Consider the following 142,896-nt stretch of genomic DNA (forward strand, 5'->3'; position numbering starts at 1 on the left):
AGAAGGATGGCATCTTGATCCTCCCACAGCAACTCCTTGCAGTAGTACTGCACCGCAGTGCCAACTCTTGGTCTGAGCCCAAGTCCTGCTGTGGGACATGAGCTCTTAATTTCTCCAGGGGGGAGTGTTCCCAGCTGAGTTACACAGATCTCCACAATCTAGTTCAAGCAAAGCTTGACATTTATTTAGACTGAGTTAACTCATTAATTTCAGCTTTAAAATCTTAAAAGCCATATCCACTATAAAATAAGTCACACATTTTTCCCAGGCTCCTCTTATGCCACATAAAGTTGTGGCTGCAGATGCGAATGTGCTGTGCCTGCAAACAAGGCGCACAGAGGCTGCATTTTGGAATGCTCTCCAAACAGCCAGGGGACATCTAAGTCATTGACGTGTCTTATTACATACTTTTTTTCCCTTGGAGTGATGAAAGAAGAAACTGGTTTGCTGCAGAGGCCTCCTGTTGTTAAGAGATCAGGACTTAAAGACTCACCTGATTTTTATGGGAATCTGGGGGAAACCCTGCTCTGTTTAGATTATTCCAGTCTTATCACTACAATTTCAGCCTTTATGTGATAATTTATGAGCAAGATTATTGCCACCTGCATGGAAGCCCATCCCTTCACCTCTGTGTAAATGTTTCCTTTGAAAGCTTAATTATGAAAGAGTTGCTGAATACACAATCAAGAGCAATGACTTGAGAAGTCTCCTTTCCCTGGAGAGGTTAGATGCATATGAATGTTATATTATGCACACATTTGTAATATTTAGAACTTGGAAATTACTAAACCATGTCAAAGTGAGCCTACTTTGTCTAGCAACTGTATGTAGAATGCCGTTTTGCCCTCTAATACATTTATGCAATCCTATTATAATTAAATTGCAACTGAAAGTGTGTTTCGGAGAATAGATTTGGGAGAGTGCTTTTCTTATTTGGTACGACAGGATCTTCATAGCTTAGTATTTGCAAATATTTGCTCCAACTGTGAGGAATGTTCTTGTATATCCGGGACTGTTCTGAGTAACCGAGTAAGGTCCTGACCCTACAAACGTATCTGTGCAGGCTTTAAGCAATGAGCTGTACTTAATGAGCATATTAAATATGTACGATGTGAAAAAAGTAAGAGAATTTTGATAAACTGTGTATTCTGTTATATGCAGTTACCAGCCTAAATATTACAGAACCTCATTTTTACATACTTGTAACTTGGGAATACGAAATATTAAAATAGCATTTCGTTCACCCTGCCATGTAGCTTTTGCTTTTTTAGTTAAAAAAAGTAGCTGTGTCACCATTGCTTTAAGTGAGTACACCCATACCCATGGAAGTTTGTAGCATAAAACTACATCAGTTGTGTAATAATCCTTAGGAAGAATTTCCTCATGATTGCTGTCCTATGTCCTATGTATAGGACTCTTGTCCTTTTGCAGAACCGATGGGGGACAACACAGTTTGTTTGGACAATTAGAAACAAAGAAAGAAAACAGTACCTATCCTTCCCACCCCTCCCTTTTTTTTCTTTGCCTTTGTATCACTCAGCTTAGTTATAATGCTTCATTCTTTTCCCCTGCCGCTCTTCTCCTCCCAGCTCCTTCTATTTTCCAAATGTTGCAGACTTCTTTCTAAAGAATTGTAATTTTTAGTGCTTTTCATAAATCTTCATCTCGAGGAGTCATTTCAGTTGTGATATTTTAAAAATTAAGCTTAGCTTTCAAGCCTACAAAGGCTGTATCAGAGAAATGAAGATAAAATGAAAAGCAGAGACCTCTTGACAGGGCTTGGGAACAGTGCACTCAGTGACTTTAGAGATGGGCAGCTGGAAGGCACAAGTTAGATCAAGGGTGATTTTTAGTTTACTTTCTCAGGGGAACCAGGTTCATATGTTCATGTTATGTAGGTACAGGTATATTTGGGCGTATACTCATGTTGTTTAATAACATTTGAGCCCGTCAACTTACACCAGAGAGGACTGAAGCTGTAACTTTCATGAAACTAAGTTGTGGAGCAGGGAACATGTATCATGTACTCCCTGCATGATGGAAAGTCTGCAGCAGGATCTTTTACGCAACAGCATCCACTGACTAAAGAGAGACCTTGTGTACACCACAACTTTGGAAGAGATTTCAGTTAAAGTTTGCACCTTAGACCCTAAAGTTAACAAACCATAAGGAACCAGGCTTTCTTAATTCTGGTACTTGGAGGGTCACAGGCTTTAAGATCGCAGGAGTCAGAACTTTTATTGATACCATGAGAAGCGCAGGAGGTTTAGGAGGGTAAAGGATGGAGTAACCTTTATTACAAAGGAGATCAAGAGATGGAATTTCTGGGGTGAGGGGAACAGAGCAGTTGAGAAATTCCTACATCCATCATGTGTGAGGGGGGAGCTGGGGAAGAGGCAGTGGCAGGAGGGAAGAGGAAAGGGAAAGGGAAAAGGAAGGGGAAGGGAGGAGGAGAAAGGAAAATTCAAGTTGAGAAACACATTGGGCAAGATGTCCAGAAAGGTTTTGAAGATCACTGGGAGAAGAGATTAAATGGAAACCAAATTAGTTTGAATTTAATCTGTACTTTCTCAGAAGAAATCAGTGAACTCCTATCCAAAGAAGCGCAGGCAAGTCAGAAGGAGAACAAAGGGTTTGCAAGGAGAATAAAATTTGAAGAAGGGGCAGGTCTGGGCATGGAAACCAGTTACGTTTAAGCACTGTTTAGGGAATGTGTCACTAATGAATGTGTCAGGAATAATGAGAGATGAAACTTGTGGTAGAAGAACCCAGCCTGGCCACAGGAACTCTATTAGAGCTGTTGTTACACAGTGCAAAAGCAAAAATAGAGAAGAGGCTTTTATAAGATGAACTAAGACTTGCATTTTTAAAAAATCTTGTTTATATAAGTCATTCACGTTAACTTTGAGACCTGATTCACACATTGGAGCACTCTGGATTAGCACAATTCCTTTTATTTCCCTCTCTCTCTGCTAGGTGTACAAGTTCTTTCTCTGTTCACAAGCCCAACATCCACATAGTTCTGACTCTACAGGGGAAAATGGCTCAAAAAAGGCTCCAGGAGGTCTAGCGAGAAGATGAAATTATGGTTTTATTAGTGGACAAACAGTGTCAAGTGTGCACAGGGTGACCAGATCTCTGAAGACCAAGAACAACTCTGTTGGCTGAGCAGGGTCTTGACACAGCAGTTATGCTGAGAGGACTGAAAGCAGATCTGGCTTCCAGGAACATTTAAGTCGCAGTTTCTATTGCCAGACTACTAGCCAGATCTTCTTCAAGTGACTTGGCCCACAACAGTGTTATAAAAAACAAACTAGGCGGCTTGCTACTGTTAAATCAACAGGAAGAGTGGCATGGACCTTTAAAAAAATGTAGAGCATTCCCAGTTTAACGGGGTACAGGATAATCAAGTAGATTCTCAGCTGCTGTTCTGGAGAGGGACTGCAAAGCCTGAAACTAAACCTGCTTTGGTTTTGAGCTGAGCTTCCTGAGCTGAGATTTGCTCTGCATGTAGCAGCTTTTCCCACCTTTGCCCTCAAAGAAAGAGGCAGAAGTTGCTACGGTGATCTTTCAAATGTCTTAAGAATGAGGAGGAATGTGGAGATGACAGGTGACCTGAGTGACCCAACTGAAAGGTGTACATTCCAACCCAGAGAATCTGCAAGGCAGAAAATACAAAAATATCCCAACAGCAAAATGGATAAGCCGCAAGGCGCACATCTGTCAGAAAACACATTTCCCCCAATTCTCCTGCTCCTTAATTAAGGCCATTTTAAGGGAAATGGGGCATGTTTAACAGTGGCAACTGTGGCGGCCCCAGGGAGAGCAGTGGGCCAGGGCTGGTTGCCCCCACCTCATGGCTGCCGCCCTCTCCCCTCGTGGCGAAGCCACTTGGTATCTCCCTCCTCCCCCCCCCCCCCCGCCCCCCGAGGAGGTGGTTTCACCTCCCCCCTCCCCTCCGACCCGCGGGAGGGGCGTGGCCGGGCCCGCCCGGGCTTCCCCGCCTCCTTCGTCCATATTCATGAGCGCAAGCGGGGAGGTGACGGAGTAGGGAGGTGGCGGGCGGTCGCCCCGCCTCGCCGCTGTGGCGGCGAGGCGGGGCGACCGCCCGCCACCTCCCTGCCCTGGCCCCTGCCACGCCCCCTGCAGTGAATATTGATGAGGCGTGATGCGCGGCGTGGTGTCGTCTCGGGCGGCGCGGCCGGCGATTGGCCGGGTGCGTGTGTGCGCGGTGACGCGTGTCGCGGCGGTGCGGGTCCCGATTGCTGCAGCCGCTTGTCAGTGTGACGAAGATTGGCACCCAGGTAAGCGCTGTCACTCAAACCCGCTCCCAGCCAGCCAGCCAGCCATCCATCACGGCGCGCCCGCCGCCGCCGCCGCCGGCCGGGCCCAGGCGCACCACCAGACCCGGGGGGGTGGTTAGGGAAGGGAATTGGGGGGGCGAGCCCGGCAACGCGGCACAGCGGGAAGGGGGCACCCGTACTCCGCAACTGGCCCAGAGGGGGGTTAGGGGCGGTGGCGGGCAGGCGCGGGGAGGGGAGCGGGGGGAAGAGGGGGGGAGCGAGGAAAATTCTGGAACGGTCGCCGTGTAACCGTTGTCTCTTGTGGGCGCGCGCCAGCGGGGGCGCGCAGGCGCCGCGCGCGCGCGGGGAGGGGAGACCGGGCGAGAGGGAGCGCGGGCCGCTTGCTCGGCGCCGTGCGGAGGGGACGCGGGGCCGGGGGGAGGGGGGAGAAGGGCGGCGGGAGGTGGTGGTGGTGGTGGTGGGGAGGCGACGCGATACTTAAAGGGCCAGCGCCGTGTTGGCAGCCGTTCCTTGGGGGGGGGGTGGGGGGGTGGGGGTGGGCAGGGGCTTTCCGGCGTCCTCGCACCCGCCTCCCCTCGCTGCCGTGACAGGCGAGGCCTCGGCGATCCGGTCCAGCCCAGCTTGGGGAGCCCTCGCCTATGGGAGGGATCAAACCACCACGGCAGCTGCCTCCCCTCCGCACCTGCCCCTGCCTGGCCGGGTGCGGCCCGGGGAGGGGGGCGGCCAAGGGGGCGGCCCGGGGCGGTTGGCCGCAGCAGGCGCGCGTAGCCCCCGTGCCGGCGCCGTGGGGTGCCGGCGGGCGTGGGGTGGTGTTCCCTTGGCCCTGGTGCCGCTCCAGTGGCAATGCGGTCTCGGTAGAACCCGGCCCCCGGGAGAGCGGGGGCTGGCGCGTCTTCGGCTGTGCTTCTCTCCCCCCCGCCGCCTCCCCTCTTATTCATAGAAAGCAGATTCTGTTCCCGGCTGGCACTTGGGGCAGTGTGCGCGGTTCTGGCGTGAGATGGTTTCTTCCTCTTCTCTTTTTTTTTGGTGTGACCTCATTGTCTCTTGGCTCGGTTACGAGTAGAGGCTTCTTGACACCTAGACGGAGGCTTCCTGAGTGTTTACACAGCCGCAATTAGGAGATTGAAACTTGACGTTGCCCAGAGGCCCTGCTTATGATGTGTGTAAACAATAATAAATCAAGTGCTGGTTTTATCCTGAAATATTGCCTCAATTAGCCACATGTCCCGAGTCTCCGCGGAGTAGTCGTTAGCTTTCCCTCATTCCCACAACACCAGCTGTATGGCCCAGAGTTCATCAGTTGCAAATATAAGTAGTTAACACATCTATGTGATACTTCCCTCTATAGATTATTGCACTTTAAACCAAAAATGTTAAATATTGTCTGTTGTCCTAAATGAGAACGTATAATTTTAGAGACATGGTCTCAGTGCTAATTTTTTTTCATCTGCTGCTGCAGTTCGTGAGCCCTTTTTGTCAGTTTTGTCTAAGTAAAGGATTAGTATGGTTTTGGGAGGGAGATGAGACTCTAGGTCTAGTACAATACGCTTATAAGTGATTTTTTTTTTTTTTTTTAATGCCATGCAGTTAATTTTATTTTATTTTTAATCACATGCAGTGAAGAGCTGTCCAAACAAGATTCTATTTTGTCCTTGTCCCTATCTGGAATATTATGTGCACATTCTATATAAACAGATCACAGAATTAGGGAGCATGGACAATGTGTTCTTGTCTGTGGATGTTGGAAAATACTTGAGCAAGCATCCCATGGAGGCTAGCAGGAGGGTGTAGATAATTTTCAGTGTATGCTAAATGTCTCATCTAATTGCTTTTTAAAAAAGCTAAAAAATTCTTAGTCTTTACAAAAACATGCACATATAGTTACTTCATAATACTACTCCTGATTTTATTCTGGAGCGTGCACTGCACAAAGTTTCACCAGTCTAGATTGTTTGATTAGGGGAATTGTAACAATTACAGCTTAATAAATTTATGCACCTCGCTATTCTCCGTACTGTGAATATGCTTACAGATTGTTCCCTTTGTGGCTTATAAACTGTTTACGGTCTGCTTATGCTATGGGATTATATCCCTTTAGTTATGTATGTGTAGTTAAAGTAATATAGGTTCTGCAGCTGAGTAAGTGCTGAAGTCTTGAGTCCTGGTTAGTCCCTGTTAGCAGCATGTACAAATTTAATGGATTACACTGAACCAGGAAACAAATAGTTGTGATTGTAGCAGAAATCCATCTATGTATTTCCAGAGTTAGTCACTGCTAGAATATCAAGCAACAGCAAATGCATTTTGAGTGCATTTTCTAAATGGTTCTGTGAAATAAAATTGCAGAATTATCCTTTTCTGAATCTATGTGTAGCCATATATAATCATGACATTAAAGTTTGCAAAAACTCGTCAGAAAAAATCCCAAAACATTTCACATGTGTTCAGTTTGAAGAAACAGTTTTATACTTCTTGGTACGTCATTGCTTTTAATCTGTCCAAAATAAGTAATTCTGCTATTTTTTTAATGTATGTTCTATTTCTAGTTTATTAAGTGTATTGCGTATTTTCCATGTTGACTGTTACTGCTTTACATATTTTCTTGTAATCTTATTAAAGTATCCACAAGAAAACTTCAGTGTAGGTTCCGCTATGTTTTCTTAACACAAGTTTCAGCTAAGTGGTGAAAGGCATAGCACCATTTACTTTATTTGCAGGGCAAAGATAGGCTTTTATTTTGTATTTGGAAATTTCACTTTGTCATATAAAAAGTTAATCTAATGTTAAGTAATTTACAGCCTTGATTTGTACTTAATCTAGATACAATTTTAAAAATTGGTATTATCTTTTGAAGATTAAAAATAAAGTTTAAAACTAAGTCCTTGCAGTCTTTATAGAATCATAGAAGAGTTTGGGTTGGAAGGGACCTTCAAAGGTCATGTAGTCCAACCCCACTGCCATGAGCAGGGACATCTTCAACTAGATCAGGTTGCTCAGAGCCACATCCAGCCTGGCCTGGAATGTCTCCAGGGATGGGGCATCTACCACCTCTCTGGGAAACCTGGGCCAGTGTCTCACTACCCTGATTATATGAATAAAAAATGTCTTCCTCATGTCTAGCCTGAATCTCCCCTCCTTTAGTTTAAAATCATCATGCTTTGTCCTATCGCAACAGGCCCTGCTAAAAAGTCTGTCCACATCTTTCTTATAGGCCACTTTTAAGTACTGAAAGGCCACAGTAAGGTCTTCCTGGATCCTTCTCTTCTACAGGCTGAACAGCCGCCACTCAACCTGTCCTCACAGCAGAGCTGTTCCAGCCCTCTGATCATTTTTGTGGCCTCCTCTGGCCCCTCTGCAACAGATCCATGTTTTCCCTGTACCTGATGCTCCAGAGCTGGAGGCAGGACTCCAGGTGGGGTCTCACCAGAGCAGAGTAGAGAGGCAGAATCACCTCCCTCGACCTGCTGGCCACCCTCGTTTTGATGAAGCCCAAGATACGATTTGCCTTCTGAGTTGCTAACACAAATTGCTGTATCAGTCTTCCATTAGTACAACTGAAAGGAGTTTAGAATAAATGAAATATACATGTTTATTCTAAATACTTCAGTCCTATAAAATGGATATGTCTTCTAGAAGCTGTACTTTTATTTTTCAGAATTTTGTTTTCAGCTGTGTTTTTCTCATACGTTCCCTGTACTGTGAATGCAGTGCTGTAAGACAATGATAATAATTCTAAATGATTCTACCACAGCAAGTTTAGAGTTGTTTAGGAGCAATTCAATTTCCTGGAAAAGAGTAACTCTTCTGCTGGTGTTAAGCCCTGTACTAATGGCCAAGGGTGAACCATCCTCAGGACCACTACTGTGATAGTGGTTTTGGTTGTTCTGATGGTTCTGTTAATGTCCTAAAGGAAGCAAGATGTAGTCCAAATTGTACTTCAGAGTATTATGTAGTGGTCTGGGAGCCAAATGTTACCTCCGCAAAACTAACCCACTTGGGAAAGCTTACAATAAAGCATATGAATATTTTTATTTTGCTGTAAGTAAGACAAACTTATTTTGTGTGTCTGTGAAATTCAAAATTCTGCAAATGTTACTTCTCTCTTGCAGCAGTGGGTTGCTCCAGTCTCACTTGTTAAAAGAGTCTGTAGGCTTATAAATAATAAGTCTCAGGCAGGGGAATATTTTATCACAGCTCAATGCTGTACAAAATGTAAACTTATTGCTCTTCTAAGCAAGAGGATTCCAAGAGCAAGGAAAAATGCTGCTGATAGAGTTTTTTCTGTTGCTTACTTGCTTCCAGATGTTACCCAAGTATTTTACCCAGACCATTGTAACTCTCCCCAAGGTAATTGAATGCTAAAGTATTCATGTTTGTTAGCAGGTTCTTCACTTTGTTCAATAAGATTGTTTCATGTCATAACTGTAGAACATGGATATCATCAAATGAAACTAGGAGTGGGGTAGAAAATAAAGTAATGACACCAAGAATCAGAAAATACCGATCTTTGGTGTAAATGGCGCACTGGCATGTTTTTATGAAGCTGGCAAAAGGCACTAACTTGGTTACTCTGCCAGCAGCATGAAGATAACAAGTCATGTATGTTACTGAAGGACAAGAAGGAAGTTGATGTTAGAAGTGGAAATAAACTTTGGGTCTGCTTGTCATCATATGCTTGCTTTTCATTCATATGAACATGCCTGTTTGTTTTTAATATAGCAACTAAGAGGAGACCTCATGGCAGCTACAGCTTCCTCACAAGGGGAGGAGGGGCAGGCACTGATCTCTTCTCTTTAGTGACCCATGACAGAACCCAAGGGAATGTCAGGAAGATGTGCCAGGGAAGGTTTAGGTTGGACACGAGGAAAAGGTTCTTCCCCCAGAGGGTGGTGGAGCACTGGAACAGGCTCCCCCAGGAGGTGTCACGGCCCCAAGCGTCACAGTGTTCACGAAGAGACTGGACAAGCCCTCAGACACATGGTGTGAACTGTGGGGTTGTCCTGTGCAGGAACAGGAGTTGGACTCGATGATCCTTGTGGGTCCCTTCCAACTCAGGACATTCTGATTCTAACTACTCCAGTCATTTTTTTTTCCTACATGTGTGCATAAAAGAGCTATTTTCTGTTAAGCAGGCCATTTAAGTACATAGTCAAAAGGTGATTTTTGAAAATGGGTACTAACTGACTGTGATGATCATGTATTGTGCCTTAGCCTGCCATACCGTGGGTCTGTAACTGTCATCTGCTGCAGCTGACAGTAAATTCAAATGAAAGAGTAGAATATGATGGCTTACTGCTGGTGTACTGAAAGAGTGATCAATTTTTTTAGACCACCAAATTCCAGTTTATATTTTATGTGTGACTTTTTGGAATTACCTGTTTTTTTTTTTTTCTTGAGGACAGAGGAAGCTAGGAAATATGTCTGTACTTCACATCCTGCTTTTTTCAAATTACATAGTGAACAAAACAAAGGGAAAAGGATATTATAATACTTATTACTGAAAAATGAAGTTCAAGTCTTTCATATTAAAAGGAAACAGAGGCAATTATAAACCAGAAATTGGAGCATTACACATGTGTAGCACGCCTAGAGAATAGGAGAATGAAAATATGTGTGTTGTGTTGTATGCTTTATAGCTAAAGGACTTGACCTTCTAGGTAAGCCTATGATCACTTAATTTATGTTTTCTAGCCCGTTTGTGTATGTTCTAGGCTGCGATAATAGCCATGCCAAGAGTAAGGTTACTTGATTATTCTTTTTTTTTTTTTTTTTATTTTTATTTTGAGATGTTGTTTTCAGTAGCTTATTTCTTAGTCATACTGAAAATTGCTGTGATGAGTATGTTTGAGCAGAGTTATTCTGGAAACTTCAAGCTAAAATATCTCAGCATTTTGAAAATTACTGTAAGAGAAAGTAAATATGTTAATTTAAAGCAGAGGGGAAATGGTTGTTTGACTTAAGAGCCTGTCAACACTTGAGTTCTGGAATTTGGCATTGTGGAGGAGAAAGGGGAAAAGAGTGTAAACATTCATACAGAGCATATGGCTGTTCCTTGAGAAACTTCAACAGATTTTAAGCTCTTGAAAAACTGGTTCATGCATGTTAGTTGGCAAATATTTATTGACTAAGTATCTGAATATTCTATGTAACATGAGTGTCTTCCTGTCTATTGGTCCTTGCATGTCACCTGACTGTGTAGTCATCATCTGGACCAAGTAGTTCAGCATGCTATATCCCCACAGCAGTAGGTGATGGGTAAGTTTAGTCCTAAATAGTCTGTCTTTATTTGTGCTTCTCTCCCAACCCCAGAATACTTAGGCAGCAGTTGTACTCATGGAGGGATGAAGGCTGGTGTTTAGGGAGAGATGGGGAACAGAGGTTGAAGTTTGGTTGAAATGCAGTAGGCCCAGGAACCTAAGAGGATGGTACTTGCAAAATTACGAATGGTCAGAAGTGGGGGGGAACAAGAGAGGGCAAGAGGTGAGAAAGAGGACAAACTGTACATTGGTGTGGAAGCAACAACAGGGAGAGGTAGTACTAGACTGTAAAGCAGAAAGAACATGACTGGAAAAGTAAGGGAGCCTAAAGAGCTCTTCTCCCAACAGTTGTCTAGAACAGGGCATATCTTCCTTGAAAAAGCTAATTGAAAAAAGAAAGTAGCAATTCATTTTAGGGCCTAAACTTAGTAGCAAAACAAAGTTGTTCATGTTTCACCAGATGACAGAGTCAAAAGAGGGAAGATTCTTCAAAAGTTACTGACCGGCAGTGGATTTGACAGACGGTTGCAGGACCAGGATTTGTGTCACTTTAGTTTATTCAGCTAGTGCAAGTTAATGCTTAGTTCATTGACAAGCTTATTATTTCTGAAACCATAAGGGACATAAAAATGAAATAATTGACAACAGAAGATCTTAGTCTTGATGAAGTATTCAAATGCCAAAAATGTGTTGAGGGGATTTTCTTATGTATTCAACATCTTAAGTCCATTTTAAATGCAGTTATTAGTTAAATAAAACTCTTCTTCATCCTTTAGCTGTACTTCAGTAGCATTAGGAATTAATTATTTCATACAAAGAATAATTAGAAGCCTTTATGTTTTTATAATAAAAATGTTGGAAAACTTACATATGCTTAAATAAACTGCTTGTTAACTTTGTAAATAATTCAATAGCAATAAAGACATAGTGAGATTGCTGGTTTTTCTGTGTCTTGTTTATGAAACTGCAAAGTATAAACACAAAACAAGATTAATTTTAGTCATAGTTCATTGGGTGCTGATACAAATCATGATTAAAATAGGATTTCCTGTTTCTTTGGTTTAATTCTCCTGAAAGGATATGATAAAATGCACATCTCCAGAAGCGAGAGATTCACTCCACACTTCTATGGATATTCTAAAAGCTTCAGTGGCAAAGGAATGGAATTGTGTCTAGTACATATGCACGCTTTTTTTTTATCCATGTGGGGAATGCTGGGGAAATGTGCAGGGTGGAGTTATCTTTCTTTTTTTAAATTATATTGTGTTTGAAAAAGTAATTAAATATCATTAAGTAGCAAAGTTGTACCAGAATTGATTCCAGCTGTGGAATTGCTGGTACATGTCCTCCGGTATGTAAGGGGTTCTTGGTCTTTTTAATGCAGTCCTCTTACCATAATAGCAGCAAGGCAGATACTGCGCTGTCTTCTTGATTTTTGCGGTCTAAAACGTTATAATGACAGCACATTTACTTCTCTGTCTTGTGACAAGTAGATATGTGTGGGTATTATTCGTATGCTAGGCTTCACAAGCAAAAAATGTAAAGAGTCAGTTTGCAGTGTTAAGAATACAGAAGAAAACAAAACAACCCTGAAGAAACCTTCATTTACTATGTGAATATTAGGGGTGGATGAGGGAGTGATGGGAAGTATTTTTTGCTCCCTCATACCCTAATCCCTTGTGAGTCTTGGAGCAATTAAAGAAGGGAGGTTTCTGTTCCCCTGGTTTTGTTTTCCTTTTACCAAAATTTCTCTTGAGTTGCCTTAATTCTTTACTATTACTTTATAGTGCTAATAAAACAAGGTCAAATAACAGTGTGAAATTGGTAGGAGAAACTGAGATGCTGCAGGAAGTTTCTTGAATTTGAGAATCTTTTATTAGAAGAATGAGGTTTTCGTTTCGCAGAAGGTAGGAGAGGATTTCCTTCTGCAATTCCGAGACCTAGTGGAGGAAGGATACCTAGCATACTGAGGTGACATTATTATTTTATTACTAGATTGGATAGGATTCCTCGTCTTTCTTTTCCTTGTTGTTGAGAAGCTCTGTGGTAAATTGGGAAGTACGTGAACACGAAGCATTGTTATGCTTCTCAGGAAACATGCTGCTGTAAACACAAAAGATGTATGCAGAATCAAGGAGCTGAAGTTCTTCAAAAGACCCAGATGCCCTTAGTTCTGCGTTTGTTACTGTGCTTTAAGAAATTTCTATTGTCATATGGATTGTTAATATCCATTTTATGTTACTGCATATGCAATTTTAGCTTGTAAAGTGGCACATTTATTTATAATGTTTATTTTCATATTTTGTACCTGCAAATAGGAGAATTTCCAGAATTCCTTTAAAATACCAAAAGCAGAGTTTACACGAAGAATGAATTGATAAAGGAATGCAAATCTGTTCATGGAATGGTTTGTTGTTTGTCATGCTGTGTGACATTGTGTGGTGATGCTTGGAGCGTAGTTTGTGATATAAATACTTAGTATGGCTTGTTAAGTTCTGAAATGAGATTATATGAAAAGAGGATGCTATGAAAGATTAATGGGACAACAAAGCAGTATATCCAGTCTTGGAGAGGTCTTACTGAATACAGTTAGTGTTACGTAGTACATATGTTCCAAATCTTACAGGCAAAGAAAGGTTGATGAAGGCTGACAGTGTAGCCTGTATTTCTCAAGAAATACAACTTTAGTAGTGAGTTTTAATTTATTTTTAATTTTCAGTTTTTTGAAGTATAATATGCTATCGGTTTTTTAATGTAATCTCATATTCATCAAGATTAATATATAAATAACTTTATTGCACTAACAAACAATAAAGGGAAAAAAGTGACACAAAGTAAGATGTTCTGCTGCAGCTGAAAATTGATTTTGTGGATTTTTAGGGCTTGTCTCCCAGGGAAATTGACAGCATAGCTGTTGGGTAATAACTGTTTAGCTGTATCTGCCTCATGTTACTCCCTGAAGCTGGTATTACATTCCTGAACGGGAACATCATCTTTCTAAAAGTATAATGTTCTAAACAATTACTATACTTTGTAAGCACATAAGATAGAGGAAGTGGAAGCTACCTTGGTGCTGAATGAGCATGTTCTCATTGAGCACAGTTTTAATAAACTTGTGTACATCAACTTTACATTGGTTTGTTTGTCTTAATTTTACTGAATGCCTCTTTGTAGGCAGGTTGATGGAGATAAATAACCACTGCAGCAAAGATAGAATGAATCCCTAATTGCATGTTGACATATGTACTCTACATATTGCTTCATTATTATTACTTGAATCTGTAAATATATAAATGTATCTTGATCTTAATGTCTCCTAGTATGTGTATACGTGAATGTGCGCATCTTCGTTTCTTACGAGCTGACATGCAAAGTGAGAGAACGACCCAAAAAAGGTTCTTCTACACTTGAATGAACAAGATCATAAAAACCATAGTAGAAACTTCAGCTGTGATATGCAAGTTGCCCTTGGTTTTGGTTTCATAGTTAAGTATCTTCTTTGTTATGATACCATGACTTTAAAGCTTGTTTGCAAGAGGAATAAAAGAAAAAAAAAAATAGCAGTTCCATGTTTAGGCTCCACAGTACCCTGGTGTTGCCTCCATCCTTTATGAGGTATATCTCCTCCTCCCTGTTCTTGCCCCCACTGAGATATATGAGAGGAGATAACATGCAAGCTCGTATGTCTCGTGTTTTCTTGTCTGATATGTTCTAGGGTAGACTCTAGTCTTAGTTGCTGTCAAGTGTCTCTTGAAAGAAGGCAATATGACTGCAATGTCCTCCGGCTCCTTCTCAGCCAAACCTTTTCCTCTGCAGCATATTTCACCTGGGCCTGCATTTCTTCAGTACCTCTTTCTTCCTGCGCTCGATATCTCATATGCTGTCTAGAAACTTGCCTATGTCCAGAGTTTCAGCTGAAGGCTTTGCAGGCAAGGACTGTTTCTTCATACATGAAATATTTTTGGCTGACTGCATCTGGCAGCCATGGCGCAATCAGTTCTTTGCTGCAGTTGTTTCTGAATGAAGGGAGCAGGGTGGTTTTTTTTCAGATTTGCAGTAGTGAAGTAGTCCTTTATGTCTGAGCAGAGACAAGTAGATAATCCAAATCTATCAATCAGTGGCCTACATTCGGAAGATGCTATAAATAGTGAGAAGTCCTCTATTTGAAAATAGCCCAGTAAGTTGAGGTGGGTGAAAATGAGCACCAAAATTATACAAGATAAATAGTGTGCAAAGAAGAGAATCAGAGAGTACACTGTCTCCTCATAAGAGATTTAAGAATTTGCAAAAATGAGAGAAGCCCGTTATTTGGAAATAAAGGTCTTTGAAAGTTTAAGAGAAAGTGGTGAGAACTTTTAATGTGTCATCTGCCCTTTCAGGCTTCAAGACCAGGTGTATCAGTTGGGACCAAGACTCTTTCTAGCTCAGTATTTCATCTGTAACCGATGACTGAAGCATATACTGCCTTGTAACTCCTCAGACTACCTTCCCTGCTCTTTTAGAACTAGGTTTCATAAACCAGAGATGGCATTTATGTTGAGTGGCTCTTAGCAGCTTTTTGTTTTTCTTTGAATGTCTCTGGAAAACATTTCTTCTCCACTATGCATGGGTACGTTTTGGTTCTCAAGTCCAAACACCAACTTCATTTCGCTTTCAAAAATGCTGGAGTTATTCTCAATCCAGTTCTTTCGTAATTGGCAAAACTGGCAATGCAGGAGCTTTGTCTGTGTGGGAAATTGAGATAATCTGATTCAAGATCTCAGCTGTGTGTTTTAGCTGTCATATCATTTCAGATGGTCTTTGTGCAACATCAGTGTCTGAAACTTTCTGTGAGATAGTTTTGCAGACTTTTTTTTATTGCTTTTCAGCAGTTGTGTTTTCTAAATACATTTTCACAATCTTTGCTACTTTGCTTTCACAATCATTACTACTCTTTAAAAGTAGCTTTATTATATCAAACAGGTGCTATTAAATTAAATATAATTAAAGTAATTTTAAGTGGCAATTTTTTTAAAGCTTTTTAAAATTGCTGAATAATTCTGCAGCAGAACCTGTCTTCACAGAACACGTGATCCAAATAATGGCTCGCACCCCTTTCTATAGTCTGTTAGTTTTTATCATGTAGTGCATCATTTGATCATAGCCATCATTAGAATACATTCTTTGGTAAAATCAAAGCATTATTGTGGTGGAGATTTAAATTAAATAGTCTTTCACCTTTCTTGGTTTCATGCTTAATTTTTACAACACTAATTAGTTGTTCCTATTTGCATTTCATGGTTTTATTTTTGGGATGTGTCTTGTCTAGTCTATAGCAGATAGACACTGAGCTAGAGACTAAAATATGAAGGTTAAACAGCAAGTGAGTTAGCAGTTCGTATGTAGCCTTCTGTTACAGTTGTCAGCAACAATAAACTGGAGAAAGAATGGAATGAGGGAAAGTTCAAATAGTGGGGGTGGTTAGAGATTTCTAAATATGCAAAAAAAATGCAAAACATAAACAAAAAACTGATCAGTTTATTTGAACTTGGGGAGGGAACCACATAATAAAGCAAAATATTTTCTTTAATCATGTTGTCTCAGAAAGCATGATCTATGTTGTTGTCTCCTTCTGAATAATATTTCTCTGTTGGTTTTTAGGTTTTTTCTCCCCTGTGTTGTACATCAGTGGGATTCACTCTGCTGGAACAAGATAATGTCTCCTTCAACCCACTGAAGGAAAGGGGTGAGCAGCTTTCTCATGGCCAATATTTTATCTCCTTTAGAAAGCAGTGTGCCCTGGAAGCAAATATCAGTATGTATTTTGTCAAAAAGTGAAGCCAGTTCTTGATGCTTTTCGTGTGTCAAATGGGCTTGCTGTTTTGACTTTTGTTTCTTTTTAACTTTCTATGTGAATATGAGGATCTGTGTTGTAGAGCAAGTACCAGGACTAACATTAAATAAGAACGAAGAAATAGCCATGCTGAATCTGCCAGTCATCCATTTCTCTCTGAAGGACTTCAAAGGAACGTGTACTGGGGAAAACTAGAATGAACGATTACTTGTTAACAAGTCTGCTGGGTAGTTTCTTCCCAACCCTAAAACAGTTAGTGGTTGGTTTATACCCTGAAGCATAACTATTTATATCTCTTACAAACATCTGTTGTAGCTTGTATATGTTAAAATTGATATTACTGAAGTCCAGCGGCTTACTTACACCTTTTGTTAGTGTTACTGGGTGGTCCCTTTGTTCTTAATTATGAAGGAGTAAGTAGAGCAAGTGAGGAGTGATGTATGTTAAGTGATCGCTTTGTGTACATGTTTCAGCTGACCTTTAATCTCTTCTCTTAGGTACTCCTTAACTTGCATAAAGTCTCCACTTTTCCGATTATAATTACCCCTCTTAATTTAGCTTCCTTTCTACTCTACTTTTTACCTTCTTATTTTTATTAAAGGCTTGAATTTTTTTCCTTTTGCTTGGTTTTGCAGAACACAAGGCTTTTATGAATTCTGTTTTGACACAGATATCCATAGAGTTTCTGATTGCAGTTCATGCATCAGCTTCTAGTTTACACGACTGTAGACATTTCCTTGCTTTTTTCTCACACTTTGTTTTCAAAATAAATAGAATGAGAGTTAATTCTGTTCTGCATGAAGCAGACTGGCTGACTCTCTCAGCCTCAGGGTTTTTTGTTATTTGTAACTCTTTGATATAACACAAAGGCACAGTTTTCCTTCTACTCTCGCTTTCTTTAACAAAGGATAATTGGCATGTTTAAAGCTAAGTTGTCCAGAAGTCTTGTGTTCCTAGGCCCACTTCAGATACCTTAGGCCATAGAGTGTTAGGTGTAGCTGTGCTGGTTAAAGATGGCCCTGCTGCGAGTTGATAATTGCCACACATGAGCCAGAAATTACCACACTAATAGGTCAGCCAAGAGCAGGGGTTGTGGGAGTGCACAGCAATGTGCTTCAGATGGAGTCAGCTGGTTTCCATCATAGCCACCTTTAACAGTGAGCGGGTTGAACTGGCCTAGCTGACTTGATGCAAAAAGGATCAGAAATCATTCGCGTGTTCTGTGAGCTCAGTGGTAGAACTGTGGAAGTAATTAGCTCTGGCAGGGTGGCAGTGATAAACATCTGGGAGTGATACCAGCTTCATCTAGCATCATTGTTTGCAGAATGAACATCTGCTTAGGCTGTTTATCTGCTAACTAGAACTGGATGCTGTATCCTAAATTAGATTATAAAAGCTTAAAGTGTAAATACCTTTTCAGTTATTTTTCTTAATGTTTAACATAGTTTGTCTCTTACCACTACTGGGTAATGAGAAGATGTTTCTCTTTAGTGAACCATAGTAATTCCTCAGTTAATTGCCTCAATTTAAGTGTGTGATTAGCTCAATTTGTTCTTCTTGCTTTGCAGTAGTTGTCTTCACTAAATCTCATCAGTTGCTATCTTGCCTAATAGCTTAATCTTCTACAGTAATTGTAAGTCAGAGGGGAAGCTCTTACGGGAAATAAAGGATATACCCCTGTAGAGTTCTTTCCAGCCGTTCCCAAGGGACAGAATAGGGCAAAAGTCCTTCTTGATTAAGTAATCTGTGGATGTAGCTCAAATCTGTGCACCTCTTTCTTCCTTTGTGTGGCCTGAGGGATTTCCAGATGTGGAATGTCTATTCCTTATGGAAATTTGGAAGGAAGGGTTGGTCCAATTTGTCTGGATTCTCCAGAAATTCTTGCCATGTCCTATTGTCTTCACCAGTTTACATGTGTTATCTTTGTTGCTTCCCTCTCCGTGTTGTTCTTTGTGTCACTAATACGATCTCACATCCTTGCTTAACTCTTTCTTCTTCTTCTACAGCTGTTTTACCCCTTCTTATTTCCTCCTTTCTGACTGAGAAATTCACCTTTCTCCCACAGCCAAACAATTTTTTCAACAGCATTTTGTGAGGAACTTCTTCAGCTTCTGAAACAATCGCTGAATAATGTTTACTCTTTGTTGATATGCTCAACTGTTCTACTTTTGTTTTGAGGATAGTCTGGTCTGTGCTTTGGATATCACAGTCAGAATTAGATGTGTACATTTTGAGAAGGAAGAAAAGCAGCATTTTGTATGTGCCCTTTCACTCTATAAATACAGAAAGACACTAGTGCCCCAGTTATAAGCTACCATTTTTGAAAGAATATAAATGTTTAAATGTAAGGCAAATGCTTACGGGGCTAATGTTGTAGAATGCATCCCCTTAAAATATTTTGAAAGATATTTAGTATTTGCCACTTTATTATTGTGGCAAATGCTGATTTAACATTAAATGATTCATAGCTATATATATATATAAAAAAAAATTTGAAGTACTTCTATCAGTGAGTGCATTTATGTCATTCCCATTGTTTGTTGGTTTTTGGGTTTTTTTTGGTGGAGAAATCAGTAATATTTTTGGAATTTTAAAGGAAAAGATACTGATGCTCTGTAAGGACAGAGCAACAAACTAGAACCAGAAAATACTTTCATTAAAGCTATTAGAAAAACTCTAAATGCAGTCTTTACTGTTTTTCTCTGTAAATTGTATTCTTAAAAACCCCATAATGTAGCATAGGCGTTCCCAAGCTGTAGCATACCTTTTAGCTAATGTTCCACAGGCTACTTAAGAAGATACATGCGTACTGTCTACAGATAGAAACTTGTTCAGCTCTGCAAGCACATGGCCCAGTGCCAGAACCAAGATGTGCTCTGTCTACTCATATTTGGGGTTCCCAAGATGCTTTTGTGTGTGTAAAATGACAAAGACTCCCAAATAGTAACAGCTCCATTTAAGCTTGAGTGAGTGAAAATCGATAACGTAGTTTATAAAGGAATTCATTCTTATCTCATCCCAGGGAACTTCTCTGGTCTTTAAAGCTGTTTAAAACAACAACAAAAAAAATAGTAATGCTTAGGAATTGCACTTTGAAAAGATCTTGATGCAAGCTAAGGCTTGAGTTTTGTCCTGAGAAGTTAGGTCTGTCTCTGTGCCTGAAACTGTTAAGCAAACAAAGAAGGGACTCTTGAAATTTGTCCTATGTTTCATAAATGAAACATGTACTTCGAGACTATTATAATCTGTAGGGGAAAATATCCAGAAATGTAAACAGTGTTCTTCAAAATGATCATATACTGTGGTAGTATGCAATGGTGAAGGAAAGATTTAAAAATAGCTGGAAAAAATTGTAGTGATTTAACACACTACAATGAAAAAGTTTTGGTTTCAGATCTTTAACTGGAAAAAATTCTAAAACTTAGTTCTTTGATACTGACATAAGTGGAAGAGAGCAGAAAACTGAGAATTAATACCTGGATGTAATATTTTTTCAAGACATGAGCTCTGTCGTCTTTGTTAATTTGCAATTTTTTTACAATAGCTAAATATTAGGACTCCTGTGTGTCAAGGAAAATTGAGTTCTGTGGTGATATGTAATGGTAATAGCTTAATGAATTACATGATTTCAGTTGTAATGGCTGCTAATCTGACAAGAAAATGAAACGTAAGTTAGTAATTTGATGGATAAGCTCTATTTGGCGGTGAAGCTATGCCTTTTTATTTTTAATTACTGGATGTCTAACTTAAAAAATGTTTAACTCATCTCGGCACCAAACTCCAGATAATGGTTAGAGGTAATAACTTACATAAATTTACTCATGTTATAAATCCTATCAAAATTGATCTTTCTCAAAGTATCAGATGTCTATGCAAATGAGACTTCTGAATTCCTAGATCACTTTTGAAATTATGTAATCACAGAGATCCAGTTGTTTAAAAGCTGTTAGATACTGTTCCATTCTTTGTTGAGCTTTAAATGACTTGGATGGTAGTTTCCTGATGTCAGAAGCAATTTGAGACTTCAGTTTCTAAAAGGGATTTCAGGCCCTAACATTAGAATATGAGATTCTTACTCATAAGTAAATAGGGTATTCCTTAACACTTTGTACATCTGGTTCATTGGTTGTAGACTATTGTTATTTCAGTTATGGTAATGCTCAATGTGTTGTTAGCAGATTCAACGCACAGAAACATAAATTTTTGCTTGTTTCTAGATTTTATGTGTTACCTTAGAAGAAGTTAGTTAAGTAGTGCAAAAATAAATGCTAAAGTTTACTTGAAGTTTGTGAATGTGAAAGAACCTCAGCCTCTTGTTAAAAATCTTACATTAAAATATAAAATGAGACAATTGTTTGGTGATGAAACCCATTGCATTTTCCAACTTGGAGTTTGTTCTTTGGTTTTTGTTTGTTGAGAAAATGCACGTAACTGTCATCATAACTACTTGCTTTTTTTTTTTTTAGGTGGAGGTGTGCGTAGATCTTTATCCTTTTTTAAACTTTTAGAACTGGATTCCAAGTGGTCACTTTTGTAACTGACTTTTTTTTTTCCCTAGGAATATTTGTTCATACTTATGATGATGTGCCATAACTGATGTTTTATTAACCATGATGGCAACACAGACATTAAGTATAGACAACTATCAAGATGGACAACAGGTAAGTATGTTTTTCTTTCTCTTTGACCTAAATACAGTTAGCAAGAGAAAAAATACAGTGAATTCTTCCTTAATGCCTGTTTTGGCATTAAGTATCTGTTCTTGTTTGTAAAACAAGATTTTTAAAGTGATAAACTGTTGTTCTTTAATACTCAGATACTTACTAAAGGCTTAGCTAACCTTTGCGTGATTTTGCTTAACTTCCCGAAGAATGGTTAGATAAGCAGTTTTCTTCTGAATCGCCTCTAGATGGTTTGTGTGCTGTAATATACCTGTTTTTAGGAAAGTCAAATGGGCCTGCTTAGTGTTTTGTCTATCTGGCCTTATGTGTCTGCAGTTAGAATAGCTAGGTGGCATTTACACAGTTGTAGACTTGTTCTTGAGCAAGTGAAGGATAAATTTAGTTATCTAGAATTATATGCTACTTTGACTACGCTTAAGTTGATTAATATGCTGCAGGCTGAAAACTGTTAAAATACTTAAATTAATTTTAATGAGGTTATTGTTTTGAATTGCTAATTAGAAAGCTGGCCAATGAGCTTCCAGTTTCTTACTTCTGTTAATAAACAGCTAGAATAGTGTGAAACATACTCAGATATGTCTGGTCATTATGTTTCTTTTTTGTACAACAGACTGTATATTGCAACAGTTTGAATTGCTAAATTAAAATACTGTTAACTGGAGACAAGTCATGCCCTGGCCTGTACTCTGAAGACCCATTTTTACGTTACTGTGTGTCAGCCCTAAGCAGTCACTACTTCTGTCAGTACTTCTGTCAGCAGATGGCAACAGTGGTGAACAATCAGAAGAAAAACAGCAACTTTTTCCATATTTTATAAAAATATGTTTATCTGGTTGCAGTCTATGGTTATTGATTGTTGTTGTTTGCTTCTTTTATTCCCTCAGCAAATACATACCATCCTGTGACATGTCAGTGAAGTAATATATGTTTTTGTAAAGACCGGATTGGGAGAGAGCATTTTCATTCTATTTGTTTTGTATTTTAGGCTCTCAGTGATCAAGATAGGCAGGTAATTTGGGTGCCTGCTACTTTTGTAGTTTGGAAATGGCCCACAGAAAATAGCTCACAGTTTGAAGTGAGCTGTTTCCTCCTTCTAGTGAGATAAAGCCTTTTATTTTGCTCCTCTTTCTTGTCATTAGCCAAGAAATTAGTCCAGTAGTTGCATCTCTTTTTGGTAGCATCCTGGCTTAAAATTCATCTATTCTTGCTGAGGAAAGTTTTTGCAAAGCAGGCTGCTCTGTTGGGTAGGATACACTGGCTTTTTCTCAGTTTCTGATTTTACTAGGAGATGGTTTCGCCTCAACAAGTAATAAAGCACAAACCTTTTGGTTCTCCCAGACTACTTGTTGGGAACAGTATACATTCCTTTTGCTTATATTGTGTGGAAACACATTACATTCTGTCAGTCAGGTTCTCTAGTAGTTTCTGTAGGCCAGTTCTCTTCTCTGAGTGATGTGATATGTACATCTCATGGGAAAAAAGGGCATAGGATTTCATTCAGAGCACTTCCTTTATATATGTGTCAGTTCTGGCCACCTGGTGATATCTAGAAAAGTGTCTGTCTTCTAGTAGAAATAAAGCTTGTTAGGTTTAAACTAGGGGAAAAAAGATTGCAGTATATCTTGTCTTTGCAAAGAAATTCCCAGTGCTCAAAGGGGAGAAAACCGAGGAGTTTGGGTGGGGGGGTGGGAACTATGACTTTCAGAGGTTAGATCCCTTTGAGACCTTTTAGTCAGGAAGATATCTAGCTGGAGGTGATGGGAAAGCCACTTTCAGCACCTTCAAGGCCCCTCAAAGGCATTACAGGGCTCTAGTGCAATTTAGAAGGTGCTTGGTAGAAGCTGTGACACCGTTGTTTTTCCGGTAGTGGCAGATTGTGTAACTGTGTTAAATGGACTTGTAGAAGCAGTTACTGCTGTTTCCTCCTATAGCTTGTTATTCCTAAAATAATATGTTATTACAATATATACATTTGAGTGGTAAAGGTCAGGGAATGGTATGTTCCTGATAATTGAAAGATTGGAGGGACACAGAATATTTCATTTCTTTGTAAGAAAATGTGCATTTTAATGGACAAGAAAAGCTTCAGAATCTCTTTTCTTCAGTATCTTGATATAATGCACAGTAGGAACAAGAAAGAAAACTTAGGAGTAGAAATTTTCTGTCTGTTACTTTTGTCCTAAAGGCTTTTAATTGATGTATCCCCATAGGTTTTTGGGAGGAAAAAAAAAAAAGCCTATTTTTTGCTAGTCTATTCAAAAAATAGCCATATCAGAGATAAAGTGCTTTAACAACTTATTAATATCTGTCATTTGCATTTTAGAGCCGCGTGCTGAAACTTAATGTGATCTTTACCCATCAAAAAGTGTCAAGGACTGAAAGAGAGGTTTTGTTACTGCTATGACTGCCCAGTCATACCAACCTTCTGGCTATTTTTTTTTTTTTTTAGAAAACAGTACACTTATTTTACATCAAGCTCACAGATTTACTTAACTTTTTTTTTCTACAGATGCAAGTAGTAACAGAGTTAAAAACTGAACAAGATCCCAACTGCTCTGAAACTGATGCAGAAGGGGTGAGTCCTGCCCCTGTAGAATCTCAGACTCCAATGGATGCAGATAAGCAGGCCATTTACAGGTATTAATGTTCTGTCTTTTGAAGGGTAAAGAATAGAGGATGTGTTGTGTTGGTTTGGGTTTTTTTAAGCTAGTAATAAGTAGCTTGAAATCAGATTATGTCTAGCAAACTGTCTTAGTAGTTTGCGGGGAAAGAATGAGATCAAATTAGCTTTATTGGCAGTCTTCAACCAAGAAAAAAAAAATCCCTTTATTGTGGGATTCTTCAATTTCAGCATAGTTTTAAAGGGTATTCTAAAGGTGGCTGCCTTTCAAGCACAAGTGAAATTTAGCAAGCTACTTAGACCATTGAACTATGGTTCACTAGTTGTTATACTATAGTTTTTATCTTTAATGTGAGATTTTATTTTTATTGTAATTAAGTTGATCTTTACTCCCTGTGCTTTAGGGTAACAGTCTGTCGCCCAGTAATTAGCTCAAACTGGATTAAATGTTGATGTATAACAATACACTAATTTGAGATTTTCTTTTGCCACTCAATTACAATGAATTAAAGAATATGTCGTACCTTTTTAGCCTGTGATTGTTTATTTAAATATATGAAAAACAAACAAAACAACAACCAACAACAAAACAACACAAACACCTTTCATCATGTTTTGCTGTAGCCAGTGGTGTTATATGTCCTCTCCTGCAAGACTTGGCTTTCTGTTTCTTACATTGAGTGACTGTTACCTGAAATGAGCTCTAGATGTCTAACTTTTCAGTGGGGTACACATAAGTGAAAATACTTAATAATGTATTTTAACTTTTATTCTAGGCACCCACTATTTCCCTTGTTAGCACTATTATTTGAAAAATGTGAACAATCCACACAAGGCTCAGAAGGCACAACTTCTGCTAGTTTTGATGTAGATATTGAAAATTTTGTAAGGAAGCAGGAGAAAGAAGGAAAACCCTTTTTCTGTGAAGATCCAGAAACTGATAATTTGGTAAGTATAAGCTGTGTCTTTCATTTCTGAAACAGTCATCACATTTGCCTCTTCTTCCTAATTTCTTATCTCAGCTGGTACTTACAGTTTCTCCTCACGCTTTTCTTCCTACAAGAGATTCTTCTTCATGTTAATGCTGAAAACACTTTTAAATAATTTCTTCTGACCCCTTTTTCCCCCTCTTATCTATAAACTTACATCACATTTGTTTCCCATCCTAAACTGTCTGAGATCAGTGTACTAGAGATGAACAGAAACATATGCTTGCCAAAGCCAGGTTGACTCTGCAAATCTGTTGTACAGTGTCAAGACAAATATTTATCAAAAACATGTAATCCATGTAAGTTTTTCCAACTGGTTGGTTGGTTGGTTTGGGGTTTGGGGCAGGGGGTTGGTTGGCTGGTTGTTTTTGATGTTTTGTTTTTGGTTTTTTTTTTAATCAGGGTTCGTCTAGTTAATATAGGAGAAGAACTGTTACGAGATGAGCTTAGAAACTCTTTAACATATACATTTTTTTTCTTACATGTCATTGTCCCCTTTGCACATTCTGAAAGTCCTTCCTGTGATGAAGCTGTGATTTCCTCAGTCCCTTAGTCTCCTTGAATCACATCTCTAGAGAACACCTCTCTTGGCATGCTAGTTTCTAAACTGTCTACCTGCCTTCATCTCTTTAGAGTCATGTTGCAACTAGATTTTATCATATTCAAGAGTATTAGAATTATAGGAGCCGAGTGTTATGTTTTGGTTTTGAAAACCCGTTCTTTTAAGGGGACTGTGTAATAAAATGAGTCTTCATTCTTGAGTCTGCCTCATGGGAGAAAAGGCTCCTTAAAATATTTAAATGCAGAAACAAAACTAAATTGATGTGGGATTGTAAACAACAGAAATAGTAATGTTTTAAAGCTGGTATCTAGAAAGATTTATGTGGGCAAATAATATCCTATGTGGGAGGCTAAGGTAATGTACCTGGAGAAAACTCTTAAAACCAAGACTTAATAAATCTGAGATGCTGTTTAGAATTGGCAGAAGTGTTGCAGTGAACAGCATGTCAGGAGGGGCACATATTGTTGCAAAAAAGGTGTCAATTTTCACTGCTTTACAAGCAGCCTAAATAGTCATTTTGCATAACTTGATTTCTTTCTGAGCACTTTATGACCAATTGTTACTGTACTTAAGTTCTGGGAAGTTAATATTTAAATAGTGTCATAGAAAATGAAGCTACGGGAGTATCTATGTATAATAAAACCAGTGTGATAGTAAAGAAGTCTGAAGACAGTATGTTCTAGAATGAGGCAAGGTTTTACAGCTCTAGCTAAGGAGACCCAAAAAGTTGCCTTCTCAGCTACTTGTTACATCCTTTTAACTGCAGGTTGCAGTGCCCAGGATTGAAATATCATCATACATTGCATCAATTATCTTAGTCTATGCAAATATAAAGTCACCTTAGATTAAATCTTCTTCAAGGATGGATCAAGTTCACTTTGCCCTAATCCACCTGTAAGAGTGCTTGCAAAAAGTTCTTGCACAGCTTTGGCTGAGGAGCTGTTTGTATTACAGAAGCTTCTATTTTCAGTTAGGAAACATTTTAAGGCTTGAGTAAGGTTTTTGTGTTAGAAGGTAATCCAAAACAATGCCCTTCAGAATGGTGGGAAAGCAGCTAAAGGAGTGTAAAGATTCTCAGTCTATAAATACAGAATTGAAGAACAGTCATTGGGCACTTGGATCAAAGTTACAACTAGAAGAGAATTGAATCCCTGAAATATCAATTTAGTGTCTTAATCATTAGATTTTTGTGGGCAAATTTTGACACAGCTCATCTGATAAATATTTATTGATAGGGACAGTTGCTTAGTTTTCTAAGTACAAAGAAGCACTGACATACCTACTAAAACAGTTCCATGAATAAATCCTGTAGCAGAATCACTGTTGTAACTGTAGGAATTAAAAATAGAATATGAAAGAAGAAAACTAAAAGCAAGGGGAAATAAATGATCATTCTCTTTAGTTACTGCCCTAGTGTGAGCAACAGTAGTGTGGGGTGGTTTGCCTTTTTTTTTAATTTGAAATATGAAAGGTGTAACAAATTTATGAAATACTTGTAACACAAGATTAGTGTCTTACATTTGTAAGCAGAAATAAGTGCTTCACAATGATTATGAGATGGTCTGTCTGCAAAGAGTGTGACTGTTCTGCTGGGGTGCAGAAATCCTTGGAGACTGAGGGCCACTGGTATCATTATTTCAGGTCTTTTTTGAATCAGAGAGCACTTAGGCTTATTTGGGGGGAAAAATAGTGGGTTTTTTGAAGGAGAAAGAATTTAAATACTTTAAAGAGCCATTAGTTTCTGAGGAAGACTAAATGCTGGCTAAAAGCTGCAGTTCATCACAGATGGTAATTTGCACATGTGCAATATCTTGTGATACCTTTCGTTGTTAAAGAATGACTTGCATGCAGAATTCCCCAAATAACATACTAGTTTCAGGATATTGTGGTTTGGCCCAGGTATCTAGAAATCTGACTAGCAGAAATGCTTATGATTTTGGAAGTGCTTCTTTATCTCTTTCACTCCATAATATGTTTGGCTTTTTGTTACTGCTCTCAGTCACACCTCCAGAGGGCTTCTAGCACATAAACTGTATATTTGAAGGCACTGATAAAATTTTCCCATGGCTCTTTCTTTAAAGACTTTTTTGAATATACTTGCCTCCAGTACTTTACTCAAAAATGAGAGTTAGTGCTGTTCTACATGAAGCAGGTCTGCTGACTTGCTAAGCCTCGGGTTATTTGCTTCATCTACAACACTGGATTCAACACAAATATACTCTTTTCCCTTATCTCTGTAATCCCAATTTCTTTTCAGAAGCACATCTGAAATCTGGTAGTTGGAATGTAGTAGTTCTGGCTCAGTGGATGAGGAGAGAACGAGGGATGTGGTTTATCTTAACTTTAGTACGGCTTTCGACATTGTCTCCTATGTCACATTGATAAAATATGGACTAGATAAATGAGCAGTGAGATGGGCTGAAAACTGGGTGAACTGCTGGACTCAAGGGATGGTGGTCAGCAGCATGAAGTCCAGTTGAGGGCTAGTCATTAGCAATGTACTCCAGGGATTGATACTGGAACCAGTACTGTTTAACATTTTCATTAATGAGCTGAATGATGGGACAGAGTGAACTCTTGGCAAGTTTGCAGATGTTGCAAAACTGGAAGGAGTGCCTGATGACCAGATGACTGTGCCACCATTCAGAGATACTTTGTCACTTTTAGAGAAATGGGCAAACAGGAATCTCATGGAGTTCAACAAAGGGAAATGCGAAGTCCTGTATCTGGGGAGGAATAACCCCATGCACTGATACATTCTGAGGGCCAAACAGCAGTTCTGTGGGCACCAAGCCAAATATGAGACAACAATGTATCCTTGTGGCAAAGAAATTCAGCATACTTGGGCTGTGTTAGGAAGAGCATTTTCAGCAGGCCAAGGGACATGATCCTTTCCCTCTTCTTGACACTGATGAGACACACCTGGAGTGCTGCGTGCAGTCCTGGGCTCCCCACTGCTGGACATAGACATACTGGAATGAGTCCAGCAAAGGACCACAAAGATGATTATGGGACAAGAGCATCTCTTATATGAGGAAAGATTCAGTGAGCTGGGACTGTTTAGTTCGTAGCAGTGAAGGTCTGGGAGGTGATATTATCAGTATATCTAAATACCTAATAGGGGGATAAAGAAGACGGACTCACTGACTCTTCTCAGTGGTGCCCAGTGAAAGGGCAAGAAGATGTAAACTGAAACACAGGAAGTTCCATTACAACATAAGGAAAAAAAATTACTGTAAGCGTGATTGAATACTGGAGGAGGTTGCCCAGAGAGGTTTTGGAGTCTCCATCTTTGGAGATAGTCAAAACCCAACTGGACATGGCCTCAAGCAATATGCTCTAGTTAACTTGGCTTTGAGCAGGGGCGTTTGATTAAACAATCTCCAGAGGTCCCTTCCAACCTCAACTATTGTGTCGTTTCTGTGAGCTGATAAGTTTCCAAAGATCCTGCATGCCTTGACCTGCTTCACGTGCTTTTGGTTGTACACAAACGTTCTCTCACAGATCTAGTTTGCTTTGGTTGTAGATGAGTCTGCTGTGTTCAAATAGTCCTTCCTGCTGATTGACCTGTTTGTGATTTTAGCAGTATCATGTTTTATGTGGTATTCACCTTAGGTGGTGGACTGTACAAATTCAGCTGATCTTGCTTGAGGTGGATAATGAAGTATTTATGTCTTATATTTCATGGCTGCTGAGGTCAGTTCTATCTTAAACTAGAATCACATTGCAAAATCAAAACTCTTCTGGCATTGAACTCCTGTTCTGTAGTCGTATTGTTGGCCATGACTTTCTGTTACTACATCCCAAATGAAATCTGAGTGTGACTTGTCCTCTGCCTGTCCTGAAGATGGGGGACTCTGAACAGCTGACATTCTAACAGGCTGTTCAGTTTTTCAGGGGCAGTGAGCAGAAGAGTTTCTGCCAAGTTGTGAAATAGCCAATACAGTTTTCAGTCTCTTCTTCAGCCTAGAATATTGGTGATTGCACAGAGAAGGCTGGAGCTGGGCAGAGTTTTCTGCCTTGTGTCACATTAATATGTACATTTTCATATAGAATGAAAATCTCTTTTTAGTAGAGACAAATTCTAACATTGTGCATTATGTCTTCTGTTCTCGCTGGCCCTCCCTTTTGAACTCCAATGTTAAATCAACCATTTACTTGAAAGAAGGAGCTGCTGAAGACTGCTAATGAATAGGAGCCAGAAGGGTGGAGCTGTTAAGCCAGACAACTACTTGCTTTTCACCTGTGCTCTTATCTGACCCCAACAGAGTCAGACAAACAAGATGTAAATGCTTGCTCAATAGCAATCATTTAACTTGGAGCCACAGCTAAACTGAGATGAACATCATGGTACTATAAATAGCCAAATTCAGGTCCTGTCCAAAAAGAGTCACGAGTCTGCCTACTGTAAGGAAATTGGCCACAAATTCAGCTGTTGCAGATTTTTCCTTCTTTTGGAAGCAGCATTTAGAATGCAACTACACTGCTAATAGTCCAAAACAGTAGAATATCATTTCAGGCTCCATACTGCCTGTAGGCTAATTGACTAATAATAGAAATTGTGAAGGGTCACAGATACTGATTGTAGGGCAACTTGGGATCCTGACAATGTTTCACATTGTGCACTCACTTGAAATGCCTTGAATATTCCAAAGGAAAAGTTTGATTTTCATCCAGAGGATCACAGTGTGTTAATCTGGACGGCACAGGCATCAGATCAGTTTGAACAGAAAGGAAGTTCATTAAGAGCGATGTAAGGTTGAGTAACTCTTGGTAAACTATGGTCTGGATTACCATGTTACTTTGGTATTATGGTTCCCATTCTAAATTATTTAGTGGTTTCCTGCAGTAGAAGTATAAAGGATACTGGGAAATACAGGTAGCATCCACCTGAAACTTAATTTTAAGAACATCCATATATTGCTAAGCCTGGCCTGTAAAGCAAGTTTTGATAGAGGCATTCTGTTCTTTTTAGTAAACCACTCCAACAGCATCAGTTGGTGATCTTGAATTGACATGGCAAAGGGTTGTGGTCAAAACAGAAATAGTGTTACTGGGCCTTTCACTTTTTCAGTGTCTTTCCCAAGTCTGACTTCGTCAGATACACTGTCAAAATAGGATGTTTGCAGTGAAATGGATGAGAACATTTCTACAAATATTCGTGTCTTCTAGGTCGGGTAAGAACTTTGATATTAGGCTTCAGCATATTTAGAAGAGCAAGAATTTCTCAGAAGAGATTGTAATAATTTGGAAAGAGTTGGAAATCTTGTGCAAGGTTTTTTTTTCTTTTTCTTAAATGATGTTTCAAGGAACTCTGTGAAATTACCTGGATTAAGCATATTTTTAATTTGATTTATTCGTATGTTCTTATTTTTCCATATGCGCACTCATGTAATAAGGTCAGCAATGGTTTGTATTTAAAACCTGCAGCACTAAAAAAAAAATCCTACAAAATTGTGTTATGGCTTCCCTAAAGCCTCAAGTTTTATCTGAGTGGTGTATAAGATGCTTCTTTTCCTTCCAAGGAAAAGCGTATTGCAGAAAAATGCGACGTTCCATTCTAAAATCTGTCGAAAGAAAACTGAGTTAACTTCAGTGCTAGCTCCTGGACAGATTTGATCTGCTTGCCCTGAGATGTAGGAAGTCTTGACATTCTAGGTATGGCTTTACTCTTAGCATAGATTAATCTTCAGGTCAGAAGTAGTTGTCTTTGGATTGAAACACCTGATAAATACACAAATAAAGTGGCTTTTCTGTAGTAGTTATATTTGCTCTTCGAGAACTTTTGAAACTTTTACATTCCAACTCCATTGGCTCTGACCACACAGGTTAGACTATTCAGGAAGGTAAAAGAGAGAGGTACAGGTTTATGATTTTTTGCTGTAAATATTTAGCTCTTATAGATACACATGGCACAGAATATTATTTGAGCCAGAATTACCCTTTATCTTGGAATGTCTTCTACAAGTTTCTTCTGATTTTCAATAATTTTTTTCTCTTCTCTGATTCTTGGTCATGCTGTCCATGTCTCCACTGATCTTCTCTGAATTTGATATAAGTGCTGATTAGCTGCAAGAAGAGCTGCAGACCTCTCAATTTCAAATCCTAGTCCTTTTGGAAAAGACGTGGAAGCTAAAGGTTGTGCTCCTGTTTCACTTAGTAGACTGGCAGTGTGCTTTCTTTCCCAGAGCTTTAACTTCCTCCTTATCTCTTTGGATTGTACACATATGTGCAAAGTATTGCATCCACCTTAGTTGCTATATCGAGCACCAATACCAGAAGAGATGTGTTCACTGTTAAGAACCAGATCTTGGTGGTCTGTATTGCTAGCCAGATGTTCCCAAGTGCATGTGCTTCTTTCTGGAAGCATGCTCAGCTGTATACCCATAACATGGAGTATCATCTGTTGGAATTCCTTACACCTTTGCCCCTTTGACACCTCTGTCTCATTTTCACAGCTAAAACAGATCTTGGAATAAATCAATGAACCAGCTTCTCTTTGTTCTCCGTTAGTATCATTAGGACTTACAGGGCCAGGTTCCTCCATGTCTAAGAAGTTGTTCAGCATGAGTGTTTGCAGGTAATTTTTAGAGCTTTCACAGATTATGTGTGAAGACATTCAATACTTAACACTTCTTTGCTTACTGTTAACCTAGCCACTGCAGAAACATCATGTTCCTCAGGATGGTTCCTACCTCTCACATAGCTTCTGTTCAGAGTAAACTCTTCCTATATATGGGTGGCTTTTTAAAATTTCCCCACGTTCATAGGACTGTAGGATGATTCAGGTTTGATTACAAGCTCCAGAAGTGTGTAGTCCAGCCTCTTGCACAAAGTAGGGTCAGCTGTGAAGTCAGAACAGGTTACTTATGGCTTTATCAAGTCTAGAAACAATACAAAACATGTACTCTCACTTTTGTATTTGAACAGGACACTGCCTTTTTTGAAGACCCCCGAGTTTTTTGTTTCATTTGGGGTAAGGATTTTTGGTTCAGTACCCTCTTCTCAAAGACTGTCCTATAGAATTTTTAGTTTTATCAGGAAAAGTGGTGAAGTCATTTGGATATTATTGTCTGAAGAAGCCATGCTTTTGCATTTCTGAAAAGTGTTCTTGCTATTGTAATGTACAGAACAGTCCAATAAACATGTAGTCATACTTTTCCTAGCTATGTCTGGTAGCTGGGGACTCAAAATATGGGAGAGAGCTTGTCAAGTCAAAACAAATGAAAATACAATACCCCCTCTCCCAGAGTTAGTGTTCTTCTTCTGAAGATCTAAATCACCCCAGAAGGATTTGCTCAGGGAGGCAGGTGAGCTGTAAATGTACATATTTGTAACTTTTTTTTTTCCAAATGACAAGAGTAATTTGAGTAAGAAGATTACTCATCAGTCTGTGGAGATTCTCTCATAAATGTTGTCTACATATGTATTTGCTATATGCATATGTGCCCTGAAATCTGTAAGAAGTTGTGGGTGTATGTTTTAGATGAACAAAGATGAACTGGGGATTATTACTAAGATAGTGTGTTCTGTGCCCTTTGTACCATGTACTTGAGGCACTGAAAAGACAGCATGCAGGCACAATCTAAAGCAGTTTTAGGGCTAAAGGTGTCTTCAAATTAAATATATTATATATTTGTATGTGAATATGCTCTGGATAGCAGTTTTAGCAAGGACTAGAAGTTTTTCAATAGTCTTTCTCTCTCTGCTTAATAGTTTACCATTATCTCTGTTTACAACAGTTTCAATAATATACATATATCTCATGGTTACTTCTGTCTTTGTGCATATCTCTGGAACGATGCTCCAGGTTTACTTCTACAGCCGAAAAGACTGAATCAATTGGGTTATAAAAATTCATTGCTCCATGGTATATCCTACTCAGTAGCACTAAATAACAAAAACATGGTGGTTGTAGATTTTTAAGGTGTGCCTGTTAAGAACGTAGGAATGAAATATTACTGCTGCTATGATCTGTCTGGTATAATTTCTTTGTATTACTTTTGTTCAATATGAGTGATTTTGTCAGGAGTCCTTGATTCCCACCCCTCCAGTATCCAGCAAAAAGTTAACTTCTGCCAATAAATTTAAGTTTGGTCCACCCATGGTACAAGAGAGCAAGAGCCAAATAGCCACTATTAGTGTAGTTGTAAATGAGTAAATAAGTCCTGGTGACAGGCGTGGCATATTTACAAAGTTTTGTTTGCCTTCCTAACAACAGTAGTACAGCTTCCTGCAAGAATAGTGTGACTGTGTGTGGCTCTGCAGAAACCTGGGAAGTGTTATTAGTTCTTGATTTATGGTTAACTTTAATTCAGTTTTCACTTCAAGTATCAACCATAAATTTGAAACTAAATCTAAGCTGAAGAAAGGACTTTTATTTTTCCTCCAAACAAATGCCGATCATTAAATAATATAAATATGGGTAATGGTTTAAGAAAAAAAAACACTCTCCTGACTGAGCAAAACTAATCACTAGTGTGGTCAAATATTATGTGTCCAAAGCCATATTTTTGTTACCTCAGTTTAGGTTGAATGTTTCAGGCATTCACTAATATATGTGCTCTGTGTTGGTCTGCCACACATGAAGAACGTTACAGTTTAAACTTTTTGTCTCTGAAACTGTTCGGCTATCACAATATTACAGAGCAATTGGTAATAATTCTGAAAGGAGCAAAATATCTTTAAACATAGATGACCTTTGGTTTTAGTTAAAATTTAGTTAAATTTGCAGAGTTTAACTTGGTTGTGTTTAAAGGTGCTTAAATGCAGTTCAAACAGCAATCACTGCTCAGGGCTGTTTTAGAAGATTACTGTTTTATATACCCCAGCGCTGGGCCATTGCACTTATTATTTCAAAGGCTTTTGGTGGTCATAAGAGTTACCAGATTTTAATTTGAATCAACTGCCTCAAGTCTACAGCTCAGATTTTTCTGCAGCTGTGCTTTTAAAGATCTATGTGTGTTTTGTTTTGGTTTTGTTTTTAGCCCTCAGAAGGAATCGGATTTCCTTTTTTTGTTATCACTCCACTTTTTTCCTCGTTTATTTGAACATGCAGTTGTTTGCACTGGGTGTCATACAGCTGGAATACCTTCTACTGAAAAATCAGGGAAAAGATCTGTCACAATGAAAACTAAAGTCATGATATGGATGGGAGCACAGCTGTGAGTTTGGCTGTCTTCATCTCCTTCAGGTGCTTTGAACAAAGGCAACTTCAGCTCCCAGTTGGCTTCTTTAGTTAGAAGTACTAAGTGGATTACTTAGTAAGCTATCATTTCTGGTCATTGGATTCAGTCCTCTGGCCAGGTACATGACCCTTCATGTAGGACAGATTTTCCCAAATCATGTTAAAATCAAGCTTTGAACTATGTTTCAAAATTATAATCTGTTCTGTTTCATAAAACTGAAGGATGTTTTTCTCGGAGATCTAGTGTAACAAGTAAATGTTGGCACACTGTATAAAAAATAATTACTTTGCCAGTGTGTTATGTACATATTTGAATGTCCTGGATTTCCTACCGCTTCATGAAAATTTAGACCATCTGGATTTGTTTTTAGCTTTTGATCTTCTGCCATGACCCTTACAATCACCTAAGCTATTTTTATACAGCATGTAATACCATTAGCTATCCAAGCTTACGAGTCGTTTTCTCACAGTAATCATGATAAGTACTCTTATCACGTACATATCTCCTGTACTTCAATTTTTGTTTAAACATGGATTTGTTATTGGGTATAGTACTTTGTATTTAATGGTTTGTATTTCAGAAATGGTCTTTTCATCTGAAAGTTCTTACAAGATTGTAGCCCCGAGTTGTTAATCTTTGACATATATTCCAAAGGAACTTCAAAGCTCTAGAGCTGAAGAACTGTTTGATTATTTTAAGCTTTGTTGAACAATGTGACAAACTTTGGGACCTCTTTATTCTAATTTTATAGAAAAATAAAAGCTATTGTGTTTTTGTTGTAGGCGAGATGGCAGGCCATTTCCTAGGCCTTTCACCCTCCCTAGCAATCTGTGTGACAAATTCATGCTAAGTCACAGAAGAGTCTTCTCAGTCCATCTCAAATTCATCTGTACACTTTCAGTTTTCTTGGATCAGGGTGTAATGTGGAACTGAACCTGATATTTCTAATACGTAGCTCAACAAGACCAAGCCTGTTCCAACCATGCTTTCCAAATACTATGTGTGGATGAGATAACTTTCCTTCACTTCCAGTCTTGTGTGATGTAAGACCCAGAGCTGTATGATGTTGATAAAGATCACATAGCTGTGCAGGTTCATTCTTTGCTCCGTGTACACTTTAACTACGATCTGTCTTCCTGATGTGTCACATGTGACAAGAGACAAAGAGCCTATTATTGTGGTGTTTAGTTTCCTCTGTATGGTAGTTTATATATGCAGTGGAAGGATACAGGTTTTGTATGTAAACACGTTCATTTCACATTTCAGGAGCATAATGGTCAAAGCTAGAGAACTCTAGTCAGCACTTAGCAATTAGTAACTCTACTTTGATTGGATGGCTTTTGTTACTGGTAGTGTTTGCTTAAATCTCACATTAAATATTTTTTAAATTAACAGTAATTTTGTTTCTAATTTTTTTCCCAATTCTCTTTCTAGATGGTAAAAGCAATCCAAGTTCTACGAATCCATCTTCTTGAGCTAGAAAAGGTTAATGAACTCTGCAAGGATTTCTGTAGTCGTTATATTGCCTGCCTGAAGACAAAAATGAATAGTGAAACTCTCTTAAGTGGAGAACCTGGAAGTCCTTATTCACCTGTGCAATCTCAGGTATGTTTCAAATACAGCTAAGTGTATTCTTGCTTACATTTCCTTAGGAAATTATAATTACACTTCTATTGCTGTTAGTTTGCAAACAGTTTCTGTAGTTTATTTTACTTTCTCAGAATTGTTTGTTAAGGGTAGAAAGAGCTGTACTTTATAGTGCACACCCATGTGCCACTGCCGATGGAAAAAAAATTGTTGAAATGTGGCAGAACTTAGAGTCACTTGACATGTCTGTCATCCTTTTATGATTTTCCCTCGGCTGAGCAAACTGAGATATTCAGTATAGCCTGGAATTGCTGTTTTGTTGGAAGGAGGCTAGGAAACAGAATAAACAAAGGAGAAGAAAAAAAACCCCGTGTTGTTAAGAAGGTCTCCTTAGTCTAGTCTGCTTCATTAAAATATTGAGGTGGCTGATATTTTTTATACACAATCTGTATTCCGGAAGAAAGAGACAGTGTCTGATATATTATAGTTGCAATATTTGAGATGTGTGTCGTTGCCTGTCACCTGGGGTAATTGTGTGGTTATGACCAGTACCCCTTTCTATATATGTGAACCTCAGTTTATATATTGTTGACATTATCTAAATGTAATAACCAATTGCATTTTTTGGTATTAAATTGACGACAGTTAATTATAGAGTTAGTATATTATGGTTGATGCTGCTGCTGTTAGATGCCGGAAAGTGAGCCTTGCCATCCAAGTGCCTACTAAGATATCCAATCTTTGGGGAGGGCCGTTCTCTGACTTAGTGATGTGTTTGATGCTGTGTATTCTGAAAAGCCTCATTGACTTTTAACCTTTACTGTCTGGATGATGGTATTGATGTCTGGAAGTGTGGAAAGAGAGTCTAAAATTAGACAAAAGCAGCTTTTAAAAGGTTATCTGTACATCTGTTACACTCTTCTGTAGAGACAGGAGGGACTGAGTTTTCATATGAAGGAATGTCTAAGAGTCTGCATGGTCAGGGTTGAGTAAGATCTATCCTGAGCAGAATAAACGATATTGGGCATGTTGAATACTTAATACTTTATTTTTAAATTAAAGGAATTAAGGTAATAACTAAAAGCTTTGATGCTTGTAATAAGAATATCAAGGGTCCATTTCATCTGTCCTTTTTCCCTTGTGCCTTTGGAAACTCTTTCTCTTAGTATTTACATACCCAGAATAATTTCTCTGCTAAAATTTCTCAGGATAGTTTTATGTCTTTTCTAACAGTTGCTTTCATGAGGTTTCAAAGCTAATGGTTGGTGATAATGAGAAAGTTAATGTAGGTAATGATGAACCTCTAATGAAGTCTCTTTCTATTTGAAGTTAATCCTGTGATTAAACTCCAAATGTATTTTTAGAGCCAAAATTACACAAGCATGCTTTATCTCCTTTAAAAAAAAATAAAATATGCAAGAAACTAATTGTTTTATTTTCCTAGCAAATTCCAAGTGCCATTGCAGGCACACTCAGTCCCCAAGGGATTATGGTGCCAGCATCAGCATTGCAGCAGGGAAATGTAACTATGGCAACAGTAGCAGGTATGACACAATAAAGAAAAACTGGCACCTTGCTATTCATTTTGATTTCTTTTATAGTTGTTACAAAATATACACAAATACTTTAAAAAATGTGGTTTAACTCTAATACCTGAAAAGTTGTTATAATGCAGTCAACTGCCTTGTTCATCTCTGAATGTTCATTTAATTTATATGTGTACCAGGTATGCATATGTGGCCAAAATATGTATAAGAGATCTTTCTGTGCAATATTCCTTTTGTTAAAAGACATTTCAGATACTGGGGTGGTTTACACTTTTTTTTTTTTCCTTCGAAAAAGGAATTCCATTTGGGAAAATCATGTACTACCTAAGTTATTGCTCTTGTTTGCTGTCTCCTGCTCTATGGAGTTTGGAACCACACCTACAAGTCTGTGAAATCCTTGATGTCCAAGTTGTTCTATTATTGTATGGAGACAACAGTTGAACTGAAATGTTTTATCTTGCCTCTAAGCAAGGTTTTAAAACAAACAGGAAAAAAAACCCTTGACCACAAATGCAACAAAGCAATCTAGTCTACTCCTACAGCAGCAAGATCCTTCAGAGAGGTTATTCTGAGACACAAGATGTGCTTGGTGGTTTTGGTGCGCAGGACCCCCTGTGCATTCACCAAGATTCTGTCACCTTAGTTGATGTGAACATCTGGGTGTCACCCATCTGACTGCCATAACCACTTGACACACACACAGGTGTGGTTTTGGTGTTGTGACCCTTATTGGCAGAAGAGTTAGGTCAGTTAAAAAAAAAGCAATGAACCATTTTATAGCCTGATAGTCGTGATGTTTTCCTTTGAAAATACATTTAGAATTCCCTTAAAATACAGGGAAACATAATAAAATTTCATACATATTTTTGTGGATGGAAAAAAATGTAGGGTAGTAAAGAGCATCTCTTACATGCTTACTAGAAAAGAATAGTTGCTATATTATCAAAACTGTTGTATTGTCTGTGCTGCTGATTGTCTGTTTAAAGAGAATAATATCCAAAGGGTTTTTACTTACCTATAATCTTTGTTGCTCTTCTGTTTTAAGGGGGGACAGTGTATCAGCCAGTCACTGTGGTCACTCCACAAGGTCAAGTAGTGACACAAGCACTGTCACCTGGGACTATTCGGATCCAGAACTCTCAGGTTTGTTTCATGGGCTTCACAGAATAATATCCTGGTTGAAGTAAATCTCACTGGTTTGAAGAGCTTTGGTTTAAATTTGATGCACTGTCAATAATGAGCTCTGTGTACACACACACATAGTAACTAATGTAAAATGAATGCAAGCACTGCTATAGGAGTTACAAGTTGTATAACATGGCATAAGGTCCTAGACAGATCTCCATTGCCACGACAGGTCATTATAGTTCCTACCTGTGAAGTATCTTTTTTTATTGATGGCAGAAAAGTATAGGTACATGGATTAAAAAAATAAAATAAAATAAAATATATATATGTTACATTACCCTCCCTCCCCCACAAACCCAACAAACAAAAAACCTCCAAACAAAAAAAAAAACACCCTCTGAATTAAATGGACACTTTTTCAATTATTTTAAACTTTTGTAATTGTTGAACTAGTTTGGTGGCTAGATAGATTTACTATATTGCATTTTGGTGCCACACTGCTGTTGTCAGAAATTTGACTTTTTATCATGATGGCAACCACTAGTACTGTGAAACTTACATATTTCAGAATTTATGTATGTTGAGAAGCATTTTGCAATAAAACCTTCAAAATACTCAGTTGCGAGTGACTATGGAAGATCCTCACATTGAGCTCATTATATCATACCCTAAAAGCTAAGGGTTACCACTCTTTTTTTGGGGAGTCTCTTGAGAGTAGATCTGGAAAACTCAAAGAAACACCTTTAAGGAACAGGAAACCTGAAAACTAGACCATCTTCAGTTATGGAAAACCTTTCTCTTGGAGCTGGAAATGGTAAATCAAATCTTGCAGGAATCTGGAATCAATTAAAAATGTGAATGAGGAGGTACCATCTCCACAGCATGAAATGTGTTGGTAATCACTGACTCACTGTCTTCTTCCTTCTTATGACATTTCAACCAAAGAAGTATGCTTAGAGTCTCTGTTCTTACCTTCTTTTATTGTCAGTGGCATGCATGTACTTGCCCACATATATATATATATGTATTTCTGTCCTCAGATACCATTCAGAAAGAAATGTGTAAAATTACTCTCCTACACTGAAGTGTTTTGCAAGAGAAATATTTTTTGTATGTCTAATGAAAAATATAAAATACTGAGTAGGAAATAATGCCTGTAGCCTATAAACAAAAAGAAAAAGGATTTGACCTTCTATATGTATCTGTGGCTGCTCTTGGTGTGAGTAGGAATCTCCAAACCCACCTGCGCGTAGGTTTGGACCTTATATTTCTTGTCACCCATAGGAAATATTTTTCCAAATTCCTCTTTTTTCAGTGTTTCAGAATGCCATGGAGGTAAGGAAGAAATACTGGGGGAGAGCTGTTTAAAGTTACTTATAAAGCCTTCATATACAAGCAGATTATTTAGAATGTAAAACATTGTTTTGGAAATGTGTATGCTCCAGATACATATTTGTTGTGATTTGATAGAGTAAACCTCATTTAAAACTTGATTCATATAGCACATAGACATAATGACTGGCTTGAAAAAATTGCTGTCTTGTCTCAAAAACCTGATTTAGAATAATTTCAGTTATAACTGTCTGAAATGTAATCTCATATGCAATTTATATGCTTTTTCGTCTTATCTCTGCATAAGCATTTAAGAACATAGCCTCTAATGTTCAAATAACTGATGTGCAAATGATTTGATGTATCCATAGGAAGAGAAAAAGAAATCAAAAGTGAGAAAGAGATACAAACCTTTAGGAAAATAGTAAGAGTATTGTAAAGTGAATTAAGTGTTCTACCATATATATCTTCTTGCTCTTTGAGGTTTTTTATTGATTTAGCAGGACCTTTAGCATTTTTGTTTGCAGCTCTGGCATAATAATTAATTTTAATTTAAGTCCTTCATTTGAGTCTTAGGTCAGTACTCTTTTACAGCTTCCATAGTTTATGTTTGCACACGGTGAATATATTCAGCGTTGTGTTTTTCAATTGCTCTTCACATGTGCAAATGACTGTATAGACAAGGCAATCAGATCCCTAGTGTAGTGTAGCTTAATAGAGAGGATTGTTAATCTGACATGCACTACACAGGTGGATTTTATTGTAAATTATAGTAAATCAGCATTTGGCTATTGTCACAAGATCACATACACAGCCTGATAACTCCTACATGAAATGTGAAAACTATAGACATCTGATACAGCATTTTCCCTGGATAAAGACGTTTTAGAATCTTATTGTAGGAGAGCTGCTATTTTAAGTCTTCCCTAGCAAATAAAGTAGCTTTTTATAATCAGCATGCCTCAAGCCTAATTTCTTTTCATTCCTTCTATAAATGACTATTCATACATTGACACAGAGTACCACTGTTACTATGTTAACTGCCTTATTTCTTCTAAAATTACATGTGCAGCTTCAGTTGCAATTAAACCAAGATCTAGGCATCTTGCATCAAGATGATGGCTCATCAAAAAATAAAAGAGGAGTTCTTCCCAAGCACGCTACAAATGTGATGAGATCTTGGCTATTTCAGCACATAGGGGTAAGGACTGGACACGATCAGTAGTCACAGGATTTTATGTAACTCTTTTATGTGGTCTCTTCTGGTTTTGCCTCATGAAGAAGGTGAATTTATTCTGTTGTTATTTGTGTAATCTCAGTTCAGTCTTCCCTGAAGTCATTTGGACTGGCTCCACAGTCTAATGTCAGTTTTATTATTATTTTAATAAGTATATTATATTTGTACCTCATGATCTCAATAAACATTGTTAAAAGGGATCTTTCTTCATTTCGTTGTGTTGAGAACGTAATGCTCTCTACACCCTGCTTCATGGCAGAGGGAGAATAGTTCCATTGGTGTTTTCTGGGTGGTTTTTTTTTTTTAGAAGAGAATTTCAGATTTTATGGCCTTATCTCCTTTCCAGCAATCCTTCTAATGGGTACCAAGTGTGTTACTGCCTACTTGTGCTTTTGACAGAATGTCTTTCCTTTGGCATAAATACTTATCCTGAAAGGATAAATGGGTCTCAAGGTATACCACAATGTTTAGTTGATTGATATTTTGTGTTTTACAACTGTTTTACAACAGACAAACGATACAGGGAAACTGCGTGTACGCTTCTTGCGTTACCTATACTCTCTTCATCCGTTTACTTCAGAGTAGCTTGATTTAACTAGAAAATGCTTGCAGTATTCTCATATGACATTGCCTTTAGGCAGCATAACTAATCAGATCTTATGACATGCTGTGTTGTCTGGGGATCGTGCTGTTTAGTGAAGATTGTCAGCCATGAGAAGCTTTTCCTTCTGAACTATGTATCAGCAGATTAATGGTATTATATAAATGCTCAAGGATAAAATCAGTTTCATGTAGTAAAGCACTCTTTGTTAAATTATTTTTATCTATAAAAGTTTGTGATGCTTCAAAAGTTTGGTTTTTAACGTGTGAGATGGTCTTGATCTAGCAGCTTTAATCAGTTGTAATAGAGGAGTCTTTATTTTTGATGAGATGAAACAAGTTTATGCCTTTTCTGTTTGCTTTTCTGGTCTTCTTTAGCATCCGTATCCAACAGAGGATGAGAAGAAACAGATTGCAGCACAAACAAATCTGACACTACTCCAGGTTAACAACTGGTAAGAGCAAAAACTCTTACTTTATGTCTATTGTTGTCTGCACATACTTACAAGATACAGAAAGTTAAGAGTATAACTTGGACGCCTGTAGTTGAACTTACTGTTCTGCATGTGTTACCAAATACATATTAAAAAAAAGAATTATGCACTGATACACAAGCATATTAGTTTTACAGTAAGGTATAATAATACTTGTGCCATTGAAATTATATAAGGGCTCCAGAAAACTTAGCAACATTAAGGAGTTACATTCTGTTCTATTGCTGAAAGGGATGGAGGTACTCTCATCTCTCTTCTGCAAGTAGAGGAATTGAAGTTTAAAGGCACTTGGTGACCTGAAGCTCTGAAAAGCATTCTCCTGATAATCATGGTTGTGAATGTTTAAGAAGTTACTGTCAACAGATGTTCATTCTGCTCTTGTATTGAAGGATCCCATCCTCTGAGCAGTGATGTCTGAATAGAGTGTCAGTACCTCACTTACTCTAGTTCATGGTTCAACATGTTTTAACAGATCTTATCTTCACTAGAGGTTTAAGATAATACACATGCCCCTGGAGAAGAGAGGAGCAAGGGTGCTGACATGCATCCTATTCTGCTTGTGACATTTGTTCCTCAAATAACTGAAGCTAAGTCCAACAGGGATCCTCCTCAGGCTCCAAAGATGATGCTGGCTGCATGGCTGCAGAGGGTTCCAGTGGGGAAATACTCAAGGGTAGTGACAGTAGACTGGTTCCAGAAGTGGGACAGTGTAACTCTGCCTGTGTGACACAGTAGTAATGGAGCTCTCTGGTACTGGGATCTGACTCATGTGTCTGCAAAGCATTGCATTACACCATGTGGACCTGCCAGCTGCACCCTACTTCCTTCCATTGCAGGTAGAGCTGGGTCCTGGGGGTGTTTTTGTCGGATTTAGCAAAAGATGCTCTCCTCAGTAACAGCTCATTGCCACAGCTAGCTACATTGAAATTGTTTCAGTTAATTGCTGGTAGCCAAGCGAGATGTGTTTTAAGTGTTTTCTTGTTCACTAGCAGAAAGGGGAAGGGCATCAATTAGCATGCTCAAGTAAACAAGTGAAAATCAAGGAAAGGAAAGGAATTGGGAAAGATCTGAAAACAGTGTTTGCTGTTGTCTCCTGAATCAGGAACCAGACCCTGGAAAGCCAGGAAGCCTGTACATCCAGCTGGTTTAAACTACTTCTTGCCTTTGTGTTTAGGTTTATCAATGCTAGAAGGCGAATTCTTCAGCCAATGCTGGATTCCAGTTGTTCTGAAACCCCAAAAACAAAGAAGAAAACAGCTCAGAACCGACCGGTTCAGAGGTTCTGGCCTGACTCTATTGCCTCAGGAGTTGCTCAGCAGCAATCTAACGAGCTCACAATGTCAGATGGTAAGGAGAACTGGCTAAACCACAGATAATAAAGTTAATTTCTCTGTAACAGGGAAATGAAGGGTTTGATACCTTTGGGGGGAGGGGAACTTCTTGATACTTCAGTATAAATGTGTTTCTAATCTGGAAAAACATAACAGTTTTTCCCTCTTTACATTTTTTCTGTGTTTTGGGGAGTTATTTTATTGGAATTTATGTTGAGAGACTGTTCTATTGTTTTAAAAGTTATGAAACAACAGAACAAAGTTTAGATGTGCAACGAAGTGTTTTAGTATATGGATGCACATCAGTAGCATTCTGTTTGATTAGCAGTACTGGACTGCAAATTCAGTTTCTTGACTCCATCCTGTTCACACACCTTTCACTATTGCTGGAGGGACTGAGCATCTGCAATTCTGTATATGGCTCATGTGTTTCAAGTTGAACACTGAGAAGCAAATAGATGTAATAGAGCCTCCGAAGACTTTGTTTGAAGTAACTTCCTTAATATCAGATGAAACAAACAGACTCACTTTAAGATAAATAACTGCTTTAGTCTAGGGCCATCCTTTCTTTCCTGCCAGCTACTGCTTTATTCCTTTCCAGTTTGTAGCAACTTTTCCCTCAGCTTCCACTGCATCTGACAAGAGCTTTATCCTTTTAAGTCACCTTGAATCTCTGTGAATACTCACATTTTTCTGCACTGAATTAAGCTGGAATACTTTGCAGAAATAGTTTTGTGATGACTTGACTGGAGAATTGCTGTAGTGGGTGTCCATAACACAGCTGAGTTTAAGATTCCTGGCCAACTTAGTTCTGCCATTTCCTGATACTTGAGTGTCTGACAACCTATGTAGCTTTTGTTTTAATTTAGTTCCTTAGGTTTTCTTCCTGTTGTTTATAAACAAACTCTGTTATTTACAAATATGTGTTACTTAAAATTAGAAACCAAGCAAGATGCTAAAGGACTACGATTGTGCTTCTCCAGGTGCTGTTGTAACAATTACAGCTCCGGTCAACATGAATGTAGACAGTCTCCAGTCCTTGTCATCCGATGGTGCTACTTTGGCTGTTCAGCAAGTTATGATGGCAGGGCAAAGTGAAGATGAGTCTGTAGACAGCGGTGAAGATGACGGAGGAGATCTCTCAACAACAAATATCAGCGGGCTGGTCTTGGATAACAGCGATTCTCTGCAGTAGGAAGCAAGAGAGTGTGACAAAATGTTTAGGAAAAAGAATGGACTGACTGACTGACTTTTTATAGTTTGCACAGCAAACATTTTACACAAGTTTTATTTCTAATATGTTTTATATGTAGATATAGAAGGGTGCACTTTTTGTATTTCATAGTAAGCTTAAAGAGTGTTTTTGCAGGTGCAGCAACTTCTTTCAAATGTGTTATTTCTTTTCTTATTTCAGAAAAGTATATCTAGTAATATAAAGAACCACATAAGCACCCCTTTGTTCTATGAATTGGAAGTGCTGCAGTTTCTAAAGAATTATGCAGTTTTCAATTAGTGCTGTTATTTAACACAGCTCTTGATGGGCAGGTGATGTAAATTTAAAGCATGTGACACTAGTGTGTGGAACTTGATCATTAAGTTAGATGCCTATATTTGAAAGATGCTTCTGCACCTTAAAAACTGCTAGTCTGAGGTGGACAGCAACACACATAAAAGGAAAATGTTGATGTGTGATTCAGTAGCGAATGTATGGCAATTTAAATAAGTTTAGTTTCTCTCATAGTCCGTGAGCCTGTTTATCATTTGCTATAAAAACTCCTATTTTTACCTTGCCGGGGTTATTGGATAAAAAATATTTTTATAAATTCACTAGGAATTGGGATGACAACTGTATTAAGCAGGAAGGAGAAAAAAAAGGAATTTCCAGAGGGGAAAAACAAATATTTAGTATTCCTATTTGGAAGGTCTGAAAACTGACAAAATTTAATAAGCAAGCCTACACTAGCATTCTATGATTCTCAGCTATCCCACAGTAATATACTATATTTGATAACAGCGTAAGAAGGGCCCACTGTTTGATGGGGTTTTGATATTGTCAAACATTGATTTATATTATGTGTAATCTAATACTCACATTAACTCTGTATCTAGACTTCTATCTGAAGATATTTGCTAAATGAGTATTCAGGTAAGTCAATTCAAGTACCCACAACTTTTCCAGTTATTAGAGAAATTTAACAGTTTCTAGTTTGTACAACTGAATATGAAAAATGAGAAGTTGCCTACTCTACAGTCATGAATTCTGCTATCACTCTGCTATTTTATTGCATTTGAAATATTTTCCCCTAATACAAAAAGAAATCTAACTTATGGATTTATATAAAATTTCTTCAAATCTGAAGGTTACTACTAGAATATACAGCAGGCTTTATTAGAGTAGAAAATCCTCGTGTGTCATTTACAAACTAAGAGCTAGTGATGAAAATGTGCTTTTTTTTTTGTGGTAACAGTTAATTTCTTTTTTTTCCTAAAGTTTGGAGTCTGTGTCTGTCTATCCATGAACACTTACTTTTGGAACTTTGCATGTCCCGCTGTTAAGTACAAATAACAGACTCCAAGAGTCTCGAGGTTTGATCAACATCCTCTTCACTCCCTGTCCATTTGTCACAATGTCGGGTTAGATCAAAGCCAGAACTTCCTTCTCATTTAGACCATATCTAGTCATGTTTCTAACGTGACGAGGAAAAAGGTGTTAGCTTTTAGAATCCTTAGACATTGTATTTGAACAAAGCCCTTTGACAGATGCAAGTATTTAACTGAATACTTAATTTCTGCTTCGCAAAACACTCAGGCATGTGCTTAGGTCCTGTGGATTTCAGTAAGATTAACACATGTACTTTTTGACATGCTTAAATGGTTGGACACTGGTCTTTAAAGATTGTCTTCCAAGGCAAGTATAATGTGGTGTGAAGAGAAACTTCAGGAAGAAATCTCAGTAGCATTGGCATACATACATGGAGAATAGTACTAGTTTTCAATTACTAGTAGCTATTTTGAAAAATTGGCGTTGCGTTTTACTCAACATGGGCAATGTTTCTGCTGTGGCTTTCGTTTACTCCTGGCTGAGGATCTTGCTGCTTAGTTGCAATACTCTAATGATCTCTTCTGCTGGAGTGGTAATTTCTAAAGAATTTGTTTCCTTCTAACTTTTCTGCTTTGCCACTAATGTGTCATGTTTGTTAAAGAGCACAGTAAATGAATAATGAAAGATTTTATTAGTAAGGCCTTGACGTGGTGTAACTATATCAAAAGCTATTGTCAAATCCAGTTAGACCCAAAAACTTTTAAAAAGACAGATATCATGTATAAATTATGCTCCTTTGGAAACATTCAACCTACTGCTCCTACAAAGGATACCTGAGATGACTAGAACAGAGAGACAGAGTCTGTATTTTTCTTTGTAGTTGTTTTCAATTTAATGCCATAAATGTTTTGTCACCCCCACAGTTTCTGTTATGTAGCAGGTTATATTTGTCATTTTGTTTGGGGTTTTTATTCAGCTACCCTTACTCATACTTAATCCTTGTACCTCTAGTGCTTAGGCAGATGGATACTCTGCTTCTGAGTGTTAACAGGCCTATGAACAAATACGGGCTTTTCCAAATCAGCCTTTGCTGGAGGAACAGACTGTTTCTCACCATCTCCTTTCCCTCCCTGACCAGGTGTTGCTGCCTCAGATCTACCAGCAGAGCTTTCCCCAGCCCCCTTGGAGGTAGCTGGGGAAAGCAGCTCAGCCAGCAAAGCTATTAGGGTAGGTAGCAAGGAGCCAGCAGTGAAGGGAAGGGTGTAAATCGAAATAGGCAAAACTTCTAAGGTTTGAAGAGAATGTGTAAATGGGCATTTTCCCACACTTCAAAAGCTATGAGAACTGAGATCTTAAAAAGAGGGTATTAAAACTATGTAATATCTATACAGCTGGCTGGAAGGGGGTTCAGTCAGGAACATATAGTTTATGTGCCACTTGGAACTCAGTTGGAAACAACCAGGCGTCAGGGTTTGCAAGCTTCTGAAAGTTTATTTTTCAGAAAGAAACCATTATCTGGTTAGCTTTTTTATTCCCTGCACCTTATATGCACCAGAAGTTTTATTCTTCTGAAATACTTGTGACCTTGTCTTCAGCTCGTTTATCAATACTTGGAAAATGAAGCTGACAGAATCTACTGTGAAGAGGGGAATGGTGGAATAGTTTTACTGTCAAATTAGAAACATAAAAGCATAGGGACACGAATTTGTAAAACTGAAAAGGCTTTAGCAACGTAATCAAAGCTATTGCTTAATATATGGAACTGAAACCTTGTCTTTTAATTCAGTGAGAATTCTGTAGTGGCTATGAACTGCACAGAAGTGCTTGTTGTTCTCACGTTTTGGGTTTTTTTTGTGGTTTGTTTTTGGGGTGTTTTTTTGGTTGGTTGGTTGGTTTGTTTTTAAAAAAGAAATAATGTTCTTCCTATTTTGCTGTATAAGAAAGATTTCTGGTTTAAGCAAAACGTCACTATTCAGGAAAGGTACATGTTTACTTTTGTTTAAAAACTCTTTACAGGGGACCTAACTTTAAACCCATGTATAATTCACTCCTACTGCCAATTAAAGCCATATTCATATACAATAGAACTAATTTGGTTTTAAAATCAGCGTAATTCTTCTGCAGTTATGATTATTGAAACTTCTATTTTTTTTTTTTAACATAATCTAGCTCATTAACCCCAAACAGGGTTCTCAGTCCAATTTCTCCAAAACTTCTATAACAGGCAAGGCAATGTCCTGTTGTTTTTTACTAAAATGCAATGTTTCTAAAGGTAAATCAATTCCAAATTGATCAGGATATATTTTTAAATAACTGTTCTAAAGAAATAGTCATATGGGAGAACATTTAGAGCCAACAGGATCTGGCTCTGCAGAGTTTCCTCGGTCTGGATATTGGGTTACAGTGGAGTCCTGCTGACCTCCTCGCAGCTCTGTAAGGCTGTGTGTCAGGCTGCATTTACCTGCAAGAGAACTGGTTCCTTTTTCTGGTCCCTGATCACTATTAAGAACATTTTGCAGAGCCCTGCACCTTTACCTTGCCTGCATACCTAGATTTTCTTCTGGTGGAAAACCAGGCTGTGATTGAATGGCTTAGAAAGGCAGGAATTCTTGTCCTGGTGAGCACCACGTATCATTTTGATGTTCAAAACATGGCCAGAATGCAGACCTACACTGAGGAATTAGAGTTCCTGGTTCTTGTGCTTTAAAAGTAGCATTGGGTTTATGGATAGTCTAGTGGAGTATGGCCACAAAGACTTAGTGCATGAACAACATCTATTTGTTTCTCTAATCGCATGGAAAAACAAGGTAGTTCAGCTTCTTGACTGTATGAACTTGACAACCCAAAGGAAGATACAAAGCCTTTCCAAGGGATGGTACGTTCATAAAACCATTAGACTTGTGGCACTTAAACGTACAAACAAACAACACAACAAAACACCCTGCTAGTTTGAAAAACTGGAAGACATGAATTTAATTGTAATTAAAGTTGATTTAAGTTTTATTTTCTGATGCTGAGTTGTCTTGGGAGAAAAAAATGAATAAGCATTTGTCTATGCAAGACATAAATGTCAAAAATGTGTGAATTACCCATTTTTAGGTGCTGTATTGTTATTATCTGATTCCTGTTACTTTGATTAGTCTTTTAAACCTTACAGCCTTATATTCAGCTAAGTTTTTAGAGTTGAATAGGTAAAATGTAGTTTTGAAGTCCTGTTGGAAATGTAACTAACATTCATTCCCTTATGAAAATCTTGCATGTTAAACAATGAAATGTTTCCATTTCCTAATAATATATTGAAACTCTCACCAGCTCCTAAAACTAGAGCATATCCATGAAAATGCTGATTTAATTGTAGTGTGCAAATGATCAAATCATCAGCCTCATGCTGAATACACTTTGCTCTTTACTGTTCATTGTAGCTGAATAGTAAAAGCAGATTGTTTTTGCCGAACTCCGTGTGGGTTCCTCCCCCATCCCATCCCATCCCATCCCACCCCTGACCTTGGCTTGCTAAGCTCCTTCAGATTGGTTTTGGGTTGTTTAATTTTTAAGTCCTGAAGTAACTTGATCATCCAGTGTAAAGTGTAGTGAAATTGGCACTAATGTGCTTTTAAGTGGTTGCCCAGATCATGTTATTTGTTCATTCCTGTCACCTGGAAATAGAAAAATCTGTTCCTCGTCTGTGACTTCAGTTCTCTAGGACCTGCTGAGTAATCACAGGTGGTTTTTGCCAGAGAAAAGCAAGGTGCGAGAAAGCAGTGGAATGCCTTACCAGCCTTGGAGACTGACAGAAATCGCCCATAAATGTTTCCATTAGTTAGCAACGTTTGACTATACAGTTGACAATCTTAAAAATGTGAACCCTGTAACTTTTTTTTTCCTTGATTGTTAAGGGATTTTGAAGGAACTGATCTATCAAGGGATAAACTTAAAAATGAGAATATGCTTCATGGATGATTTATTTTTACACTACTGTTCTCTGTGAACTGAAAAAGCACATTTTTAAAGCAAAGCATTTGCGTTACTTTAACATTAAAAGTATTGTTTTGCTGAAAGAAAAATTTGTTTTCAAGATGTCATGAGCACAGTTTCAGATGAGTTAACCAGTTCTTGGCCAGGAACAATCCGTGGCCTTTTTGTTTGTTTGGGTTTTCTTATTTATGCAAATGAAGAAAAATGTTTACTAGTTCTTACCCGTATGGGGATTTTTATTACGCTTTTGTAATGCAGGAGCAGCTTCGATAAAAGAATTAGCAGGTAAATAGTCCATAATGTGTATGACTTTGGGGTTCTTTTTGTTGTTGTTTCAAAATTGTTAATTAAAATGGCATGGACATCAAACTTTCAATAATGGTTCCAAGCATATATGGTAGCAACTTATTTGAAAAGACTTCCCCTTGTGCAAGTCCCATGTGTTAACTTGTTTAGCCAGATAGACAGTAATGCACTTCTAAGATTTCCATGTTCGGCCAGATCAGAAACCTTCAGGAAATGAGCAATCTTTTTATTACAAGATAGCAGTTCCTCTCTAGCAAGAAACTCAAACTCGTTTCATCCAGCGTGCATCAGTCTTACTCAGCCAAGATGAAGCTGGACATGGGTGCTCTGAAGATACGATGCACTTCTGCTCAGCACTGAAGCATTATTTATTCCTACTCCTCCTTCCTCAGGATCTGGCATGGTGACATCCAGGTGGGATCCCCAAAAAGGTCCATCCCTGAGCCCCATACCCCCACCTGGAGGGGCTGTGTGAGATGCCACTGGCTGGAGCTGGTACAGTCTCCTGGTGCCGTGCCAAAGTTGAACAGCTTTTTATTTACTCCAGAGCACGTCCCCAAGGAGTCTGAATCATATTTTGTTTTTAAAGAGTTAATCTGTGATTAACTGAGCAGTATGTGTTCTAGACACAGGAGTATTTGATTGTTTCTTTGTGTAACATTAAATGAGTGGCTGAGAATAACTCCAGGTGATATCGTTGGCAATAGTCCGGTGCTGCCGAGGAGCAAAGTTTTCCTTAATTTGAAGAGACCGAAAAAAACCAACCAAAAATAAAAACTGTAAAGCAGATTGTTTCACCTGAGGTATGTCCAGTATAGTATATTCCTAGACTTTTGTTTTGAAGTTTCCCTGAATGATAAATCCCCTTCTTTAAGAAGTTACAGGAATTGGAAGCATAGTCCTAAGTAAAAACCGAGCTCCTTCTGTGGAGCACCTGTTTACAAAACAGTAATCCTTTGGTATGCAACTTAGGGCTGTTTCTAAATACCCCTCTTTGTAGAAAACCAGAGATGAAACAAGGGGAAATAAACTCTACGTGCAGTGTAAAATGAGGATTCTGCAAAAAAAATCACAGATAAGGCTGGAACACATACTAGGTACTGTATTATGTATTTTAAATCTGTATTTAAATTCATGGCAGTTCAGAGTGTGCAAGGTATACAGGATTAAGGCTGTGGTATTAAAAAAAAAAAAATATATATATATATACATACACACACACAAAACCCACCATTTACGTACCCTACTAAAAACTGAAAGCAACGTGACCTTCATAGGTCAGGTTTGGTTTGTGCCCCTGATGGAACTAAGATGCGATCTGGAGTTTATGGAGTAATCAGGGAAAATCTCCTATGGATATTTACCATCTCTGGTCTTCAGACCTTTGCGTCGTGGCTGGTACAGAAGAAGATCAGGCCCATGGACCCACTCCTGGCTGTTACTCACAGCATGCTTTTTGTTAATGTTGGTCACTGAATCCTAGATACTGACTAATGCATATACTAAATGTGAACTGTAATAAAATTTAATTTAGAGGCAGTTTTTAAGATCCAGGCATTTTAAAACTTAGATTTTTAATAGTTGTGAAAAATATGCAGATCATACTTAAGAAATTAGTGATTCACTTATGCCACTTCTGCTGTGTCCACTCCCCTGCAGCCTTTCACTATGAGCTACAAAATGCAGAGGCTCTCCTTAACATCTACACATTTATCAAATTATATTTACTATGTATTTCTGCATAGCTCAGTTTATCACCTTGTTTGGTCTTTAAGATTTAGACCATTTACTTTCAGCAGAGGCTAGCACACAGAAAAGACAGGAGGACTTAATTATATGTGCAAATACATAAGCATAAGCAAAATCAATTACTGCACAGGTGCTGATTTTTCTAAGATACTTAGGAGTATATATGGCTCCATGGGTGACATCCAAATTAAGGCCAGGAAGGAAAAAGATAAAGAGTATTTCTGCTACTGATGTCTTACTGTATTGTTATATTGGAACAAGAGGGTGATTTTGTATGTATATATATATACACACACACAAAAGGACTGTATTGCACAGCTGATTCTGATTAACTTTCTTAATTTAGTACTATGGCTGGATTGAGATCTGAAAGCTCTTGAAAAAATTCAAGAAGCATCTCAAGAAGCATCATCACATGAGACACAGAATTGCAAAACTCCAGAGATTTTGAGGAATTGGGTTGGCGTTTGTTAGATGATACCTGTGCTGCCTTTTCAGCTTTTCAAATGCTGGGGAAATGCTACTCCTGACTCACTGGTAAACGCAATGACATTTTAAGCAACTACAGAAATAATCATTTTCCTCCAAGATCTTTCATTCTGCTTTGAAATAACCTTTTTTTTTTGTTTCCCCTCCTTTCCTTTCTTTGAAAGCTGGTAACAATCCCTGATTATATACACTACAATCTTTCTGTCTCTTGAGCTTTTCAACTGTGAGTAGTTGCTGAAGAGTGACTCTGCAGATGACTCCGAGATTCAAAGCCAGCTTTGCTGGAAAAAGCCCAACAGCTTTACAGAGCTGACTTGTGGATGCTGCCATGAATGCAGCATTGGAATGATAACTAAAAATAAGCTGTTCCTTAGCATAGATGCACAATGTTAAAAATAAATCGCTTCAGACTTAAAACAATTTGTATGTTATTTTCCCACATGAATGTGTGCCATTTTTGTCACATAGATGCTTTTTTTATGCTTGCGTTGCCCCAGTAAAAGGTCTTAGGCATAGAAATATGCATATTTTAATACTCTGCAGCACAAAATATGCACTTGTTAGGGAAACATGCACAAAAACCCGCTCCTTACAAAATAATGGAAATCCTTAAAGAAATTACACTTACTAAATGGTCAGAAAAACCCTTTTCAGTTTGAAATTTCAGATGTAAAATATACACTGCATCAAGTGTGCATGTATTGAGTTTGCCCTGAAAATCATTACCAGCAAATCTCTCTCCCCATGCAGCCCCTTGCTGTTGTGTAATTTTGATTAAGATAACGTGAGTCTCGGCTCCTCTGCTCTTCCCAGAGGCTTCTGTTTTAAATGCTGGATCTGCATTTTGGTCCCCCCCTGCCCACCCACATGGAAGAAGGAAAGGCTGTCACTTAACACAGAGAACATCTGATCATTGGGACTTCTCTTAATACCAAGCAATATTATTTAGAGTTTCTTTTCTAAAATACCTCCATGATTTTTCACTGTGATATTGAACCAAAAGGATATGAGATGATGTTGCATTTAAAACAAACAAACAACTCTGTTTCAACTCAATGTCCTGGTGTAGGTCAACTTTTATTTCATACTGTTTTTCTTTTTATTTTGACCCAATCACATTGAGTTTAGTTCTTGTCCTTGTGCTGTTTTTACGTTAGTACGTTGCATCATTACCCCGCCAGCAGACATGCCAGAGCAACCCTATGCACTTAAAATTTCCTATAAGGAACAGATTCAGAAGATGGTGTCGAATTTTACCTCTGTCCCTGCCCCAAATTTTAAATAAAATTAATTTCTGGGAGGATGAAGTCAGCCCATTACCAACACTGCTTCAGGATCAGAATTTCTGATCATTTAAGAGCAGAATCGCTAGACAAAATGTCAGGCAGCTGTCCCCCTAAAGCTGAGTTTTACAGACACAGGCTGGCAATGGGAGCAGCAGGGATGCTGGAGCTGTTTGGTGAACCCCCCGAAAGGAATTCCCTTCTTCTGGCAGGGTGTCAGGGAAGGTAGAAGGACTTGGGTGAACACTCCTACTTCCTGGCGCTGGGTACAGTTGTGCTGAAAGGACACCTCCTAATAGGCTTTCGTTAATTTTTTACCCTGATATTTTACAGCCTCATGAGGCAGGAACTGAGAGGACGTGTTAAAAGGACAAATACTCAAAACATGGTTGTATTTAAATCAATGATTAAATTATTCATACAATTAAGAAAGGGCCCGTCAGTTCCACAAATAACTAGGGATCTTTCACAAAGTTACGGGACAGCAAAGAACACAAACAACCCCACCCATCTTGATTGTGCTACATGTAAAATGAGTTCTCTTTAGGACCTGCAAATTTCAGCTTTTGCTTAAATTTTAAGGGCTTTTTAGGGAGGCACAAGAGTTTGTATGCTGCTTTGCACTTAAGAAACATGTATGGCTCCTTACTTGCAAATGTGCCTGGCTGTGATGCAAAATTACAGCAACCATGCGAACAAGTAGCTACAAAACAACGTCAATGTGCAGGCCATGGGGAAAATCTGAGCTGGAAAAATATAAAAAACAATACCAGCAATACTGTGTCCAAAATGTAGACAAGCACGTGGGTGATTAATACTGGAGAATCCAGGATAACGCCTATTCAAATAAAGCATGCTAAAAACCAAGACATTAAACTTCAGTGAGTAAGTTCTAACAACTGAATGGTGTGTTGTCTTTGAACGGTTTGTTTTGTTTTGGTTTTCTCACTATGCTGGTACAGCTGTTCATAGGAAAAAGTAACATACCGTGGCTACTTATTTAAACGTCCTGAAATGTAGGCAGAGATCCTGTGAGACTTGTAGGCAGAAGCTAGAGATGCAAACTTGTCCTCAAACCAGAGGTGGTGGCAGAGCAAAGGAACTGTTCACCACCCCTGACGGATGGCTTGCAAAGGAGCTGGTGGGGACGTTTGGGCACAGATGTTTGAAAAATAACTCCTTGTTGTTCCCATGACCCTGTATAAAGAGCATTCACACAAACCCAGTATTGTTCAGGGATTGCCGCTGTCGGTCATTCTCCTGTTCAAAGGTTGTCAGTCATACAAGGAGGGGGAAGCCGCTTGACAGATAAGGTGGGTGACAAAGAATAAACAGCCTCAGCAGACCACCACCCCCCAGGCGGCCAGGACTCTGCCCAAATCACTCGTGACTCCCCCCCGCAACAATCACTTACAAACCCAATCACTGCACTTGCAAACCCACCCCGTTTTCCTTAAGTGCTTGGAAAACACAAATGAGAGATAACCCCAGGGATTAAAACACCCGCCCCTTGCAAGCTAGTATAGAACATGAAATCATTCAGCTATCTCTAAATACCTGGACAGCATTTAATTAAAACCTGTAATGGGAAGAATTTCTAGCGCTGTGGGCTTCAGCGGCAGCACAGGATGTCTGGTGTCTGGTCTGTGAGGTGACAGTGAGCTTTAACCTTACTAAAGTATTTTTTTCAACCACATGGAGAAGAGTGGTGGGGGAAGAGTCATTGGGAACAGCATGTGATGAGCACGAGTCCAGGGGCTCCTCTTGTGCCAGAGCTGGGGAGCTCTGACAGGCAGCCGGACCCGGAGCACACAGGGGCACAAGCACCCTTGCTGCTCAGGGGTGGCGATTTCTGACCCCCACCCCACAGCTCAGCTGCAATAAAATCTGTGGTGGAAGAGATGTTGTTGCACATTCAATGCCTGCTTAAATCTGCAGTCACCACTACCTTCTCTAATAACCTTGTTGTTGCAAGTGATGAGTTTCTCAACTCTGAACTGCAAACCGAGTGCTGCAGAAGCCGCTGGGTGCCCAAAAATGACTTGACTTGGTGTCTCCTGTGGTTTTCCACACTGAGCAGGAGCACATGGTGACTTTTGGGGAGCCGTGCCACACCTGGGTTTGCAGTGAGCACTTTTTCTCACCCAGATCAACCCTCAGGTTCACTGTGATTTTGTGCAAATCACACAAGCAGGAGGTGAAACTGCCAAGCATTTTGGTTCTGCAAGGTGGGTGGTGGCCACAAGAGTTCTCCTTCCAGCAGGGATGGGACAGGGAGCTTGACAGTTGCAGAGAAGGTACCTGGTGGGGGGGTATGGACATTTTGTTTTCCCTGTTAAAGGCGTCCTCCTCCTCCTTTCCTGCTCCCTTGCTGCTCGGTCCCTGTGATAGCCAGTCAGGAGCAAGGCAAGGCGTAGCCTGGCTGACCCAGCTCCACACCAAACATGTCCACTTATGTCCCCAGCACGTCCCCTTTAGGTGCTATCAATCAAACTGCCTAGTGCAAAGCTCCAAACCAGTAAGGCCCAGTTAGACCCTGAGAGCCCTCTACAGCCTCAGGAAAAGTCCATACTGGGGGTCCCAGCCCACGACCTAACCTAAGGCCATCGGTGGGACGGCCATGTGGAGATGGACAGTGCGGCCACCCGGGTGCCCTTATTCCCCAAGCCCAGCTTTGAGCTGCAGCGGTTTTCCAGATGTGCTGAGTTGCCAGATCTCTGGCCAAGGCTCACCAAAGCCCAGGGCAGGGTAAGCCCTGGGTCAGCCCAAATTGACAGGGACCCTTGTTTCATCCTGAAAAGCATATTTGCATGTTTCTTCCAACTTTTCTCTAACCTGTCACCTGAATCTCATCAGCTCAATCTTCTTTTGCAGCCAGCCAGCATCAGACAGAGCACTAGAGAGGAATATGCAAAGGAGCCAGGGGCACATTTAACGTTTCCAGGTATACCTAGGGCCAAGGGAACTGAAGAGAGAGGCTCATCTGGCCCAAGTAACACCAGCTAACACATGAGAAAAGTATATGCATGCTTGTCAGTAAAGTTTTCAAAAGTTTATTGGTAAAATTGATTTTATGCAATGCCTTGAAGGATCGCAGTTAACACTTAACTTCTCAGCCTGATGAAGCTGTGTTTTTTATTACAGTCTTCCTGTACATATATATGTGTGTGTATGTATTTATATGTGCCAAAGCATTCAGAAGATGCAGTTCTGCCATATACTATTTGGGGTATTCCTGCTGAACTGGGACAGACAATGGGGCAGCCCTGGGTGACTGCTTCATCGAGGTGGCTGTGAGGGATCGACCCTGGACTGCCAACATCTTTTACATGAGTCTTCAAGGCTTTGCTCAGGAGGAGGGAGGCATGAGGGGTTTGCCTCCATGTGTTAACACACGTATTCCTCCAAGCTCAAAAAAAGCCTGGAGACCGGGATGTCAGTCAGTCTTCTGATTTCGGTCCCACCACTCTGAATTTGATGGAATTACAGGAAGCGAAAACCTGGATCCTAGGAGGAAGTTTATCCAACAAGTTGACTTAAGGCTGTGCTGCCAATATACTACATAAACATAAACACATAGAAAAGCACAAATCATCTTACAAATAAATAAATAACTGTGTTTGTTCGAGTTAGGTGCTAGCAACAATCTAAGCTCTCATAGCCCACACCATGGAACAAACCTTACAACGAAGAAAGCTCACCCCCTATAGACACTTTGCCCTGGCGTATAAATGACATACAATGCAGCACCGCTCCAGTGCTCTGTGGCATGGCCATGTTCATTGCCGAGTCCTCTAGGACAGTGTGAAGCATTTAACACTTTTCAGCAAGGATGCCCCAAGGTACAGAAAGCCTTCTGCTGCCAGCAGGGCTCCCCTGTCCCCCTGCCCTCAGCCGGCAGAGGGGAGAGGTTCACTCCTGGCTCTCTCTGCCAGTGCACTGCAGCTGGCCCCCCTCAGTGGGACAGGTGCAAATCTGGGTGCCCCGGGTGGTGACGGTGCCAGCAGGCACTGCCATCTCCTCCTCATCATAGCAGACGCAGCGGGGGCAGCCGTCGGCCACAGGGCTGCCCACAGCCTTGCAGGTGGGGGGTACAGGGGAGCACTGAGGGGCACAGCTGATATCCCCACTGGGGCCGCAGGTGCAGAGCTTGCGGGCAAAGTCGATGTAGAAGGAGCGGCCGGCAGGAACGCGGCCGCTGGTGAAGCCTTGCATCTCGCAGTCGCTCTCCAGGTAGGGGGGACAGGTGCAGGGTGGGGGACAGGGTGGGCAGCAGCCCCCAGCAGCTGCAGTGGTCGGCCCCTCCAGGTCCTTCTCAGGGCATGGGGTGCAGGCGCTGGGGTCGCATGTGGGTTTTGGGGCAGCGCCGCAGAGCAGGAGGCAGGCGAGCGACAGGCGAAATGCACCAACGAGAGCCATGCTTCTGGGGAGAGAAAGGGGAGATAGGTGCAGGTATCGTGTCAGGAGTCGGTGTGCTGAGCCCCCAAGGTCTGAACCCCCCAGGTTTAAAGTGAGCAAGATGCAGCTGCCTCTACCCAATGTGCCCATTAGCCATAGTTTTGATCATCAGCAGCTTGCTGGAACCGGGGTGGTTCACCTTAAAACACAAAGTCCAGTGCCCAGAAGTTCGTCAGAGCTCAACCAAGAACTCCTTCACCTATCAGCTCTTCAAGCCTCTGCAATGTGGGGTAGCAAAGTGCCACCTTATGGCATGCACCAAGCATTGGCACAGCTACCTCAGTCAGAGGGTGGCAATTGCTTGCCTCCATATTGACAGTGATAATTTACATTTAAGTGACTAATTGTTCCTGGGAGGCATTCAGGCTTGGGCACATGAAGAGGTCAAAGAAGCACTTCGAGGACCTCGTCCTGGTGCCACTGCTGAAATCTGGACCCTGCTTCCCCATGGAGGGGGGTCTGGGTGTCAGCTCCCTCACGCTGTGCCACTTGCCACCTGGCAGCTCCCTGCCTGCCTTCTCCAGCCACCTCCCACCCTCCTTTCCCCACGGAGTCACCCAGTCCTTGTTTCAACCCATGAAGCCTCCACTTCATCAGGGAGATGTTTCAGATGTCAGGCAATCATGTCTGACTCTGCTCTTCGCCTTTGACAGTTTTTTGACCCGTCTATTTTCAACCAGAGTACTGATCCCCTCCCCGTGCCTGCTCCCTCTCCCTCCTCCTCGTCCTGGACTTGCACCTCCTAGGATGCACAGCACTGCCCGGCAACTCATGCTGTCTCCCTTCTTTATTTTAAGGCTGAGGATTATTTTTTTTTTCTGGACTTGCAGCTTTTCAGGACACTGCATTTATTTAAGTGCGGCTTTCAGATCCCTCTCTGCTACCTGAGTGACCTTATGTCCTGCTGTGTTAAATACATTTGCTTCCCTCCTGCGCTAGGTCCTTCCAGGCTGAGTCCCTTTTCCAGCTGCCCAAATACCACCTTTGATTACAATTACAATTATCTTTGTGATGTGTATTTGATGGCACAAATTTCCTACTTTTGCAGACATGCAACCACTTGCAAAAACAAAAAAAAATCCAAATTGCATAACTATGGAAAAAACTTGAAAGCCTGAACTCTTGTCCAACTTCAACTTGGAAAAAAGAGAGATCACACCAAATAATTATCTTTAAAGTCTTCCTGTTTTTAGAGCAAACTCTTGCTAGTTTAACTTATTGGTAACTGCCCTTCATCCTTGCTATAAGTTACTGTCTGCCCCTTCGTTTCATTCACACATTTTAAACTACTGGTTACTTTATCATTGTTGCCAGAAAAGCGATCACTGTACCGAGAAGCACAGACTCCAGACCTGCTCCCCATGGAAAGGCTGCTGCTCGGCAAGGATCAGCCTTCCCCAGCCCCATGCCTCAGGCTGCTCCCGGCTTCAGCCACCCGGTTCCCCTGGGCTTCACTCACGCACTGAGCAGGACACCATTCTCAGATACCATTAAGTCAAAGGCTTTGCACACCCTGCAGTCTCAATTACCTCTGAAAACTCCCACCCCACCTAGCAATGAAATTGGGCTTCTGCAACGCAGCCGATTTCCAGCAAAACCACAACATTGAATTTATCATTGAGCAGCTGCAGCGGGAACAGCCTCCTTGTTCCAGCCAGGCCACTTTTTCTGGTGAAAATGTTCATCCTCCCCGTAAGTTTTGGAGCACCAGGCTGAGGCTGGCCAAGGTGCTCCCCTCCCAACTATGGCCACGGTGCGTGTTACCTGCAGGGTGTCCGGGCCAGGCGGGACAGATGCTGGAGTGCGCTGTGGGACCCTGCGCGAGGCCTCCGGTCTTGGCCCTGTAGCCTGCCCGGGAACTCTATTTATGTGCCACTGGCCGTGGCTCCATGATGAAACACTGGTGGGGGAGGAGGAGAAGCCTCCGTTAGGCAAAACGTGGCTGGGCAGGGCCAGCAAGATGCTTATCTTGCTTGTGATGTTGATTTAGTCTGACCGCAGACTAATCCGGCGTCTCCCAGCCCTCCACAGGTCGTCTGCAGGTCTGTCCTCTCTCCCCACGCCTCCCTTTGCAGACTTCAGCCAGGCTTTCTGAAGCATCAGCATTCCCCTGCATTTTGCACGCTACCAGAGGCACGGATGCTGGTGTCCAGAGGTAAAGCAAAACGATTTAAAAGCTTGAGACAACACTGGTGGAGGGCAGTCAGCTACAGGGTGATGCATCCCACAATGGTCCTCCACAGGCACCTGAGATGGGCATGGATCTTCTTGGGCCACCCATTTTATCTCTGTCTCTACACACCTTAAGCCCTGCACAGCTGATTTCCTCTGGATAAAGCTGTGGGAAGCCAAGACCATTCATCCAGTGGAGGACGTTGGCATGGTTTTCATGTGTGGGCATGACCCACATGCCCTGACTGGCCAGGCAGCCCAAGCTACCCTGGGGCCATTTGTTCCTTCTGATGTTGCCCAGAGAGGTGGTAGGTGCCCCATCCCTGGAAACATTCAAGGTCAGGCTGGACAGGGCTCTGAGCAACCTGATCTCCCACCTCTCTGGCCAACCTGTGCCAGTGTTTCACCAACCTCACTGTAGAAAATATTTCTTCCTCAAATCTAGCCTGAATCTATCCTCCTATAGTTTAAAACCATTGTGCCTTGTCTTATAGTAACAGGGCCTGTTAAAAAGTCTGTCCCAATCTTTCTCATAGGCTCCTTTTAAGTACTGAAAGGCCAGAATAAGATCTCCCTGGATCCTTCTCTTCTCCAGGCTCAACAGCCCCAACTCTCTCAGCCTGTCCTCACAGCAGAGCTGTTCCAGCCCTGTGATCACTTTTGTGGCCTCTTCTGGCCCCTCCAACAGGTTCATGTCTTTCTGTACTGAGGGCTCCAGAGCTGGACACAATTCTCCAGACGGGGTCTCACCAGAGCAGAGGGGCAGAACGCGAAGCTGGGTTCAGCCCAGGTGGAGCAATCCTGAAACACGTGGAGCTTGTGCCCAACTTTATTAATTCCCACAACTCACAGTTAACATACAGAAGCCGTTGTAAATATCCATGGTTACTATTCAGCAGTCACCTCACCTCCACTGAAGCGGAGCTCTCTGTCCCATAGCCTGCCCACAGCTGGCAGCCACTGCCCCATGGCACTGCTGCTGCTGCTGCTGCTGCTGGGAGCACTGGGGTTCAGGCTAAACCACAGGGGACATAAGAACTACAAAGATGTCCAGGGTGACAGAAGTCTGGGCCATTGTTCCACGTCATTAGTTTGTCCTCTGCGTCTTCAGCTGGTTGTTGTTTCAAAACTGCTGCATTTTGCAGGCTCAGGTGAGCACACAGCCCCACACGCTGCATGCTCAATGTGCCGGGCAGCAGCTGGCTCTGGAAGCAAACGTCCAGTTCAAATGCATCACATATTTTATTTGTTTCTGTTCAAACTCACAGTAATTGTACATCTTTTGCATAAACATGCAACTTCTGAGAGGACAGCCCATTAGCATGGATTGTCCCCTGCAGCCTTGGTACTGCTAGACCAAAAGGAGGGCTGTCATAAGCCCTTGTTCGCACATACATGTATGCAGCAGCATCCCGGAGCTCTCATTCCTGCTACAAAGCTCTTGGGTGCAACCCAGGGACCCTAGAGATTCCCTGAACCCCCGGGAGAGACCTGCCCAGCATGCAGGGACTTGTTTCCATGTGCACTTAGAGGGGTTTGTTTTGGGACAGGGTGTCAGCAGTCTCCAGGCACAGACAGGTCACTCCCTTGAAGGTGCCTGTGTCTCTGGAGCAGCTCAAGGAGTGGTCTCATACCTGCTCTTAGAACCCATGAGCTGCCTTTGGGTCAAGAGCCATTCCACTGGGGTACTTGCAGAAGAGGTGGGGGAGCTGGGGCTTGGAGGGGAGGGTCCCAATCCCCAGTGAAGAGGAGGCCCCTGCAAAGAGAGGTGTGTCCCTTGCTGTGGGGTGGAGGCAAATCTCCCCTCCTCTTACAACCAGGTCTACCACAGAGGAGAGCACAGATATTAGGAAAAAATTCTTCATGGAAAGGGTTGTCAGGCATTGGAACAGGCTGCCCAGGGAGGTGGTTGACTCACCATCTCTGGATGTGTTCAAAAGACACACAGATGAGATTCAGGCACATGGTTTAATGGCAGTGTTAACATTTGACTCGATGATCTTGAAGGTCTTTTCCAATCTAAATGATTCTATATTCGAGTTAGGGGCATCAGGAAGGGTCTGGCATGTCCCAGGCTTCAAAGTGGTCCAGATTCAGACTTAGTTCTGGGCTTCATGGCGTTACGGGGCACTTAAAGACTTATTCATGTGAGTTTGGAATATGTTCATGGACAAATGTCCTTCAACTTGGATCAGAGTTGCTAAAATAAATACAATACAATGAGGTCAAACTAATCAGTTTCTACTTTTTCTGGACAAATATGGTTATTACTCAAGTGAAAACTCACAGAAGATCTGCTATAGTTTGTGTCACTCAGGAAACAGAAGACAGTAGAGACACTCTTCCTAAATATAAATACTTCAGGATTCTATTATTTAATAGAAGTCTCAAACAAGCTAGATTAGATTGAAAGTATGGAGTAGGCACTTAGCAGCAATCCAAGATCAGAACTGGTTGTTGTCCCCTTAGGGCAGTTCCCGAGATATATGGAAAGACTGCAAACTTCTTAGCGTCTTTTGAGAACAATTCCCCCAAACCAGGTTTCATTGGTGCTTAGTTTGGTATCACAGCCCTCCTTTTGTATTTGCTTTCATTTGTGTTTTTTGCACCCATGGCAAATGGCTCTTCTGACCTTCATTATCAGTTCTTGGAACATAACACTCAGACAGCAACCTTAAGATCAGCTTCTCCTTTGCCTCTGCCCCTTGATAACGAGCTCTCAGGATGCATGTTCATGAGATAACTGTTACAGGACACAGGGATGCAGCTGTATCCCCTCTCTCAGATACTGTAGCATGAGAATGAGTCATCTTGAATGGGCTCTGTTCACTGCCACGTCCTGTGGGACAGTGTACGAGACAACCAGTGTCACCAGCTCCCCCAGATGTGAGGAAAGAGCTTTCCAAATGCCAGTTGCTGCTACAGGAGTGACCATTCCCTACCTGCCCAGCACCTCATCCCCTCTGCCTCTCACAGCCCTTGATTGTCACTTCTCATCCCTCCTGTCCAGCTCCCCACCTTTTCCATACTGAGGTGCCACATCCCACTGGTTTCCCCCTCCTCATCACTCCTCTGGGGCCCTCCATGGCCCTCAAACAGAACTGTGGGGGAAAGGAGAAGGAGGGTCTCCCAGGGGTGCCTGCAGCCCTCCTCATGGGGGTTGGAGAGGGGCAGGAGAGTGCAGCCATGACATGGCTTGCCCCAGCCCTGGTTCTCTGGTGGTGGAGATGGGGTCCAGCCCCAGTGGGACCAAGGTGATTCACAGCAGCTGCAACACTAGCAATGCATCAGTACCTACTGCTGGAAAACACACCAAAACCCCCCACCTGCTGAAATCTGGGTGATAACAACCATAGAATCATAGAGAGGTTTGGGTTGGAAGGGACCTTCAAAGGCCATCTAGTCCAACCCCCCTGCCATGAGCGGGGACATCTTCAACTAGATCAGGTTGCTCAGAGCCCCGTCCAGCCTGGCCTGAAATGTCTCCAGGGATGGGGCATCTGCCACCTCTCTGGGCAAACTGTGACAGTGTTTCGCCACACTCACTGTAAAAAATTTCTTCCCCGTTTCTGACCTGAATCTCCCCTCCTTTAGTTTAACATGATTCCCCTTGTCCTATCGCAACAGGCCCTGCTAAAAAGTCTGTCCCCATCTTTCTTCTAAGTCCCTTTTAAGTAAAGTACAATCGTCCCTTTCCCATCCCCACCCTCCCCCTTTGTTACCTCTCCCGCACTGGGACTTCCATGTAACAACACACGGCAATTTCTTTAGTTATCTTCTCTTTAGTGACATTCTGGGTGGCATTTAGCGGACAAATAGGTATTACATTACAATTTTCACCTAGTCATTTTGAGAAACAATTGGCTGCATGAGACCAGCAAGCACCCTCAGCTGGGTGTCTCAGGGTTGGGGTGGCATAGCTGGCCCTGCCAGAGGAACAGAGCAGGGTGCAGCCAAGATGCTCTGCTACTCCTCCTCATTTCGGCTGATGAAGGTGAGGAGGTCCATCGCTGTGACCACACCAAACACCATCTGCTTCGTGAAGGAACTGCCATTTCCATTGACTGTGAACACAGGAAATACCAGTTTAGTGAAACAAAAACAAATAAAAAACAACCACCAACCAACCAAAAACAAACAAAAAACCCAAAACCAAACCAAAACCAAAACGAAACAAAAAACCACATCAAAACAAGCAAACAAGCACCCTTCTCACCCCCAGCTTTGCAGAGGCTGCTATTCATTTATTAAAATAAAATATTAATGGACACAGCAGCTGTCTTTGCTCTGCCTCAACAGAAATGACTGATGCAGCCTCAGCTGGGTTACTGGGATCATGTCAGGGAGGTTTTCTCTGCAAATAATGAACCCGTTACCAGAACAGGAAACTTAATTTCCCAGTTGTTATTACTAAACTTCTGTTCCAGTCCTGTTTCTATCACCACAAAACCTTTCAGGTCAAGCTAATGACACTACTTAAGAGCAGCAGGGACACACTTTTGTCTCTGTTCTCATAATGTCTTACACTTCCATTAATAAAACAGCACTGCAGCAATTGCTTTAACTATCTGATAAATGTTTTCTTAAATAAAAACTAAACTAGCCACCAGAGTCCAAACAAAAGATAAAATGCAAGCTCTGAAGGCCTGGGAAGAAAGTAATAAATAAAGGGTTAACCATGACAGCATTAAAACAGCAGCTCTGGAAAAGAAAACAGGTGTTGTTTGAAAACCAGAGCAAGAGGCACTGCATACAGCTGGCTGATATTTTTTGGTGGGTATCATTTAATTTGCAGATACCACTTAATTTTTATAAAAATGTGATACAAAATAGATTTTTGTTATTATATGTCATCATAGCTGAGAGAGGAAATTCTGCCTACTGTTATTTTTGGTGGGAGAATTCGAAATGCGCATGAAAGGCAGTTTTGAATTACTGACTTTTGTTTGCAACATTTTGTGGGAACATGGCTGGACTTGCAAGCCAGCATTAGAGGTGATGGGGCTTTGTGGCAGCAGACCATGGAGGTACAAGCAGAGGGGCTGGGATGTTTGTGCACAATGGGTTTCGAGGTCCTGAGTTCAGCAAACAGCCCTTTGCTGGGAGTCGATACAGTGCAGCATCACATGCTGAGCACCACAGGAATGCTTTGCATGTTCAATGTGTGTGTAATCCCATAAAATCAGTATAACCACACCCTTCGGCTCTAATTTAGAAGACTAAATATGGGTCATCTGACTGCTGTTTGATGTTGCTAACACTTTAAACAACGCAACTCCCTCGAGATAAGGCCAAATTTGTACTTTTAGAAGTTTTACGTTATAATTGTACTGGAAAGTTGTGTTAGGTCAGATTTGCAGAACAGCATCTGTCACCACACCTGTTTCGGTCAGAAGAGCAACAAGGTGTGACCCCTGCTGCTATGGATGTGTCAGCAACCTAATGTGGTCCTACACAGTACATGACTCTAGTGGGTCAATTTGCTTCACCAAGGAGAGGGTGGCTGTACAGTGTTTTGAGAATAAACCAAAGTTCCTGGTACAGCTGCTTTATAGGACTAATCTAATGGTGCTTCTGAATTGGCAGAGCACCCCTGTGCCCAGCCGTGATCTGGGTACGGCTTATACACAGATGTCCCAGGCCATACATATGAGTGTGTACTGTGGCTCCTGACTCACATGCCCCACCACAGGGGCTGCCCACAGTACCACGCAGTTATCTTCAGCTTTCTCGACTCACCCTGGAACTCCAGGGTAGGTATCTGATATCACCCAGCACGCAAGGCCCCTCAGCATAACAATTTACCAAGACCCCCTGAGACACACAGGCATGAGGACATCTCTTGGCTACATGTCCAGGAGTAGCAAGAACAGTGGTGCTGAGAGAAGATGGCACAGCCTCTGGTCATGGACAGCAGAAGGTCTTTAAGCGGTAGGATGCAGGCTGTGTAGTTTTTGCCCTTACACCTACATGTCTGAATTCCATCTAAGATTTATCTAATATACCAGTGAGCTCTTTTCGACCTTGCCATTGGGATACTAAATCTGTGGAGATCCCTCATGTCCCCCATGTTTCCTCTCTTGCCCACAACCAGCAAGGTCAAAAGACTAAACAAATACTAGAGTCCGGAACCTACATCTGTACAGTAAAGGCATTGTGCTCCAAGCTGCTGCCTGCAGTCCACCACAGCTGTCAGAGGGGGGCACTAAATGAGATCCACGAATAAATACCGTTTCAACCTCCAAAGTGGGTTTCCATGGAAAACTGTGAGAAGAGAAGAGGGTATGGAGCTGCTGGGTGCTTCAGCATCACCCCTGCATGGGGGGACAATGTAGGTCCCAGGATCTAAGTGCTCCTGCAGGACACACATCCTGCAGTGTGCTGGTCCCAGGCTCCTGTGCTTAAGATTGCACCCTCTCTCCTCAACCCTGTGGTGTCAGGGAAGGAAATGGGCAAATAGTTGGCAGTTCCAGGGCTTTGCAGAGCCACAGGGCAGAAATCCTTCCTGCAAAGGCTCAGGGGCTGCATGTGTGGAGGAGCTGCGCAAGCTCAGCTTGAGAATTGCCCTCTCCCCTCTCAAGCATTGTGCAAAGCCTGTACAGTGCTTCTGCAGATACATACACTGCATTTGCTCATATACAACAATAGCAAAATGGTCGTTTTCCAGGATGCAGGAAAGCTTCCCAAGGTTGTCCTCCAGGCCAATCTAAAAAGGACAAAAAAAGCCATTCTACATTTCACTTCACATTTAAAGGACAGCATCAGGGATCCTGACTCCTGTCTCTGTCTGTAGCCCTGAATGTGCATGGTGGCAGCCAGCTGGACCAGGATCAGACACACCTCACCCACCCACACTGTTCTGGAGAGATGGGAGGAGATGCAGGCAACTTGCAAACCTGCCTTTTCTGTAGCTGAATTACAGCGCTGTTTCCTCCCAGCCCAAAGGGCCTTCACGGACCAGCATGGGGTAATGGCTCCCGCTCCCCTAAAAGACCATCCATTTACCTCACTCCATCTCAGATGGCTGATGGCCATCTGACCAGGCATCGCTCCCCTGCACACCCACAGGACCTGCCCTGTGTCACGTCAGAGCCTGGGCATCTTGCCCCAGCTCTGCCGAGCCCTGGGAATGTCTGGGCTGTGCTTTCAGAGGAGGACGATCCCTGGCTGGATGAAATCCTCTGGCAATGTCAGAAAGAGGGTGGACATTCACATGTTTTGCCCCTGGTGTGAAAGCTTCCATGTCTGAACGCCACAGGCTCATTAGCACTTTTGCAGGTTCCCGTCCTTACTCTCATCTCCATGACATCCCCATTGCCTTCCCCACCTCTCTCTACCTTCACTTTTCTGTCTTTTCTCCTAGCTCCTCTCACACCTCAGGGTGGTGGTGCAGCTCTTCCCCTTTCTCTGTCCCCAAAAAGCAGTTGACACCAGTTACAGCCTTAGTGGTACCTTTGAGAACTGGTCATAGATGACCTTCGTAACGGGGTCTGAGAACTGTGCGTTTCCACTCAGCACCGAGGTGAGGGTGTTGCTCAGAGTCACCATTCCCAAAATAAGTCTGCAAGGGAACAGGGAGTTTTCCAAAAGGTCAGACCTGAGGTAAGGCACACATTTAATGTAGGGGCTGAACTGCTCCCCTTGAAGTCAGTGACTAAATTGCTGCTGCCATCAGATTTTTGCTCATCTGAGCAGGACAAGATCCTTGTCCTCACCAAGCTGTTGGTTTAACAGCAGTTAAAGTCTTCTATTTCAGTTCAAGACTCAGCAGCTGCAAGAAGTAAAGCCTGTGGGCTCTCCAGTTGCTTATCTGAGTGGGTTTCCCACCCAGCCCTTACCTCTCCTCTGGCCTCCCCTTGCCTGTGCACTGATCCAACATCTGCTGAATCCAGCAGGTACTGGATTTCGTGTTGACCTTAACTAGCTCACTTATAGGGAGCTTTCTTGATGAATCTTCACAAGGAGGCAGATAATATTTTAAAAATACGCATCACAAAATCCAACACAAGAGCCCCGTCACTGGATAAGTAAATGCAGCTTTCTCTTTAGCTTCATCATGGCTGCTCTTCCCGTGGGAATGGCCATCTCAGTAATGAGTAAAAATAGTTACCCTGATTCAGCAACAACAGGAGCTTGGTCATATTCCTTCTCCTGGAGGATCTCAATTGCCTTTTGACAGCTGACTTCTGGGAGGAGAATGAGAGGGGCTGAGAGATTCAGTTTCTGCACCTTGATGTTCCACCACCTGTTGGAAGACAAATGGCAGTACCAAGCTGTTACCCTCTGCTGCGCAGCTGTGAGCCTTGTTCAGGGAGGCAAGGCCAGTAGAGGTGAGACCACCCATGCAGAGATACTCTGTCTGCCTGCAAAGCTCACCCCACTTCTGTCCCCAAAAGCAGTAACGCTACAATTCCACCATGACCAGGTCTTGTTGAAGCCAAGCTTTCCCCACACCCAGTGTTCCTACAACTTCAGAGTCAGAGGCACGGCTGAGGCGAGCAGTCAGCAAGTTGCTGAGCTGTCCTGAATCCAAGGAAGCTACTGAGGCCTTCACTTCAAACTCATGAGTGGAGGAGGCCTGTCAGTTTCATTTCTTTAGTTTGCATCCTTGGTCCTCAAAATGCAGCGTTTGCAGGAGAAAGCCTGGCAGAGATGTTAATGTGACTTACGAGGGACAAGCCATGCTGCTTTGCTGGGGACCACAAGCAGCTCCCAACTCAGCTCAGACATTCACCTTTGCAGGAAAGGCCAGGCAATGATAGAGGCCGGAAGGGCCAATAGCAATTCTAACTAGGCATGAGAGGCCTTGGAAATGTATTAAGTTTTTAAGAAATATTTTTCAATAATCTTTGGTTATAGTAGTAACCCAAAGGAGCAGGTGACATCAATAAGGCCTGCTCTTCAATGTGGGACTAGATGCTTTCTAAACAACCAGCTTTTGCCCAGCCACATTTCAACTGGCACCAGCAGTTTGTCTGTGATTCCATGACTTGAGGGGACTCTTTCCCCATGGTGTGCTGAGTTGGTAATCTTTTCTGTCCCACAGCTCTGGAAAATGAAAATGAACTGCTCCCTGCCTGAAAAGACCTTGAGAGCTGTTTGAAAGAGTGCTTGCTACAGGAGGGACCCATCTCCCCTCTGGCCCGATGTTCCTTTGAACATCAGTTGTAGAGTAAAGAGAGAAGGTTTTGAATGGGGCTAAATGTCCACCACAGCTGTTCTGCTCGGCAGGGTTTAGGTGGCCTGGACAATGATTGCCACATGGGAGTAGTTCAGAAATTTCAGGACAGAAGCGGCTCCTTTACAGACTTTGACTGGAGAACTGGGATATCTGACTACTCAAAAGAAGGGAGCTGACATCACAGCCTCCCCAGAGGCATCCGGATTTCAGTGCATTTTTTCTAAATACTAAAAGATTACATTTTCCTTTGAAGATAATAATTTACAGACTCAGAAAGCTGATTCCTTTATCGCAGCTTATACCAAAGAATTTGTCTTACCAAGGCTTGTGCTCCCGGACCTCATTTAGGAAACCGTTTTCTGTCATCCACTTATCATTCAAAAATTTGGACCTAGAAATCACCAACAAAGAGCGAGTCTGTGAGCCTTCCAGAAGAAGTCGTGCTTTGTTTCATGCACTAGACCACAACACTGCCTCGGGGCTCCCATGATTTTTGCAGCTGGCTGCTCTTAGCGCCTTTTAAGGTCAACAGGAGCTGTAGGTGCTCAGTAACTCTTAGAAGCACGTCAGCTATTTATCTTCCTAACTTTAGGCATGCACGTTCAAAAACTATAGCTTGACTGATTCCTGCTCCGTGCAGTAAGTCAGTGACAAGAGGAAATAAAACCGAAGTCTCCCAACACCCCATTCCTGGTGCTTGCCATGGTAGTATGCTATTTCTCCCTGTTGTGCATTTTATTGTGGGTTGGTTGGTTTGTTTGTTTCCTGTGAGCTTCTCTAGGGAGACTCCCAGCTCTGGGCTCACTCCAGGTGCCATGCTATCAGAGCTAGAATCGTAGAATCATAGAATCATAGATTCATAGAATAGTCTGGGTTAGAAGGGACCTTCACAGTTCATCTAGTCCAACCCCCCTGCCATGAGCAGGGACATCTTCAACTAGATCAGGTTGCTCAGAGCCCCATCCAGCCTGGCCTGGAATGTCTCCAGGGATGGGGCATCTACCACCTCTCTGGGAAACCTGTGCCACAGTTTCACCACCCTCATTGTAAAAAATTTCTTCCTCATGTCTGGCCTGAATTATTGGGGTGGTTCTCCAGCAGCCCATACCACCTGGGCTCAGCAGTGCTAAGCTCATGTCACTGAGGGGCTCCACAGCCCCAGCCCAGGCCATATGCAGAAAGCGTGGGAGGCAGCTGTGGGAGCTCCCACCCCAACACTGGAAAGCAGGGGAGGAAGCCAGAAACTCACATGTAGTTCCTGACGGAGTCAGGCAGGATGACGACGCAGCGCTGACCTTCCTTCAGGTCCTTGGCAGCCCGCACAGCAACGGACATGGCACTACCCGAGCTGCCGCCTGGATGGGTACCGAGAGGAGAGAGATAAGAGCTGGGGCTGCCCAGGGAGCAGGGCCACAGTCCCAGTGTGAGGGGCACAGCACTGCCCCAGCTAATAGCGTGGTGGCAGCCAGGCAAAGCAGTAGTAGAGGTGACACCTTGTACACCAGAGCAGCTCAAGATGCGATGAGTGGGAGGACAATCGGCCCCACAGCCTTGTATGGTTTAGGGTTGGGAAGAGGCAAGGGACAGAAGGGATGTGTTCATATGGTGGCTCTTGGCCATGGGCTTTTGAGGCAGCATAAGAGTCACCTTATGAACTTCACGAACCACTTCTTGTGATGATTCTGTGGGCAGTCTAAGGGCTGAAAGATTCAATATGGGGGCATTCATACCACTGCTGCCCATGCCATAACCTTCATTTGGGTGAGGAGAAGACCATGCCAAATCTAGAGCTTCTTCCTGATATATTTGGCAATCAAAAATTGGCTTTAATGCATTGTAAAGACTGAAAAAACCATAAACGTTACATTCATGCTTGGAATACCAGGCCAACGTGATGAGAAGACTTAAACGCTCTCTGTGCCTGTGTGCACGCATGTGGTTTGCAGCACGTAGGGAAAGCAGGTCCCTGCTTTACGGAGGCAATTCTTCCACTGGTAGTTCGAGTACTGGAAGTCAAACACATTCCACTGTGTGCCAATTACACACTGCATTCAAGGCAGCACGTATTTTACAGCAGGCTAATTAGCACTGGGTCACATTTTGCAAACAAATGAGGAACAGCCCTGAAAAATGCAGTTCAGAGAACATGAAGCTATTCACAAATTATAGTTAAGTTCAGCAAGTGGTTTCTGTTGAAACACAATGACTCTGTGCCTGCTAGGTTAAATCAACATTTAAGTGTTTCATTATCAATGGCCTGAAGTTTTTCAAAACTCCGTGGATGTGAGCAGGCAGGACTTTTATCAGCTGTAACTACAAGCCTGCATATTGTCTGGTCCTGGAAGTAAATATATAGCTACCTGCTCAGTGGCAGGAAAAGTTGAAAAAAGGCTGATACTGTGTTGAGGCTCTTAGGGTACAGGCAGTGTCTCTCTGAGGGCACCTGTTCATTTTGGAAAGCCAGTGGGATCACTTACAGTTTGTTGGCACAGAAAGAAATACTCAGTAAGAACATCTTACACTTTCTTTACTTTCAAACTTTCCTGGACTTTCAATGACAGAGTACAGCCTTACAGAGCTCTTAGTGGAGCGACAGTTTTAGCCCACCTGTCCTGCCCCAAGTCCCATTAATCCTCTCTTCAGCCTGGGTAACACTACACCACACAGAGATGGGCCTGAAGATCCAGTTCCATGCGCAACAGTGCTTCAGTAAGAGGAGAATTACTGCTTCTATAATTATTGCGGCCCATGAGTCAGATCCCAGACCACGGACTCACTGCCACACGTCTGAAGTCTACAGCAACCTAGCTCAGGGTCTGGCCACTCAGACCTCTTAACCTACAGGAGAGAGCACCTACCCCAAAGCTGTTTGGTCCCAAAAGGATGGTGTTCATAAAGTTTGTTAAGAGAATCAATTATTGTTGTTGATGCTTACCACACAATAATCCCTCGTCTCTAATCAGCCTGCGAGACATGAGGAACGAGTCTCTGTCGTTGCATTTATACCACTGATCAACCACCTGAAGAGAAAGCAAGAAAGCTGGGTTTTGGCAGTGTTATTTCAGGCTGTGCCAACCCTCTGAGGCATGCCATGGTGTTGACACCTACAACATCTGGTAGCTTTGAGTTGCTTTCCACACTTGTTGAAAGCAAATGCATTTGTCAAGGCATCCTTGGTTCAGAGGGCGTGAAGTTGCTTGCAGGCACCTCTGCCAGCCTTTCCAGCCAGCACCCTTTCCTTGGAGAGCTGGGAATGTCAGACAGGCCCAGAGTTAGGATGCAGAAGAGGGAGTGGTGTGCATGATGTCCTGGGCTAGGCTACACTAATGGTCCAGATTTTACCAGGTAAAATCAGATCCAACTACAAAAAGAGTGTTGGGTCATTACATGTCACAGCTCTGAACCCATGCACCAATAGCAGAGATGTTGTTTACACAACATCAGAAAATAGAAAGAATCTGGGGTCTGTGGTTGTGGGGGACCTTTCTAAGAATGAGGCCAGGGAAGCACAGGCAGCTTGAGTAAGGGCTTTAAATCCCTGTGCCTGGTGGCAACTGATAGAATGAGAAGAAACTTGACAAGAAGCTGTACAACATTCACGATCTGTTGTCTTACATGGCTTAGATCTTGTCTTCCAGCCCATAAATCGTGCAGGGTTTCTGCTGTGTGCATGTGGTGCTTACGACAGCAAAGGCTCAGGAAGCACTAACGTGATGAAGAGCAGCCTCAGACTGACCTCTTCTATGTGATCATAACACGAGGCACGCTCTGAACATCGGTGAGGCTGAGCTGAAGTGGCTGATACTGTGGCATATTCCTCGTTTGCCACTGTGATTGACCTTTCCTCGTAGGTCAGTTATAATCAGATTTACTCAGAGAGATGCTTTAGGGCTGAGGCCTCAGTTCGCACACAACATCTTGCTCTGCACTGGGAAGGCACACAAGTAGCCTTAGGGATGAACCACGGCCAGGTCCCAGAGCTGGCTACCTCTGGACTTGGGATCAGCTTGGATGCAAAGCCAGAGATCAAATGGAGGCCTCTTATCACACAGCCACTTACTGATCTGTCAAGGACAGTAGGGATAAAGTCATGCCCAATGCCCTCCACCTCGATGTTTGTCGTGTTCGTCCTGTTCAACTCACTGGGCAGAGCAACGATGGAGCCATCAGGATCTACACCAATGATCTTCAAGGGAAGGAAGAGGACAGAAGAGGAATTCAGAAATTGTCAACCACACAGCTCAAAGGAAGACATTACTCATGCCCTTAACCACAATGTTTTCCTTCCCATTATGTTCATATTCCTATCCACTGGCAGTATGGAGACCTTCCAGGACAGAAGGGTCCTGTTCCCCACTGGCTTTTTAAGAACATCCTACGTAGAATTCAGCTGCTGTGGAAGTGACTGGCAGCTTAAGATATTATCACTCTCAAGGTGTTTCTTGTAACCTCTTTGGCAGAGCCAGCTGCTTCCAAAGCTCAACTCTTAGGATAGTGTGAGTGCTCCTTAATCTGCCCCAGTGCAAAGCCAGACAGCTAGCCCAGACCTGGGGGAACTCATGGCCACAAACATCCATTCTGCATATAAGTGTGCTGGCTGACAGTGGCACCTCCCTGGCTGCTTATAGCTCAGTATATGGGCTGAGGTTGCCTCCCTCAGCATTCGGCTTGCAAAGGGATGGTGACACTGCTCCACATGCAGCTTCAAGCAGTCAGTGAGGTTATCTCCTGCCCAGGTTCCGCTGTGGCTGGGTCTACACCACATCAATTTGCTTCTAGTGGGCCAGGGATTGCTCACAAGCCTCCAGTCTGCCTTGAAGCACAGGTTCTGCAGAATGAGCACCTATGACTGATGTCAACCAGACAGCACAGAGTCTTTTGCAGCGGCAGATGAGAAGCACATGCACAGTCTGTGCCTCTCACAGAGCTGCCAAAGCAGGAACTTTCAGCAGCCAGGTTAACCATGAGCAGAAGCAGTAATGCTGTCAGCTGGGCCAGCCACTTCTGCAGGGGACATCTGACTGTCCTGGAAAGGGCAGGGCACTGGGCAGGGTGAGATTAGTGATGGGGCTGTGGTGCCTTTGACTTCTAAGGCACTCAGGTGGATCTACGTCAAGATGAGCACAACATCAAATTGCTTCCAACAAAAACCAGGCTCGCTGTGAAAAAACACAAATAAGTGGAGACAACAAGTGCCAGTTCAGGTGAGCCATGGGGTTAGGCTTGATCAAAAGCACAGGCAGGAAAACCCGAGGGGGGCAGGACTCCTAGCGCGCAGCCCTGCCTCCCAGCTTACCTTGCACTCCGGGCACTTTTCCTTCAGCTTCCTGGCAACACCAGTGATGGTGCCTCCTGTGCCAGACCCAATCACCACCATGTGGACCTTGCCTGTAGGTTAGGAAAGAGAGAGGCATGCAGGGACTCAGCATGGCCTCCAGCACAGTCTTCCCTTTATTCAGGGCCCTGCACAGAGGCAGACCCTGTGCCCTGCAGCTGCTACAACGCTGTGTAGTCAGAAGTCATGCTGGTGGCCAAAGTGTGGTCCTGCTGAGAAGCTTAGATAAGTTTGCAGGATCTGAGCACAGCTAATATTGCCTCAGTACAGGGAGCCGAAGGTGACATCCAGATCTCTCACTGGTGTCCATGATTCCTGCATCTTTGGCATCTAGTGGCTTAAGTGGGAGGGAGGATCTCAGCACTTTCAAACCAAACCACGATGAAGCAAAGCATGCACGTGAGTAGCAGCACATGTCAATAACATGCACAAGTTTTCAGCTAGTGTTAGCATTCACAGTGGAAAGATGGCAGAGCTCTGCCATGGCACCTGTGTCAGTCAGATGTAGCCCCACTGGCATCAGTCATATTATCCTGAATTAGGACTGGTAGGAGCAGAATCAGAGTCAGGCCTTCAGAGCCTTATGCTCCAGCTACATTGGGAAAAGGGAACTTGTAATTCAATGCTGGCAGCCAGTAGGAACAAATCCAAATATTGTAGTGGAGGGAAGGCTGAGGCTTTCTTGTTCCTGTTGCTACCCAGCTGCTTTACTGTTACAATAACTGCTCTCCAGCTACAGCCCTTGAGTCCTGTTCACATTTTGCAGTCCTCCCAGTACTGTCAATAAATTTCACTTCTATCTGCACAGACATGGACTGGGATAGTCCTTTAGACTCCTCTAGCTGCCACATCAAATGTTATTAGTCTGTGAAGTTTCAGTCTATTTTGATTTGCAAATGAGTGTGCTGGATCAGATGCAGCCTGTCATGCCCTGATGGACTTATATTCCCCAGTGAGGCCTCTTGGGCCATTTTGTGTTCTCAGCTAACAGGTCACAGAGATGTTGTAGCCTCTGAGAAATGAGTTCTTCCTCCTTGGGTACAGCCTGAATTTGTTAAGCCTCTGGTCTCCTCCTTCAGGCTTTTGAAATGGGGGGCTGTAGCAGGGAAGTCTTGCAGGCTCAGGTAGATCTGGAGTGGATTGTGTGAAGCTGCCACAGTCCACGTATCAGTATTATCAAGGGTGCCTTCAACTACAGAGACCCTTTTGGCCATTTCTAGACATTTAGAACAATAAATGATGTAAACCAAGTCTCTCGGAGAGGGCTATAGCCCTCTGCACATCCTCAGCATATAGAAACAGCAGTGCAGACAGTACCTTCGCACTGCTCCAGGATCTCCTCAGCTGTGGTGTCGTAATGAGCCAGGGGGTTGCTTGGATTTCGGTACTGTTTATTACAACAGAGAACAGCGTGAGTTACTGTCTGAAGCACAGGTCAGATACCAAACTAGCAATAGCTCCTGATAAGCTTTACCCAAAGCATGCAAACAACCCCCCCTCTCCTTGGCAAGAGGTAGACTGTGACCTGGCCAGGCCAGGTCACAAGTATTCCTCCCAGTTGTCACTTTGGGACAGGTTTCTAAGGATTTGTCCACATTGGAAGACTAAGTGTGCCCAAAACCACTCACTCTTTGGCAGTTGGTGACTATTAGTTAGGGAGTGGTGGGGCTGTCCCATATGCCACATTGCCAGGCTTTGTGAGATTTGGTGGTTTTGTTAAAGCCCTAGCTGCTGGAGGCAAGAGAGCTCCTCGGTATTTTATCTGTTGCTTAGGTAGAAGTATTTTAGCTTTTTCTGTTGCCCTGAAAAAGTTGAAAACACAGTCCCACAATACTCCTAAAAGCTCAGGAAAAAAAAAAATCCCTCCTAAAAAAACATTAGAAAACTTCTTTCAAGTATCATATATATATATACACAATTTTGAGAACTGTTTTGTCATTTAGGGGCATTTGTGGCTGGGAACTGTGGGCCAGAGTAGCTGCCCTGCATGTACAGAGGGATTTACTAGGGTACAGCACAGGTACAGCACTGAAATGTGTGCACCCCATGTTCATACTCATAGAGCAGGCTGCTTCTGAAAAACATATTCAGATATTGAGCTCCCTTTTTCTTTAAAGGAGTGAACTTCCCTGATTTTTCTGCACTGTGGAGGCTCCCTACAGCAGGGTCAGACCGGAGGGAGAAGTGCCCTCCTGTAAGGTCCCAGTGCTGCAGGAACTGCTGGTGTGAATCACTGGTGCTTGCACTTTAGAGCATGAGGCTCATTTTTCAAGCAGAACAGAGACTGCTAGCCAGGCATAAAAAGTAGGGGGTTTTTTTAGGTCAAAGTTAAATCTGAAGCATTTTGAGGAGCCTTTGAAGTGTGCAAGAAAACCCAGCCTCACCCACATCCAGGCTTTGGCAGAAGTATTACAAGTTTGGAAGTGTCCCTTATTTTGTTTCTGTCACATTGTGCTTTACAGAGGAGCGATTCAGTTTCAAATACCATAAAACACTGATGAAATCTGCCTCTGTTGCTGGTTCAAATCAAGCCCCCAAACACAAGCACACTTGGAGCACACACTATAAACTGTGTTTGGAAAGAGAGTCAGTGAAGGAATGGTTTTTACCTGGTCCAGGATGTGAGAGTTTGGGATTTCACTTTTCAACTTCCAGGCAACACGAATGTTAGACTCTGGGGCATCAAAGCGTGCACATGGGGTCCTCACAATCTGAACACCCAGAGCCTTCAGAATATCGATCTTTGGGAGGGAAGAGAGTAGATGTTAACGCGAGTGATCCCACATACCGCTGGTAATCTGAACCTGCAGACTCATGGCAGCCTCAGATGCCAGAAGAGCTTTGCACATGGGAGACATTTAGCATTTGGAGACACAATGTCCGATTCTCAGTTATACTATCTCTGACATCCTCCTGGCACCCAGGACCTTCTGCCTGAAACCGGCACAGGGATTCAAGCCTGGCCTTGTGCCCTGTCCTACTTGGGGGGCAGGAGGGGGGCACAGCAGAGATAGGTAACACTGTGGTGCTCCTTGGTGCCTGGGGAAAGGGGCAGAGGGAACCAGATAAGGGAGCAGCATCTCCTGTGTGGTGTGGTCTGAGCCCCTGCATGCAAAGAGGTCTTAAAGCTTTATTTGCCCCAGCTGTCTTTGTCCCTTCTCTTCTCTTGCAAAGAATGGGGAAGGAGCAACTACAAATCAGCCCAAGGGTATTAATTCACAGAGACATGTGGCTGTCGGGAGAAGAGGTGATCAAAAGAGAAGGGTGGGTGAGTGTCAGGGCACCGGGAGGTGAAGCCTATGGCAGCTGGAGGTGGCACCTGATCCAGACTGAGCTTAAGTGAGATTTAGGTTGAAATGAGGGTAGTGATTTGGAAAAGGGCTCAGCTTTTAGCCAAGTCAGGGTCCGGGTCTGCCTTCACTGGCATTCGTTCAGCTGAGCAGTTGCCAGACTTTTGGCTCCCTGATGCAAAGATTTCTGCCATCTCCAGGGCAGCAGTTTGACCTGATCATCAGCTCTCATGCAAATAATTTAACTGCCATCCAAGAAAGCAGGCTCAGATAAACAAAGGTGTCTCCAGGTTAAAGAAAACTGTAGAGACACAGAGAGACCAAATGACACATCAGACATCAGAGGGGGAGTTAGCAGGACTGCCAGCCGAGTCCCAGCGCCCTGCCTCCCTCTCCTGTGCTCCATTCAGCCCTTGTCCTTGCAGACAGCAAATATTGCTGTATTTCTCTGCAGCCACACACCATGTTTGGCTAATGTGTAACCCCAACTGTACTGCTGACACTAGATGATCAGCCAGGCCATCACAGCATGGGTTTTTTTTCACCTAGATGAAATCTTCTGAATAACTACAAAGCTATGTCAGTGTGTGCACTAAGGCTTGTTACCCTTTAAAAGAGAGGGCATTCTATCTCTAGAAAGGGAGAGGCAGAGACAGACAGGGAAGATGTTCCCCAGCTGCGGGGTAATACCATACAGAGCTCTGACCTTTTCCATGCTGATTTTCTTCGGCAAGACAATGATGCAGCGGTAACCTTTCACTGCAGCCACCAGTGCCAGCCCGATTCCTGGTTGGTGGGGAGGAAAGGGAATTGGTCAACAACAGTATTTGACAAAGCTGACTGATGTATATTGCTTCCTATAGTACTCTCTTATGGTGAGCATAAGCTATTAATGTTCACAAATGACCCACAGGTGAGGGCATCCTCTGTGAGCCTCTTGGAATGTGCTAGGAGTGCCAGGGAGAACAGAAGGATGTGCTATCAGAAAAGCCAAGCTGCAGCATCCCTCTTGCTTGCAAGAGTCTATTAGCATGGCACAGAGCAAACAGCAAGGCTGGACACCACTTTCCTTCTCTCACCGAGGCTCAGGCCTCCTTCTTTGTTTTCCGAAACACAAGAGAGAGATTTTGCCTTCAGGAGTGCCTTCCCCTCCCCCTCAAATGCTCTCAGTTGGGAGGGGACACATGGAGCTGCACATGTCACCATGTGGCAAGCAGGCAACGGGGACCTCTGCTCCAATTTCACTGGGAGTGATGGATGGAGACAGCTGCTTCCCAGCCAGAGGGGGAAAACAAGGTAGGAGCAGTGTGTTCCTGCAAGAGGGCACTGGGGGTTGCTGCACGGAGCATGGTGACCCCCCGGAGAGCAGAATGGCAGTGCAGTCCCTCAGGGGAACAGTACCAGGGTCACACAGGTCCCCTCAGCCCCATGTCTGGGGAAAGAGTGGCTGGCTCTGGGGTGCCTGTAGCAAACAGGCAGGTACAGAGCAAAATTCCTGGACATGAGCCACATTTTCCATGGCTAGTGAGGGGGAGGTGGGAAGCACAGCCTCCACCTTGCCTTCTCTCAGGAAAGCAGACTGTGCACACACACGTCCCTGACATGGTGGGGACACTGTTGCATGGACCAGCAAGGAATTGTGGAAACTTGCACCAATGGTCCTGTGCAGGCTGCAAAAGAAAGGGAGTGCTCCTCTGTTGTGCCCCCTCGTCTTGTACCCCACCATAATCTAGTGCCTGAACATGATGACAGTGACCAGGAAAAAAACAGATTATTTATCTTCCAGCCTGTCAGGGAAGCCCTCTCTGGAAACCTCTGAATATCCAAGAGCTTCCCAGCCTGAAAACACCTGGGGTTGCCCCAGCTTCTCCAGCTTCCGAGGCTGTTTACCTTGCTGCAAGGTAACCTGGCACAGGCACAGGACCTTCACAGGCCCTCAGGAATTTCAGCCATGAGGTACCTCAGCACCCTGGGCCGCCTGCAGCCACTGGGAGGGGAGCCAAGGGGAGGATGGAGCCAGAGCCATGGAGCCTCAAGCTGACCTTGTAATTGGCAGTGCAAGCGCTGCTGAAATCCCTAGCTCTCTTGCAGCACATCAGAGATACCACCCTGCCCGGTACCCTGGTGAAGGGAGCATCCCTGCCCTTCCCACCTGTGTTTCCTGAAGTGGGTTCAATCAGTGTGTCTCCCGGTTTTATAATCCCGGCTCTCTCTGCATCTTCCACCATCCTCAGGCTGATGCGGTCCTTCACACTGCCCCCCGCATTGAAGTACTCGCATTTTGCCACTGGAAATGGAAGGCGAGGCTCTGTTATTGACCAGTTGCAGCCGGGAACATCAGCTCCCTGCTCCCCCAGCCCTCGCTGTGGTCTTTGAGGACACCCATTCTTCCCCTGTGGGAGGGTCTTTTGCTGGAGGGAAGCACATCCACTATCTGCTTACAGAGTGCCACAGCTTGTCATGGGATTACCAACAAGTGTACCTGCCCATAGTCCATCTTTCCCCCATGTTTCGTCTACCTGAAGCACCCTGAAGGCAGCAGGCAGGCCTGTTAAGTCCAAGTTGGGTTTAAAATCAACGGGACGTACAGTGGTTGCTAGGGGGAAGGTCCCACACCAGTACGATGTACATTGCTGCCCTGCCTTGAGGACTTTTCTCTGAGCAAGGCACTGTCAGGGTTGACAGCGAAGTCTTACGGTCTTTCCTGGGCCATCGCGGTTATCAACAGGTATCTAAAAAGGTGCCCTTCTGTAGGGATGATCTGTAGTCCTGAATGTGGTGCCGTAAAGAAAAACAAACAATAGAAAGGGCACTTTCAAGTCTCAGCCAAAATTATGCTTTCTTAGCTGAGCTACCAAGATCCAAGTAACAGAGACTTTTCAAGGCTCGCTCAAACTGTTCCTAATCAGCGCCCCCCTCCCCCCCCAGGCTAGTGCTTGGGGGAGGACTCTTCACACCAAGGTTTTGATGAGCATATACATCTTAAATGATGGTACAAAGCTCTGTTATAGGAACAACAGGAAGAAATGGGTACTGTAGGGGTGTCACTCACTTCATCCCCTCAGAGACAGCTACTTCAGGCTAACAATCAACTCCATGATACCTGAGCAGCCAGAGCAACGGGGAAGAAAATCTTGTGCTCATCATTACATTCTACAATGCAAAACTACCAGCTACTCAGAGATCTGTGGTGGTAGAAGGATTACAAGGTTATTGTGTCCAACCACAACTGCTTCCTTGACACAGAACTGCTGCTGGCATTCCTGTGTTTGCTTGTAAGAGGCTCTGTGCTGACCTGCAGCTCAGAGAGCACCGTGCAGCTGCTCTGCCTGTCCTATTCTCCTTTCCCTCCTGCACCAGGGGAGGGAGACATCATCCCAGCAAAGTCTCCCTGGCTTCCTCACTGCTGTTTGCACCAAGTCCTCTCACTCCCATTAGGTGCTTTCCACAGCAAAATGTTCTCCAAGGGATAGACTGCTTCAGAGGGGGACCAGACATTGCAGTCCTGCCCTCCCGCCTCTGCCACCTCTGCTCCGTGGTCCCCTACCATTCCCTGAGGCCTCATTCTGCAAAGCGAGAGGTGATGCAACACGGAGGCTCCAGGGTTAGCGGCCTGAGGATCCCAGATCCTGAGAAGGGATCTGATCAAAGAGCACAGCACATTTCATGTGGCTGTTTTGCCGGTAGGGGCTGGCTGCCAGGTGGAATCCCTGCTGCCACACAGGATTGCAAGATCCTGCTGTGCCCTTCTACTGGGTATGAGTGCTCATCAGATCTCCTTCCTACACAGCTACATGACACTCATCAGTCTTACTGCCTGAATCTTACTGTCCTTCTGCCCAATTTAGCTGAAATTAATTAAATAGGGTTAAAAGCGAGAATCATAGAATCATTTTGGTTGGGAGAAGCCCTCAAGATGATCGAGTCCAGCTGTTAACCTAACTCTGGCACTAAACTGTGTCCCTAAGCACCACATCTATAAGTCTTTTAAACACGTCCAGGAATGGTGACTCTACCACTTCCCTGGGCAGCCTGTTCCAATGCTTGATAGCCCTTTCAGGGAAGAAATTTTTCCTCATATCCAGTCTAAACCTCCCCTGATACAATGTGAGGCCTTTTCCTCTTGTCCTATCACTTGCTACTCAGGAGAAGAGACCAACACCTGCCATGCTACAACTTTCTTTTAGGTAGTTGTAGACAGTGAGAAGGTCTGCCTTCAGCCTCCTTTTCTCCCAGCTGAACAGCTCCAGTGCCCTCAGCTGTTCCTCATCAGACTTGTGCTCCAGGCTGCTCACCAGCTTCATTGCCTTTTTCTGAACTCTCTCCAGCACTTCAATGTCTTTCCTGTAGTGAGGGGCCCAAAACTGAACACAGGATTCAAGGTGTGGCCTCACCAGCACCGAGTACTGGAGAACAACCAAAGTTACAGAAAAGGAGAATGAAAAGCCTGTATATGCAGAGACAGCCTAATCACATCATCCTTATTTCCGTAGGGGAGCAGGCTAAAAACAACCTTTACTTGAGACAGCACCGGCACTACACTAACATCCCCTCAGGGGGTTTGGGTTCTGCAGGAAAACCTATCCCTGCAGCCAGCACCTTGGCCTGGCTTTTAGCACCAGGACCTAGTACCTGTGTGGCTGATGAACCCAGCTCTCTGCAGCTCCTTCTGCCTGGGCAGGCTGCGGGAAGGGTCCCACCGTGCCCCTCGCCCTGCCCCACCCACCATGTTTTGGGAAGGCTCAGCCAGTCTCTCCTGTGCACACCACATGCTACCAGGGGTGCTGCAGCATCCCTGCTGCCCCTTGCCGTGTTGTCATCCACTCATCCCCAAATTCAGCCCAGCTCTGCTCTGAGCTTGTGCTGCACTTATCAAGGGGTAGAGATGTCTCCACTACCATTAGCTTCCTGCTCATTGCAGCTTGAAAGCACCCTGTTTCTTCTGACTAATTACTTGTAGTGTAATCCAGTAAGCATACCCAACACATGCTGCATCTGGCCCTCCCCATCTCTGCTTGGTCTCCACAGAGCCTCTTCTGAAGCCCCCCTCCAACACCGCCCCTCACCCTCACCTCGTGGCATGGAAAAACCTGGTGGAAAGGGGACACTCACAGAGCTCACACTTGAGCCCATAGGACTTCCCAATCTTGTTGACTCGGACCATTGGGGTGCAGCCAATTTTATGCAGGATGTTGGGCAGGATCTTTGTTTCTTCTGGCCTGAAATAATGCAGAAAAAAAAAAGTCAAAGCAACTGCTATGCAACATGAACCAAGGTAAAATCTGAGTGAGGTTTCAGCAACTTTAGTAAGGCCACTGAGATACACCCCAACTCCAAGAGAAAAGGTCATCATCAACAATTAATGGCAACAGTAGTTCATTACAGTTTTCCATCGCTCTAACAATGTTATTAATTCTTTTGCATAAAAAAGAAACTAAGTAATTTTTCGTGCTGTTCTGAAATGTCTCGTTCTGCAAGACCCTCAGCCAGGCTTATAACTACTGAGGTGAGAAGAGCTGAGAAGCCTTGGGATTTTACGTAGTGGGTGAGAAAGCCAGAAGGCCATGCATGAGGTACATGGGTCTTGCTCTTTCCTCCATCCTACCCAGCACCACCTCTGCATTTCATATTTTCAGCTCTCCTTGGGGCAACTATTGTTTGTCTGGCCAGGACTCCCAGACTTGCAAGGATGGCTCCAAGCCATCAGAAAGGCCCAGGCCGCAGGGGACTCTGGAGGGATTTTGGCAAATAATTAAACTGAGTTTTGGATCAGTGCGATCCACCCTCCCGGTCTCAGCCAGACTCCAGCAGAAGCCAAGAACCACGTCACAGCAATTGCAACCAGAATGGAAAAGACTTGTTTGCCCAACATGCAACCAAATGCATCTTGCCACGCAGCCAGGAAAATTGTGTCCTTGAACTATTGAAAAGACATAGGGAAAAGATTGATGAAGGCTGAGTTTATTGGGGCCACAAACATATCGATCCTGGTTGAGCGCCAGAAGGTCTCTCTGAGTGGGGTGACAAAGACCCACTCCCTCACTGCTCAGCTCTCCTTTGCACAGCTCTCGCCTACTATCATCCTTTGAACCTTGAACCCAAGTTATCCTTGTCTGCTATCGCAGCCAGGCAGATGGCTGTCTGCTCACAGAAAGTCCATACAGAACAGGGATGACATGCTGATTCATTTGAAGACACACACACACACCTCCCTCCAGGTTTTGCAAGCGTGATATAAACACTTCATGTTTTGCAGGAGTACGGGGGTAGTAGTTGTTTACTACTAGAAGGATGCAGCCTCCTTACATCTCAAGCCCAGAAATTATGCAGTATTACACATACCGTGTTGCTTCACTCTCCATGGAAAGTGTTACTGTGCACACACTGCAACCTCTATTGAGTACTGGTAAATGTAAGGCAATAACTCAATAAATGAGCTTCCCCCACAGCTGCAGCATTCTTCCATCTGCTCTAAAATCCACCAAAATGCTCAGGGATTTCAGCAGGGCTAAGCCATGGCACCAGGAGGCTTCAGTTCCTTCAGGCAGTGTGTAACTAGAGCCTGACTTTCAAGAGAGTGACCTGCCTGTTACATTACGCATCTAGATTGCCGGAATTCAGCTCGAGAGAAGCAAGCAAAACCAGTTATTTACCATCAGCCAGTAATTGTGGCAAATGAGAGGACACCACGCCCTCTGAATGCCAGCAAGGTGTGATGTGGTGCGGAAACATGCTGTGAAGCTCCGCGGTGTGCTGTAGTGGAGCCTGGCAAGGGAAAGGGGAAGGGGAAAGGGAAGGGGAAAGGGAAGGGGAAGGGGAAGGGGGAAAAGGAAGGGGAAGGGGAAGGGGAAAGGGAAGGGGAAAGGGAAGGGGAAAGGGAAGGGGAAGGCAACCTGTGCTGTCTTGCATGTTGAGGGGAGCCGTGTTGGGAAGGAGAGGGCGGGAACCAGAAACAGGACTGCTTTTTTGCATTGCCACCAGCCGTAGCGACTGTCCCCCTAAAAAAATAGTCTTTCTCTCACTCTGGGGCAAATTTTCTGCAGTTCCTGTCAAATTAATTTTCTAATCACTACCATATTTTACTACAGAATTCATACAAACATGGTCATCTTCCTTCCCCAGCTCCGTGAGCTCTGTGCCTGGGCCTGAAGGTGGCAGGTCTATGGATACAAGGACCTGTGGCAAATGCCTTTGGTGCTCCTAAAAGATGAGGTCCTGCAGCTGCTGTTATCAGTTTAGGATCACAGTGGACCAGGACAGTTTTTCTCCACAATTTCTGCCTTTACTCATGACATGTTATTCCACACGATGTCCAGGGGAAAAAACAGGCCTGGCAAACCAAGTGATTTTTGTTGATGTTATGGCGGGTCAGAATTGGCTCGAGGACTATCAGAACCAATCCACCTCTGTATCTTTGGGAAGACCGAAATAATTAATGTTCTTAATTAAAATAACATCTTGTCTTCTTGCCAGCCCCCATCCTCTGTTTCTACCCCAAAACTCCTGGCTGTGTGTGGGAGGGACCTGGCACCTTCCCCACCTTGCTGCCCCTGATGCTAAATTGCTAAAACCCAAGAACATTATCCTGCTCAGCATGGTGATTGACCAAAACAAAATAAAACCCCTAAACTGAAAAGAGCTGATCCTGCCCTCAGATGCTAGCTGCAGGGATCACACTGGGTGAGTGCCTGGATGCAGGTTTGCTGGATCAGCTCTGAGGCTGTGGAGCCCACTTATCCTTCACGGGCCAGACCCAGGGGCTGTTCGAGGCCTCGCACATGGTGATGGCTGCGATCTGGTTGTGTCCTGTCTGGTTCGTCGTACGAAGCCCCCACAGCCAGCTCCCAGCTGGCAGGTGTCCACCCGGAGCAGTGCCACACCTCCCACAGGCTCCAGTTCCTCACATGCTGGAGCTGAATTCATGTTTTACATCTTTGGCACAGCAGGGACATGTCTGCAGTTCTCCTGACATTTATAGGACAGCCTTATCTTTAATAGCTTGTCTGGGCCTGGTTTGTCGGGCCATTAAAGCACCTCTCATCCAGTCTAGACTGGGCACTTTGGCAGATTTACCTTGCCCTGGGAGGAAACCTGCTGTTGTGAGCAAAGAACCGCTTGTAGCAATCACTTTGCCTTGAACTGCACTTTTGAGTCATTTACACACAGTGGGCAACCTCTGCATGGACCATTTTCTGCTTATTTTAAAGTCCAGGCCCTGGTAATCCGTTTTCATGAAGGTCTCTTAGCCACCACTGAGGACATTGCTAATACTTAGAAATCTTCTTACACACAGCCTTGGACTGTTTGAATGAACAAGGGAAGCTGAGCTGCATGGCTGGTGACTGCATGGCTGCTACTGACTGCGCTGTACAATGGGCCGGGTGCAAGGGCTTTGGGGTGTACATATGCATAACACTACAGCTGGGAGAGCCATTACTGCAGATCCTCCAGTGCTCAGCAGCTGGGAGTGCCTCCACTTCTGCTGTATGGCAACAGATCCCACAGAGTCCACTTTGCAGAAGTATACAAGTCCCTGGTTAAAATCCACCTCTGCAATATGTTCATCTTGATTCTAAAATGAGATGCCCCAGACTAGCAGACGCTTTCATATACATGCTGGAAAACACAGAGCTGAGTCTTGAGTCAGCCACATCTTTCTGCAGGATTAAAGGGAGCGAGAAAGTTCTTTCTGGACAAGAGATGCTAGGTGGGTTTTGCCTTCTGGAAAATAAACCATAATTAATGCAACACATTGTCAAGCTACTGACTTCTGGTCGTGACCAGAAGTACAATTGTACTTCACCTTCAGAAAATGACACTGAGCTGTCTGCACTATTAAAAAACAGCAAGAAAGAATTACTTACAAGGGTATACAGGAGTGTGGAGACTTGGCGGCAGGCATTGCAGCTGTCCATGTGCACTTACTGGGCAAGTTGGGAAGAATCCATGTGCTGTCAGCTTTGCTTTCCTGACTCCCCATGCATCCGCTGTTCATGAGCGGGCACACCTTGGCTGTCTCCTGTGTTGTGGAAATAGAGACCCACAGTCACCCAGGAGGAAAAGAGGGCAGGCAGGCAACTGGGCAATAATTTTTGAAAGCAAGAAATTACATTTGGGTGTGAAGATTGTGGCCAGGCTTCATGGGGCATCCCTGCAATGCCATTTCAGAAACCCAATTCTACAGATGCATAAAGTCACTCTTTTGGAATGGCATACTAGATCACATACATGGTAAATCATATTCTGGCCACCATCTTCCCCCGCTCTCATGTATATTGAAGCATCCCCTCCACTAAAAAAATTGGTGCTATGTATCTAATTATATGGTCAAGAGCAGTATTTTTAACCATAGCAGTGAAGAAACTGCAGATAAGTCTACCCAGCAATAAACGAAAATACTTGTACAGTGGTAGTGGGCTCTTCACTCTGGCATCTGAGTGTATTAAGAGTGAAAAAAAAGATAATCGATAGAAACAAAACATCAGGGAAGGGCAACACAGGTGCTTGGGGTTACAGAGCAAGTTCCACATTAAAACTGCTTAAATAGCAGAGGATTCATCAAACTGGAAATGAGACAGGTGGCTGATGGTGAGAACAGGCTGTAAATCCTGGAAGATCTGGAGAAGGTGACTGAGAAACACTTTTTTGTTTTGCAGCATCAAATAATAAGGCAAAATCAAATTATCAGGAACAACTATAGGAGCAGAGCAGCTAAAAGTGGAATAAGAAACGAGCTAAACAAGTTTGCAAAGGTCTGGTTCATTAGTGGCTCTTAAAGACAGTGGCCCTAATGGTACTTGCACTGTGTGAACATGGTAATTTGCTGTGCTCATTTCTCTGTGTTGCTGATGCAGATATAGAGAAAAGGAGGAATCTGGTTTTATAGTTTATTCTCAGCATCTGCTACTGACCAATAGTAGAAACAAGGGTTACGTGGAGCTTTGGTGTGACCCACTCTGCAATTCATCAGCCACCCTTTGTGCTAAGGAAACCAGCTGCATGGAGAAAAGACACATGATTTTGGTACCTGGAAGTTGCTTTTCTGGCTTGTTCACAAAATGAATTTGCCTTGATTCAGCCTCTGTTGAATAAAGGGACCTTACAGCTCAGTAGGATCATGGTTGGAGACTTGTGTCTTAGTTGGATTGATGACGAAAGTTGATGTTAACCTGCTTGTTGCAGTAAAGCCTGCCCTATCTTCCTACACTACTGTGGTGGTACATTTTGCAATTAGAGCAAGTGTAATGCTCTCATTAGCTGTATTGTAGCAGAAACTCTCAAGGGCATGATGTTGGACCTGCCTCCCACATTTTGCTTCAGATCAAGAGCAAAAATATAATTTTGGGAATTTGGTAGAACCAACCCAGACCTCCAATGACAGAAAGAAGAAATACCCTATTTCCAAATGCCGAGGACTGCCTGCAGAAGGACCAGACCTGCCATCTGAAGGTGAAGGGATGCAGGAAATCCATGGTAACTACTGCCTGTCCTCCAGGAAGATAATTTAGGCTGCTGACAGGAGGACGCTGGAGCCAACATGAGCAACATAGATAGTGGAAGCCAAGGGGTATGTGGAGCAGCATCTTCATCCCAGACCATAAAACCACCACTCTTCCCCTCCTGGACATCCCGGGCTGCCTGCAAAGCCCAGCTGACTCACAAGGGCTGGGCAAGCAGCCAATATGCTGTTATGGCTGGGTCCTGATTATCTAATCAATTTGTGGCTTGACATGTGAGCCCAAGGCCAGCCTTAATTACCATTTCTGCCATACTCCTGCTGTCTTGCTTGCTTCACCGAATTGGCAGGAGGTTCTTTGCAGCAGCTCGGCAGGACTGAGGTTTGTGCTGTGTTCTTCTGGTGTTTTCCCTGCTGGCTGGGAGGATGGGGCTATGGGTTGCTCCCTGTGTGTTGGGCTGTCCCTGAAACACAGAAATACACCTCACTGTTATTCTAGCCATAGCAGATGGCTGAAATGGCTTGTGGGGTGAGGCTGAGCTTTCTTCTCAGCCAGAGGCGTTAGGGCATCTCGAAGATGGAGGTCAGCAACCCAGCAAACCTGGCCTTACAACTAAAGCTTGGAGAAGGGCAGTAGGCAGAGGACACTGGGCCACCTCCACACCAAGTGATGAGCCACCTTTCCTCCTCCAGAGACACCAATTCCAACCTCTCAAAGCAGCGAGAGGTTGCAGAGCAATCATGCCAAAACAATCTGGACCCCACAGCCAGTCTGACAAAATCTCTCCCACCAAACTTTGCCTCCCAGTACTCCTCCCCATCAGTGCCAAACCTGTTGCTTTTTGGGAGGGATTAAAGGCAAGAAAAAAAATGTTCATTTCCTCACAAGCCAGGATTTGTGTTGGCCTTGAGTGTATGTCCCCAGGCAAATCCTTATTTACCTAATGAATTAACTGGGAAGGAGCAAAAGTCACCTGTGGGTAAAGAAGAGATAAGTCATAGCATATCAGAGGTAGTTAACACGCTTTCACAACTGAGGTCAGTAGTTACAAACTAAAATATTAGCAAACTAGATTTTACAAGTTTTGAGGATTTTTTGGTTGCTTTTTGTTTTTTGGGTGTTGTGGTTTTTTGGGTTTTTTTTGTGATGGCCATCTCTACCATTTTGTGGTGGGGTGGAAAGAGAGGAGAGGCAGGAGGCTGAAATTATTAGGGCTGCTTTTGTGGGTCCTTTCCCTCTTTGCTACTATGTGGCTACCTACCCTGATGGGTGTCAGCCCCCGGGAAGGCCAGCATTGGCTGTGGGACCCCACACAAGCTTCCTCTCCTCTCCTCTCCTCTCCTCTCCTCTCCTCTCCTCTCCTCTCCTCTCCTCTCCTCTCCTCTCCTCTCCTCTCCTCTCCTCTCCTCTCCTCTCCTCTCCTCTCCTCTCCTCTCCTCTCCTCTCCTCTCCTCTCCTCTCCTCTCCTCACTGTGTACATGTACCACATCTTTCTCCATGGGCCTCTGCGGGAGCGACATCAAGCTGTGAAGGTGGCTGGAGAGGGCCCAGTGCCACCAGCCCCCCTCCAGGCAGGAGTTTGCACCCCCACTTCAGGGCAACAGCCCCAGAGCCATTTCACATTTCAGCTGAGCCAACGCCATGTGTCCAGGTGTGGGGACAGTGTCCTGCCAAGCCCTGGATCATAGAATCATAGAATAGTTTCGGTCGGAAAGGACCTTCGAAGCTCATCTAGTTCAACCCCCTTGCCATGAGCAGGGACGTCTGCAACTAGATCAGGTTGCTCAGAGTCCAGTCCAGCCTGGTCTTGGAATGAATGTGGGCAACCTCCTTGGAGGCTCAGGAACACCTAATGCCCCTCAGGCACCAGTCTGGGAATGGCAGCATCTGAGTATCTACCCCACCACTGCCAAGAAGGGCCACAGTCCCCAATATCACCCCTGCCAGGAACAGCCAAGCCAGCCCTAAAGCCAACTGTTGGAGGCAGCATGCTGTGCTGCTGCATGGAGAAAAGACCACTACTGGCTTTCCACCTTCTAAAATAAAGTTGCATTCTAAAGTAGCATTGTGTTCAGTTCCCTTAACATCTGATATCAGAAAACGGCAACAGTGGGGGGTTTTCATTTGTTTGCTCATCCAAAGTGCATACAGACACATTTTCTAGAGGCCCAGAGAACAAAGAAAGAATACTCGCCCCTTGACTAGGCTAGCACCTACATTCCTCTCTGCTGGAGCATTTCTCAGGTATTTCCTCAAAGGCTGGTTAATTCCTGGTATGGTGCTGCAGGTCTGCACAGATGTCAGTGTCCAGACATCTGGATTCATCTCTGCAGAGCTGTGCCATAGGTTTGGATTAATATTTAAGTAATGTCAAAAACCCCTGGGGCTCTGAAGGTAACCTTAAACACTGGCTGAAGTGTAGGAACCCTAACAATACCTATGCAAGATGGCCAACAACCTGAAATGGTACCAAAGGAGGAGAAGAATCTGACCTTCCCATCTTTTGGAGGCCTTGACACCAGCGAGGCACTCCCCTGCTAATGGGTCAGCAGTCAAACCCCGTGACAATGCAGGCTGTGTGGAAAGTACAGGTAGAAAGGGGCATGGCACCACTGTGGACAGTCTGACTGCAGCCAAGGATGGCTGAGAGAAGCAATGTGCAGTGCAAGCATCTCCTCATGCTGCCTCCCAGTGCGGTTTCAAGTCACCTTAAAACACAAAGCAAAGGTATGTCCTCTCTTGGTTACTGAAGATCATACTGTTGTCCCAATACTGCTCCTAATCCCTGCCTGAGGCTTCAGCTATCATCTGCTCAGCCATCAAACACATCTGGCCTGTTGTAGGTGTCCTGTACTGGCCCGTTACTCTCTTCTAAATAGAGAAGAATCTTGAGATAGTACAAGATGGGACATAGGATAAATGGAAATATCCACTGGAGCTGGGATGCAAGCCAAGAAACGAGACGTGATAACACGCAATTCTGCAGCTGCTGCCACTTACCGCAAACACATGACAAAAAGCACAGGCTAATGTTTATAGAGTACTTTGCAGATAGGTAATTGCAATTATTAGGTTATCAGACTGCACTGATAACTTCAAAAGGAGAAATCAAGACACTTATTAAGTAGACTGAGGGAAAATAAGATGAACTCAGCAAGGTCAAGAAAGTTACCTATGAGCTTGTCCCATTCAAAGTAAAATGCTATTTTCTTGCTTTATTGTAAAGAAGTGATATTGCTGTCACTGAGCAAGACAAATGCAACATTGATTTAACAAAAACATGGAGTGACCCAGGCTGGAAGGCACCTCAGGATGCCCCTAGTCCAGCCACCTGCTCAAAGCTGGGTCAGTACTAAGTTCAGACCAGGTTGTTCAGGGCTTTGTCCCCTTGGTCCTGAAAACCTCCAAGGATGGAGACTGCACAAGCTCTCCAGGCAACCCGCTCCACCACCCAGCTGATCTTGCATGTAAAGCCAGGACCTCCCCAGTTTTCAGATGTATTCAGATCTTGCTGAAAGCGCAGACACTCCCCACATCAGAGTCAACCTTTGAACAGGCTGAGAAGCAGCAGCTACCAGATTCCTCCTCTTTTTAAGCATCTCCACGACAGCAAAGTTACCTGGTTAGCAGGCACGGCTCCCATGCAGTCTGCCCAATAGAAAAAAGCTGTGTGTTTGGTGACAGATAAGCCATACTTACCACCTTCAGCGTATCAGCGGAGTGCCTTTGCCGTGCCCCAGCTCTGGGCTTATACATGCCGGGTGGCTGGGGACACCAATGAGCAGCGGTGAGCGCTCTGCACGGGGACGCTGATTGGGTCCTGCCCCACGCCTAATTATGCCCAGCACCTGATTGCTCTCTGAGCATAAATGATTGGGGTATATAAAAAAAAATATATATAAGTGATTTAATATCCATTTTAATTCACACTTATCTTCGGAAGTGCTCTCCACCCATCCCCCAGCAATTTTGTGATGGTTCTAGAATGGGGCTTCTGAGCTGATTTTGTGTTTCATACTGAACCTGCTACTTCCACCCGTCTCGTCTGTGTCAGCATGTGCTTCGCTCAATCAGGCATAAGCAATGACAGAAATGGCATATTACATTAGGTGCTGTATGATATGGACTCTTCGTGTCCTCTGGGAACATAGGGTTGGTCTCCACTCTGCCTCCAGCCCTAAACCTCTCTTTTCTTAAGCTCCTCATGCTACTGCTTTACTAGTAAATCAGCTGAGCGCAGCGATCAGCTTGTACACCGCGGTGATTCCCAAATGCTGGCAGGGCAATTAGGAAAATATCTGAATGCAGATTTACTGGAAGAGGAAGAGTCCATGGGAATTTCAGTCCCTTCTTTTTCCACTCCTTCCCAGCCACCAGGCCCAGGCTGGGTCCATGCTCCGCCAAAACACAGTCATGAAGGAAACTTCACCACTACTCAGATGATCAAGCGAAAATAAGGCTTATTGGAATGCTTATTTTGGAATTAAACCTTTCAAAGACATGACTGTTGTAGGTATTAGCACAGGAGTGCCATTACCTTTGGTCTTTTTGCAATAAATGAGCTCTCTGGAAAACATTGCCAGAAGTAATCCATTGTCAAAAAATCTTGTGGGCTATCTGATGTGACACAGAGCATGCAGGTCTCTCATAAAGAGGCCGCAAATAACCCTAACCCCAGCAAGAATTGTGCTTTCTGGGCATTGCAGTTACAGGATAACTCAGCCACCCCTTCCTGGCTACCTCCTGAAGCAGTGCCTGCTCCAAGTGAAGACACAGTGAAAAATAAGACCAAACGGCAAGAAATTGAGATCTTTTCACCTTAAAATGAAACAGAGATATGGATGGGCATCTGGAGAGGCAGGAGATCATTTTGAAATAAAACATTTGGTTTAATGAATTTTATGTTCGTGAATAATTTTCTTCAGAAAATATTTAAATGACAAGTTTGGGGACTTTGAAAAAATTTCCCCATGCCCCCTCTCCTCCTGCCCCTCCCTTTTTTTTTCTTTTGAGCAAGGTGAAAGCTGTGAGCTAAATTTGCTCAAAATGCTCAAGAAACTTGCCCATGACCACCATCCCCAGAGCTGCTATGCACTCAGACTCTGTTCAGCACCATGAGCTGTACCAGCACGCCGCAGCCAGTTTTGCCCCTGGTAGGTGAGGACAGTGAGTGTTTTGACATGGATTTTCCTGTTTTGCCTGTGCCTGGGTTAAGAGCTGAGGAGGATCTGATCTGCACGGGATGGTTGGGGTCTGCACTGGCACCCTTGTCACGCTTCCACTCCACACAGACACACCAGGCACTTCACAGCCCATGCACATAATAAAAATGTGGCCCGTGAGTACCCAACCTTACCTTGCCATTCTGCAGCGTTTGCGTTTAAGCGCTACTAAGTGGAAAAAAACACAGGAGAGCACATGGCACAGCTCACACTGCCCTGCCCTTTATCTGAACTCTTACCTTGCAGCTTTTACCCTGCAGGATCCCACTGACTTGACGGCAGCATCCTTGGCTGGGAAGCAGCAGCCGGAGAGAACCAGCCAGCAGGCCATAAAAGGAGAGGCACAGCAGGTAATGGAGGTGACTGCGAGCACTGGGGTGGCTCCTGGCTCTCAGAAGAAAGTGTGACGGGAGAGATCATGCCCATGCACAGAGAGAGGGCCTCTGCTTTTAAAGCATCGCTGAAAAGACTCTTTGCAGAGGTAACTTCACAGTACCCATCTTGGCAGGGTCGGAATGGATACAGCACTCAGATTTTACTTCTGGGTGCTTGGAAGGAGAGATCTTTCATGACCACAGATCGACCCCCCTGTTGATTTTTTTTCTCCCGGAGGAGACAATCTGGTTTTAAAATGTTCCTGATTCTGCTGTACCAAGCAGGAAGAAATCCACGTTTTCCTCTCCCATGTAATTTAATAATAAAAATGGCTTTGTCAAAGCACTTGAAGCTCCATGGTAGGGCTTGATAGACTACCAGGAGAAGCAGGGTCAGTAATGCTCTGGGAAGGCCCAGCAGAGAATTCAGTGCAGAAGGCTTTCCTTGGCTCTTGGCTTATCTTTGGCCATCAGAGAAAAGCATCAAAAATGCTACTGGTCAAGCTGAATGGGACTGTGAGTTGGAATACTGATCATAATACCTGCTGAGTTACATGGGTAAACTGGGAAAAAAAGGAGGATGTTACTTGCTGTTAAATATATTTTTCACCTGTTCAACACACTCAAAGTAAAAGCCTTATTTTAGTGCAGAACTATTCCAGCTGAAACAGGACATGTGCTATCTATCCAAAATACGGATTTTATTAAGCCCTCCTCCCTGTAGTTTAAGTCTTACCAAAAACAGTTAAAAAATTGCCTGTGGCTAGATCCCACTGATGCTTCTGAGCAGCGCTGCATTTCATGACTAGCCTCCCCTCGGCAGGGATCTGTATGATGGAGTGATGTACTCAGTGTGAGGTACACGAGCCCAAGCCTGTTACAGTCCAAGGCAGAAATGGGTTGGAAAACCTCCTTTTTTGTAATTGCATTCAAGAAGCCATTCACACCCACCCATTTCAGGAGAGGTCAGCATTTGCTTGTACAACTCACACAGATTTTCAGGGCATCTGATGTGCCTCCTGTGATAGTCCATCTGTTGCTGGTGGCTGTAGGGAGAGCAATGCTCCTGAGACAGGTGGGGTAAGAGCAGACCTGCTAGCTTTTCTTAGGAGGACACTGGAAGGAACCCAAGGCAGGAGCAGTTCCAAACACATTGAGTTTCCCACCCTTCACAGGTCAGAGCTGCTGTGCTTGCTCCATGGGGCTGGTAAGTACATTCCTGTATCTCGATGGGGCCAAAAGGCAGTGGTCTCACTGAGAATCAGCACATTTCCTTCACTCCAGCTTCCTCATGGACATGAAACATCTGTTACACACCACGCTACACAGGGAATACAGGGCCATGCAGGCCACTAGCCCTGTTAGGGCATATAAATCCAGCTGGTTACCACTAGAAGAGGCAGCAATTTTTCAAAGCCTGAGAGTTGGCAAGTGTGAAAGACGAAAGTACATTTGTTTGAAGAAGCTACGGCATATTTTTGGCCATCAAAAGAGTGGTGCAAGCTGCAGTGTAAACAGATCTTGCTTTTTTTCCTGAACACGGGTATATTTTTCCTTAAGACTAAGGCAGGGCTGCACAGGTGGTGGCAGGTGAGCTGGCTGCTCTTCTTACTGCCACACCACAGGTCAGGTCCTGCAGGCCTTTCCCTCACTCACTGTCCTCCAGCAATACAGCCACCAAGCGACTCTCGGCACGGCTGGACATAGCCATGACAGGTGGCTCTCCCCTGTCATTCCGTCCCCTGGCCTTGAGTTAGGCAGGGGCCTAGTCCTGCTTTGCAGAAGCTGCTGTTTGATGCAGCAGGGGTGCCCAGCTGAGCAGCCCTTGCCCCCAGTCCTCCTTCCCACCCTCCTTCCAGCCACCCAGATCATGTGTTGCCACGTCCACTAAGGACACGTAGAAAAACAAACCAGAAACCTGATTTCACTGATGAGGTAATGTGGTGTGGGGCCGGGGGAGGGTGGGGAGGCAGAAAGCTGCATTTCAGCTGGATGTGGTTTGCAGTGCAGCTCACCATGCAGAGCTGGGGCAGCTTTGGAGCCAAACCATGGGCCTGGAAGGCAGGATGGCAGCATGGGTGGCTGTGTGCAAGGCTGGGCAGGGGCATGGCTGCAGCACAGCTTAGGCAGGAACTGAGGGAGAAGGTCCAAGCTCTGCGGAACCCACCCACACATGGAGCATTCCCACTGTATGCATTTAACCCTGTGGTGAGTGGAGCCAGCACCCTGGTGAAGTCTGGACTCCTTGTGCCCGGGCAGGGGCTGTGCCTGTGCACGTGTGTGCAGCCACTTCCCTCTGCTCCTGATACACTCGTATAGATAAAAAACACCTGCAGGAATATTCCATGAGCAAAGCTCAAACACGTCTGCCTTTACCTGGCAGTGGCAAAAGGTAGTGGTGATTCCATCAGCAACACAAGCAAGAGTTGGTGTTCTTTTTTATTTTCCCAAATGGAATTTATTGCTTTTGTAAGGTACCTTTCTGGACTGAAGTCCTCCGTTTATCTCCAGAGCCAGTACAGCAGATTGTACCCAGTAATTTTCCTTGCGTCTGTGACCTGTGAGGAGGGGCACCTCTGCAGCCAGAGCCTGTTCAGTTCCAGCAGTGCCATTAGGCAGCACCTCAGCCCTCAGGAAACATCTTGCCTTCTCCTGCAATTATGAGGTGTGCACTGTCCCCTTCACGCAACATTTGAACCTGGGTGCTGCTGCTAACGGAATGCCCTTGGGGCACACCAAGGAGCCCTGGATCTTTCTCTCAATAGCTGCACTGGCCAAAGCCACCCCAGTCTACCTTGCTGCAGTATCTTTTTTAAGTGGTTCGGCTTCCTGTTTGTGACCACAGCCACATGCAGAGAAGCAGCAGAGGGCAGGGGCTGGGCCAGGCCAGGTATGGCTTCAGCCTGTTGGCAGGTGGAACTTGATCCTGCTGCTCTCTGTGCCTGGTTAGCCTTTGGCCTTTCTGCTGAAACGCTTTTTCCTTGCACGGGTGAGCATAGGAGCAACGTCGGCCTTCTGCGTATCAGACTGCGATAGCAGGATCCTTCTTGCCTCTGAGTGGACTGCCCAAAGGTAAAGGTAAGGGAGTGATCTGCAATTGCTGTCATCAATGACAGCATTTCAGCAGATCACATGAGAAGGATGTGTACGGTAAAGAAAGTTTAGTGTACCATTTGCCTGCTGTATCAGTCACCCCATGCTGCTGGAGGGCAAACTGGATCAGGAATGAGAAGATAAAACTGAGGACAGAGCACTCTGTGTGTGAGGAGGTAGATGGACCATGCCCCTGTAAGAAAACCCAGTACACAGGCGAGCAAGCCAGCAAGAAGTTCATGCCACACACCCAGAGGACTGGCACCCAAGACAGGCAGAGGAAGCTCCCCCTGCACTTCTCCACCCACCAGCCCTTCCCCTTTGGCTCCCAGAGATGGGACGATGATAGCCCACATGCTAAAACCAGGAGGTCTTGGGCAGCTGATAGAAATTTCTCACTATCTACAGTCAATTTCACTTTCGGCTTGAAATGCCCTTAAAAAAACCCAGAGTCATTCTGCAATCAAACAACTTTTATTGAACTTTTGTACTGTACATTTCTGAACATTTGTGCAATGCAGCACATAGTATTGATTTCTCCCAGCTCCTTAAAGCATAAAAATACTTGCCTTTGTGCCATGGAAGTGTCTCGACACTGCGCAGTAAGACAGGCTGTCGGATGACAGGGACAATGCTAGGCAACACCTAACAGTGAGTATATTGTGTGAAATTCTTAACAGCACGCATAACTTTCCAGAAACCATTTAGTGATGAGCTTGGTGGGCAGATGAGACTGGTCTGGCTGCTTAGAGGAAACTCAGCTAGACAGAGTTCTGGAGTCAGCCACAGCTTATGCAAGAAGCAGGAAATAACACTGGACATGACAACTTCAAAATGATCCTTAAGTCATTGCCTGATAACTGCTTGCAAAATATTATGCAGCGTTTACTGGACAATTGTCTTCAGGGACGAAAATTATTTTTGCAGAGCCAACATCAGACCGAAAGGATTGATATTCTCTTACAGTGACAAAACCAGCATAAATTGTTGATATATCTGTGTGCAAAATAGTTTTCAGGCATATGGTCAGCACTTGTTTAGCCAGCACAGGTAAACAGAAGACATCAGCACCCACTTTCAGAAAAAATACAGCTTTGTTTGAGCTCTGGACATGAATTTCAAGTTAAAGACCTAACAAACTGCAATGTCGTTTTTGGTCCTCACAGTATTTGAAAGAGAGAGATGAATCCAGAGGTAATACAGCTACTAATACTACTAGCCAGGACCAGGCTAGAAACAACATTCTCGGACACGCAGAAATATATCACACTCACAAGTTATTGCATCAGAAAAACTTCAATTTTGCAGGATTCCTCCTCCCCTTCTCTTTGTCACCTTCATCCCTACTATGGGAAAGAGCTCTGGAAAGTTTTTCAGTCATTCAGCAATCCCATTTATCCTCTGGTCAAACAGGGTTGCTACAGCGAATTCAAGTGGCTGGTGGCTGTCATTTCCTTCCTATGCCAGTGTAGAACCTGTTCTTGTGTCCTGACACAGCTCCTGCTCTTACCAAACTGCACAGGTGGAGTGGCACAGGTTGATTTCTTTCAAGACTTTGGCTTACTTGGATTGCTTTAGGCTCACATCCCCTCTTCCTTTCCAGCTCTAACCACCCTTCTTTCTTAGTCAGCAATACTACCTGTTTTTTAACACTACAGAGATTAATTTATGAAACTGAAAATGCAAAACACACTTTGAAAGTAGTAAGTAAGAAGTAAGACAGAGCTGCTCAGCCTAGAAAAGCTAAGCCAACTTTGAAAAGTGTCTTTAATACACAGGTGCACACATCAGCTACTGACACTAGTCTAGCTTTCAACTGCTCAGAGCACCCAAGCCAGGGTTGCTACTACAGTGAGGGAAAACAGTGAGAAAAGAATCACAGCACAGCATACAGGTTAAAAAACAAAACCAAAACTCAGCCATCCTTTAGAACCAATTATTATTGAAGTTGCACAGTTTTTGACTTTATAGTAGTTTTTTCCAGAGCCTTGGGAAAAGTTGTCTTAAATCTTAAAGAAGCATATGAGTTTAATAGTTGAACCACAGTTTAAGGTAAGTATGGGTCATGTTATAGCAGTAATAGCCCTCATCTGAAGGGACAGCCACTGTCTAAGGAAATAAACTGAACAAGGTCAGAATAAACTTAACATTTTAATGCCATGCTGGTAAATGCTATCAGAAATCAGTCTGAGGCTTTTTATTATCACAATGAGTTTTTAACATTTACATATTTAAGTTGACAGTGATGCAGCTAGAAAATAAACCAGCCTGTGTCACTGCTGGCAGACAGACATTATTACGGATGTCACTTTGGTTCTGAGCTCCTGCCTTCCTCCTCCAGGCCAGCATCACCCAAGGCACAATTGCAAACGCTCAGCCTAGATGGAATGGGGGTGGCTTCTACCACCTCTCTCCTGTGACAATATACTGCCAAAATGTAAAACAAATTCTACTGTCACAGGGAGGCTAGCAAGGTAGAAATAAATCTATATACAGCAGGTATTATTTTTGATTTGTAACTAGTCCTTTTGTTTTCTCTAAGCTGACTCACAACTCCTGGCTTTCAGCTTCTAAAAGACTTTGCTATGCTACCCGCAATGGCCTCAGCCTAAATAGTATTTTTCTACGTCAGTAGAGAGACAAGCTTAGAAAAGTGTTGCTCTTGCTGATGAAAAACCTTATTATTGGCAAAAAGCGAGTCAGAAGGTGATTAGAGCAGTCTTTATAGAATCATAGAATAGTTTGAGTTGGAAGAGACGCTCAAAGCTCGTCTAGTCCAACCCCCCTGCCATGAGCAGGGACATCTTCAACTAGATCAGGTTGCTCAGAGTCCCATCCAGCCTGGCCTGGAATGTCTCCAGAGATGGGGCATCTACCACCTCTCTGGGCAACCTGGGCCAGTGTTTCACCACCCCCATGGTGAAAAACTTCTTCCTCGTGTCTGGCCTGAATCTGCCCTCCTTTAGTTTGAAACCAGCACCCCTCATCCTTTTGCAAGAAAACCTGCTGAAAAGTCTGTCCCCATATTTCTTATAGGCCCTTCTTTCTTATGAAGAACAGCTACTTTTCTGCTGTAACCACAGGGTGATGCCTCTTGTCATTGCCACCAGCTGCAGTGGGCAGCCCCAGCACAGCAGCATATGGATGGGGCTGTCAGTGCCAACCCTTCTCACAGCTATGCAAGTCAGACATGACTGAAAAACACCTACTGCACATTTGTCTTGACAGTACCTGCTCACACCATGTTTTCCAGTTACTTCCAAACTTCGCTACAGTGAATCCAATTAACAGTAGGGTTTTTCTCCTGGAATAAGGCACTACAGTGTAGGTGCACTTGAATAGGACTTGAAAGAGTTTACAGCTCCTGACACAATACCTTTGGCTCATCTAAAACAGGCATAAAAAGAAGCACTTTAAGATAAATAAGAGGGTGGGGAGATAAGGGGAAGGTACTGGATGAAACGGCATGATTTTAAAAAACCTTCAGGCAAGAAGCTTGATCTTACCTTCTAATCTTTTTGCTTGTGCTTACTTATCAGTGTACAACTGGAAAAAAAAGAAAGGCCTGCCTTTGCAGTGAAAGCTGGTGCACTGTGTAGAACAAAGTCACTAGTTTATGTTTGTCACTTCACTGGCAGGCTTCCACTCAAGTCTGTTTTTCCTCAGAGCAACTCATTGAAACAAGCCTCAACCCCAGCCCTCAGGATTTCCTCCTGTTTTACATTTATGTCACCAAAAGGAAAACCCTCCTTTCTTCTCTCCATGCCCCAATCCCATTTTTGTCTTCATACAGATATTACCTAACACTCTTGCACAAAAAAACCAAACAAATAAAAAACCCACAACACCAAAACAAGCTCAAAAAACCACATACAAACCACCCAACCCAAAACTTTCCAGAGCTCTCTTCGGTCTCTGCTTCAGTAACTCTATTTTAACACATTTCACGAATCTGAAACAATGGTTTGGAAAGCCAGACTTTAGACAAAACAAGTAAAGAACATAACAGTTAATTTAGGCAACATTTTTACATCTATGTATAGGTTAAAAAAATTGTCTTGATAAGAAATATTGTGTAATCTGATGAAGAAGGAAGTCCACAAAAGCTGTCCAATACAGCAAAAAGCACTGGCTGTGTAGCTGACATCAGGATAGATAACTGTTTATTTTCAAAATTAACAAGCAAACAACACACACTCTAAGGACAGACCATTCTACCTAAGAAATAAACCTGATTCTTTGTTGGAGATTGCAAAATGTTGTTGAAGAGGCTCCACGTTGCTACTTGACTTCAGTTGGGCTTTCTTTCCCGTTCTCGCGCAGTCACAAAGTTAAGCAGGTCGATGGCTGTAACGATGCCAAACACCATTTGCCGCTTACTGGAGGAACCATCAGTGTGATCTACACAGAAGGAAAAAAGAAAAAGTGGATTCTGGCTTTAGGAGGCACAAGAACACCCCATCCTACTTGGGTTTAATGGCACTGTCTGTAAAGACGGGTGCCCAAGCCAACCCAGCCTCACGTGTCAGGGCCTGCTGGTGGAGCTGGTCACCACTGATGACCCTTGTACATTGAGGGGGAACCCAAATGGCATCTTGACCAACAGTCACTGAAGAAGTGACAAGGATTTTCATTTCAGAAAGGTTCCTCAACTAAAGGGATATAGAAACTTAAATGTTATGAGGGAAGGATAAGGGTCCATCAGATTTATTTTTCTTTACATTTCAGTTCAAACCAAATCCTCTGTTATAAAGTGTATTTTCCTCATACAGAGCCTCTCTGGCTCTACTTAAAACAACTGCAAGCTGATGTTTTCCCATTGGAACCAGGGGCCACCAGAGGAGGACATGTGACACTCCTACCTTCCAATACCACTGTCAAATACAGAATTAGTATAAAACAAACAAAACACACACACAAGACAACATCTTGCCATTTATATCCAAAAATCTTAACCACCTAATCACTGTTGCATTGAGAGCACAGGTTCAAGTAATTTTTCGTGGTGACCATAAGCCTCCGACCTGGCAACCAAGTGGCCAAGTGACCTCTGATCCTTTATTTATGGTCTATGTTCCCTGTTCTAAAGTCTGGTTGTATTGAGATGTTTAGCCTACTTATATACTCTGTTTGTTCAGCCAGCTGGATTGTCCTGGACTTTTCATTTACTCAGTCTTTGTTCCATTGCAAGCGTTCCGTGAGATTCTAGCTTTAGAAATAGTCAGCAACAGAGTCAAGAGCACATACTTATGGAGGTTGACAGGAACAAACCCAAATTGTATAACTATTCTTCATTTACAGTTATAATGGAGATAGCTGTCACATAAATTTATCTGGTGAGTCTTAATATAGTTTTTAGTCTAGTTTCTCAGTGTTTGTAATTTTGCAAGTTGCCTGCTATAAGTAATATAAAACAGGAAAAAAGTTATTCACATGTAACAGTGGTACACCCTAGCTTTGAAGATTTATTTAGTCGTGTCCAGTTCATGAAGGAAAGGGTGTAAAGAATTTTGAGAAGGGTGAAGAAAAGTAGAGTTTGGAGGAAAAACATCAAGAGTAAGTTAGTTTAAATGAAATAAACAGGAAAAAAAAATAGTAAGCTGTCTTGAGACAACTCATGTCAATGTTGACATCTAGATCTTACTAAACTTTATGAAGTTATAACAAGGGTTTTGTTTTAGAAAAGCAAGGATTGAGGTTTAGTTCACCTGGGACACTCCCTGTGATGGAACTGCCGGAAGTTGCATGGTAGGAGTAGGAAGAAGCAGAGATCAGCTGTGCTGCAAGAACTTATTCACTGCCCTACTGCTACTAACAAACCACTGCACAGTGGACTAGACTCTGGCATTTGATTCTGAGCAGAAACTTGCTCCAAAAGCAGGTGCATTACAGTATCTGGGGTTATTAATGGATTTAACATTCACCCCACAAGAATTACAGTGTTGGTGTTTTACTAAGCGTTAGTAACACACGGTTACATACACAGAAAGAGGATTTGGCTTTTTCAAAACTGTTAACACACTCACACTTGTACTTGCTTCTTGTTACCACTCAAATATTACTTCTTACAAGGCGCAGGACATCATACTCACATTGAATTTGTTCATGAACCACTAGAGCAAAATGGTCTATTTCCAGGATATGAGAGAGTCTCCCCAAGCTGTCTTTCAGGTTAATCTGAGGAGAGAGTTACAAAACTTGAATAAAACAGTCCTTTATATGTTTAATGGTTGATAATCCTCATATACTTTGTGCAGTATTAAAAACAACATATCAGCATTTCTATACTGCTGCCAACTGAACTATTGTAAAACACTAGCAAATCAAGGCCAGCTTAAAAGATCAGTTTTCTTTGTTTCTAACTTCCAAGAAAGTGGAACAAAAAATGAAGCACTACATGAAGTTATTCATTCTGATTCTGTAAACATAATGAATATACTGAACATATGGAATATCTGAAGAATGGTAACGAAGAAGGTCAAATGTTCTCTGTGTCTAACAAAAGAAGTTACCATAAAACTAATTATACTTGGTGATTTTACTCTAGCAAGCCTGGGAAAAAGTGAATGAATCAGGCTGCAAATCACTGTGGAAGTGAATACAATCTGCAAAGGCAGCAAGCGAAGAGAAAATCCCAAACAGGCCAAAAACAAAACCACAGGTGAAGACTGTCCAGCTAACACTGTATTCAGGTACAAATCGAGGAACTGAGACTGAACAAGTCATTTTTAGTGAAGTTCAGCGTTGCTTAGACTACAGAAGAAAGCACCTTATATTGACTCTGCAGAAATAATGCAGAGCCTTCTGAAACACCTAATCACCTGCTGGAATCACTTGAAAGAACGTATTAAAAAGTTCATCCTACATGCTTTAACATTAAGCAGCGGCAGCAATAGGTCTATTACCCAGATGACTCTCCCCAGGTAACTGCAGTACCCATCATCTGATATACTTTCATTAAAGGGGACTAAAGCAATTTACAGCAAAGAAAAGTCTTGCACTACAGACTAAAAATACCTTTATGCTGCAGTGAGCTGAGCTTGTAACTGAGGAATAAATGCATCAACAGTTGGGCTGCACTGGAACACAGAGCTCTGACCTCCATACTGTGAGTTAGAAAAGATCAAAAGGATTCCCAGCAGCCTGTGTTTAAGGGACCAGCAGGCTACAGTGCATATTGAAGTCCTTAAACTGGTGGGCGAGGCAAGAGACTGAGGGAAATCTGGACGTACTGTCACATCAAGTCCACTGTCAGTCCCCATCAACAAGCAGTTTTGTGCAAATGTACATGTAAAGCCTAATTTTTGAACCTAAGTTCAAAGCTCACTGAAGGGGTAGAGCCCTTTGCCATATGACTGTGTATAACCAATAAACCGGTTTTCAGGGACTAGGTAGGCTAAAGATAACCAGGACAAGCAGCCCATAGGTAGCACTGGGACAATCAATGAAGACATAAACATGTTTTGAAATGCTTAATGGAAATTAAACAGAATTCCCACAAAGTTTTCACCTCTCTCACTACTGCTTGTTTGATCTCCCTAAAAATTTTGTCCATGAGTTTTTCCGCTTTTAGGCACTTTTTAAAAAATCTATGTCCTGGGATAGTCATTTCAGTGACACATATCCATTTTCCCAGTTTCACCAGCAAACAAACCAAATAAGCTTGATTAAAGTGGTAAGAAACACAAAATCCACAATACTTCTGAGTTTATGTGCATTTAACTATGCTTCTCCATCAAATTGCCAATTCAAATGGAAAAATAACCAATAACTGATGCGTTTAGTTAGCATGTTAGCAATAGCACCACTTTTGTGTCACTCCCCTTCCAACCTCCAAGAAAAACGTCAGAACTAAAGAGAAAATAAATGGTTATGCTGTTCTTCACTGAAGAAGCATGAGAAACCTCAAGCTACTCATGGAAGAAAGCCAGAACCTCAGAAGTGCAGAGAATTGGCTGCTATAGCTAACACCAGTGTAGCCACAGAAATGATTGCACACCACCAGCCCCAGAAACTCTGAAGGTGTCCAAGTGAGGGAGAACATGAACTAAGCAGTTTTCTTACACGCTATATTTCCATCTGATGCTTGATTATTTGTCTGGGAAGGAAAAAATACATTTACATTTGTCCATAAAGAGCTAGCATCCTTTCTCAGCCTCAAGAGGTTGGTAGTTTGTAGAATGAATGGCAGCATTACACATACATCCAGAATACAGCACCTCATCTCCTGTAAGATGGTGTTGAAACTAAAAGCATGGTGAAAACTAGGACAAGCATTCCATATTAAAAACAAAATGCTTTTCCTGCAAGAGAAGCAAAGCAACACCACCACCACATGTATTTTAGAAGAGCAGCCATACAGCTAGGAAGTTGTGGTATCTTGGCACACCACATTGGATTGACAGGCAAAAGTGGCTAAGATCTTGACAACATCAGCTTTCAGTAGTCACCCCCCTGTTTCAGCAAGGTATCTGACACAAAAGGCAAACAGTTGCTTGTTCGTAGCTAATTTAAAAATTTACAAGCATGATTTCAACATCTTCGTGTCTCTTCCCCTGGATTGTTACATTGCCCAGATTCGTGCCGGGGTTTTGGGAAGGAGGAAAGGACAAACATGCTAGAAGAAAGCCTGCTGAAGTAACAAAACACTACAATATAGAGCCACAACACAAGCCTGGGAGCTACTGAGTGACCTACGGCAGTGTTTAGAACACATCTGCGCTCAATAACAGCTGCTCTGTATGGTCCCAGCTAAACCTTACCGACCTGATGCCATTGTAGTGTATAGAACACCTACTGTAGTACTTAAGCCAACTTAAGTTGTATTATATATCTGCTTACCTGTTTAAATTGCTTGTAAATTACTTTGCTGACTTCATCAAAAGGCTGAACTTTTCCAGCAAGCAGTGAAGAAAGCATGTTACCCAGGGTAACCATGCCTAAAATTACCCTGGGTGAGAGAGAAGATAGGGCTGAACAATCTTCCTTTAGATAAAAGCACCAACTCTCAGCCAGCCTGGAGAAGTCAGTTCAACTGCTTCATGGCATAGAGCAATGTTATTGATGGTATACTTGGAACCTGTGTCTCTGCAGGAGACAGAGTCCAGTTCTCAGAAGTTCTGGAGAGTCACACAAGAAGCCTAGAGGTGCTGTGGGTGTCTGGTCCTTCTGAGCATCAGGCTCTTTGTATCTCTAGGTTCTTGAAACTGGAGAGCTTTTTGCAATCTGAGGCCACTTTTGAAGAAGCCAACTTCATTGATTTATGCCCTCATCTGTCCATTTGAAAAGTGTGATAGGGCCAGAGACATGCTTGCCTCAATTTTGCCCATTCCCCTTCTCCCTACAAGGATGGTGGGACAACCTATAACAATCCATTGAGTTAACTCTAACTGGAGAGTAACCGAGCAACTCTTCATTATTCAGCCTGTCCTACAGGAGACCTACAGGGTACTAAGGCACGACAGCTTACTGTGGCACCCTGGTTTATAAGGGTCACTACAACGTTGCACTGTGGTGGAGATAGGTAGGCTGTGAGTTGCTTTTTTTTTCTTTGTTAAATTAAATAGCTTTTATAAAAGAGTGTAGTTATCCTGCAGAGATGCACTAAGAAAGTATATCCCAACAATCATCAGAAGCTTACTATGTGAAGGGCAGGACAGTCCCGGCATGACAACATATTAAGTCCAGCATTGGTGTGTCTAAGGTAACACTTCTGAACTGTGTTACTATAACTGAAGAAAGATGAGTGAGAGGATATTATACTTTTAGTAAGCATTTAATGTCATCCCTTGGGACCTGGTAAGAGAAGTGATACATACGGATGAATAGTGATATACGTGGACATACCCAGATTCATCAACAACTGGTACCTGGTCGAATCCCTTCTCCCGGAGAATTTCAATAGTCTTTGCACAGGTAACAGTTGGAAGCACAGTCAGGGGAGCAGAGAGGCTCAGTTCCTGAACACTGATGTTCCACCACCTGGGGATGAAATAAAAACCAAGGCCATACAAGTCTTGTGGAGAGAATGGGACCAGTTGCTCAAGTCCAGTAGCCTTCAACTCTACATGAATGAAAAAAGGCTGAAAGGAAGAGTCGGAATGCAGCCAGACTCAGTAAAGCTTCAGGATGTTCAAGTTTCCTCCCGAATATCAAAAGTCACTGAAGTTTGAGAAGGCTTTAAAACTGCAAATCCTTTCCTCATTTCATCTACTTTCTGGGATTACAGATAGTTAGTAGAGAGTACTAACCTCCATAGTTTCATTAGTTATAGCTTAGACAGAAAATTTGCGGCTCATACTGATAGAGCTAGCCATATTTACAGTCATTACAGGTAGCAATTTAGGGAAGATTCCCCTCCACCTATGTAGACTTGCGGTGCTTTGCAGTCAAGAACTCTGATCTCAGAAGAGTTCTTTAGATACTACTTTGTCATTTCAGATACAAACCTTTTCACAAAAAAAAATAAATCATTAATTACCAAGTTTTCTTCTGCTGCTATGCAACTCAAAGAAGAAAAAAATCAACTCATTTAAGCAAATTTTATTTAATACCTGCAATTATACATCTACACAGTAGCATGAAAGATTAGCTAAGTCAAAAGCAGTAGTGCAACTTGAAATGAGTTTTAAATTAACACTGCCATAAAGACCATTGAATAGACTTATGAAATACCAAATGGATCTAACATGCTTACCAAGGTTTTTTTACAAGGTCTTCTTCTTTCATGAACCCTTTCTGGATCATCCATTTGTCACTCAAGAACTTGGACCTGGAAAGCATCAGGAAGTGAAAAGCTCATTAGCAGGCTGAACATCTGACAGCACACCTAATAGCACACCAAGGCAACTGTTTACAGCTCACTATCACTAGCAACTAAAGCACAATTGAAAATATACTGCCATTTGCCATCCAAGCTTGCCAGCCAGGGACATTGAGAAGAAATAGTTGTAGGAAGAAAAATGAATCCCATGGGAAACAAAGCTTCAACTAAATCAGCCCCTTGCAACACGATAGAGACACAGTTTGGAATGGAGAAGTGCTAATCTGTACTCAGGCAAGGTCTGTCTGCAGTTTCTAGTCATCTAGAATTGTGTTGGATGCAACAGAAGTCATGAAACACAGCTAAAAACATCAAGGTTTGGGTTATGTTTTAATGCAGTAGGAGAGAAACTTATTTCTCAGCACAGCTCAAAGCACTCATACTTCTACCTGTAATTTACCCCAACACTGGCTGCTGCTACAGCAGCGCTGTGTTGTGCTGCGGACACAGGCAGAGAGAACAGACAGCCTTACGGGGACCCTTCGAGGAACAGGGTAATACCATGGTCTTCAATAAATATAACACTGAAAGTATGTCTTTTCCAGTGAAAGATGCTAACCAGTGACGGTTATATACTGAAATCAAACAAAACATAGAGTTCATCTTTCAGAGGGCTAAGCTCCTTTCTACACCACATCAGACCCTTACTCGATACCTCAGAAGCTGTGCCCTAAACATGTTCCTTGCTTTGGTAACTGGGTGCTATAAGAAATATGAATTCACCTCGCCACTGCTGTAAGGAGACCTGAGGGACTGCCTCACCCTTTTCCCAGAGAGAAAACAAGCAGGTTCTTACATGTAGTTCCTGACAGAGTCAGGGAGGATCACAACACAGCGCTGACCTTCCTTCAGCTCTTTGGCTGCCTTCACAGCTGCAGACATGGCACTGCCTGAGCTGCCACCTGCCAAAATGCAGATCAGATGCAAAACTGTCAAACCATAAGGGAAATGAGAAAGAATGAAAGAGGAAGAGAGACAAAAGAGGAGCCCAGGGTAAAGAAGACAGCTTCTGAAGCAGGAGGAGGTCTGCCTGACCTGCATGGCTGCCCACATAATATTCAGAGAAACCCAAAGGATTCATATTTGTTCTTACCGCACAGCAGTCCTTCCTCTCGGATCAGCATGCGAGCTAAAGCAAACGACTCCTCATCATTGCTCTTGTACCACTGGTCCACTGCCTGGGAAGGGGCAGGAAGACAGAAACAAGGGTCTATTCAAATGAGGAGGGCTAAGGGAGCAACACAACTAGTGTTAATTCAATCCACACTCTTTGGGTAACAGCTACCCTACTGAGCCACATGCCTGGGTTTCCATTCTCCAAATGCCAAGAGGTTTGTTTGCTTGTTTTTCCAAAGTAAGAAGATCACATTAGCACAACAGGCTCTTTACTGAAACCTTGCTGTGAGGAGAGGCTGTTGTGAGACAGGTACAGAGTGCATCAGTTTCCTCCCCTCTGGGAGGGCTTCCCCACAGGCTCTGCTCAGGATATAGTCATACCACTTTTGGCCGGGAAGGATCAGGGTACCTTTTTATTTTTTCTTTTTTTATTGGTTGCCTTTTTAAAAATTATTATTAAAACCACAAAAAAAAAAAAAAAAAAAAAGAAAGTACAGTGTTCTAGGAAAATGTTATCTGCTCACAGCATTTCCACCTAACATTGTAAAACAAATGTGGCCAGTGCAAAAGCCTTCCAAGGACTGCTTTTGCTGATGGAAAGAACAGGAATAGTTCTGTTTGCTACCCCTTCCCTTTCAGCTAAAAGAAATACTTTCAAGTTTTTCCTCTACCTTTCACCTCACTTCTGCATCCCAACAAAGGGCAAAGGGTATTAAACCAAGAAGCATGACTTACAAATCTATCCAATACTGTGGGGACAAAATCATATCCGATTCCTTCTACTTCATACATTGTCTTGTCAGTCTTGTTCAGTTCTTCTGGTGTAGCAAGGATGGAGCCTTCAGGATCGACACCTATAATCTGAAGAAGCAGTTCCCACTTTGGTTACCATGAAATGTTGCTTTTGAGAACACAGCTATTGACTCTTGAGCACTGGTCTCATTACAGCTGTTGGTGTCACATTGGCTACACACACACAACCAAGCCAACAGCTACCTAGTCTCCTATTCATTTCTTCTCACCAACATTCACCCCCATCCCCATGAGCAAAATGCTTTACTGCTTCTGACCCCTTGGCAACCCATCCTGTCTCCTCAGACTGTGGACACTGAGGCATACCACTTCTTATACACAGGGGTTCCCTGAGACAAGATTGTCTTTATTCACATGTCAGGCATCATTACAGCCAAAACGTTTTGTGCCAAGTATAAGCATGTAAGTTTTGTTTTGTTTACCATTCTCTGCCTATATAGGAATAATATTAATGATTGAAATGATACCAACTTCAAACACAGCACACAGATAGACACAGAGGTTGGTGTGTGCAGAGAAAATTTCACTGGGTAAAACCTCAGCAGGTCCAGACAAGTTAGTGAAGGCACAGTCATTGAAGAAGCAGAAGGGTGCAGCACACACCAGAAGAGGACATTTCTCAGAGACCCCATGAAGAGATCTGGGGACCAGTTTTCATCTGTTGAGTCAAACCTGAATTCTGGTCCCCCATGAAACCAGAGCATGATGAGAAAGGTCTGAAAACCTAAGAACATCCAAGAGCTTCCCGCAGAGACCCAGGGCAAGCTGGCAAGAGATGAGATGTGCCAAGTGAGTCAGTTTGAGGTTCACCCTGCTAAAGAGAAATGCTTTAGGCTTGCCACTTACTTTGCAACCAGGACACTTCTCCTTTAGCTTTCTGGAGAGGCCAGTGATAGTACCTCCTGTGCCAGCCGTAGCTACCAGCATGTCTATTTTTCCTGTTTAAAGGTCAAGGATAGAAAGTGGTTGTGAAATCTTCCCCAGAATGATTGATTAAAAACCCACTTAAACTTAAGTATGGACTTTCTTTAAAAAAAAATGGGCAAGATAAGGCTCTCTGCTTCCCAAGAGCTGTGTTAGGAGACATACCTTCAGACCACCTTGCTCAGTCCCCATTTACTTCAACAATGGTTTTGAAATGTCCACCCAGTGACCTGACAAGGCACCAATTTGTGGCACTTTGGACAAAGCTGGGTGGCCCACAGAGCTGCCACCTGTAGTTCTCCGCTACTGTATTTGCTGATGTAGATCATGCATTCTTTAATTTAGAAGGAGCAGCCCATTATATTAGTTAATTTACTGAATGAGCGCTAAGAGCATAGGACAGGTATCCATTGAGAGAACTGTTAACATGACTACTCTCTCATTTTCATGTAAAAAAAATACTATTTCAGTCATGAGCACACTTTTTTAAAAAAAAAAAAAAAAAAAAAAGATAACTTAGGCATCATTGCTTTCTCCACCTGGTCACAAGCAGGGGCATCTAAAAACCAAAGCACTCCTCTCTAATGGGGAAAAAAATTCATTGCTATGACTACTGAAATAAAGTAATTCTCTAATGACACACAGTATATATAAAGGATTTGCTGTATCAAAATCCATGTGTTTTGCAGTTACCTCAGGTCCCATTCTCCAAGGACCTAACAGTAAGAGAAAAGTAGGGACTCACTGAAGAGGGGGTTAGTAATAGAGCAATTGTACCTTCACACTGCTGTATGATCTCTTCAGCTGTGGTGTCGTAGTGCGCCAGGGGGTTGCTGGCATTACGGTACTATATTGAAAGATACAAGAGCCATTAAGTAGATTAGAAGAACAACAAAACCCACTCTGTGAGGCATTTCAAGAATGTGACAAACTTTCTCCAAGCCCCACAACAGGTTCTAGACTGTTTCTTTGTTATCTCGACTTGGGCAAAACGCCCAAGGGGAGGTACAGCCTTCCTAACTGACCTAATTGAAGAGTAGTCCTAAGGTGCCAGCACTCTCCAAGATCTGTCCTGTCTGTGGAACAATTTATTTTAAGAACATGATCCTTGTACCTGTTCTTCCAGGCAGGACTACCAATTCAGTTTCTGCAAGCATGGGCTCGTTGCTGCCCTCCAGTGACTATAAAAGCTTGCTACCCTACAGCATGGTGATGGCCCAATATACAGCTCTGGACCCAAGACACCTTTTCCTCCAGAGACACACTTAGGCTGTTTAGCAGTCAGCCAAGGACACTAGAAAACAAGGTTGCAATACCTCCTCCCATGCTACACCCACACCTCTCACACTTTAGCTCTTACCTGGTCTAGTATGTGCGCATTGGGGATTTCATTTTTCAGTCTCCATGCTACTCCCACGTGAGATTCAGGAGAATCAAATCGGGCAGTAGTTGGGGTTCTCACAATTTCAGCACCCAGAGCTCTCAGGACATCCACCTGTGGTAAACAAAGGTGTTCGAAAGAAAACATCTTCCCTTTTATCTGTTCTGCAATGGCCTCCTCAGCTGTTCTCCTATACCCCAGCCTCACAGCATCACTGAGCCATGGGTCCAAATCCTTGATGCAACTTGGTTTCAGCTAAGCTTTATTTGGGAGCTAGATGTCAAACTCCCATTTCTATTCTAGGCCTTCAAGCCTGTAGGGACTATTGCTGCCTATTGAGAAGCCTCACTGACAAAAAACACCACCTCCCCTCATGCCAGTCACATGTGCTTCGCACTCCAACAGTGCTACAGCACAATATTTTATGTTGAAGTGTAAATGACCTGTATTGACCTGCTCCTTTGGACCCAAGCAGCAAAGGATAACCTGCAGGGCCCTATGCACCACTCAACTTCTATGAGGGTAAAAAAGTTTATGACACTGAGCCAAAGCAAGGTCTGTCTTCAGAGGGGAGGCCATTGGTGCTGTGTGGCAGACAGCAATGGCTGTGTGATAGCTCTCCCTCCAGAGCAGGTAAGCACAATCGATGGGTATAGGCCTTCTGGGGATGTTGTTCTCATTTGTGCCGCTGCCTTTCAGTGCAAACTCTGGAAAGGTTTGAACTAAGTGGTTTTGCTGACAGTGATTTGCTGCCTAAACTGTGAAACACAGGGGATTGCTCCTCTTTTTTTGGCTGTAGGTGCAGCACCACTCTAGTGGAGCACAGGACAGGGCTTGCTCTAGAGCTGGATGCTCTGTGCTTTCCACAGTGAAGGTAATGGGACATTACCCAGGTGGCTTTTCTCTCCCCTCTGTTGCTGTGGTGACACAATGCAGATGCTTGCCAGTATCCCCAAGTCTAACCTGAGGAGCTCAGCAAGCTCCCTCATGGCCTCGCTCAGCCCAGCGCAGAAAACAAAAACATTCAGAGATGCAACATTGCCTTACATCATCCTCCTTTGCCCAGTGAGCAACAGCTAATCCAGAGGCAGGTAGTTACTTCAACGTGCTAGGTAAGTCTCAGGTTCCCTTGAAATTTGTATTTAAAACAGTTATGACGATTTTCCAAGTGAAAATGCTGTGAGGATGTGTCTTAAACGTATTTCTGTCCATGTCTAGCCAGCCTGGACTTCTCCTGGCACTGGCAACAGGCCCTCAGCAGAGTTCTGCCTGGCCAATGACTTGGAGGCCAAGAGCCTACACCTTGGTTGCTAAAGCCACAGCACTCATCTACAGCAGGAACTCCACAAGCGCAAACATGCTTATTTTTTAATTCTTGAAAATAAAAGCAGATCTGACCTTCTCCATGCTCATTTTCTCTGGCATCACGATGATACAGCGGTAACCCTTCACTGCTGCAGCCAAGGCCAGCCCAATTCCTGAAAGCAAGCAAAGACACGCAGAACACACAGTGAGGAGCAACAAAGAACAAAACCCACAATGCTAGCTTTGGCGTGCCCAGATTTAATCAGATTTTCAGAGGCTTCAGTATAGTGTCTTGAAGGGGTAGCAGAAGGAACATTTCTGGCTACTGGGGAGAACTGATACTGCTAGTTCTTTGAGGACCACAGTTAATAGAAAGTTTAGCCAAGGGTGGGAAAACTTGCCACATGCTAACTGCTAGCTTTACCACATGCACATCACCTTCCCCCTGTCTCACCCACTTCATTTTTACAGAAGTAATTTGGAAAAGACATGAGCTTTAAGCTAAAGAGGACTAGAGCAATTATTTTGATACTGTCAGAAAAGCATTAGAGCCTCTATTGACTCACTTCTGCATTAAAACCCTAGTTTGCAGTGTGCTGAAACTAAGTCCTTTTTAAAAAGACACAATTAAATGCTATTTGTGACTGAGGTTCCAATGCACTATGTCCAGCTGCTACCACAGTGATGTACCCCAAATGTTACAGACAGATTTCATTTCTACTTTAAAAATGTGCACCTCCAGCCCAATTTCTGCCTTCCAGCTTGTCACTGTCTGCTTGCCCGAAGAGCTAAGTTCAGAAGTGCCTTCCCCGCAGAACAGAAGCTTATACCTGTTATCACAACACCTCTCTGTTGAATAAGCTACACAGATTAAGTTAATTGATATGTGTCTGAGGTCAAGGCTGCATGGCACACTGCCCCCAGCTCTTCATAGTACCAAGCACAGTACCAACACATGCTCATGACAATGCCTCACAGGCAGTTTACCCTACACAGAGACTTGCTTGTTCAAAGCTGGCTCTGTTTCTACGTGGTGCAGGATTGCGTAGGGGTGTGGAATAAAAAAAAACGTTCCTGTAACAGAAGCATAACTCACACCTCAATTAATTCAAGTATTGTTTAAATATTTGGAAGGGAAAACCCAAGTTTTTCCCAGTGTATTACAGATAAATATGGATGCCCAAATGGAACAAAAAAAAAAAAAAAGACAAAGGCCTCACTCTCACTAAGGCCAAAGACTGAAGAGAAACCATCTAGCACTTTCCTTTACAGTCTGTGACGAAAGCATTTTGAGACCTGAACTCTTAACATTTTGTACTTTCTGCTACTGACCTGAAAATGCAAACATCAAACCAGGACTTTGGCTGAGGGAGAAATGGGATGCAGAGAAGGCAACAATATAACACCTTATGTCTCACATTTAACATATCCGGTAGCTCTGAGCAGTAGCCTAGAGCAAAAGCCAGTTCTCTCAGGTTACTGTCTACCGTGGTCTTTGCTTTTATATGAAAAGAAACAGCTTTCTGAAGTAATTGCTTGTATCTCCTTCAGTTCGGCCTTCTTTCTATCTTTTAGATTCTGTGGCAAGGAGAACCACTTATGAGGTACTGACCCAGAAAGCAGGATGTTGTAGTATGATCACAGATAGTGGAAGAATGCAATATATATGGATATTTTCCACTACATGCCATTGTTCAGGCAAAAGGTGTAGCTACAGTTACAAGGGCTTCAGTTGCACTGCACCCTCCCCACAGAGCAGCTGCTGAGCAAACAGCATCAAATATGAGTTCTCAGTTTTCTGCAGAGGAACTGATCACAGATCAGCTCATCATCCCAGTCCCTCCATTAACAAACACTGGACTAGATCAAAAGAACAAAAGGAAGATCTGCCTGGCCTGTGGCTATCCAAAGGTAACAGTGGATGCCCAGGAAAGAGTTTAAGAACAGGACAAGACACCTGTCCAGAACACATCAGGCAGGAGAGTAGCTTGTAGCTCAGCTCAGGAACCTCCTCAGAGGAGGCAGTACATTTTATATTTAACTAGCTCAAAGGGGGAGCATTCCAGGTATAGGTAGGCCCCACCAGCAGAGCAGCTTAACAAAACTACATTGTGCTTTTATGAAGGAGCCTAGAGTTAACTTCAGTCTGTTCAGATCACCTGATGCTCTGCCCTGGCCCTTGACTAGCAGGACTTTCCTTCCTCCAGGCCCCCAAGGAAGAGACACTGACCCAAGTATAATCTGTTGAAAATCCAGGTGCGCAAGGGCTATGGCAACAGACAGTGCTGTGTGGATGCAACTCATCTGCCATCCCAGCTGCAACAACATGGGAAAGGCTGTTTCTCAAACAAGGCCCATCTCACCTAACAAAGAGACCACAGGACTTACCTAACAGAATGGGAAAATGGATACACACCAGTCTTTTGGTGCCTGTTTTTTCCTCACAATAATTTCAGTCAGACTTTAATTATCTAATAAGATCTAAAGACTCCAGTGAATCTGGCCTCACATTTATTTTAAAGCAAAGGGCCCCTGCAAATTTAGCAAACGTCCTTCCCAGCTGCTCTGGTCAGCATAGGACACCCCAGAACTGTTCCCTGTGCAAGATGGAAGAGGCACTGTTTCCTACACCATGCAGACAGGAAGGGAACCCCTTTCTTCCTTGCACAGGCAGCCTTCATGATCCAATCTCAAGTCTGTGTCTTCCAGGAGAACCACCTCAGCACTTTTCCCCCACACTTTGTTAGGATCTCTTCATCCCCTACCTGTGTTTCCAGAGGTTGGCTCTATGATAGTGTCCCCAGGCTTCAAGATCCCAGCTTTTTCAGCATCCTCTACCATCCTCAGGCTGATGCGGTCCTTCACACTGCCCCCAGCATTGAAGAACTCACATTTTGCCACTGGAAACAAAGAAACCAAGCAGAGTTCTTAAACAGCAGTCATTTGCTAAACAGGCTGTTGATCCCCAACATATCTGCAAGAGCAGCTCTGTTAACACATCTGCTCAATTGACCTCCCCATTTTACAATACCAGAGACAGGGATTCAGTTTATAGAATCACAGAATGTCCTGAGTTGGAAGGGACCCACAAGGATCATCGAGTCCAACTCCTGTCCCTGCACAGGACAACCCCACAGTTCACACCATGTGTCTGAGGGCTTGTCCAGTCTCTTCTTGAACACTGTCAGGCTTGGGGCTGTGACACCTCCCTGGGGAGCCTGTTCCAGTGCTCCACCACCCTCTGGGGGAAGAACCTTTTCCTCGTGTCCAACCTAAACCTCCCCTGGCACATCTTCCTGACATTCCCTCAGGTTCTGTCATTGGTCACCACAGAGAAGAGATCAGTGCCTGCGCCTCCTCCTCCCCTTGTGAGGAAGCTGTGGCCGCCATGAGTTGGTCTCCTCTTCTCCAGGCTGAACAAACCAGGTGACTTCAGCTGCTCCTCATACAGCTTCCCCTCCAAACCCTTCACCAACTTTGTAGCCCTCTTATCACAGCATCTCCACTGTTATGGGTCACAACAACAAAACAAGTTTGGTACTTGATGCTGGCCACAGAAGCCAGGAACCTGTACTCTGTCAGTCTCCTCAAAATATGACTCCTCCTTTCATCCTCGCTCTTTATTACAACCTCCTCATTAGGATAAAAAGCCCCAGGGCCCTTCCAGTGCAATAGCATGGGGGAAGAGAACTCTACCAACATGCCTTGCTCTTTCCCTGCTACATTCTCCAGCAAAAGAGAGTTTCTGATCAAACTGGAAGTTTCTCCTCTTGTTCAGCCTACACTTTCACTTCAGTATTCCCAGCACTAATACCTTCAATGGTCCTTTCAGGACTCTGATCAGGGCCTCCAGGTATCTCCAGTACAGTTGGGTTTAAAACAATCAAAAACATCCACTGACAGTTTAATTCCTTTCATCATTTTCAATTAGCTCTAGTAGTAACTGCAGATCTGCATTTTACACACACTGATGAATGCTCTGAATATGAGAAGCAGTCAAAAACTTCATACAAATTCTTTAAAATTAAAAAATATTTTCTATGAAAAAAGTTTTACTTTTTCTACAAAATTGAAAAGGCTGCAGGAAATATCCTCATGAAGTACAAACTGAAAGATGTTTTAGATGACCAAATACTAAAAACCTGAAATTCTGCCAAAGAAAAAGAGGAATTTTTCTCACTATTTCCTGAAGGGTACCTGCACTCCTCCTACACCCATGTTACATGAAACTACTAATCAGGACCACCCAAGTTTCTGAAACAGTATTTCTTATTTTGATTTTCTGCCTGCAGCAGTACTCACAGAGTTCACACTTGAGCCCATACTGCTTCCCAATCTTGTTGATTCGCACCAAGGGAGTACTGCCAATTTTATTCAGGATGCTTGGCAGGATTTTCAGAGGTTCTGGCCTGGTACACATACAAACAAAGTCAGTGCATTCACAGTAGGGGCCCACAGGCAGGTCACACAAAAGTAATGCAGCATTTCCAATGCTTTTTATTTCAACCAGCTTCCTCCCTCCCCTTTACCAGGCTAGTTATTCTAGATACTTTAGTTTAAAAGAATGCCCATTGGGTACAAACTCACAAAACATCAAGTCCTTGATCCAGAACAAGGATTAATCAGACACCAAAGCAAGTGCTGACGCAAGAATGAAGTGTTCTGCACTTCCTCCTGCCATGAAATAGCTTAGCACTCAGAGTCAGCTATTTTACAAGCAAAAGGCATTAACAGTGCAATCTTTCATCTAGTCAGGGAACTGCTGGCTATGTTGCTTAAAATAAGTTAGTTCCAGTCCATGTAGTTTCAGATCTTTGGTGCAAGGCCCCTTGTATGCATAGTCTGGGTTCCTAGCTTTGCTTATACGTGGAAATTAAGAAGTACCAGCATATCTACATGCTAAACCACATCAATTTAAATCAGTAATCTTTCATTAAACCCACATGGCTCTGAAGGGACTTGGATTAGTGCTATACTCAAAGCTCAGCAAGTAAAAGTAATACTTACAGAGTAGTATGGCGATGCGGGGAGGCAGAGAGAGGTTTCCCAAGCTTCCACGTGCATTTGCTAGGTGCATCAGGGCGGATCCACTCTCTTTCCTTCTCATTAGCCTTGCAGTTCTCATTGTCCATCCCACCAGGGAGAAAATGTTTGCCAGGTGCGTGAGGACATGAGTTTGTATTTGGCTTCTCCTGGGAAAGAAGTATAGGCATTTCATGCTTGGGAGAGGGGGAAAACAGAAAGGGAAAGATGACGAGGGAAAAAACAAAACAAAACAACAAAACCCAACCCCCATCCCCGCCCCCCCCCCAAAAAAAAAAGAAAGAAAAAAAAAAGAAAAAGAAAAGCAATTAGTATGCCATGAAGTAACAAGGTCAGAGTATCTTTTGAGACTATCAAAGTTATTCAAGTTCTGCACCATGGGAAACCACCCATTCACGTAAGTATCCTCCCTACTACAGCTAAAAATTGTGTTACTAGTAAGTCCTTATTTTTATCTCTGTCCCTTCACCAAGGTATCTATTTCCAAATGTCGCGTTTCAGTACACAGTTTTTCTGAGGGAAACCTGAACAGAGAAAGCTGTATTGCCTATAAGCCAGATGGGGCAATGGCAACAAGTAGCTTTTAACACCAAGGAACAGGTTCTGCCACCAACTACAAGAGATCCTGTCACTGTATCTATGACCCAGGTACCAGGGGAGAGACCACAGTACATTTCAGATGAATCCCATCCACAAGTGTCCCAGTCTTTTTCCCTTAAACGAAAAATGTCACAACAAATGGGTATTTTAGTGGTCAGTTGGTATTTCCATAGCACTGTGAAGCTGGGAAACCATTTCAGCACAATTTTGTTTTGCCAAACCCTTATCACCAAAACGAGAATTTTGCACTGCAATGCTGAGTGCACAAGCTCAATATAGTGAAGATAGCTTAAACACACTGAATAAATACCTTCCATAAATATCAAGAAAACAGGACTTATTCTCATGGGAAACACCCATCCCACACCAAAAAACAGCTCTCTAAAATAAAACTCTGCATTGCTACTTGTGGTCATGAAGGAAAACTCTTCCAGAAAGGCCACTGGCTTCAATAGCACCTACCTCCACAGCATTCCAGCTAAAAACCTAGAAATCCCCCTGAAAACAGACAAGGTTCTCCAAATTGCTGGTGACAGAAAGACAGGCACACAGTATTCCCCAAAGACCAATGGGTACCTTAGACACAGAAACAGGCCTTTCTGATATCACGTTCTCCATGTCCTTTGATGAAGGCGATGGCACAGTAGACCAGACTTTCTTCAGGAGACTGAGTACTGCTGGTCACGAGCGTGGAATTCTCTTCAAAGCTGCAGATCACACAAGTTAGGAAGAAAAAACAAAACACAAAACCACTTATCAGGAAACAGTCTCTCATAGGGGTAAGACACATGTCCTGCTGTCACAGGGAAAAAAAGAAGCTGCAAAACAAAGTGAAGATGACTTGTACAAAGCAGATTTAAAAAAAAAAAAAAAAGCAGCAGTGGTATTCTGCAAGACCAATGGAGGGTCCCCTGACCCTGGTCTTCCTGTGTTACCTGGTCTTCCCTCTGCCCTGGCCTCCCCTGCTCAGATCCAGTAAAGTCAGCAGAAAACACTCTATTGGACTGTCAACAACTCCCTAAGCTTGACAATCAAAGTAATAGAAAATACTCCAGCCCAAAGGTTATATACTTCTAGAGACACCAAGGGTGAAAGGACTTCATGGAGCCATCACCAAAAGATGCTGTATGCAACTTACGAAAAGGCTCTGTATACAAACACTTGCAAGGGCCTCTCTACGCTTAAGATTATCTAAATCTCACTAGTTCCTCCCAAGACTGAATCAGTGTTGAATGCACAATTACAGCGATGTTGGATTTAACACATACAGCAAACACTTCAACCATAAGGAAGCCTTCCATCAGACTTTCCATTTCAGAAATTGGCAAATATAAAACGGAAAGCAGTAAGTTCATTTCTCCTACTCCAGCCAGTTGCTCACAGAGCCTGCATGCTCCTACAGCTAGCTGCCCTTTCTTTGATTGAAAGAAAAAAAAATCTAGCTGAAGTCTTGGAAAGCATGGTTTGTTTCCCCCTCCCCACCAACATTTGTTTATCACATCACCATTTTGCAGGAGGATTCATGGCTACTTCCATTACTGAACTGTGGTAGGCCTGGAAAGGGTCTCTGGCCTCATCCTCCTCCTTCTGACCAATGTACACAAAACAGACACAAGTTTAGATCAGGCAGAGTTGATGACCTGATCATTGCCTGAAGACACCATACAAATATTTGAGTGATCACTATTCTACATCTATTCTGATGAAGAACTATGACAAATTAATTATTTTCTCAACTTCTTCCTCCCTCTTCTATCTACCTGAGGTAGAACAGGGATATATCAGCCACAGAAGTGTGGAAAGCAAATGAGAACTGTTATGTCTTGAGCAGACTAATTGAAAACTGAATAGCTGGAACTTTCATTTTGAAGAGCGATTTTGGTCTTTTCACGACTGAAAGCAAGATTTTTTTCTGGTTCATTTGGAAGCTTTCAGCGCTTGCTGGAGTGGATCCTTCGGCAGTCATGCTTTGCAGCATGAGCAACAGTGATGGCTTTCCACCTTCCACTTACACATTCTTGGAGTGTGATGCACCCTCCACCTCAATCTTTTGTCCTATCCTTGTGTTGCAACCTGAGAACGAAAGTACATGGATTTTCAATGACTGTTGTCCTAAAATATTCCCAAGAGCATATTATTTCTCTACATATAGCTGCACTTGCAACGTAAATCTTAACGTAAGAGTTGCTCATAGGGTTCATAATACACTGTAATTCAGTAACTTAAGATTTCAGAAGGCAGAAGACAGCACAGACTGGGTTAAATGGATTTCTGATATCGCACAAATTTGAACTCAGTGAAGTTTACTGGGGATTAATATTATGCATTACTATGTGTGTAAAAATACTTTCATTACTTAAACGATTGTTTTTTATCAATAATTCCACTTTTGTCACGCAGAAAGCCATTAAAAATACTCTATCATTTAGTAATATCACGTTATAATATTAACCAACCTAATTTTCCCACACAGACATTTAACACAGTTTTTGTATGCTTTTCCTCACTTAAGAGTCTTCTTCTAACTAGTTTTTAACACACCTATCTCAGCTCTAGCTACTGTCTTTTGTAATAGGAAAAACCCCAACAACTCTTAAACATTATCTTCTCATTCATATCTGGCTTGGCCTGCCCTTAACCTTTTATTATCACGCTCTAAAACCATTATTATACCTTATCGCTCTCTACAACTCCCTGAAAGGAGGTTGAAGTGAAGTCAGTCTCTTCTCCCAAGTAACAACGGACAGAACGAGAGGCCTCAAGTTGTGCCAAGGGAGGTTTAAGTTGGATATTGGGAACAACGTCTTCCTGGAAAGGGTTGTCAGACACTGGAACAGGCTGCCCAGGGAAGTGGTGGAGTCACCATCCCTGGAGGTGTTTAACAGACATGGGGATGAGGCTCTTAAGCACATGGGTTAGTGACAGGGTTGGACTCAATGATTTTGAGGGTCTCTTCTAACCAAAATGATTCTATCTGATGACACATTGGAAAAAAAGTATGAACCACAGGATCAGTGAACTTTAGCATTTGATCCTGCAAGTTAGCATGCACCACTAACCACTACCGCCTTATGCACACCAGTTCCATTCTTTCATGCTGATTTGAAGAAAATGCCTAAGGCATTTAAACTGCACTCCTTTAGGAAAAAAAAAAAAAAGCGCCTCGGAATGTGCCAACTTTACAGATTAAAGCTTGAAATAATTCTCCTGGATGTAAAGACTCCCATGACACCAAAAAGATACCATTCTACTCTATTTAGGTTAATAGATGCCCAAGAGCCAAGATGGGCTGCATCCTGTTCTAGACTACTGACCAGGACTAGACTGAGAGACCAGTCCAAGAAAGCTAATAATCCCATAAATACACGCAATCTAACACTCACCAGTCTTTCTTACCAGAAACAAGCTTACTTCTAGTTCCAGAGTGAAACCCAGCCCTCATTTCTATTTCTAGAAGGTGCCTGATTCACAGTTCAGAATATCAGCACTTTTTTTAGTGAAGAAAAAACACTGGGGAAGTTTCAATTCTTTCTGTGAGCCATATCCACATGCTCCTTCAGACAGCTGGTGTGCAATACTGGACATAGACAACAACTCCTTCTGCCCACAGGTAACACTGACAATACTGACAAGCCCATCTAATAAAGGTACCTTGCTGCAAAAGGATCAAACTATTCCAACACCCAGGAAGAAAAAGTGCAACGAGTTATAAAGAGGAAACAGCATATTTTGTTCATCTTCTAGGTTTTCATAAAATAGGAGTGCGAAACCTTTAAAAGGTTATATCACCAATCCCCAGTGTCCTTCAAAAGGGTCCAAATTCAGTAGAAAGGGGGATAAATTCATTGCAGTAAAAGTTTAAGAGGTTTCAACAAGTAAGTACTTGTTCTTTGTATCGATGGCAGGAAAGAAATGAACACGTCTCTGCCTTTTGGAGAGTTCCCTCTGAATGGGGCAAGACAACACCATCTCATTTCTTCTATGTCAGGACAAAAAATATCCACAATTCACTGCAACACCCATCATCTCTAGAACTAGAAACAGCAGAAAGAGAAAAAGCTCTATTTATTGCCTGCAACTAAGCTGTGAAATTCTGTCATGTGTTTAAAGGAATGGCAACACTTTGATGTTTGATCAAAGCCTCAATAATGGGGCTAGAACTTTGAAGAAAAATGAGGAGAGAGAAAAAGCTAACCACAAGCATTGATAACAAAAATCCTGACATCACATTCTAACCTTATACAACATCATTTATTGGAAGAAACTCAAGCTCCTGTTCAATATACCCCTTCAAATAATTTTATCAGTCATTATTTTTAAATACCCTCACACCCATCCAGCCTAAAGTATGCACACATACATCTATAAAGTCAAATTCTAATCATGCTAGTAGAGAATCAGTCTCCGCTATGGTCAACCTACTATCTTAGGTTTTTGAAGGACAAAATCTTAGGGAAGACTTGATTGTTCTCCACAGGGAATTCTTACTACAGCACTCAGTGGAGACATAAAAGCACATGCAATGGCTTACAGTTCTACCTAAGAAACAGGTCAAGACCTCAGGAGTGACTTGTCATGTTCTGAACCAACAGGAAGACCTCAGATCTTTGAGTTCCTTTGGCGCTGCTGCTGAGCTTCTTGACACACAACCCAAAATATCCAGCCCTAGATGATGCAACTTCATCAAAACAGGAGGCAGAGGTGGTTGGTCTAGGACATCCAAATTTCCCCCATGATCCTGCCTACAGGCCTAGATCAGGCCATAGGGAGCTGGTGCATCTTTCTAGTGGGGAGATCTTTAGGAAACAAAGGACAAGGGGCGAGCAGAAATCACCAAAACAGAGGACAGCAACTCCTTTGCTAGCCTGACCCTCTTCTTCTGTCTTTCTTCTGGGAATGCAGACTGGGGAGGCCAGACAGGAGAACAGCAACTCTGCTTCTCTAAGTGCAACTGAACACTGCTCAGAACAGCCTGAGGAAGATAAGCTGCAGGAAAAGATGCCCATCTTCAGGAAAGAAATCCTGTCAGCCTAAATTTAAGTTTGCTGTAAAAGGGAACACTCCCGTAACTAGCTGGGGGTGTGGGCAGAGTCTAACTAGAAGAGCCTGACTAACTTCTGCCATTATACCTGCATAGCCCCTGAGGCAGAAAAATCAGAAAGACAATTTACAAAGGCACTTAAACCTAAGGGATCGGGACATGGGCCAAGGTATGAGATCCAGAAAGCCTCACAGACAAGGCTCACATCTCCAGATCCACCTCCTCAGGGAACCCAAGACCTCAGCTATTTCTCAATGCCTGCAGAACAGGACTGATGGCCAGTGAGTGAAATCAATCCCTAGACTGAGCTGAACTCACTCCATAGATAGGTTAGGAGCTACAGTTTCTAAGGCTGTTTACATTATACAATGTCAGCACTAATGCAGACATTTAGAGAGTATCAAGTATGTGAGAACCTAATTAACTTGAGTCTTGTCTGAAGCTGAAATGAAGCTGTCTAAAAGGCAGGTGTAAGAGATGGATGAGATGCCCCAAGGGGTGATTACTCACCAAGCGATGAGATACAGAGTTCCATCATGCTGTGGCCTGAGAATGGGAAACTTTTACGTTAAGCAGGTACTTTACTCTGTGAACAAGTAAACCACTACAAACCAGTTGTTCTGCTCATTCTGAGTATCACAAGGTCTTAGAGAGCTTTAGGATCTTTACAGGTTACCAGACGTAGCAGTACCCATCCAGCTTTTGGAAGCTGTTTGGAAACACCACAGCTGTAAGTGATTCAGGACACAGTGAAACATCTATTGGTTTTTTTTATTATTATTTCGTTTAGGTTTTTTTACTTCCCTCCACTCTGCCGCTTCCTCAGTAGCAGGCAACCATCACTTCTATGTCAGAAGACATCAAGTGACTTGAAGTTACTGCAGTATGAATTAACAACATCATGGCTCTAGGAGGAAATACTGAGAATCGACTCTTATCTGTTTTCGTCTACAGAGTAGATGAGCACACGTGTTTTCTCTCAATGATCACCCTTCCTTTCAAGAATGGACTAGCATGCTCATAAGCCTCCTGGTAGGAAATGAGTAGCTCTTTAATGCCTCTGTAACACTGCAAAGATGGTCAAACTTGAACAGCAAAGCAACTACCATTGCCAGGACAATTGTTATGCTGGAGATCAGCCAGTGAAAACATGAAAGTGTTGATCCTGCCTTCCACCCACAGAAGGGAAGCTGCACGTGCAGCTGTAATGCAGGTGTCTTGTGACATCTGCATTTCCTGACTTCGCTCCAACCTTGTCTGAACTTACCTGATAAGTCTTCTCAGTGAAGACTGATGTCTTCTGGGAGCACAACAGCATTAAGCACTGGATAACAACTTATCTGCATTTTCACCTGCTGCAGTCAGAAACTTTCATTATCTCTTTCTCTGCTTCTAGTTCTCTTTCCTAAGTCAGCACACAAAAGTTGGACCAACACTACAACCTGAACCCCACTCTTCACCTGTCCAAGCTCGCCTAGTCCAGGGAGAGAAGCGTTCCATGCAGGAACACAGAAGCAAGTTGGCCAGCATGACAAAAGGAGTTGAAGCTCTGCTCTCAATTTCTGACCAGGTCTGTAAAACAAGCAGACACATAGCTCCCCTTTCCCGGCATTATCAAATGCCCTCCCCAAGGCATCACACCCTTTGTTAGCACAGGGACCTGTGATAAAGGTTGGCAGAGAAACACTGGTCACCACTGCCTGGGGTAGAAGCCAGCTTTTTTGCTCATGCATGTTTAGTTGGAAAGATGAGCCACAGCCCACTTTGGCTACATCTGTAGAGCTTTTGGCAGGCATCCACAAGCACGGTACACCCTGCTACCTGCCTAGTTCCTATTGATCTCACATGCAGACAGCCAACACCTGCCAATAGCCAGAGGCCATCCCATCCCAGCCATCCTGGCAGCCAGCTGTGCCACCAGCGCCAGGTCGGTGACGTATCTGAGCACGCTCCAAGCACACAGGCCCCCATGACCCTTGCTACCAACCACAAGTTTCAGAAATACTGTTCTGGCTTCAGGAAAGCAGGCTGGTTATTTCACAGAGGGTCACAACAGGATATTAGAGCCAGCAACTAATATCAAAAAGGACAACCTGCCCAAATGCCCCAAGTACTGGACCTAACCAAGCACCTAAACTGTACTTCATCACTAGTGATCTCGCTACAGCCATCCTCCTACTGATAAATACCAGGTCCTGAACAGGTCTCTGATTTCCAGGAGATACATTTCCTCCTCTGACATAAAATCCCCAGATTTCACCTGTGTCCGGCCTCTTGAGCTTTCCTTCTTTTCTGCAGCACAAGTTTTGCAGAACACTGAACTCTCATGCCTCAAATCAGCAAACAGACTCATTGAAAGGGTAAACAGCCTGAGCAACTTTGCTGGAAGAGGGCCCAGCAATCCAAAACCTCCATGGTCAAAGACTTTAGGATTAAAAATAAATAAATAAATAAAAATACGCAAACAGGAATAGGAGAGGAACTGTTTGTCTTTCAAGTAATGGCTGGTTCAGTAGTATGCCAGCAGCACTACTAACATTGCTATTGAAGTAGGTCTCACAGGTCTCAGCCAAGTTCAGGCCCTTCCTAATAGGGCAAGTGCAATGCATACAGTAAAGTATAAGACAAGAAGCTTCTTGGTCCACAGTGTTAGTCAGACTTGACAAAAAACATGGGCAAGATCCCACCGCGGTACCCATGAGAACAATGAACGGGCCAAGAACGGCTCAAGAGCTGATGGGAACGCCGGAGAGGAAAACAAAAGGTATAGCGTTATCTTGCAAGGCTGCAGAAGCTGCAAAAAGGCTCCTGTCGCTCCCTCCCTCCCGGCGGTGGCCGCCCGGAGCATCCCCAGCAGCAGGCACCCCCCGCGGGCACGCCAGCCAGGAAGGGGAACTGCCCATTCCTATCACTTAATCGCAAAATGGAAAGAAAAACCCATCCGCATGGCACAATCACAATCACCCCCCCCAGCCCGCAGCCCTCCATCCTTCCCTGCGGCCCGAGGGGAGCGTTCCCCAGGCACCCCACACCGTGCCGCACCGCGCCGCCCCGCCTCTCCTCCCCCAGTCATCGCGGATGATGCAACGACCAGCAAGCGGGATGCAGCCGCCCCTGCCTCATCGTCCCCCGCCCTGGCTACGGCCGGCATCTCACCCAGGTGAGCCGGGCGCTGCCCAGGCCCCGCCGCCGCGGCGCACACCGGTGAGGAGGGAAGGGGATGGGATGCGATGGGATGGGACGCGATGGGATGGGACGGATGGACGCGACCGCAACCAACCGAGCACGGGGGTTAAAAGGAGCCCGCGAGCCCCGTGGCCCCGCCCCACCTGGCGCCGACCCCGCCCCGCCTGGCGCCAGCCCCGCCCACCGCCTTCCGAGAGGACAGAGCGGGAGCGCGCGCGGCGATTGGCCGCCACGGAGGCGTTGGCGAGGTGGCAGCCAATGGGGAGGCAGCGCGCGGCCACGGGGCACTGCAGCCTGCAGCCCTGTGGTCTGTGGACGGGCGGGGTGGGGTCGGGCTGCGGGGGGCCCGGCGCTGCCGCTCGGAGGTCGGGGGGGTAGCAAAACCATCGGGCTTGCCCCAGTGGCCCCGAGGGAGGCTGGGGCGAAGTCTCTGGCGGGGGTGCGGGATCGAGGGGACGTGCCCAGGCCCGGCCTTTGGAGACAGTACTAAGAACCATTTAATTTGGAAGAGATCCTCAAGATCTAGTGTAACCATCAGCTTAACTCTGGCACTAAACTATGTCCGTCAGAACCTCGCCTAAACGCCTTTTAAGCACCTCCAGGGATGGTGACTCCACCACTTCCCTGGGCAGCCTGTTCCAATGCCTGACAATCCTTTCTGTGAAGAGTTGTTTCTTAATATCCAATCTGAACTTCCCCTGGTGCAACCTGAGGCCATTTCCTCTTGTCCTATCACTTGCTACTTCGCAGAAGAGACCAACACCCTCCATGCTACAACCTCCTTTCAGGTGGTTGTAGACAGCAATAAGATCTCCCCTTAGCCTCCTTTTCTCCAAGCTGAACAGCCTCAATTCCCTCAGCTGCTCCTCATAGACTTGTGCTCCAAACCCCTCATCACCTTCGTTGCCTCCTCTGAACTCTCTCCAGCACCTCAATGTCTGCCTTGTAGTGAGGGGCCCAAAACCCAACACAAGGTTCAAGGTGCAGTCTCACCAGTGCGATGTGGCTGTAGGCACCAGCTGTAGGGAGGAACTGGCACACAGACTGCCTGTAATGCCTGAGCGTTGCAAGTGTTACTGGCTGTTCTACTGATCTGGGGGAAAAAAAAAAAAAAGAAAAAAGAAAAAAAGAAAAACACCCATTGCATCCGAGGGGGCTGCTGTGAGGAGAGTCTGATGGTTGGGGCTGCAGCCAGACGTTCCCCCCGACACCTGAGCCCCCTGGAAAGGCCTCGGGGTTGTGCTGCATCAGGGCACCCGGCCTTGTGCCGCCCATTGCAGACGCGTCAGCGCTTGTTCAGATCTGCATCGGGGGAGAGAGAGGGCCCAGGCATCTCTGGGTCTCATGTCAAAGCCTGGAAATAGCCAGCCCTAAGCAGGGAGAGCTGGTGAATCCCCCAGCTGGGAGCTGCAGGCTGGAAGTGGTGCTACAGAAAAAAAAGTGCTGAAACAAACCCACACCACTCATTTCACTAGTGGTAGCTGTGCCACAGATCAGGAACTTGGTTTATCCCAAAAGGTGACAAGACCTCAGTATGACTCTTGGAAAAACCTAAACACTTTCTCTGCCATCTTGAACCTTCTGTGAGACTGTGTCCCAGCCAAATTCACTTCATCTCTGTGAGTCCTTATGGCACCAATGCAATGGATAGTTATTGTACTCTGATGTAATTATTACACTTCTGATGGTGTCTGAGAATGTGAGGTATTTGCCAAGGAAATCGGCGTCACAATGGCTGCATCTGCATTGCCCTGAATGGAGCCTTATGATGTATAACACAGGGCACAGGTGAATTTAAGGTATTCAGTGCAAACTGTCTCAGAGTAACTCTTGACAAACACAAGGTGCTTCCTTCTGCTCATTCAGAAAGTTAAAAAACAATACAGAAATCCTTGCATGAAAACATGAGATACCAAAAAGGCTTACCAGAGTGAAATGTCTTGAGAATGTAGCTTGTTGCTGTAGAAAGTCCAAGCAGCCATTTCTTCTGTATCTATAAAAAACACCAATAAAGAGAAAAGCAATTCAAGGTAGCTTTATTTTAGAACATGACTCACCCTGAAGTGTTCCACATGTTTTAGGTAATCAAAGAAGTGGAGACAACTGTATGCGTCCATCTGTACGTATAGATCGTATAGCTATTTGGAGAGTATTGCACCCTGTACAAAAATAAAAAGGAACAGAATGTCTTAATCAGGTGGTAAAAATGACAGAAGACACTTTACAACTGGATGTGACTGGCATGAAGCTAAATGACCAGTCCTAGGGTTACAGAGGGTCAAGGGTCTCTGGTAAGAAAATGGACCATGACTAAAACGTGGGGTGAAATCTATGAAAATAAAACACAGGAAAAACACTGAGCCATTATAAACAAATCAAGAAAAAATCCAGGTACTTTATATCAGCCTTAAATAAACAGCAACACTGAGGCAGCTGTTTTCATTGCATATGCTAAAAATCCACACTCAAATTATACAGAAAAATCTATGTTGATGAGAATTTCCATTGTTTTTTACCTGCCCCTTTCTGGATCAAAGTAGACGTAAACCTACTTTCAATTCCACATTGTTATTCTCACTTTCCTAAAGAAAGATTTATTAGAAAATACTGCTGTTAAACAGGACAATTACTTAAATCACAGTCTGTCTAGGTAGTTAAAGGTGAGGTTTGCACGGGCAACCATTAGTCCCTCTGGCAAAACACTGATTGGAAAAGCATGTGGAATCAGATTCTGGCTTGCATTTCATGCAGCTAAATTAGAGAATGGCACAACAGGAATACAGAGTGTGAACATGGTGACATTATGAATGCCTGGCCCTTGAAATGGGTGTCAAGACAAACCAGGGATTTACAGAGACACCAGGCCACACATGAGGCCCAGCTGCAAAGTGCAGCAAAGAAAAATCCATTAATGTTTGGAACAGAATGGGTGCAAGTGTTTGAAAACTGAAGTCGTACCCACAGAGGGTAGCCAAGGAGGGGTAACCATACCTCTAACTGCCTTTCAGGAGGGACTGAGGGAAGAGGCACCAAGTCAGCTATTCTGTCTGAAAAAGCACCAGCCTCACAGCTACCACTGCAGCTTCAGGCAGATGGGCATCAAGATACGAAATTGGCAGCACAGATGGATTTGCCAGATCCTGTAAAATGTAAAACAGATACCTCAGAGCAGACTTGTAAGCCCAAGTGATTAGGCATGTTGGAAACTATTTAAACATAATATGTGAGGCGAGTGAGAGGAATTTGTAACTGTACCACAGCTCTCTGCATTCAAAATTCTACCTCCTTTACTGTGACAGCAGCCAGGTGGAGGTAAACTGGCAACACTTAAAAGAAAATGGGAATTTTTACTTAAAAAACCCTTGATTTAAACCCCCTGACTTAAAAGATACCCACAGCAACACCAACCCACATTGTACCATTGGCATTAGTGGCATTAAAATCAGATGTGGTAGCTGGGAATGAGTACAGAAAGCTTTTCTCTGCCCCACTGCCTGCTAATTTGACCCATTATGGCTGAGCCCAGTCAGTGGGACACTTTAAATTACCCTTCAATCCAGCCTTGCAAATAACTCCTATAAATCAGCAGGTCACTGTCAATTTCATAAGTGGAGCCACTTAAGCTATTTCCTGAGACCTGACAATGCTACAGATTATTTTTCTCCCAGGGAACAGGAGGAGTTGCAGTGAGGGCTGGTATATAATAAAAGTTATGGCTTGATTAGCATAGCAGCAATGTGACACCAACTGGAATATCAACATAGAAACAGCAAGCAGAGAATGTTGTTTCTTTTATCAGTGATGAGTAGACGTGCTGTAGACTGAAAGGTCAAGGAGAGAGATCCTTTGAACAAGTGCAATCAGTGATCAAAGAAAGGGGAAAAAGGTAAAAGCTGTTGTGGTAGGATCACTGAAGGAGAAAAATCAGGTGAAGAAGGCTTTTTGTGAGCAATTAATGAAGTCACCCAAAGCACCAATAGTGCTTTAGTGGTACCCAGAGCCCTTTTGGGAAGGGAGAGCACAAGGCTATCACACAAGCTCATTGAAATGTTTTTATACAAATGGAGGGAAAAGCAGTCCAAGAAGAGCCACTCCATATTCTAACTACATGGCGGAGGCTGCAAACGATTTGGAGGACAGAATGATAGTTCGAAGTGATCTCTGACAGACTGGAGAAAGGAGATGAGAAAGTAAAATAGGAAGTTGCCCAATAAGGACAAATGCAAAATTTTGCAGCTAGGTGTGAGCAATCATCTTCTCGAGTAGCCACTATCTGGACAGCATTTGCATAGAGTGGAAGATATGGCTATAGTGCCGTGCAAACTCTACATGAGTCAACAGGGCCCTGCTGTTGTGAAAAAACAAAACCAAACATCACACAGGGTTAAGCAAACAGGAATATGGTCTGTAGGACATATGGCACTCTCAGCACTGGTGTGCTTTGTTGAGGCACCATGTCCTATTTGGAATGCTGCATTTCAAAAAAAGATATGGCCCATGTGGGACGTGGCCTGAGGAGTACAAGAAGGTGTGGAGAGAAACATAGCCCAGGAATAAAGTCTGAAAGGAGTTGTACAAAGAAAACTGGGGGGGAAAAAAAAAAAAAAAAAAGGCAGAACTGCCTTCATTGAGCTAAAGGGCAGTGAGGAAAGGGGCAAACCATTTTTCATACTCTTTCAGAGTAAGAGAAAGTGGAAAATGTTAAAGGCACAGCAAGAAGGATTTGGGCAGAACATCAGAACCACAGCATTGGTCAGGCTGGAAGGCAACTCGGGACATCTGTGGTCCAGCCTACTGCTCAAAGTAGGGTCCATCCAGAGATCAAGCCAGGTTGCTCAGGCCTTGCCCACTCAGGTCTTGAACGCTTCCCAGGACAGAGATAGTGCCTGACTGTCCTCAAAGGGAAAATGTTTTCCCTACAGCCAGTTGGATCCTCCCCTCTGTCAATGTATGACTTCAGTAAAGACCCTGCCTTTTCCTCTTGCTGACCTCCCCATTGGCACAGGGAGGTAGCTGTCAGGTTCCCCCACAGTCATCCCTGCTCCAGGCTAAGCAAGCCCTGCTCACCTGGCCTGTCCTAACAGGGCCACCACTCTGGCCCCTGACTGCCTTGGAGGCCCTGAACTCACTTCAGCATACTGAAATATTTTCTATACTGAAGGTCCAAAATGACAGACAGTTTCGAGTGTGGTCTAACTGGTGACAAGTAGAGGGGCATAATCACTTCCCTCAGTCTATTGCTTGTCCCTGTACATCCCACAAAGGATGCAGCTGGCCCTCTTTGCTCCCAGGACACACCATGACCTCACATCCAGCTTGCTGCCTACTGTGGCCCCAGGGCCTTACCTGCAGAGCCACTCCCCTCCCAAGCAGTCCCCAGCCTGTGGCCTACCAAGGGTTGGCCCACCAGAGGGTAGGACTTCGTCCTTGCTGAGCTTCATGAGGTTCCTGCTGGCCCATCCTTCTAGCCTCTCCAGGTCCTTGTGGATGACTGCCTTACCTTCTTGTGTCAGGTGCACCACCCCAGTCTGGTGTCATCCACAAACCCCATGAGGATGCACTTTTCTTCTTCTCTAAGTCACTGACAAAAATATTAAAACAGGACAGATACCAGCACAGACCCATGTGGAACTGGTCTCCAGGAAGGGTATGAGCTGTTCATCACCACCCTCTAAGCCAAATGACTCAGCTAGTTTTTCTGTCATCTGGCAAGACACCTATGCAGACTGCAATAACCCAGATTGGATACCAGGGTGGAGTGAGAGACTGTCAGAAACCTTGCCCAAGTACTACAAGGAGGACATAATCTGCTGCTCTCTTCCCACCTGCAGATCTATTCCCTTTGCTGAAGATGGTCTTTCTGTAAAGTGTTAACAGCTACCACCATGTGTGCTTGAGAATCACAGAGTTGTCCAAAAGACCAAAGGCTTCCCTCTTTGGAGGCTGAGCAAGAAGGGCAATTAAATGTCTCTTTGTTGTGGTTAACATGGTCACATGAAGCAGTCAAAAAAACATGAGTCAAACCACTCCGGAATGAAAAGACTGGCCCAGACATTAATGACACTATTACTTGGTCAGATTTTGGCCTGTCTTAAAACTTTGGCATTTCCCTTGCCCATCCCCAGTCCAGCAATGCAACAATTAATGTTGCATGCAATCCCAAAGTCCGTCAGGCTGTCTGCTCACTTTTCACTTGTGCTGTGTCCAGAAAACAGGTTCTTCATGTCCTGTCTCAGAGTGCCTTCATCAAGTGTCTTCCTCCTGCAGCTCCAGGACTTTATTGTCCATCAACACAAAAGGAAGCAGAGAGGAAGCATCTTCTATGTTCACTAGAAAGGAGGGAAGAGGACATGGTGGAAGACAAGAGGACTGTTAGGATCCACGAAGCCCGCTCTCATCTTTCTCCCGGACATGAGCATTATTAGTTCTCAAGGGAAATGGGTGGGTAGAAGAGGGAGAAGCAGTCACTTCCCCCCCACCCCCCCCAGCCCTCAGGCCCAGGAAGTAGGATGGCGCACAGGCTGCAGCGGGAGCAGCTCCCTCCCTCCCTCCGCCTGGCCGGAATCCCAGACAGCTCCAAGAAGAAAACGAGAAGGATCTGAAACACATCCAATATTCAGCTGCATAGGTATCAAGACTTGAAATCAAGCCAAGTGCTGGCAAAAGCACAGCAGGCCTAAGCCTGGTAGACTAAAGGCTTTTCTGTGAAAACAAAGAGGCATAGAGACCAGCCTGATCCCTGTCTGCTGCCTTTCTCCCCATGTTGTCTCGGGGTTTTCTGAAACCAGAGCAGAAATGGTGTTTTTTTTCCTCCCAATCTAACTGAATGTGCAGTTTTGGAAACTGAAAGCTGGAAGCAGCCTACAGCACATGGATGTCACAGTGCTCTGCCTACGTCAAAAATGCATGGGTTTGACCCAAAGGAATACCTGAATCATAGTAATTTTCCCTTCATGGAGAGAACAGCTTGCAGAGCTCTCAATATTTTTAAGGTACTTGGATCAAAGGGGCAACCACGCTCACACGAGTTGTTACAGGGCTCCAGCTCACCTGAGAAGCTGCTGCCCCCAGCCTTGCTCGCATCCCACCACTTCATGAGAAATTACCACCTTTCTGCTCTGCTGATGTACGAATGCATATAACTTGCCTTTGGTTCTGTCAAACCAATCTAGTTACAATGCAAACACCACAACTGAAATGATGAAAAAGTACTGAACCTGATGATTATCAAAGCACTGCTAAGAACCAGACATTTGTGTCTTAACAGTTACAGATGAGCACACCCATCCCCCTCCCACTTTGCATATGTTGGAGTGAAGCCACTGGCTACCAGAGCTGCCTGTTGGCAGCACATCTGGTTTCAGCCCAATTCAACCCTATTCCACAAATCCAATTTACAATTGCAACTTCGGAACAGTTAAATTAACACCTTTTTTGGCAGTAACCTCCAGCAGGAAAACAGGCACCTTCTAAAGCAGTTCTGCCGCTGCTGCTGAGGTACTATGGGACTGCAGTATAGGACAGCAGTGTCCTTTCATTAGTGGTTCTTTTTGCTGAAGGTTACGATTTCGTAAAAAAAAAAAGCATGCTATGCATAAATGGGGGATTGGATGTTTATGACTGATGAGCACATTGCTGACAAAGAACGTTTGTCCACATAGTTCAGGAGATGTGCTCCATTTTCCATAGGTATGGATTTAACAAAACCAATACTGCAATGAAAGTAACATTGGCTAAGCAGATTAATTCAGAAATACTTGTGCATAGTTTTAAAATGCATTAGATATCAATTGAACGTGAAGATACCTTGATTTGTTCTACATTTGGCTGTAATTTCAACTTTTTTCAAAATTGAAAGTCATGCACTCCAAGGTAAAATTGCACTCTGCAGTAATAAAGCTCGGCTTCATCCTTGCAATAAACCGCAGATACAGCTGCAAACATGCTCTCCCTATGATAGCCTTCCCAATTAGGTTTTACTTCCCTACCCGCTGAAATGACTGCACACCAAGCCGGTTCCATTTTTTAGCCTCGACTTTTCCTGAACAGGATGTTTTTTGGGGGGCACTCATGAGTGCAGCAGCATCAGCAGTTCCAAACATCTGGAGAACACATCAGTTAACATCCCCATCCTTGCCCCAACAGCTATGAAAGCAGTTTCTAACGTATTAAAGACAGCAGATGCAGTTTAAGGTGCTGTTGTACAACAGTGACAATAGACACGGCCGTTAACACCCGAAGTTTTGTAGCTTGAGCAATGTAACACTAGGAAAAATCATCCATAACAAGCCATAACCCCTTTCAAGTACTCATTTCTTCAAGTAAACATGCTCCTTCTGTCAAAAATGAGCCACCTTGTTCTCTACAGACCATCAGAACAGAAACTTGAAGGATCTTTCAACCAGAACCCTCACCAATTTTAAAAAACCACAAGCAAAACCCAACTCCTAACCCCAAGCTGCACTCTTTTGATACTTCAAGTAAATAAGGAGAGTTTTGTTTAAGTTGAAGACATGCTCCACCAGCTATAAAAAAAAAAAAACCAGAAAGCAAAAAACCATCACTCAATAACTCACAAGCTAAGAATTTGAAACTTGTAGTCTATGAGCTCATTAGTAGTTTAAATAGTAGCATCCCATCTAAAGGAAAGGGATAATTTTTGTCAGATTCTTATAAAAAAAAAAAAGGCTTTATTTTGAACAAGTTTTCTCCATTTGGTTTTACAGTCTCAACATACATATTCATGGACAAGCAGCATTTTCACAGAATAAGAGCCAAATACAAAGAGGAAGCCACTTGGGATTAACAGTTTCAACCTAATTGATTCAGACTTCGGAAAATACTGTATGCTGTCACTTATTTGAGGTAAAGGAACTCCATAAATTAAGATCCACTGTTTAACAGAAGAGTCAACAATGAACTATTTGTGAGAAGTAGGTACCTTTGGGAAGGAGGGAAAAACCCCCAGATTTACTCTAAAACATTTTGAGCAACAATAGAAGAGGGAGGTAGGATTTCCACTTGGTTTGTATTGGTAAACCAATACAGTTTGGACTAACGTGTTTAACCAAATTTGTGCATACTCAGTTTCAAGTTCAATTAATTTTACTGGTAGTATAGCCTTAAAAGATGACCCTAACTGAAGATACATCATGAGCTTAGTTCACATGCTGAATGCTATCACAAGGTAATAATTTCAGGATCAGGTAATGACCAGTGCACAAGTTTTTTTTCCTTCAGGTATCCAGTGAAATCCAATGCTTCCAATGCCCGTTATGACATATTCCAGTTGCACTGTTAATTTTTGGGTGGCTGTGCAATCAGGTCATACAAATGATGCATTTTGTGGAATTCAAGAGTGCTTTAAGAAAAATTGTATTGAGGGGAGAGGGAGAATTCAACCTTCTGCTATCTGTTCATGCAAAAGTATACCTTCAATTTAACAAGGTTTAGATAAACAGTTGAAAGCCATTACACATTGACACATTTATACTAGCTTAAAACTAACTTGTTTATAGAGCAGATCAGCTTGTGTCATTAATCTGTGTAGAAACAATCTTAAACCTTTTAAAATAGTATCCACATTATACTAGACACTGTTTTAAAAGAGAAAGACTATGCTCACCTTTTAGAGCTCAAGATTTAAGCTAGCTCACTAATAATCCTAAATCTCTCTGAAGAGGAAATGGAACTGGATTCATATCCTGCAAACTACAAGAATCAATGTTAAATTCCTAGTGCCTAGCAGAAATACCACAGGCTTCAGTTCCACCATTTATTGCCAGGCACTGCTCAGTTTCTTCCAGTGAATTAAAGCATAATTTCTGTACTTGCAACAAAACAAACAATGAAGCCATCTTCACATAGTGATACACTTCTTTAAAAAGGTTACTGGCAAAATAAATTCTACAATCCAGTTGGCCAAACCATCCAGTGCAAACAACAATTGAAATTGAATTGACGGAAGAATTTAGTTGTAGGAGGTAAAGCAGATTCATTTAGAAAAGCTCATATTTCAATATTATTTTGTTTGTCAGCTCCAAGTTCCAGTGAGCAAAATGGTTTTATACTTATGTTAGAGGCAGGGAGAAGCTGGTTTGTTAATCTGGCTATGTAATGCTTCCATACCCTTTCTATTGCTTGCCCCCCTTTTTTTTTTAATTGTAATAATCAAGGAGCAGATTTATCATTTATCAAGCTCTGACTCAGGACAAGAAAAGCCCTAGTAAATGCTCTCTCCAATTGGAAAGCTATATTGTATTACATAGCTTCATGTACATAAAGTCATATCTTGCAGAAATACGATCAGTGATGACAATTTTTACTCTTATACATTGAATAAAAGCAAACATGAATTAAATTGCAAGTCAGCCACTGTACAAATTGTCTCTCAAGATGTTCCAGCATTTTAATTAGACTTCTAAATCCTTAAGAGTTGCACAATCTCTGATATATAGCTATTGTGAAATTAAAACTTGGACAGAAAGATGGCTTATTTGTGAATAAACTGTCATCTATCCATTAGCTTTTATCTCACTTCAGACTATTTAAAAGCACATAAAGGTAGAAAAAAAAAATCCGCTAGCATCCAATTAGTTTCCTATGGCACTGAATGCTAACAAAATGCTTTTAATTAAATGACAGCTAAGAAAAAAATAAACAGTCTATTAAGAAATTTGATCCTTGTATTAAATCAGTCTAATAAGAAACTTGATCCTTGTATTTAGGACCTTGCATTTCCTTCAATAAATCCCATGTTATCATGTTGCATGGAGCATGAGTTTTTTAAAAAAACCTCGCCTGCCTATTGTTAATCATTGCAATTTTTGGTTGTGTGTTTTTTTTTGTTGTTGTTGTTGTTGTTTTTTTTTTTTCTCCAAGCTGCACTAGACAACTTTCTTTCCAGCCAAAGACAAGGAATTTAGTCAAGAATCAGAAAAAAATTGAACTATGAATTCTGGCACAGCCAGGAGTAGCAACTCAACTACTCCAGAGTGCTTAGGAAATAGGCTTTAGATCTTACACCAAAAATTTGATTTATTGTAAATGCCACAGTCACATTGATAGACAGAGCACAGACTTCTGGTAACAAACAAACATACATTTTCGTAACTAAGCATTTCTACTTGGTAAATAAATGCATTTCGTACAGCCTTCCTTTTAAATGTGCCTAAACTAACCTAAATAAGCAGACAGCATAGCAGAAAAGGGAAACTTATGTAACTGTTTCTTAAGCAGTATAATATTTTTACTATGTATATAATATTTTATATTATATACACACACATTTTCATCAACAGTTCAAATTATACCCAAATAATAATAATTAAAAAAAGAAAAAAAACCAAACCCAAACAAAACCGAAACTGGCGGTCCTCCAATACATTTACCACCTTTCCCTCAGGCATAGTTAATCCAGGTATTTGTCAAGATAGAGGAATGACAGTTAAAAAGACTCCCCCCACAAGAAACAAGTTACACAAAGAATACTGTATCACTACAAATTTTTTATTCAGAAGCCCATCTTTAAAAAAAATCTCATTATGAACTTGTTTGGTCAAACTACAACACCTTCTAGCAGACATACAGTAAAAATGGCATGGCTCAGAATCGACCAGATCTTTCACGATCTCTTGACCGCCTTCTATCACGTTCACGTCCTCCTCCTCCTCCACCACCACCTCCACGACCACGATCTCTGGATCTAGACCGACGTTCACGGGACCTCGATCTGGATCTATGCCTTCAAAGAAAGTTTGAATATTTTACTGTGTCATCACATTCAGCAACTTACTTTGCAGTACCACACAGTGGAACACTGAAGGATGTAAGTAATGAGGGAAGACAACATGGCATTAGAAGGATTTGTAAACTGGCCCTCAGGCTGCAAAATCATGCATTTACAAACCAAACAAACTTAACACTGAGGAGTCAACACATACTGTTAAAAGACTCAACTGTTCACTGCCAGTCATCCATCATAATGGGTGTACAAAACTTTAACGAAAGGCATGTAGAAGAACCAAATGCACTGTTGCACAGCTGTTAATTAAAGAAGCAAGAGAAAGGGACACCAGCTTTTGCAGTTATGAATAGCTCTTAACAAGGCACTGCAAAAGCCTACAGCTCTTTCTAAGTTAAAACAACTGGATTAATTACCAATTACAGCTCAGGTTTTTTTTTTTTTTTAATTCCTGCCCCCTCCCTTTCATTAAGCTGTGACAGCTTTAGCTACACAATGAATTTAAATAGGGCCACCAAGAAAAACCAAAATGTATGGAGAATTCAGCTATTTTGTTTGTTTTACCACAGACTGAAATTGGGGTATCAGTAAAACAATCATATTGCAAAGTCAAACACTCAAACCCAATCTTTCTTGCAATACAAGCTGATACCTTTTAATTAGCCTTACTAAGTCAGAGATCCAGATTCATAGAAGTGACCAAAAGACTAATACAACAGCACACTTCGTGTTTTCCATAAATCATTCAAGCATCTTAAAAGTTCACATTTACATTTAAATTCATATTAATTGGAATATTTTAGAAAATTATTTAGGCACAAATACATGTGCCTAAGCAACAAAATCTACATTTTCCAAAGTTAAATTCATTCTCACAAATTCTAAGACATTGCCTATTAAAGACATTTATAGGAAAAAACATGTTCATAATCCCAGGCTCCTTCTGTGATTAAAAGAAACCTACAAAACTGCGCTCTGCATAAAAGGAAGCAAAACAATTTTACATGCCTATCCCAAATATCAATGTCCTAAAAGGGAGTAGATTGAATCCACCTCTAAGCGAACCATCCACAAGACAGGTATGATAGTACCTTGTAGAAAGGCTTATACCTCTGCTGTTATCTTAATAAATAAATAAATAATATTAGTAAGATGTGTTTATAGCCATTTTTTTGCCATTAATCAAAATCAGTATTCCTTTGCCCTACTGAGAATTCCTTTCAAGAAGGATAAATCACATTGTGAGGTCAGCATTAACAAAAAGTGAGCTCAATGCAGTGACTCTGTTACTAACCCTAAGGAATGCATACAGGCTAGAAAAGATAGCCATTCACTATTAAAAACAAATAAGGTGGGGTCCTGAATATAATCTACAGATATGCTCAATTGTGCATGATGCTGAAAGTGGCCAATCTGATCCTGCCAAAATGCCCACTAGCCAAGTAGCTTGCTTCTAACAGAGCCCAGAAGCAAATACATTTCGACAAGAGTAAAATAAAGAGGCATAAAAGCAATTCTTCTCCCAAATAACGTCTGCCTGTAACACTTTTGTGGTCTGGAGATTTGAATCAAAGGTAGGTCCTATGTACTTAGTAACTCAGTGAATATCCTTCTCCTCGAACCCTGCCTTCTCTTAATGCCACATCAACCTTCAGCATCCACAGCACTACAACTTTCTTTTTTAAACAAAGACCTATGCCTTTGTTCTACATGGGCTACTTGCTAGCTTTACTCAATGCCTTTCATTGGCATGTGTTAGAACTGCATTAGAAAAAACAAAAACAAAAAACAAGAGAGGACATAAGTTTAAAGATTTGCCTTCAGAATGTTCAGCATCTGATCCTTAATTTTCCTGTTTTAATGTTGTTTAAAAGCAAACTTACTTTTTACGCCGTCGCCCATACAACTCACGTCTTAACTCTCGAGAAATTGGCTTCAAATGCATAAAGTTGCAGAAACCTCCTCGTGTACACTCTCTGAAACAGAATTGAAGAGACACAGTTAAAATTCCCATCTCTACACAGTATCTGATTGCCCTAAGCCCTATCTAGCCATCTGAAAGCTAATCACTTCTAACACTAAAACCAGTAAATCACGAATATAGTTTACTGACACTGACTCATTCCTAGCTCAAAGTCCCAAGACGACAGCAAAATTCAGGAGACTGACTGCAGGCACTCCATATTAACATTACCTGAAGTGTTTCTTCCTACACTAAGCTACACACAAAAGCCACACCCATGCAACCACCCTGTCTGTGCAAGCATTTCAAAGATACTGTCTTAGGGAAACAGGAAGTCAGTCACTTTTTACCCCATTTCATATTGACGGCAACAGGCCTCTCTGAAGTCAGTCACAGGGGAGAGCTCAGCATGAATAGGCTGTCCATTAAACCAGCGGTTGTTCAGGTCAATCACAGCCTTTTCCGCGTCTTCTTCACGGCGAAACTAAAAGCAAAGTTAACATTTTTCTCATGTTATAGAGAAGCAACAGAAGTAGATTAAATATTCCTATCAAATCAGTTATGCAACATCTGAGGCTTAGGACTAGTAACCAAACTAGAAGCAACTTCAGAGTTCCTGGGACAGTCCATCAAATTCAAGGGTAAAGATGCTAGCTTTTCATCAATCAGGACTCAAAGCTGATCAAGACACTGGCATTTTCTCTTAATTATGTTCTATTTGGTCTTTCAAGTTTTGAAGCTTGTGTTAAAAGATAAAAGATTGTGTTTTCTTAATACAACTTTAAACAAAGAGAATGCTTAAGAGTACTTTCTAGAGCACTAATGCTCCAATGTAATTTTTTTTTTTTCAAACTAAGAAATCTGCATGAGAACTGAAGCTCTCATCCATTTAAATTAGAATTTACAAAAATCTGATCCTGTTTTAAAATGAACATAAAACTTCAGTTCCTTTTCACAGCTAACCACTTGCAAACTTTTAAAACTAACTTTTATTTCTGATACTGACCTACACAGCTGAGAAATTTAGGCTTGAAAATATTTTCCAGTTAAGAGAAGGTGCAGCAAAAACATTGAAAAAACCTCGACACTCCCAACACTGTGTACACACAATAAAATTTCTGCAGGTGATAATTTTGTACTGATTATTCAAGAGATATCAACAATTTTTAAGAGCTAAACCTAAGTGCTTCAGTCTGCACCTTAAACCACCCAGCTACTGCCAAATGTAACTTGGTTACAAGATGTTTTGTATAATTGGGAAGTTAGAACATAAATGCATCTGTTGAAAGTAAACACACCTGTTGCGAATAACCTCTGCTCATAATGAAGTGCTTAAAAGGCA

At 43.0% G+C, this 142,896-nt stretch overlaps 5 protein-coding genes across 14 annotated transcripts in view; 1 reads left to right on the plus strand and 4 right to left on the minus strand.

Annotated features, from left to right (window-relative positions):
• The first annotated feature begins 4,163 nt into the window (after positions 1-4,163).
• PKNOX1 (PBX/knotted 1 homeobox 1) lies at positions 4,164-50,587 on the plus strand. The gene is made up of 12 exons (XM_065861015.2): positions 4,164-4,304; positions 16,202-16,286; positions 20,953-21,055; positions 23,586-23,713; positions 24,473-24,644; positions 35,870-36,040; positions 37,467-37,566; positions 38,615-38,712; positions 41,102-41,230; positions 42,245-42,321; positions 43,535-43,707; positions 44,675-50,587. Exons 3-12 carry the CDS (start codon positions 21,005-21,007, stop codon positions 44,884-44,886), a joined length of 1,311 nt encoding a protein of 436 aa, XP_065717087.1. The 5' UTR covers positions 4,164-4,304; positions 16,202-16,286; positions 20,953-21,004; the 3' UTR covers positions 44,887-50,587.
• Positions 50,588-57,072: 6,485 nt separating this feature from the next.
• LOC136105545 (fibulin-2-like) lies at positions 57,073-60,439 on the minus strand. 2 transcript variants are annotated; one of them, XM_065845182.2, is made up of 2 exons: positions 60,258-60,439; positions 57,073-58,455 (listed from the first exon to the last, which is right to left on the minus strand). In XM_065845182.2, exon 2 carries the CDS (start codon positions 58,452-58,454, stop codon positions 57,948-57,950), a length of 507 nt encoding a protein of 168 aa, XP_065701254.1. In that variant the 5' UTR covers position 58,455; positions 60,258-60,439; the 3' UTR covers positions 57,073-57,947. The 2 variants fall into 2 exon arrangements, with proteins under 2 accessions (XP_065701254.1, XP_065701253.1); XM_065845181.2 differs by having other exon boundaries at positions 57,073-58,458; positions 60,258-60,426.
• A 4,024-nt stretch (positions 60,440-64,463) lies between these two features.
• Positions 64,464-92,684, minus strand: LOC136105127 (cystathionine beta-synthase-like). The gene is made up of 18 exons (XM_071812814.1): positions 92,628-92,684; positions 87,397-87,490; positions 87,240-87,303; positions 83,584-83,690; positions 80,592-80,758; positions 80,362-80,377; positions 79,178-79,257; positions 77,791-77,922; positions 76,499-76,568; positions 75,143-75,234; positions 73,907-74,032; positions 72,782-72,866; positions 71,096-71,201; positions 70,166-70,237; positions 68,776-68,910; positions 68,118-68,226; positions 67,287-67,371; positions 64,464-64,729 (listed from the first exon to the last, which is right to left on the minus strand). Exons 1-18 carry the CDS (start codon positions 92,682-92,684, stop codon positions 64,632-64,634), a joined length of 1,695 nt encoding a protein of 564 aa, XP_071668915.1. The 3' UTR covers positions 64,464-64,631.
• Positions 92,685-98,072: 5,388 nt separating this feature from the next.
• LOC136115086 (cystathionine beta-synthase-like protein) lies at positions 98,073-127,973 on the minus strand. 3 transcript variants are annotated; one of them, XM_065860962.2, is made up of 17 exons: positions 127,819-127,973; positions 120,198-120,328; positions 118,986-119,197; positions 118,281-118,387; positions 116,744-116,878; positions 114,072-114,151; positions 112,653-112,787; positions 112,070-112,139; positions 111,215-111,306; positions 110,291-110,416; positions 109,533-109,617; positions 109,236-109,341; positions 108,314-108,388; positions 107,464-107,598; positions 106,459-106,567; positions 103,710-103,794; positions 98,073-102,018 (listed from the first exon to the last, which is right to left on the minus strand). In XM_065860962.2, exons 2-17 carry the CDS (start codon positions 120,237-120,239, stop codon positions 101,909-101,911), a joined length of 1,704 nt encoding a protein of 567 aa, XP_065717034.1. In that variant the 5' UTR covers positions 120,240-120,328; positions 127,819-127,973; the 3' UTR covers positions 98,073-101,908. The 3 variants fall into 3 exon arrangements, with proteins under 3 accessions (XP_065717034.1, XP_065717064.1, XP_071667650.1); XM_065860992.2 differs by having other exon boundaries at positions 118,986-119,170; positions 127,819-127,972; XM_071811549.1 differs by lacking the exon at positions 127,819-127,973 and adding an exon at positions 122,295-122,482.
• A 10,734-nt stretch (positions 127,974-138,707) lies between these two features.
• U2AF1 (U2 small nuclear RNA auxiliary factor 1) overlaps positions 138,708-142,896 on the minus strand; it is a 15,268-nt gene continuing 11,079 nt past the window's right edge. For all 7 annotated transcript variants that reach the window (XM_065860903.2, XM_065860912.2, XM_065860931.2 and 4 more), the window contains 3 exons: positions 141,905-142,038; positions 141,475-141,567; positions 138,708-139,591 (listed from right to left, as the gene is read on the minus strand). In XM_065860903.2, coding sequence (XP_065716975.1) covers positions 139,453-139,591; positions 141,475-141,567; positions 141,905-142,038 — 366 coding nt within the window. In that variant the 3' untranslated portion in view covers positions 138,708-139,452. The remainder of the gene's footprint in view (positions 139,592-141,474; positions 141,568-141,904; positions 142,039-142,896) is intronic.

This window comes from Patagioenas fasciata, chromosome 1 (assembly GCF_037038585.1).
Source record: "Patagioenas fasciata isolate bPatFas1 chromosome 1, bPatFas1.hap1, whole genome shotgun sequence".
NCBI lineage: Eukaryota > Metazoa > Chordata > Aves > Columbiformes > Columbidae > Patagioenas > Patagioenas fasciata.

Coding starts and splice junctions, on each gene's coding strand:
- LOC136105545 (XM_065845182.2), bottom strand. CDS start 58,454: ATGGCTCTCGTTGGTGCATTTCGCCTGTCGCTCGCCTGCCTCCTGCTC.
- LOC136105127 (XM_071812814.1), bottom strand. CDS start 92,684: ATGTATAAGCCCAGAGCTGGGGCACGGCAAAGGCACTCCGCTGATACG. Junction 87,304..87,396: donor GATTCTTCCCAACTTGCCCA/GTAAGTGCACAT, acceptor GTTTTTTAATAG/TGCAGACAGCTCAGTGTCAT. Junction 76,569..77,790: donor ACTCTCACATCCTGGACCAG/GTAAAAACCATT, acceptor TGTAATAAACAG/TACCGAAATCCAAGCAACCC.
- PKNOX1 (XM_065861015.2), top strand. CDS start 21,005: ATGATGGCAACACAGACATTAAGTATAGACAACTATCAAGATGGACAA. Junction 38,713..41,101: donor TTCGGATCCAGAACTCTCAG/GTTTGTTTCATG, acceptor TTACATGTGCAG/CTTCAGTTGCAATTAAACCA. Junction 41,231..42,244: donor GGCTATTTCAGCACATAGGG/GTAAGGACTGGA, acceptor GGTCTTCTTTAG/CATCCGTATCCAACAGAGGA.
- LOC136115086 (XM_065860962.2), bottom strand. CDS start 120,239: ATGGAGAACGTGATATCAGAAAGGCCTGTTTCTGTGTCTAAG. Junction 118,388..118,985: donor CCGCATCGCCATACTACTCT/GTAAGTATTACT, acceptor TATGTGTACCAG/GCCAGAACCTCTGAAAATCC. Junction 106,568..107,463: donor CCAGTTGTTGATGAATCTGG/GTATGTCCACGT, acceptor TCTCTCACCCAG/GGTAATTTTAGGCATGGTTA.